Genomic DNA, 116,794 nt, shown 5'->3' on the forward strand with positions numbered 1-116,794 from the left:
AGAAACCATCACCAAAATGAAAAGGGAACCCGCTGTATGGGACAACATATTTGCCAATGATACATCTGATAAGGGATTAATTTCCAAAATATATAAAGAACTCATACAACTCAACAAAAGAAAGACAAACAATCCAATTTAAAAATGGGTAAAAGGCCCAGCTAGCATGGCTCAGTGGTTAAACATCGACCTGTGATCCAGGAGATCGCAGTTTGATTCTTGGTCGGGGCGGGGGGGACATGCAGGAGGCAGTCTATCAATGACTCTCATCAGTAATGTTTCTGTCTCTCTTTCTCTCTCCCTTCCTCTCTCTGAAATGAATAAGGACATATCTTTCTAATTAAAATAAAAATGAGTAAAAGAATCTGAATAGATATTTCTCCAAAGAGGATATACAGATGGCTAATAGATATTTTTTAAAAGGCTCAACATCACTAATCATCAGAAAGATGCAAATTAAAACTACAATTAGGTATCACCTCACACCTGACCTAATGGCTACCATCAAGAAATCAACAAACAAGTGCTGAAGAGGATGTGTAGACAAGGGAACCCTAGTACTCTGCTGGTGGGAATGCAGCCTGGTGCAGCCACTATGGAAAGCAGTATGGAGTTTCCTCAAAAAGTAAAAATGGATCTGTCATTTGACCCAGCAATCCCACTTCTGGTAAAATATCCTAAGAATCCCAAAACACCAATCAGAAAGAATATATGCACCCCTATGTTCATAGCAGCATTATTTACAATAGTTAAGATTTGGAGACAGCCCAAGTGCCCACAGGTAGACAAGTGGATAAAAAAAAAAAAAATCTGTAGTACATTTACACAATGTAATGTTATGCAGCTATAAAAAGAAGGCTCTCTTACCCTTTGTGACAGCATGGCTGGACCTGGGGATTATTATGCTAAGTGAAACAAGCCATTCAGAGAAAGACAAGTATCACATGATCTCACTTATTTGTGGAATCTAATGAACAAAATAAATTGATCAACAAAAGAGTTCCAGAGGCATGGAGGCATGGAATAGACTGACATATCTCAGAGGGAAGAGGTGAGGAAGGGAAGAGATTAAACAAAGAATTTATATACTTATATGCATAGCCCATGGACACAGACAATAGTGTGGAGAAGGCCTGAGGTGGGGCAGGGACTGGATGGAGGGGTAAAGGGAGGGAAATGGAGGACATCTGTGATACTGGCAACAATAAAAAATATTTTTTAAAAATGTAAAGGTAATTAAAATTTCAGTGTCCATAAATAAAACTTTACTGGAGCACAACCATACTCAGCTGTTTCCATACTGTCTATGGCTGCTTTTGCATGACAATCACAGAGCTGAATAGTTAAAACAGAGACTCTACCTGGCACTCTCTTCACTTTGAATAGCTGCTTTGTGAACTCAAATCTGCAATGACAGCTACAATTTGACAGCTGTTCCACTGCCATGCATATCATTGCACTGTGACATTATACTTATTTTTTATTACTGATACATGTCCATCATGTCAAAACGAAGAAAGTGGACTTTCCAATGTTTTATTTTTAAGGCACACTGAAGTGTGGATTATTTCGTTACCCAATTAGATGGCAAAGCATTGTGTTTATTAACAATGACAACTATACTAATAAAGAATAAAATAGGCATCAACATTACTCGACTATGAACTCATCACAACTTTCCCAACTTACAGAAAGGCAAGTCAGAAAAATTATAAAATTTAAAATGAAATAGTTCATCACAGAATTTCTTCAAAAAAATTAAGATGAGGTTGCAACGAAAATAAATTTCCAAGTATTAGATAGCAAGAACAGTCACTTACTGATGATGAGCTAATCAAATTGTGTTTTATTGCAGTAATTGAAGAAATCTGTCCAGAGAAAATAAATTTGTTTATGAGTATTAGCCTTTTGCCTATAACAGTTCTTTAAGGAGTTGAGGACTTTGGGAGCAACATTAACAGTCAATTAAAATAAGGCAAATCATTTCAAGTGGTTTTCCTTGGCTCTTGATAAACCTAACACTGTTCTGATACTGGTTGATACTGTGTATTTGAGAAGCCACCAATACTGAGTTTGAAGTGCCTGAAGAATTAGACAATGACTAGTGTTTGTGGAGCAAGAATATCTTCAAAGAGGTTAAGAAAACACTAATTTAGTACAGCCTGAACAGAAACTGATGGTGGTAAAAAAAATACTTGTGGAGCAGAAAAGGGTTTTGTTGGACAAATTTACAAAGCTTCTAAAAACGTAAAGTTTTTAAAAAGTGAATGATTGTTTATTTTGTTTATTTACAGCAGGTGCTTTGCAAAAAATATTTTAATCAATCATGTGATACTTAACCAGTAGTGTCAACATTCAGACTTAAACTTTATCAGTTTTATGAGTTTTTGTCAAAACTGAATATCCTGGCTTGCCCAACCATAAGCAATTCAATAGCTTAGCAGTAGTAAATTTTTTGTTGTGATTTTTTTTTAAGCTTAGGAGTGAAACTGAATGTTTTCTGAATGAGAAGAACCACCCTCAGTCACTACTGAGTGAATTTATAAATTAGCTTTGGCTACAGATTTGATAACGTATCTTAATGAAATCAACCTAAAACTATACGACAAAATAGAGCATATGTGCAAAATTTACTTGTAGCAAAGTCATTTAGACAACAGCTAATGTTTAAATTACACAAAATGTCAAGTTGCTTTATATACTTCCTGTGCTGTCAAAAATTTTAAAAAGTGCCCTCAGTGGTTAAAGCATCACCCTGTACACCAAAGAGTCTTGGGTTTGATTCCCAGTTAGGGCACATACACAGGCAACCATCCATGTTCCTCTTTCTCTCTCTCTCCCTCTCCCTCTAGAATAAATAAAAAATATATCCTTGGGTGAGGATTGTTAAAAAATTAAAACAAGTGAGATCTTCATTTTCATACAAATTTGATGTGGATGTATTTTTTAAGCTGAAACTAACAGTTCTAACAATAGTTTTTCAGGCCTCAATGAATTAGAAAAGGTAATTTCCTAATTTTAAAATCCATTTACCTGTGCACTAGAGGAGCTTCCACATAAGTTTCAATTGGAAGTGATTAATCTGCAATATAATAACGTGCTAAAGGTAATATATCAAGAGAAGAATCTAGTAGAATTCTATAAATGCCTTCTATGTGATAAATACTCTTAATTAAAACCATATGTTTCTGGCTCGATCTCAGTATGAGGCAGAATTTATCTGTGTCAAAAACCCTTTCATCACAAAGATAAAATAGGTAAAATCTAATTACAAATCAGCAGTAACAGATGTATATTTGCAATAGATTTTTTTTTTTTTTTTTTTTTTGGTGTTTCTGGACTCCATTCTCCTTTCTCTTTTCTTTTTATCTTTATTGTTGAAAGTATAACAAATGTCCCTTTCCCGCCCCTTGAACCCCTTCACCCTGCCCTCCTAACCCTAAGTCTTCCCCACACTATTGTCTGTGCCCATGGGTTATGCATATATGCATATAAGTTCTTAGGTTAATCTCCCCCCCCCAACCCCTCTCTTCCCTCTAAGATTCATCAGTCTGTTCTGAGATTCATAGACATGCTTCTATGTCTCTGGATCTATTTTGTTCATCAGTTTATTTTCTCATTAGATTCCACATATGAGTAAGATCATGTGACACTTGTCTTTCTCTGACTGGCTTATTTCACTTAGCATAATACTCTCCAGCTCCCACCATGCTGTCTCAAAGGGTAAGGGATCCTTTGTTTTTACAGCTGTATAGTATTCCATGGTGTAAAAGTCAAAGAAGATGCTTGATATGATTTCAGTCTTCTTGAACTTGTAGAGACTTGTGTGCTAACATGTGGTCCATCTTTGAGAATGTACCATGTGCACTTGGGGAGAATGCATATTCTGCAGCTTTGGGGTGAAATGTCCTGTAAATAATTAAATCCATTCTGCACTAGAGTGTCATTTAGAATCACTGTTTCCTTGTTGATTTTTTTCTGGAAGATCTATCCAGTGAAGTTAGTGGGGTGTTAAAGTCCCCTACTGTAACTATTGCTGTTGATCTCTTTTAAAGTCCTCCAGAAGTCTTCTTTTGTGCTTATTTTTTTCTTCAAACTCTGTCAGTCTTTTTTTCTGAGGTGGGTCTCCTATAGACAGCAAATATTTGGATCCTGTCTTCTTATCCATGCAGCTACCCTATGTCCTTTGATTGGAGCATTTAACACATTTATATTTAAGGTTATTATTGATAAGTACTTATCTATTGCCATTTTATTTCTTTCTGCCTATGCTTCTGTTTCTACTTGTTTTTACAGCAGTTCCTTTACCATTTCTTGCAATGCTGGTTTGGCGGTGATAAACTCCTTTAGCCTTTTTTGTCTGGGAAGCTCTTTATTTCACCATCTATTCTGAATGATAGCCTTGCTGGATAGAATAGTCTTGGTTTCAGAACCTTGTTTTGCATTTCCTTGAGTACTTCATGCCATTCCCATCTGGCCTGTAGAGTTTCTGATGAGAAATCAACTGACATCCTTATGGGAGCTCCTTTGTAGGTAACAGATTGCTTTTCTCTTGCTGCCTTTAAGATTCTGGCTTGAATTTTTGTTATTTTAATTATGATGTATTTAGGTGTGGGCCTCTTTTTGTTTGGGACTCTGTGCCACCTGAACTTGTGTGATTTTTTTCCTGGACTGGGTTAGGGAATTTTACAGCCATTATTTCTTCAAACAGGTTCTCTAACCCTTGTTTGCTTTCTACATCTTCTGGCACTCCTATGATGCAAATATTGTTACATTTCATGTTGTACCATAGCTCCCTTAAACTGTCCTCCTGTTCGTTTTTTCTTTTTTGTTCTCTGAGTTATTTTTTCTACCTTGTCTTCTGATTTGCTGATCCAGTCCTCAGCTTCTCCTAATCTGTTTATTCCTTCCAGTGCTGTTTTTTTGTTTTTTTTTTTTAATTTCTATGTCATTCTTAATTTCCTTCATAGTTTCTATTTCTTTTCTCATGCTGTTGAGCATCCTTATGATCAGTATTCTGAACTCTGTATCTGATAGATTGCTTATCTCCATTTCATTTAGCTCTTCTTCTGGAGAATTCTTTTGTTCTTTCATTTGGGGCTTTTTTGTCTCCCTATTTTGGCTGCCTGTTTGGATTTGTTTCTATTCACTCAGTAGATCTGCTAGGACTCCTAGTCTTTTGGATGGTCTCTGGTGCAGGCCAATGTCAGATGCTGTTTTATCTCTCCTTCAATTTTAAATTATAGTTTTACTGGATAGTCTTAGTTGTAAGTCCTGGTTTTTCATCACTTTGAATATTTTATGTCAATCCCTTCTGGCCTACAAAGTTTCTGCTGGGAAATCAGCTGAAAGTCTTATGGTAGCTACCTTGTAATTAAGCAGCTGTTTTTCTCAAACTGCTTTTAAGATACTCTCTTTGTTTTAACCTTTGCCATTTTAATTATGATGTATCTTGATATGGGGCTCTTTGGATTTATATTGTGCTTCCTAAGGATTTGAAAACTATTTCCCTTCTCTTCTTTCCTTTGTTTCTTATTTTTTCTTATAGCAAAAGTTTACAAATGGGATGTTTTCTTAATTTTGGAGATATACTCAGTAGAACTCATTTACATCACTTTTGTAGCATTCCAGCCCTCAAAATAAACTATAGTCAAGCTGCAGGCTCTGTTGTTCATCATGTTCATGCATTGAAAAGTAGGAACCTAGCAGTTCCCAGTACCCAGGACAGCTCTTTTTTGTTTTCTTGGTTCATTGTACATAGATTTCAGTTATCAGGTTCAGTTCAATAAGATCAGTTTCTCAGCAACACTGTTTATAATTCAGTTACCCAGTATTGTTAACTATGAGTACTTCCATAACCTTCAGTCCCCAAATCACTACATAAATAAGACATGCATAATAATCTCAAAATGTGCCAATGATTGGTCACTGCACATCTGTTAGTCAGTTCACACAGACAGCGATGTGTGGACTTGTGTTGCCTTCTTGTCGCCCAGCAATAAATCCCCTTGGAATTTTACAAAAGTAGATAATTGAACAAGAGAATTGGCCAACAAAGATTGAAGTACAACAAAGAAATGAAAAGTGATAATGCTGTAAGCAAAATTTGAAATGAATGCAAATGGAGTTGAAATGGGCATGGTGACACTGCTGTCATTCTAGAGACTAGATGTGCAGCCACAGAACTTATGGGCATATTGAGTAAAGTAAGGCAGATAATGAAGATACCTCAGAACTAACAACACTTAAAAATCACATTAAAGAGGGTCTTGGAGATATTTTGTGGCCTTGAAAGTAAAAATGATAAAATGTTAGAAGTAAATCCAAACTTAGAAATAAGTAGGACAATTTGCCAAGGCATAGAAACAATCCCTGTTCCATGTCATGTACATCAAGAAAATGAAGGCAGGCAATGTGTGTGTGTGTGTGTGTTTAGGTTTTTGGTAGGTTTTTTTACAGAAAATGCAAAACTTGATTTTCATTGACTCATGTTGTAAATTAAAGTCTACTAAATAGTTTTACTGTTTCTCATTTCCTTATATATTTAGCAGTACGATGTTCAATACTTTAAGTGTGTTTTTTAAATTTATCCACCATTATGAATATTTACATTTTATGAGGGCATTAGAGGCAGGCTACTTGATATACTGAGAGATGAGTCTATATATGATCTAGTATAAATTACAAAACAGGTTAAGTGCCAGGAGATTCCAAGATGGTGGCAGATTAAATGGAAGCTACACTGACACTCTCCTGGGACCAAACTGGAATTACAATTAAAATATAAGTACACACATATGTAAATATATATAAATGTATAGATAAATAGATCTCAAGCTTGTTAATAGCATTGTTCATATCCCCCAGATCTTTCTGATTTTTGTTCAGTCTACCAATTACTAAAAAAGATGTATTAAAATCTCCTACCCCCAAAAAAATAAAATTAAATTAAATTAAATTAAATTAAATTAAATTAAAATAAAATATAGAAAAACCATCCTGAATAATCAACTGGAACTAAAGACTACCTGGAGAGAACCCTCATAACCAAGGACATAAAATGGAGACCACATAGAGACTGGTAGGAAGTGTGGAGGCATGAGAGGGCTGGCAGGGTTCCCATAGGCAGCAGCTCAAAGTCCAGAGGGATACCTCAGCTGTAGGGGGTTCCCACTGAGAACTCTGGGGTCTAAACCCCAAGCTGGGCTCCCCAGCCCAAAGCACCAGAACTGAGAAAAATACCCACATAACAACTGGCTATGAAAATCAGAGAGGGTTTCTGTCTGCCAGGGAAAGACAGCTGGAAATGCATGTACCCTCTTAAAGGTCCAACACACAAAATTTCGGGTGCAGCCACTCACCTTGGACTCAGAGGGAGAGCAGAATGGACTAGAGCTATGTGAGGAGAATCCAGGGTTGGGGGCTCCGGGAATAGTGCTCAGATTCCTGTGTTGAGTCATTGCCCCATACTGCAAGGACATCTTTCTCAGGCAGACCTTTACTTTCCGGGAAGCTTTCACCAGGAGGGAAAAAATTGTCCCACCCTGCTGAAAAACCTCTCATCTTACCCTGTAGAGTTTATACTTTGCTGTGGTCTACAGCCTGAGGCATAATTAAGAGACTAACAATCAGCCTACAGGCAAAGGTAGATCTCTGGATGTGTTGAGTCTTTGCCTGATCTGCTTCTAGGAAAAGCAGATCTTGGAGTATATCTTGGTCTTTCCAAATGCACCCAGCCTCAACAGAGGAAGCCACAAGCTGTGGATTGCTGAAAGCTCCGAACAGGGTACTCAGAGCCAGTCACAAATGGCATCTGGCATTGTCCTGCACCAGAGACCCTCAAAAAAGACTGGGAGTCATATCAGATCTTCCTAATACATAAAAACAAATCCAAACAGACAGCCAAAATGAGAAACAGGCCCCAAATGGAACAACTAGAGAATTCTCCAGAAGAGATAAATAATATGGAGATAAGAAATTGATCAGAAATAGAGTTCAGAATACTAACTTTTACTGTTAGTCAGTTTATCCCTCAAATAACTGAACTCAGTAACTGGCTTAGCCTAGGTGTCATTTCCTCTGTGGGGCCTTTCTTGACTCACCCTTTCCTTCCTCATGTCTTAGGACCAAGCCACACCTATCCATGCTCCCCTGCAGTTCATTGTCCTTTTCATACTAGATGGGAAGTGTTTTCTTGTCTTTCACCTCCCCTCCATTCTCTGTCCAGGGCACTCAAGATGTTCCCTCAGCATATCATCCATCTTGGTTTTCCTTTGCTTAAGTCTAAATTCATTTGTTGTATTTGAGGGAAATAGAAATATGGCTGAGTCTTCTCTTTTAAACTGGATGTCCTGATCATGAAGATTTCCCCCTCTCCACAGAACAAATCCAAAGTGAAAAATAAGCCCACTAAAATATTCAAAGTAACTGTTTCTGATGTGTTTCTCCCAACACCACCAAGCAATTCTTCAGTTCCAGCAGACAGTGACTGGGTGTCCCACAAATTTAGCTCAATTCTGACATCTACCTGGAGATAGTGTCAGATCCCACAGGTTAAGGGCTCAGGCCCATAACACTGCCCTCATTTCATACCCCAATTGCAAATCTAGGTTTTCACCTGTGCTTCTGATTGACTGGCTTCCAAATCAGAGGTTTCCACAACTTCCTCCTTAAGTTTGGTTAATTTGCTAGAGTGGCTCACATAACTTAGGAAACCAGTTTACTTCCCAGATTACCAGTTTATTACAAAGAATGTTAAAGGACATATCTTCCTTTAAAGAGATATATAGGGTGAGATCTGAAAGTGTCCCAAACACAGGAACTTCTGTCCCTGTAGAGTTAGGTATGTGCCACCCTCCCAACATGTTGGATGCATTCTCAATCATCAACCTGGAATCTCTTCAAACTGGGTAATTCAGGGGGGTTTACAGAGGCATTGTTACTAGGTATAACTAATTAAATCATTGGCCATTGGTGATTGAACTCAATCTCCAGGCCCCATCACCCCACATCTGAGGATAGAGGGAATAAAGAGGTTGAGTATTCCAACTCTAATATTATGTTTAGTTTTCTTGGCAACCAGACTCCAAAATGGATACCTAGCTGCTTTCCAAAAGTCATCCCATTAACATAAACTCAGGGGTAACAGAAAAGGGTTTGTTATAAATAACATGACACCCATTTCACCTTTATGGCTCTGAAGTGATTCAGGAATTGAGGACAAAGGCCAAATATAATAACAAAATATGCTTCAGTTTCTCTGATTGCTTAGGAAATTCCAGGGGGATTGGGAGCTAGGAGACAGGAACTATAGGCGTAGCCCAAAACATGTATTATAAATCACAATATATCACATTGTTGATAGTTTTGGCATCGATTTAAAATATAGATTTAAAACGGTTCCTGGTAACTGTAGAGTTGCTTATCCCACACTCTCAAGAGGTCACTGACCTCTTTGAAGGTGGTCGGGGTGGAGAAAGTGTTACAGAACAGAGTTCATCCACCCTGTGCTAACAGAGCCAAACACCAAACACAAGAATTGCAGTGGAGAAAGACTGGCTACTTCATGAATGGTGTCACCCAGAACAGAAAGCTAATGCTCAAAAGCCTAAACTTCCTCATCCAGGGTTCAGGGTGGGTTTTTAGGAGCTAGGGGGGACACCTATGTGGAAGCGCTGGCAATTGGATAACTTGGAGCTTGGCTATTTATAGTAAAGGGGCTTCAGCAATTGGTTTCCTGGACAGCAGACTCTTCATTCTGAAAAGTTTTCAGTGTTCAAGTTTCGGTTATATCTCAATGCTTTTGTTCTGTGAGTGCTAGGGGTTGGGTGGGGGCAGTGACTTTGGTTCCCGGTGCAGCTGGAGGTCAAAGTTCTCTCCTCTGCACATGCTTTGGCAACATGACTTCCAGTTTTGGTGCGTTCTCTCTGAAAAGCAACCCTTCTCTTTAAACAGGACAGGACCATTTTAAGCTGATTCTGTAGTTATAAAAGTTCAACTTTAGGCTTTTGGGAATGTTATACCTTAAATTTAAAATTTTTTAATTTATTATTAAGTTCAATAAATATTTACTGACACAAAACTCTGCTAAATCCATGGGGGAACCCAAAGATTTTTTTAAATGGGGTCCTGCTCTCCATGATAAATTAAACAAATAAGGCAGGAAAGGTAGCCAGCCAGACTTAGTTATAAAAGGGTACTAGGCTCTCAGCAGTCCCAGACCTCAGGGGCTCCTGTGCATGTGAACATTTGAAAAGTTTGCTTAGGACCCAGAGGCTACATGAAAATTCTTCACCTTCTTTCCTCCAGCTTTATGAGATCAGATACCCACTGCCTGACATCCAGCAGCATCTTTTAGTACCATGTTTTGTTTCTGAAAGTAATGAGATACATATGCATGGGGGTAAGTGAAAAGAGCATTGGATTAAAAATTAAGAAACTGAAACAAAGTTTTCATCACTGTGTGAAACACCTCTGTTCCCCGGGATTAAAAATAACAAGCCCAGCCACAGACAGGGTCTAGTTTTCTCTCAGAGACTTCACAGTCTAAAACTAAGATAGGCAGGCTACTCCCTGAGCCCAGCTGGCAGGAAGCCAGGAACGTATTAATTGCCCTGATGCTTCCTTTCTCCCTACAGTCAATGAGCAGCTAGACTGAAGGATACTATTATCTACAAGATTTACATCAGTGGACTTAAATTGTGTTCCCTTTGCCCACACAGGTGTGATAACAAGAAAGACTGTCCTTTCAGTGACCATCCCTTATTTAAATGTCAAAAAACATACCCTTGGATGTTTTTTGCTAATGTGCTAATGTGACACATGAAGAAGCATGCAGTTGTACTGCGCAGGTACCTCTACTAACTTAGATATCACACTAAGATGTCATCTTTCCTGCCTCAACTTCTTTGAAACTGTTCCCCAGCCTTTCTTTGGGGAGCAGCCCATTCTTCTTTTCCTTCAGGGCTAATTCCCTATTGTGCATTACTTTTTTAATAAGCTTCTTGACTAAGTATTATTTTTTGGTAAACTCTCTTGATTTCCATCTCCAAAGTTCCCAAGAACCCTGGATGCCGATAACAAAACAATAAACAAACACCATATATAGAAAAGAAGCAAAATGAGAAGTTGATACTGGCCCAGTTAAGAGTGGTCAGGCCTTGAATTCTTGGCATACCCAGTATATGAAGTTTCCTATAGCTGCTGTAACAAATGACTATAAGCTGGATGGTTTAAAACAGTTCTGGGGTCCGGACGGTTTAAAGAGGTCTCAGCAGGGTTGGTTCCTTCTGGAGGCTGTGAGGGAGAATCTGTTCCTGGGCTCTCTGCTAGCTTTGGGTGGTTTTTGTGCACTCCTTGGTTTGTAGATGCATCAGCCCAGTCTCTACCTCCGATATTCAATGGCCTTCCCCTCTCTGTCTCTGTGCCTCAAATTTTCTGTTACAGGTACAAGGTTTATGTGCCTGATACTTCAAAACAAAAAAGGTCAATATTTGATAGAGAAGTTTATAGCAAAGAAAGATTTATTAAGAAGGCCTACCTCGAGAAGAGAACAAATTCTCAACTACATCTTAAGAAAGCTCAAAATTAGGAGTCTTATATATCAAGGGAAGGGAGGATAGGTGAGGTGAAGGACAGCCAAACCCCCAAATCCCAGGAAAAGCTCAAAATTTCTAAATCCCCTTGTTCTTGGTCAGCCTCACTGATCTTAGTCTGGTTCTAGAAACATTACTTTATGCATATTTCACCATCTCTTCACTGACAAAGAGGCTGCTCTGCTCATCTCAGGCAGAATTTCTGTAGTTAATTAGCATATCTATAGCAGAAACTATTAGCCTGAAGGCCATCAAAAAGAGCAAACATTTCATTTCCTCTCCTTCTTCTTATGATATAAGTTATTGGATTTGCAGTCCATGCTACATCCAAGATGATCTCAAAGTGCTTAATTATATCTGCAAAGACCTTTTTTCCAAATAAGGTCATGTTCACATCATCCCCGAGTTAAGATTTAGACATTTCTGTTGGGGGTGTGTGTGGGGGGGGACAATATTCAACTCCCTATGTTGAGGGCAGAGTTAGACCTCGGTCCTTGAGTTCAGCTAAGAAATAATTCAGAACCAAAAACTCTGGCATAAGAAATTTATTTAGAAAGACACGGAGAGTTTTCAGAGTGACGTTAGAGCAATGGCGATGTGAGAGAAACCTTGGCCTCTCTCCCTGAAATTTCAACAAATTAACCAACTGTAATTCAACAAAGAATTCCCTACTCAACACAGAGGCACACCTGAGAGACCTGTGCACTGAAACATCTAAAGGTGGGCAACCAAAAATAAGCAGGGAGATGAGAAGGGAGGAGAGCTCAGACAGACCTCAGACACAGCCCTGCAGCTGGGAGCTCACAGTGCAGTGTGGCCAGGAGAGGGGAGGAAGCCATTGGTAGCAGGCCCTTCCTTTAGCCAGGAGGAACAGAGAGCTGGGGGGGAGGGGGCACAGTCCAGCAGGGCAAGCTGAGTAAACAGTGTCTGAGCCAGAAGATACCTGACAGAGCACGGGGTTTTGCCACATGGATATCCACTGTCCAGGGTGGTGTTTCTGACAAAGAAACAGAACCACAGAGCCCTCCCACCCCTTGGACTCCCAAAACTCGCCTCCCATTGCCCTGGGTGTTGGGTTGAGGAACATTTTATCTATAAACCAAGAGCTATTGCAGTGGAACCACTGTTTCCCTCTGTGACTAATCTCTAGGTGTGGTGCTTGGTGCAGGACCCCACAGAGGTCCAAGGTCGCCATTATGATGAGGGCAAAACAAACCCCACCCATAAGCAGCACAGCTGTACTGCCTTATGGAAGCCATGGAGGTCAAGTCTGGGAGACCACAAAGGTAAAAAAATCTTACTATTCTGCACCATCTACTGGAAAACAGTAAAATGACCTCTTCAGAGAATGCTGCTATAGACAAAGGAGAGGAGCAAATACTATGAATAAGCATGGTAACAAGGATGATCAGAAAGAAAATGAAAAATCCCCAGAAAGCAAGCTGGAACACATGAAATTATGTGATATAAATGACAGAGATTTCAATATTGCAGTTCTGAAAATACTCAATGAGAAGCAAGAAACTACAGACAGGCAATTTAGTACACTCAGAAAATAAATCAATGAACAAAACAAGTACTTTACCAAAGAGACTGAAACTTTAAAAAAGAACCAATCAAAAATCCTGGAAATGAAGCATGCAATTAAGGAGATTAGGAATGAGCTACTTTAGAACATAAAGCCAACCAGATGGTGGGAAGAATTAGTGATATTGAAGATAGGAATCTAGAAATGATGCAAAAGGAAGAAGAGAGAGACCCAAGCATAAAGAGAAATGAAAGAGCTCTATGAGAACTGACTCCATCAGAAAACACAATATGAGAATAATATGCATTCTGGAAGAAGAAGAGAGGGAGAAGTGAAAGGGAGTCTATTCAAACAAATAGGGGATGAGAAATTCCCAAACCTATGGAAAGAACCAGATCCCCAAATGCAAGATGCAAACAGAACACCTAGTTACTTCAATCCAAAGAGGCCCTATCCAAGGCACATTGTATTAGAACTATAAAAAATTAATGACAAAGAAAAAATTCTCAAAGATCCAAGGAAAAGAAAGAAGTGACAAAGGAAAAACCACCAAAATTTCATCCAACTTCTCAGCAGAAACTCTACAAGCCAGAAGAGAGTGGAACCAAATATTCAAACGTCTGAAAGAGGAAGATCACCAAAAAACTTATAGCATAAACAGGGATAATTTGTGACAAAAAAACATAAAGAAAGAGGGGATAAAGGTCTGAACTGGCAAAGGAGGATGAACATCAGATGCACTCAGAAGAAAAAAAACTATTGTAAATATGCAACTTTATTTTTTATAAAACTCATGGTAATGACATACAAAAGTCCCCAAATAAAAACACACAGCTTAAAAAAAGAGGACACATAGGAAAGAAGTGTGAAACACCACCGAACAAAAACAACAGTCAGAAGTACAAAGGAAGAGAACCAATGGAGGCACAGAGATACCAGAAAACAAATGATAAAGTGGTTATAGGAAATCCTCATACATCAATAATTACCCTAAATGTAAATTATCTGAATTCACCAATAAAGAGGCACAGAGTAGTAGAGTAGATCAAAAAACAAAACCCAACCATATTCTGCCTACAAGAGACACATCTAAGGTATATTCAAAGTAAAAGGGTGGGGAATAATTCTCCAGGCAAATATCATCCACCAAAAAGCAGGTGTAGCCATACTTATATCTGACAAAATGGATTTCAAGACAACAAAGATAACAAGAGACAAAGATGGACATTTTATAATGATAGGGGACTCTACATCAAGAAAACATAGGCTTTGCTGTGGTCTACAGCCTGAGGCTCATTAAGAGAATCAGATTAATCAGCTTGCAGGCAGAGGCAGAACTCTGAGTGCTTTGAATTTTTTCCTGATCTGCTTCGGAACCCCAGCCATAGAAAAGCAGACTTTGCTGTGCATCTTGCTCCTGTCAAAAAGCACCCAGCTCAAAGAGAGGGAAACACAAGCCGTGGCTTGTTGATAGCTCCAAACAGGATACTCAACACAAGTCAGAAACAGCGTCATATATTGGCCTGCCCCCAGAGATGCTCCATAAAGACTGAGAGTTCTAACAGATCTGCCCAATACATAGAAACAAACTCTAATTGGCTTCCAAAATGGGGAGACAAAAAAAAGCCCCAAGTGAAAGAACAAAAGAATTCTCCAGAAGAAGAGTTAAATGAAATAGAGATAAGCAATCTATTAGATATAGAGTTCAGAATACTGACTGTAAGGATGATGAGACAAATATGGAAACTATATGAAATTAAGAATGACAGAAAGAATAAACAGTAGACTAGTGGAAGCTGAGTACTGGACCAGTGAATCAGAAGACAGGGTAGAAAAAAAATCAATCAATCAGAGATACAAATAGAAAAACAATTAAAAAACAAGAGTATAGTTTAAGGGAGCTGTGGAACAACATGAAACCTAACAATATTCACATCATAGGAGTGCTAGAAGGGGAAGAGAATAAGCAAGAGTTAGAGAATCTGTTTGAAGAAATAATGGCAGAGAACTTCCCTAACCTGGTCAAGGAAAAAGTCACACAAGTTCAGGTGGCACAGAGAGTCCCAAGCAAGAACCAGAAGAGGCCCATGCCCAGACACATCATAATTAAAATGCCAAACATTCAAGACAAAGACAGAATATTAAAGGCAGCAAGAGAAAAGCAATCTGTTACCTACAAAGGAGCTCCCATAAGGCTGCCAACTGATTTCTCATCAGAAACTCTATATGTCAGAAAGGAATAACATGAAGTATTCAAGGAAATGTAAAACAATGATCTGAAACCAAGACTACTTTATCCAGCAAGGCTATCATTTAAAATAGATGGTGAAATAAAGAGCTTCCCAGACAAAAAAAGGCTAAAAGATTTTATCACCAGCAAAACAGCATTGAAAGAAATGTTAAAAGGACTGCTATAATAACAAGTAGAAATAGAGAAACACAGGCATAAAGAAATAAAAGGCAATAGGTAAATACCTATCAATAATAACCTTAAATGTAAATGGAGTAAATGCACTAATAAAAGGACATAGGGTAGCTGAGTAGATAAGAAAACATGACCCAAATATATGCTGTCTATAAGAGACCCACCTCAGAACAAAAGACTCACAATGGCATGAAATTAGAAATCAAAGACAATAAAAACACTAAAAAACATTCTAACACATGGAGGCTAAATAGTGTATTATTAAACAATGAATGGGTTACCAATGAGATCAAGGAAGAAATCAAAAACTCCCTGAGAACAAATGAAAATGAACACACAACAACCCAAAATCTAAGGGACACAATGAAAGCAGTCATCACAGGGAAGTTCATAGCAGTACATGCCTACCTCAAAAACAAGAACTTCTAATAAACTATCTAACCCTACAACTTAAAGACTTAAAAAGAGAACAACAAAAAAGCCTAGAGTAAGTAAAAGGAAGGAAATAAGACTAATCAAGAAACAAAGTGAGTGGACCCAAATAAACAAAATCAGAAAAGAAAGTGTTGTGAAGTAACAACTGACCCAACAGAAATACAAAGCATTGTAAGAAAATACTATGCTACCAAGCTGGACAACCTGGATGAAATGGACAAATTCCTAGATAAATACAACCCTCCAAAACTCAGTCAGGAAGAGTCAGAAAACCTGAATAGGTCAGTAACTCCTGATGAAGTTGAAGCAGTAATCAAAAAATTCCCAACACACAAAAGCCCTGGTCTGGAAGGCTTCAAAGGGGTTTTACCAAACATTCCAAGAACTAACACCTATCCTCAAACTATTCCAAAATATCTAAGAGGAAGGAATTCCTCCAAGCTCCTTTAGTAGGCCAGCATTATCTCATTCCAAAACCAGGGAAAGGCACTACAGGGAAAGAAAATTACAGACCAATATCCCTGAAGAACATAAATCCTCAACAAAATATTAGCAAATTAGAACCAGCAACATATTAAAAAGATCATACATCACGACCAAGCGGGATTTATTCTAGGGTTGCAAGGCCGGTACAATATTCGCAAATCGATAAATGTGATACATCACATAAACAAAATGAAAGACAAAAATCACATGATCATATCAATAGATGCAGAAAAAGCATTCAACAAAATCCAACACCCATTTTTGATAAACACTCTCAGCAAAGTGGGAATAGAAGGATCATACAACAACATAATAAAGGTCATATACAACAAACCTACAGCCAACATCATACTCAATGGGCAAAAACTAAAACCATTTCCCCTAAGAACAGGAAGGAGATAAGAGTGTCTACTTTCACCACTCTTATTCAACATAGTACTGGAAGTCCTAGTCACAGTGATAAGACAAGAAGAAAACATAAAAGGCATCCAAATTGGAAAGGAGGAGGTAAAACTGTTATTATTTGCAGATTGCATGATACTTTACATAGAAAATCCTAGACTCCACCAAAAAACTACTAGATTTAATAAGTGAATTGAGCAAGGTAGCAGGATAAAAAATAACACCCAGAAACAGATGGCATTTTTATACACCAATAGTGCTCTCAGAAAGAGAAACTAAAAAAATCCCATTTACCATTGTAACAAAAAAATTAAGATACTTAGGAATAAACTTAACCAATGAGGTTAAAGACCTGTACTCAGAAAACTACAGAATGTTGCAAAAAGAAATAGAGGAAAATAAAAACAAGTGGAAGAATACACGGTGTTCATGGATTGGTAGAATTAACATAATTAAAATGTCCATACTACCCAAAAAAATCTATAAATTCAATGCAATCCCATTAGCATACCAAGGGCATATTTCACATATCTAGAACAAACACTTCAAAAATGTATATGGAACCCCAGATAGCCACAACAGTGTTGAGAAAGAACAAAGTTAGAGGGATCACAATACCAGATATCAAATTATACTAAAAGCCACTGTAATCAAAACAGAGTGGTACTGGCACAAGAACAGACATATAGATCAGTGGAACAGAACAGAGAACCTAGAAATCAACCCAAGCCATTATGCTCAATTAATATTTGACAAAGGAGGCAGGAATATACAATGGAGTAAAGACAGTCTCTTCAACAAATGGTAATGGAAAAACTGGACAGGTACATGCAAAAAAATGAAACTAGAACACCAACTTACACCATACACAAAAATAAACTCAAAATGGATAAAAGGCTTAAATTTAAGTTGCAAAACCACAAAAATCCTAGAAGAAAACGAGGCAGCCAAATCTCAGACATCTCTTATAGCAATGTTTGTCAATACATTTCCTAAGGCAAGAGAAACAAAGGAGAAAATAAACAAATGGGACTACATCAAAATAAAAGGCTTCTGCACAGCAAAAGAAACCATGAACAAAACAAAAAGGGAGCCCACTGTATGGGAGAACATATTTGCCAATGACACATCTGATAAAGGGTTAATATCCAAAATATATAAGGAACTCATACAACTTAACAAAAGGAAGACAAACATTCCAATTAAAAAACAGTCAAAGGATCTAAATAGACACTTCTCCAAAGAGGACATACAGATGGCTGAGAGACATATGAATCAATGCTCAAACTCACTAATCATTAGAGAGATGAAAAGTAAAACGACCATGGGGTATCACTTCACACCTGTCAGAATGGCTACAATCAACAAACAAGTGCTGGAGAGAATGTGGCGGTAAGGGAACCCTATTACACTGCTGGTGCGAATGCAGACTGGTGCAGCGACTATGGAAGACAGTATGGAGTTTCCTCAAAAAATTAAATATGGAACTGCCATTTGACCCAGTGATCCCACTTCTAGGAATATATCCTAAGAAACCCGAAACACCAATCAGAAAGAACTTACGCACCCCTAAGTTCATAGCAGCACAATTTACAATAGCTAAGATCAGGAAACAGCCCAAGTGCCCATCAGTAGATGAGTGGACAAAAAAGCTGTTTACACCACGGAATACTATGCAGCTATAAAAGAAGGATCTCTTACCCTTTGAGACAGCGTGGATGAAACTGGAGAGTATTACGCTAATAAGCCAGTCAGAGAAAGAAAAGTATCACATGATCTCACTCATATGTGGAATATAATGAACAAAATAAACAATGAACAAAATAGATCCAGAGACATAGAAGCATGGACAGACTGAGGAATCTCAGAGGGAAGGCAGGGTTGGGGGAGTGGGTGGGGAGAAATTAATCAAAGTACTTATATGCATAAATGCATAACCCCTGGACACAGATAACTGTGGGAAGGCCTGGGTGTGGGGTAGACATGGGGTGGAGGGAGCCAATGGGGAGAAGGGGACATCTTTAATAACAATAAAGATAAATTTTTTTAAAAGACCCCTGGATCAGAGACAAAGAACTTTATTACTCATAACACATCAAGCCGCATGAGCTCCATGTTCAGGTCTCCATGCCACCCAAGTCCCGTGTGGTAAAGTGATTGGCCTAGATATGATGTACATGGTCTTTGTGTCACAACTAAGAAATCCAAAATGTAGTAAAATACAAATTTTCTTTTTTGTAATAGACTGCAAGCAAATCTGTCCAAACTATACCCAGGAGGAAGACATTATCTTTAGTATAAAAGACAGTAAAAACTCAAGCCCTCTATCCCAGACAGAGACACTATTTTAGTCTCATCGAGGACTGTTCATCATATAAACATCCTTGGAAAGAAAGGCTGAAACAAAAGCTTTCAGTGCCTTTGCTCACAAGATGTTCAGACATATGGGAAACCTATGAAAAATTGTCTCAAAATAGTAACTAAAACAAATACACAAGTTTTTATTAATTATTTAAGTATTTTTATATGATCATGGACTTTTTAAATAATAGTAATATAAGAAGAAGTTTAAAACACATGTAAAATGTAACACAAAAATAGCATAAAGACTGCTGTAATGTTACCTGAAGGCTGAGTAGGATAAGGTAACGATGCATATTATAAATCTTAAAACAACTACTAAAATAATAAAGAATTATAGCTAATAGGCTACAACTGTTTTGGATTTCTTAAGGTGTAAGAAATAAACCCAAAGTAAGTAAAATAAAGAATATAATATATAAGAGAGTGAAAATAAATAAAATGGAAAACAAGAAAAAAATTCATAAGATATATAAAATTAATAAACCTCTAGAAAAACTATCAGGAAAAATAGGGAAAAGAAAAAGTTACCAATATTAGGAATGAGAAAAGTGATATCCCAACAGATTCTACAGATATTAAAAGGGTAAGGAAATGTCATGACAATAAATTATTCAACTTAGATGAAATAGACATGTTTCTTAAAAGACACAAGCTACTAAAGCTCACTCAAAAAGACATAATCTGTACAGTCCTCTACTTATCAAAAAAATTCAATTTGTAGTTAGAACCTTACCACAAAGACAATTTCAGGCTGAGATGGCTTCTCTGCTGAATTCTGAATTTAAACAAATAAAGTCTAAATGATATCAGTTATATGCAAACTCTTCTAGAAAACTGAAAAGGAAGTACTTCTCAACCCATTCTATGAGCTGAGCATTACCCCGATACCAAAACTAGATAAAGATTATTACATGAAAAGTATAGACCTATATCCCTTATGAATACAGATGCAAAAATTCCATTCAAAACTTGGCAATTTGGGAAATTAAAGATGGCAGCAGACTAAGTGGAAGCTACACTGACACTCTCCCAGGACCAAACTAGAATTACAAGTAAAATATAGAAAAACCACCCTGAATAATCAACTACAACTGAAGATGAACTGGAGAGCACCCTCATAATGAAGACCTAAAGTGGAGACCACATAGAGACTGGTAGGAAGTGCACAGGCACCCCGGGCAGCAGTTGAGGGCCCAGAGGGATAGCTCAGCTGTGGTGGATACTCGCTGAGGACCCTGGGGTCTAAACGCCAGGCTGAGCTTACCAGCCAAGAGCACCAGAAACTGAGAAAGGTGCCCACATAACAACTGGCTGTGAAAAGTAGTGCGGGTTTCTGTCTGCCAGGGAGAGATAGCTGGAAATGTAGGCACCCTCTTAAAGGGCCAGCACACAAAGTTTCGTGTGCAGCCACTCACCTTGGGCTCCAGTGGAGGAAGTGGACTAGAGCTGTGTGAGGAGAATCTAGGGCTGTGGACTCTGGAGACAGAGATCAGAGGCACCCCTCTGGATTCCTGTGCTGAGTCATTACCCCATACTACAGAGGACACCTTTCTCAGGCAGACATTTTGCTGCTTTTGCCTCAGGGGGTGGGTGGGCAGGTGGGGAGGGGAGAGGGAGCAATTGCCCCAACTTGCTGGAAAACCTCTTGCCCTGTCCAGATGAGTGTCTACAGCCCGAGGCTCATTAAGACAATCAGATTAATCAGCCTGCAGGCAGAGACAGACTTCAGAGGGCTTTGAGTCTTTGCCTGATCTGCTTCTGGACCCGGGTCTTGGAAAAGCAGACTTTGGTGTGCATCTTGGTCCTGTCAAAGCAGGGGAGACCTGTCCCCGCCCCAGCAGGGGAGACAAGCCAAGGGTTGTTGATAGCTCCAAACAGGGTACTCAGGGCCTGTCACAAACTGCATCTGACATTGGCCTGCACCAGAGACCCTCCAAAAAGACTGAGAATCCTAGCAGATCTACCTAATACACAGAAACAAACCTAAACAGGCAGCCAAAATGGGAAGACAAAAAACAGGCCCCAAATGAAAGAACAAGAGAAGTCTCTAGAAAAAGAGTTAAATGAAATGGAGATCAGCAATCTATCAGATATAGAGTTCAGAATACTGATTGTAAGGATGCTCAACAGCATGAAAAAAGATATGGAAACTATGAATGAAATTAATAATGACACAGCAGAAGTAAAGAATACATTGGAAGGAATAAACAGCAGATTAGAGGAAGCTGAGGATCAGATCAGTGAATTACAAGACAGGGTAGAAAAAAATCACTCAATCAGAGATCCAAAAGGAAAAAACAGTTAAAAAACAGGAGGACAGTCTAAGGGAGCTGTGGGACAACATGAAACATAACAGTATTCACATCCTACGAGTTCCAGAAGAGTCAAAAGTAAGCAAGAGTTAGAAAACCTGTTTGAAGAAATAATGGCAGAAAATTTCCCTAACCTGGTGAAGGAAAAAGTCACACAAGTTCAAGAGGCACAGAGAGTCCCAAGCAAGAAGAATCCAAAGATGCCCATGCCCAGACACATCATAATTAAAATGCCAAACATTCAAGACAAAGACAGAATATTAAAGGCAGCGAGTGAGAGAGAAGCAATCTGTTACCTACAAAGAGCTCCTATAAGGCTGTCAGCTCATCTCTCATCAGAAACTCTACAGGCCAGAAATGAATGGCATGAAGTATTCAAGGTAATGAAAAGCAAGGATCTGAAACCAAGACTATACTATCTAGCAAAGCTATCATTTAAAATAGATGGTGAAATAAAGAGCTTTCCAGACAAAAAAAGGCTAATGGAGTTTATCACCACCAAACCAGCATTGCAAGAAATGTTAAAGGGGCTGCTTAATTAGAAATAGAAGCACTGTAAGAATATTAAAGGGACTGCTGTAAAGAAAAAGAAATAAAAAGAGAAACATAGGCATAGAGAATTAAAATGGCAATAAATAAAGACCTATCAATAATAACTTTAAGGACTTTAAGGGAGAGATCAAGAGAAATACAGTCATAGTTGGGGACTTTAACACCCCACTGACTTCACTGGATAGAGCTTCCAGACTAAAAGTCAACACAGGAACAGTGACTCTAAATGGCACACTAGATCAGATGGATTTAGTTATTATTTACAGAACATTTCACCCCAAAGCTGCAGAATATACATTCCTCTCAAATGCACATGGATATTCTCAGACACAGACCACATGTTAGGACAAAAAACAAGTCTCTGCAAGTTCAGGAAGAGTGAAATCATATCAAGCATCTCAGATCACAATGGCATGAAATTAGAAATCAATTACAAGTTAAACACTCAAAAGTATTCAACTGCATGGAGGCTAAATAGCATGTTATTAAACAATGAATGGGTTACCAATAAGATCAAGAAAAAAATCAAAAACTTCTGAAACAAATGAAAATGAACACACAACAACCCAAAACCTATGGGACACAGCAAAAGCAGTCCTAAGAGGGAAGTTCATAGCACTGTACAGGCCTGCTTCAAAAAGCAAGAAAAATTTTCAGTAAACTATCTAACCCTACAATTTAAAGAATTAGAAGATCCTCCATGAAGCCGTCCCAATCAGGGCTTTTGTTTGCTTGGGTGTTTTTTCATTACTGCTTCGATTGCATCAGTTGTTATTAACCTATTCAGGTTTTCTGATTCTTCCTGATTCAGTTTTACATGATCTCACATATATATGGAATCTAATAAACAAAATAGATTGAGGAACAAAATAGATTCAGAGAAACAGAAGCATGGAACAGACTGATGAATCTCAGTGGGAAGGCGGGGGTGGGGGAATGGTTCGGGAGAGATTAATCAAAGAACTTATATGCATATATGCATAACACACGGACATAGACAATAGTATGGTGAAGACCTGGGGTGGGGAAATGCAGGGTGGAGGGGATCGACGGAGGAAAAGAGAGAGATATCTGCAATACTTCCAACAATAAAGATAAATTTAAAAATTAAATAAATAAAACAAATTAATAAAATTTTAAAAAACTTGGCAATTTGAACTTAGCAATATAAAAAGAATTATATACCACAACCAGACAGTTTTCGAGCAGTACAAAGGAGGTTTATTATTGAAAAAAAAAGAAAAGAAAACATAACACTTCTTAATATATATGCAACCAACCAGGGAGCACAAAAATATATAAAGCAACTACTCATAGAACTAAAGGGAGAAACAGATCAAAACACAATCATAGTTGTGGACCTTAATACTCCATTGAAGGCTCTAGATAGATCAACCAAACAGAAAATCAATAAAGAAATATCACCCTTAAATGAAATGCTAGAGCAAATGGATATAACTGACTTTTACAGAGTCTTTCATCCCAGAACATCAAATTATACATTCTTCTCCAGTGCACATGGAACACTGTCAGGGACAGACCATATGTTGGGTCGCAAAACTAGCATCAACAATTTCAAGAAGACTGAAATTATACCAAGCATATTCTCTGACCACGATGCCTTAAAATTAGAAATCAACTGCAAAAAGGAAGTCAAGAAACCCACAAATACATGGAGATTAAACAACATACTACTAAAAAATTACTGGGTCAAAGAAGAAATAAAAAGTGAGATCAAAAGATATAGAGAGACAAATGAGAATGACAATACAACATATCAAAGCTTCTGAGATGCAGCAAAGGCAGCAATAAGAGGGAAGTTTATATCATTACAGGCCTATCTCTAGAAACAAGAGAAATCCCAAGTAAACAACCTAAAATCACATCTTAAAAAACTAGAAAAAGAAGAACAAATGCAACCCAAAGTCAGCAGAAGAAAGGGAATCATAAAAATTAGAGCAGGATTGAATGAAATAGAGAACAAAAAGGTATACAAAACATTAACAAAACAAAAAGCTGGTTCTTTGAAAAGATTAATAAAATTGACAAACCCCTGGCTAGACTCACTAAGGAAAAAAGGGAAAAGGCCCATATAAACAAAATCAGAAATGAGAGAGAAATCACCACAGACATCACAGATATACAAAGGATCATATTAGACTATTATGAAAGACTATATGACACCACATTCAATAATCCAGAAGAAATGGTTAAGTTCCTACAAATATAAAATCTTCCTAGACTAATTCATAAAGAATTGGAAAATCTAAATAGACTGATCAGCAGTGAGGAAATTGAAAAAACCATCAAAAACCTCCCCCAAAAAATAAAAGTCCAGGACCAGATGACTTCACCAGCAAATTCTACCAAATGTTCAAAGAAGAACATTCTATACTTCTCAAACTCTTCCAAAAAATTGAAGAAGAGGCGATACTTCCTAACACATTTTATGAGGCCAGTATAACCCTGATAACAAAACCTGGCAAGGATAAGACAAAAAAAGAAAACTACAGACCAATATCTCTGATGAATACAGATGGGAATATCCTAACCAAAATACTAGCAAATCAAATACAGCAGTCCATCAAAAAAATAATACATCATGACCAAGTGAGGTTCATTCCAGGGGCACAAGGATAGTTTAACATACACAAATCAATCAATGTAGTACACCACATCAACAAAAGAAAAAAGAAAAATCATACGATCATATCAGTAGATGTAAAAAAAGCATTTGATAAGATACAACATCCATTTATGATTAAATCACTCAATAAAATAGGAATAAAAGGAAAGTATCTTAATAAAGGACATATATGATAAACTCTCAGGTAATATACTCAATGGTGAAAAACTGAAAGCTTTTCCTCTAAGATCAGGAACAAGAAAAGGATGTCCACTCTCACCACTCTTATTCAACATAAGAAGTCCTACCCAGAGCAACAAGGCAAGAGAAAGAAATAAAAGGCATCCAAATAGGGCAGGAAGAAGTAAAACTGTCACTTTTTGCGGACAACATGATTCTCTATATAGAAAATCCTAAAGACTCTACCAAAAAACTATTAGAAATAGTAAACAAATACAGTAAAGTTGCAAAATCAATGTACAAAAATCCAATGCCATCCTGTATACTAACAACAAAACTTCAGAAAAAGAAATAAAATAAACAATTCCTTTTGCAATTGCAAACCAAAATAATAAAATACTTAAGAATAAACTTAACAAAGAATGTGAAAGACCTACATACTGAAAATTACAAAGTGTTATTAAAAGAGATTGAAAAAGACACAACAAAATGAAAAATATCCCATGTTCATGGATTGGAAGAATCAGCATGGTTAAAATGGCCATATTACCCAAAGCAATATACAGATTTAATGCAATCTCCATCAAAATACCAATGTCATTTTTTAAAGAAATAAAACAAGAAGTCATCAGATTTGTATGGAACCACGAAAAACCCCAAATAGCCAAAACAATCCTGAGAAAAAAGAATGAAGCTGGAGGTATCACGCTACCTGGCTTCAAATTATACTATAGAGCTACAATAATCAAAACAGCATGGTATTGGCACAGAAACAGAAACACAGATCAGTGGAATAGAATCGAGAGCCCAGATATAAAACCACATGTATATAGTCAGATAATTTTTGACAAAGGAGGCTGGGAAAACTGGAAAGCCACATGAAAAAGAATAAAACTAGATTAGTTTGTCCACATGTACAAAAATTAACTCAAAATGGATCAAAGACCTAAATGTGAGACCTGAAACAATAGTTACATAGAAGAAAACATAGGTACCAAATTTATGCACTTTAGTCAGAGAACATTTTATGAACTTGACCCCAAAGGCATGGGAAGGAAAAAATAAATGAATGGGACTATATCAAACTAAAAAGTTTCTTCAGAGCAGAAGAAACTGACAACAAAACAAAGAGGCAGCCAACCAGATGGGAGATGATATTTGTGAACAGCTCCAACAAAGGCTTAATTTCCAAAATATATAAAGAACTTATAAAACTCAACACCAAACAAACAACCCAATCAAAAAGTTGGCAGAGTGCCCAGCCAGTGTGGCTCAGTGGTTGAGCATCGCCTTATGATCCAGGAGATCAAGGTTTGATTCCCAGTCAGGGCACATGCCCAGGTTGCAGGCACCATCCCCAGCCGGGGGCACGCAGGAGGCAGCTGACCAATGACTCTCTTTCATTATTGGTGTTTCTCTCTCCCCCTCTCTCTTCCTCTATCTCTGAAGTCAATAAAAAATATATTTTAAAATAAAATTTTTAAAAAAATTTTAAGTGGGCAGAGGACCTGAACAGACACCTCTCCCAAGAAAACATACGAACAGCCAATAGATATATGAAAAGATGTTCAACCTCACTAGCAATTAGGGACATGCAAATCAAAACTACAATGAAATACCACCTCACACCTGTTAAAGTGGCTATCAATAAGAAAATCAATAACAAGTGTTGGAGAGGTTGTGGAGAAAAGGGAACCCTCATTCACTGGTAGTGGGAATGTAGACTGGTACAACCACTATGGAAAGCAGTCTGGCAAGTCCACAGTAAATTAAGAATACAGCTACCATAAGGCCCAGAATTCCCTCTCCCTCCCCCCAAAACTAGAAAACATGTATTCACAAAGATATATGCACCCATATGTTCATTGCAGCATTATTCACGGTGACCAAGACATGAAAAAAACCAAACTGTCCTGCGATAGAGGACTGGATAAAGAAGATGTGGTACATGTACACAATGGAATACTACTCAGCCATAAGGAAGGATGAAATACTGTCATTTGCAACAACATGGATGGATCTTGAGAATAACATGCTAAGAGAAATAAGCCAGACAGAAAAAGCTAAGAACCATATTATTTCACTCATATGTGGGATCTAAAACTGAAATTCGTGGACACAATCAGCAGTGTGGTGGCTGCCAGAGGGAAGGGGGTGGGGGTGAAGGGGGGTCTTTACATATGGTGAGAGGAGAAGATATGACTTTGGGTGGTGGGCACACAGAGCAATATATAGATCTTGTAACATAGAAACCCACACATGAAATCTATATGTTCATACTAACCATTGTCACCCCAATAAATTTTAAAAAGGAAAGGGAAAGGGAAAGGGAAAGGGAAAGGGAAAGGGAAAGGGAAAGGGAAAGGGAAAGGGAAAGGGAAAGGGAAAGGGAAAGGGAAAGGGAAAGGGAAAGGGAAAGGGAAAGGGAAAGGGAAAGGGAAAGGGAAAGCCTTGCAAGCCTACAGGTTTTTCTGATGCTGGGTGTGTTCCAGCTTAGTAAGTTACAGGGGCATTATTCTCTTCAATTTCAGCAGAACTGTTCCTCATACCATCTAGAACGGGTAGCTAAGAATTGCAAACAGCTCAGCCTCAAACCTAATTGCTAAAAGATCTTACCTGAATCTGTGTACAGCAGCCCCACAGTCATGGTTTCTGGTAGGAAATTGAGCTAAGTGTGCACCAGCTTCAGGATAGATCCCAGGAAATCAGTGCTCAGACTGACATTGGTTTCCCTTCCCTTAGGAGGAAAATTTGTTTCTTTCTTCTTCCATAGGCCCCCCTTCTGGTCTCTCAAGCCAAATGAACTTAATATTTCTGGCCTTAGGGTTCGTTTGTGCTCTAAATGACACCTTGAACCTCCTGTTACCAGTAGGCCTGGAGTCTCCCTCCTGCCTCTTTCCATGAAGGTCAGCCCCAACTTTTTCTGAATTTAGGCTCTAGGTGGTGCTGGCTTCCTATTCCCCATGAAGCTGGAAAATCCTTAGGTTTCCTTTTAAGTCTTGGTTTCTGATAGTTGAGCTGTTTCTTGTGCAGAGACGTTACAGCATTTGACAAATTAAGTCTTTGCCACCAGGACTGCTGTGCTCAAGGATGGAAAGTTTTACCAAAGCTCACAGGCCAATGACTTGTCACAGGGTCTTTACTGAATGCAGGGCCCAAAGCTGACTATGGTCTAATATTTAGCCAGCACAAGGCAGGCTCTCAACTAAGTCTTTATATTCACTCTCCCATTGAATTCTCACAGTAACTGTATGAGGGATGTGGCAGGCAAAGGCCTTCATGGTCCATGCTCATCACAGACACAGGACAGCTTTCCAACAGCCTGGGAAGGGATAGCTGGTAGTCTGCCTGTATGAACACGGCATTGTCAGATAGACAGTGTTGGGAAGATTACATGGGAGGGCAGATGTAGGACTTTGGAGCATCAAATATATTCTTGTCTTTCTGTCCACCTGGAGTTCTGGTCAGCTTGAAGATCTGGATTGGAGACTATTTCCTGGCTGGATGGCCCATCTGTCTGTCTGTACAGATAGAGACTTGTCTGGTTTATTGAGTGTCTACCTGTCTAGATGGGGGAACAAGAGGGGTGGGTGGTGGTGTCTGTCTGTTTTTTTCTGGCTAGGGGTCTGCATTTCTGTCCAGCCAGGGGTTTGTCTGAGGGTCTTATCAAGCTGAGAATCAGTCAGTCTATCTGGAGTTCATTTTTCCAGCTGAATCAATCTACTTGGAGGTTGATCAGTCTGTTTGGCTAGGAGCCGGTACATCTGTCCGGGTCAGTCTGTCTATGAGGCTACAAGTCTGTCCTCCTGGCTACCGATTTATTTGCCAGGGTGACAATGTGTCCATCTACTTGAGGGTTGGGGATCTATCTGGCCAGGAGTCTGCCTGAACAGCCAGGAAACAAGTCTTCAGGGGAGGAGGGTATTTCTGTCTGGCTGGGTTCTGTCTAAATAGGGTTTCACTTGTTGGGGTCAGTCATCTGTCCAGATGAGAGCCCACCCATTCATCTGGTTTGATGTCTGCCTGTCTAGCTTGGGATCTGGCTAACCAATTGGCTTGAAGTCCATTTATCTCTCTGGCTGAGGATAGTCTCACTATAGAACTGGGAGTCCATCTGTCTGATTAAGGGTTCATCCATCCAAGAGGATCCTATCTTTCTGAGGGGCTAGAGGTCCCTCTGGCTAGTAGGGAGGCTGTTTGAAGGATCTGCTGATCTGCAATGTATGCCTAACTGGGAATGGTCTGGATAGTAGGGGTTCCGTCTAGCTCATAACAGTCATCTGAAGGTCTGTCTGCCTATCTGGCCAGTTGACTGCCTGGGGGTCCACCTGGTTATCTTCCTAGCAAAAGGTACAGCAATTTGTCTGCCAAAATGTGGGTTTTCTGTAGTTGGTGACTTGGTAGAGTCTGTCCACCTGTCTGGAGGTCCACCTATCTGCCTAGTTGTGAGTCTGGCTGGCTGGTTGTGGGATCTGTGTAATCAAGGGTCTATGTGACTAGTTAGTGTTTGGCTAGAGTCCATCTAGCTAGCTGGGAGTCTGCCCACCTGGTGGGCGAGTCTAGCTAGCTAAGAGGGTGCCTATGTGTCTGCTCAGCTGGGGATCTGTTTATATCTGTCTAAAAGTCTGTTGAGCTAGGGATCCATCTGGCTGGTATCTGGCTGGCTACCTATCTGCGGGGGCGTCTATCTTTTTGGTGGTCCCTCTTGCTGGGGGTGATCTGTCAGGCTGTTTGTTGGTCTATCTCTTTGGCAGATATCTATCCATCCAGCTGTGTAAACTGTCCCTCTGAAGGTCTGGTTGTCTAGTGGTATGGCTATCAGCCTGTCTAGGTTAGGGTCTATCGATCTGTCTGCCCATCTGAGGATATTTTTGCCTGGCTGTCTGCAATCAGCCTACGTGGCTGTTGTCACACCTAGCTTGGATCTGTTTGAATGGTGGAGGATAGTCTTTCTCAGGGTCCATCCATCTCTCTGTGTCATCCGCTGAATGCCTGAGTGAGGGGGCTTAGATGCTGAGATGAACTAGTCTATTAAGTGGTGATGGGGGCAGTCTCCAGAAGCCCATCTGTCCATTCTCCCCTTCACAACTAGGGGGCCCTTGGGGTTGAACCCAATCCTGATGTACATTCTTGAACTACCTGGTGCAGACCCACAAGCAATTATCTCCCAGCTACCTCCCCCAGCCTCAAGCCTTGAATGCTATAGTCACTGGGACAAAGCCCCCACATTTCCCACCCTGAGAAATTTTATTTTGATCCAGGCCCAGCACTTCCATTCCCAACACTTCACACAGCAGAGCATAGCCTTCAGCAGTCCAAGCACCCATGTGGGGTAGCAGGCAGGCTGGTGCAGCATTCACACCCGGGTCCACTCTGCAGGAGGGTCCCGGGGCCCTTTAGGCCTTCCAATGCGCAGGTTGAAGCCTGGGAAAGGAAAGGCACCGTGGGTCTCAGGGAGAAGCTTCGATGTGGAGAGGTAGGCAACTTGATTAAGATCATCCCCAAGCCTTCAGCCTCTCCTGGTTCACTGCAGCCCCATCCACAGGACTCTGAGGGTGGGAGTCCCATGCCATCATCCCTAAACCCCAAACTTCTGCAATTCAGTTAAAGCTGCAGAGTCCCCACAACTTGGGCTTTGTCTTACTTACCTAGACCACCAGTCTGAGATCCACCGGTGACGTCCTCGTATGCGCCAGGCCCAGTAGGGCTGGGGTCAGCAGGAACTGCAGACAGGAAACCAGGCTTCAAGTATCAGCTCCCGCAGAAGCTGGGGTGGGTGGGGTGAGGGGTGGAGGAGGGAAGGGTGAGGGGGGTGAGAGGTGGAGGGGTGGAGGGGTGGGGAGTGAAGGAGAGGGGAGGAGGGGGGGCAGGTCCCAGACACCGGGCCAGATCGAGGTAACTTCCCAGAGAAGCGCACCCATTGTGGGCCCTGCCATTTGAACTGGGACACTTCCGATCATGACCCGCAAGTGGGCAGTAGCCAGGCGGTGGCCGGTCTGGCTGGGGGTGGAGGTCCAGCAGGGGCGTCTGGAGAAGGAGGTGGGGCAAGCCCTCCCCATCCCCTTGCCCAGCGTGTGGACATAGACTCACCGCCGCCCAACAGTGCCTCCTGCGTCTCCTCCACGGGTGCCTGCGGCCAGCGGGCGCCCGGGGTCACAGGGCTGTAAAGCGGTGCCCTCTCCGTGCTGCACAGCCCAGACCCTGACCGGGGGCCTGAAGTAGCCCTGGGCTTCTGCACCACTGCATATGTGTCAGCCATGGCGAAGGCTGGAGGGGCACGGAGATACTCCTGCCCAGGGTAGGTCAGGAGGAAGTGAAACCACTGAGGGAGGGAGGGCCCGGTGGGGAGCTCGCTGGCGCTGGTGCACAAACCATCCGGCTTCCTTTCCGCCCCAGGCAGCCCACAGTTGGGGGTAGGGGAGGGGAGGAGGGGGGCTGAGGGAGGGGCCTCTGGGTAAAGGGCTTTCCTTTCCTGTCCCCACTGCCACTGCCAAGGGGAGTGGGGCAAGGTATTGGTATTGAGGGGTGGTCTCTTCTCTGTGTGAACCCTGAGAAAGAAGACACCTAAGAAGGGCTCCTGGTGGCTCAAACTTTTTTTTAAAAAAAACAGTGCCTAAAAGGCATTTCTACACAGGGGCCTCTCACTGCAAAGGGCACTTCCCAGAGAAGCTTGCAGTGAACTGCCTGCTGCACTGTGTTCCTGCCATCTGAGCCAGCCCTTGTAAGGGAGTTCCTGGAGTCTTATTTTAACCAATAGGACTGAGACTTTCCCCATCCAATGGAAGTTGCGCAGCTCAGACCAACCAGAACAGCTCTGCTCTGACCATTGGAACAGTGCCTTTTGGACTAATCAAACTGTGAAGATTTGGAGTCTTCATTTGCATGGCAGCAGACCAATTAGGGACCAGATGTGGGCATTTCTGTCCATATAACCGGTTCCCCTTTTGCCCTGGCAAGATACTTTCCCTTTCCACTGAAACTCAAGACTGCCTTTCTCTGCCCACCTGGAGCAGACTGCTATGTAGCAGGAAAGGGGCCTGGCCCCAGGCCTGCCTAGCCCTAAGGCTGCCTCACAGCAGTGCTGGTTTCATACTGTGCTATACCGCAACTGAGCTGTTGTACACTGAATAAAGTTTCCTTCTTCACCACACCCTGAACTGCGGGTTCCTGTTGGTGACAAATTGATGCCAATAACCATTAACATGTGTAACTGTTTATAGGATAAAAGAATGAGAAAATGGCATCTAAAGAGCAGGAAGGGGCCCTGGCAAGTGTTGCTCAATGGTTAGAGCCTGTGCACTGAAGGGTCACCCTGGTAGGAATGTGTTCAGGAGACAACTAATTAATGTGTCTCTCTTATATCAATGTCTCTCTCTCTCTCTCTCTCTCCCCCCACTTTCCTGTCGTCGCCCCCCCCCCATCTACTCTCTAAAAAAAAATCAATGGAAAAAATACCCTTGGGTGAGGATTAACAAAAATAAAGAAAAGAGGAGGGATAGCGTCAAATGGACAGCAGCCTCAAGGACAGGGGTGTATAATTTCTAAGGTAAAGGAGAGTCAACTTCATGTCTGCAGCACACAACAGGAGGCCCAAAAAGTGGGCAACATCAAGAGATATTTGCTGAATTAATGACCAGAGAGCTAGGAAAGGATTAACATAGGACCACAGGGCAAGCCTTAGATGCACGAGTAATGGGATCTCTGGGATTAAGCAGTCATCTTGGTGTGGATTCCCAGAGCTCAATTCAAAGAAAGGGTGAGTGAATTTGATTAACTGAACAGCAAGAAATGGTCTGGTGTTTCAAGGGCAAGGAAAGAATCAGCCTCTGAGCATGAGAAATTGGAAAAGGAAGAATGAGGGACTGGAGCTGGGTACACCTGGTAGGCCGGGTGGGCATGGCAGGAAGGGCTAGCGAAGTCTGGAGGGAGACGGCATCATCATAGAGTGGGCCACAATTATGAGGAAAGACAGGAGGGGAAGGGCATGAGGCTTCAAGGAAACTGGCCAGGTTCCTGATGGAGCTCACTGTGGGCTCTGTGGAATGAGCTAAAGAGGGGCAGTCTGGTAAGGCAGCAAGGAGGATGACAAGGGCAAACACCAGAGTGAGTCAGTTCCTGCTCCTAGAAGGAGGCCCGGGGCTGGATGTATAATGGTGGTGGTCATACACCTGTGCTCTGGGTCCTGGTCTGAGGGTATGTACTGGTGCATGGAAGAATGGAAAGGGGGCCTTAGTACTTCCTTGAGGTTCTGGGAATGAGGATTCACGTTCTGGAATTCTGAGACCATCTGAGCCACTGTATGGTACAGGAAATTGTATTGCTCCTGGCAGGGGAAGAGGGGTCATCAAGGTGTTAGGGACAGAAATATTAATCATTCTGTGTTAGCCATGATGATACTGTTCTGATTAGAAAAAGCACATTCTGACCTGGTTTGGGAGCTATACGCCCCAGGACATGGGAATTAACATCTGAATTCAGTCCACTCCTGATTTGAGAACTGCCTATCATCATGGAAAGATTAACAATCTTGTTGCCAAAACAGTGGAGTCTGGGAAGCTCCCACCTTTTGCAACCCCCAAGCCTGCATTTCCTGTAACCTGTCCTTCTACCCAATATAAGCAGCTGGCTTATGGGGGAGGGTAGAGCAGATTTTTGTGGATGACCTGCTGCTCTGCCTTACTGCCGGCGTTATTGCAACAAAGGCTCCTGTAAGATTCAACCCTGTCTTTGCTTACTTGGCTCAAGTAGCGACAAGCAGCCCGGACCCATCTTTTGTCTGGTTTCAAAAGGAAGATGCAAAGGAGGGATGTATTCTTGGAAAGAGTCTGAGGGTTGCACCTAACCTCTGTCTGCACAGCTGGAGGCTGCTGCTTCCGCATCTGGAGGACCAGGTCAAAGAGGCTGAAGTTAGGTGGGAGCATCTGAGGCAGAGAGACAAGACCCATGAGCAGGCCCTCATGGGCAGAGGACTGAACTGCACAGGCATACATGTGTGCCCTCTTGATACCTGGGTGAGGAGCAACTGTCTCACATGATCCATGGTACACAAGACGCCTGTTCATCCACCTGTTTAGCCCATGCTAAAATGCGAGAGTCAGAGCTCAGGGCATGCCCTTTTAAGTGGGCATTCAGAATTGGGGGCCATTTAATTCCCAGAATCCCCAGATTTTAATTTAAAAGAAGAAACCTTTTTAATTGCTTACATTTGTTGAGCATCAACTGTGAGCTTACTCCCCAGCAGGCAGTTGACCTTCAATAAATGCTAACAATTTCAGTTGATGCAATGTGAGCAAGTATGGCCTCAGGTTACTCAAAATAAGCATTCAAACTGCAAGACTCTCTCCAAGCCTCCTTCCCCCATTCCCAGTCCCCTCTGTCCCAACAGACACCCATTTCCTTAACCTGCAGTAAATACAAAGGGGGCTGGGGCCAGATCCCTGAAGATGATGGGATCCTCCACCATGGTGAGAATGTGGTCAGGATTGCTGAGGACCCCCGTCGGGCCAGGACACATACTTCAGCTGGTACACAGAACAAGATTTTTGAAACAGGAAAAGTGGGGCAAAGCATTAAAAAAAGAAATAAAAGCATTTATTGGGCACCTACTACATGTCAGGGCCAGTTCTAAACATCTTCCATTTAAATCCAACACACCATAACTGAAAAGATAGATACTACTGTTAATGCCCATTTTACAGATGAGAAAACAGAGATAGGAAATAGCTTTCCCCAAGTGGGAGCCTCTTCCTCCCCTTTTAGTACTTTCTGGAAGGTGCCCTGAGGGGTCCTGAGCAGGATTTCTGCCTTCTGCCACATCTCTCTCCTCTGAGAATGTGGGCAGGTGGGAAGAGGAAGGAGAACAAAGACTATGAGTGCCAAAAAACACATTTACAGAAAATAAAGCATTTCTGATTAAAAATCAAATACAGCATGTTTTTCAGGTTCTCCTAGACAAGAGGTGTAACAGGAGAGGGAGGTAATTTGGATTAGGTGGTGGTGGGAGGGGGGCACACGGCAAAAGGATGGCCCCACTTCACCCTCCCCCAAAGCCAACCTTAACCCCAAACTCCCAATCCAGGCACCAGAAGTCCAGCAAGGTATGAGGCAGGGGTCACTGTCTGGCAATGAAGTCCTGACTTCCATCTGTGCCCTGGTAAAGGCTAAGTTCACTACCAAGATCCTGCTGTTGCCCCACCAATTCTGCCCCTTCCCTGATTCCCAGGCTTGCAAACTCAATACAGCAGGGTGGGAGACAGTTGGGCACAGAGGTGGAATTCCCTTAAGCAGGGGCTCTAAACCCACATAACTGACAAAGCCCATGCTTCCCCACCCCCTCCTCAGGCTCCTGCAATCGCATCCCCCAGCCTGGTATCCCTGCTGGTTCCACACTGGGGACAGCAGAATTCTCTCCCCATTTTCTCCTTCCTGCTATTATCCCACCTCCTCCCTTGAAAGCTTCTCCCCAGTGACACTGGACAACCTCTGTACTTGGGGCTGGAACCATGAGAAGGAAGCTCAGCACTCGTACACAGTGTCCCTGGTGAAGGTAACTTTTTATTAACTGAATTATGTTTTTTTCATGGACCAAGTTTTTTTCTGAACTGTCCCCTTATCAATGTCACCCAGTTTTAATAAAAGAATTCCAAAAAAAAAAAAAGTTGCCATTGATGTAGTCACCTTGTCCCTCCTATTGGAGCAGTAAGAGGATCACTCATGTCTGATCATCTGCCACTGAGAGAAGTGAGAAATGTGGAATTTAGGGTTGACAGAAGCATCAAGGTCTTATAAGCCTCCTGGATAAAATCCAATGGGGGGGGTCAGTGTATGGCATACCCAGCAGGGACCCCACAGAGGTGCTCCTGTGGGCTGCACTCCAGCCAGCCAGGCTTGTGGAGGCAGCACCTGTAGTGTGGTGGTGACACGGTCTGGGGGTGGAGATGTGCTGGCTCCCCTCTCCCTGCTCCCCAGAAGCCCTGTATTAGGCGCAGCACGTCTTTGTACTCTTCCACACTTCCCTGGCTGACTCACTGCCTGGGTGGAGCACACGTCTAAGCAGCCCGGATACCGATCAGGAGGAGGAAAAGAGGGGACAGGTCAGAGTTCTTATAGGGACACATGCCACAGCCTGTGAAAGGTGAGTTTAGTCTTTAGATGGCATTAGGCCAGGCTAATTGTAATGATACAACTCGACTCAGAGCACTTTCCCTGTGCCAGGTTCTGTGCTGAGGGCAGTGAATCATCACAAGCTCCCTTCAAAGTGGGTACTATTATTGACGTCACACTGTGCAGGTGAGAAAGCTGTGGCATCACATGGTTGAGCAACCTGCACAAAGTCTGACCCCAGAAGTGGCAAGTGAGCATTGAACTCAGACCCCCTATACACTCAACCCATTACATAGAAAACAATGATTGTGATATATTATGTATTTAATATAACACGATGATATATCGTATACAATGTATATGAATACAATGTATATGAATTCCAATGTATAGCATTATTCATGTAACAAGATATTATAGGAAGTTTATTATTGTTAGATTTTTTTAAATTAGTGAATAGCGTAATACTATCATCATCAGGTATTCATAGTCAGGATGATAACAACATCTACTAAGCCACCACTGGGTGCCAGCCACCATTCTAATTGCTTTACTTATGCCCATCAAGTCATTTATATCCTTGTGGACATCCGAGTGTAGTGGGTACCACTATTGATATTTCTGTTATACAGATGAGAAACCAAGGCCTAGAGAGGCCCAAAGACTTCTGTGAGTGCAAGAAGGTGGCTGGCAGGAGGCTGGCCCTGCTCCCAACCAACATTCCCTAGAACAGAGCAGGTCCTCAGCATTACTCACAGCCCCAGACTGGACCATGACCTGAATGGGCACCATATCTTATACCATCTAAGTGCTATATGTCTACATCTAGTATGTACATTTTCATATCGAATAAATTATGTTTTGCATCTCTCATACATTTCTCACATACAATATCTATTTTTATATTTCTGTAAAATATTTAGATTTATTTTATACTTTTATCTATTTCCTACGTATTTTATATTTACTTGGGAACTTATTGAATAACTGCTTATTTTATAAATTATAATAAATTATAATTATAAATTATAACTCTACATGTTGTATTTATTCTATTGTTTTATGAAATTATAATTTGTGAAAATTATAATTTACATTTATGTTTATAATAAAATTATTTCATAAATTTGGTTACCTATTTTTATTGCACCTAATGACTATAAAGGTGTTTATTTTATAAACTATATACATATACTTATCAAGCTTATTTTATTTTTATGTGATACATTTATCGTATATCACATATTTCTAAATTTGATATCTAAGTAACCATATACTGTGTTTACATATTTGCATAATGTTTCTATTTGTTACAAAGTTGTTATATTTAAAACATCTCATTTATGTGTAGTAGATAGTGCCTAGAAGGCAACATTAGCATTCCTTATGCAGGGCTTGCACTAACCCATTTATAACGTTTAGAATATTGATAACTCGTGGCAAAGGCTCCTACAAAGTGAGCACTTGAGATGTGCTAAGCACTTTTTTACCCATACAAGTTATTTAATCCTCAAGCACACCAGAGGGCAGACTTCCCCACAGTCCAAGGCGAGAAACCAGGGTGCAGCAGATTAGATGACTGAATCAGCGATTTCAGAGACAAGGTAGCAGAAAACACCCAATCAGAACAGCATAAAGAAAAAGAATCCAAAAAAAAATGAGGATAGTTGGTACCTGGGACAACATAAGGTGTACCAATATTTTCATCATAAGGGTGCCAGAAGAAAAGGAGAGGTAGCAAGGAATTGAAAACCTATTTAAAGTAATGACAAAGAACTTCCCTGAACAGGTGAAGGAAATAGACATACATGTCCAGGAAGCGCAGAGAGTCCAAAAAAAAGATGAGTACAAAAAGGCCCACACCAAGGCACATCATAATTAAAATGTCAAAGATTAAAGACAAAGAATCTTAAAAGCAGGAGAAAGACAATTATGTAAAAGGGAGCTCCCATAAGACTATCAGCTGATTTTTCAACAATCTTTACAAGAAGGGATTGGCATGAAATATTCAAAGTGATGAAAAGCAATGACCTACAACCAAGATCACTCTACCCAACAAAGCTATCATTTAGAATTGAAGGACAGATAAAGAGCTTCCCAGGCAAGAAAAAGTTAAAGGACTTCATCACCACCAAACTAGTATTACAAGAACTGTTAAAGGTACATCTTTAAGGAGGAGAACAAGAAGAAATAAAGATATGAATAATAAAATCGCAATAACTAATACTTATCAATGATTAAGTGTAAATGGATTAAATGCACCAATTGAAAGACCTAGGGTGGCTGAATGGATAAGAAAACAAGACCCATGCATATGCTGCCTACAAATGACTCACTTGAGATCGAAAGACACACACAGACTGAAAGCAAATGAATGGAAAAAGATATTTCATGCAAATGGAAATGAAAAAGAAAGCTGGGGTAGCAATAGTTGTAGCAGGCAACTGTGACAGGCCCTGCTACCTGTGCCCATCCCCCTCCCAGATAATGAGCTCCTGAGTGACAGCAGCACCAGCTCTCCCAGGGGCAGCACCAAACCTTCCTAATAACTCAGGAGGAAGCCAGCATGCTTTGTTCTAGACACAATGTCAACACCAGGCCTGAGAATGTCCCCAAGCTATCAGGTCCCCACATATGAAGACCCCATGGACATCACCCTTCACACTTACCCTGACAGTAGGCCTTTCTGAACCAAACAAAGACAAATTGGGTAGTGTGGCACACCGACTTTATTCTGGCCTCCCCCACCTCCTGGGTCCAAGCCCACATCCCAAGAGAGTGGGCTCACTCAGCACTTAGAAAGACCCTCTTGTGTGCAGTGTTGGTGTAGGGGTGCCAACGCCACTCCACATCTGCTGTGGCCTCCTGTTCCAGCGTGCCAAGGCGAATCATGTACACTGGTGGAGGGGAACAAGGACATTGTCACCTATACAGTCAGCATTCCCCCACCACTAGACCTGAGATGAAGCCCCAAACTCACACTTCAGCTCAAAGCGAGGGCCGACCTCAGTCAGCTCCACGTTGCGGTGGTCGGTCTTTCTGTACACATGGTGTCTGGGGCAAGGGGAGGCAGGAAAAGAGTGAGAAAAGGCAGGCAGCAGCAAGAGGTCAACAACCAATAGTGCAAGGACACAAAAGTCAGGGTACAATCCCAGAGCCCAGCCCATGGACAAACCGGAAGGAGATGTAGTCATTCTGGTTTGCAAAGGTGATAACCCGATGGCTGTCATCTTTGGGCACAGGGAACAGGTAACGAAGTATGTCAGAGACCTGGGGCAAAGGGAAGGAGATCAGGGAATGCCTGGTCTGGCATCCCCTAACCCCAGCCCTAGTCCCACGGCCTCAGACTCACCCGTTTGCCCAGGCGGGAGGAGAAGCCATGAATGATGAGGTGAGGTTTGGCCTCTGACATGGTGCCCAGGTCGGGGATGTCATGCCGCATAAGCACATTACACAGTGTGAAGTAAGCAGTGGGGCCAAAGGGCAGGTGGCTGACAATGAACCCCACTGGTGGGGCCAGACAGGCTGTCAGAGACTATGTCTGCTCTCAGATGGCCAACCCAGCAAACACCCTGCTCCCTCCCACCAGTCTTACCAGGTGTTCCTCGATGCTCATGGATAACCAGCAGGTCAGTGACCCCATTAGCTTTGCAGGCTCGCACTAGTGCCCCCACCTCATGTCGGCCACGGTTCATGCGCTGGGCACCAGGAAACACCAACTTCAGCTCCTACATGTGTATAAACACTAGTTAGGACTCGGACCACTGATACCTGAACATCTTCCACTCCCTGCTACTGGTACCTTTGCAAACATCTTGAGGCGGGAACTGGGGTCTCGGGAAGTAGTGATCATGACTTTGGGATCCTCTATCCCTGCCCATCGATATTCATCATCCACATGGTTGGTCACACCTGTCAGAGGCATGAAAGGAAAGAACAAGACATTATTTTGAGAAGTGAAATACTAACTTGGAGGTGGCTGAATCCATACAGAGCTATACCTCTGACAATATATTCAGTGACAGAACGCTCCACACCCACACTGGGCAATAAGGTGGCCCCAAGCCACATTGGCTACAAGCACAAGTGCAAATGAGGAATTGAATTTTCTAATTTGATTTAATTTCACTCATTTAAGCTGTATTAATCACACAGGGCTAGTAGCTATCGTGTTAGCGTTAAGTCCAGATTCTGTTAAGGCCAAAGGTAACATCTCTCATAACAAATATTTACATTTGCAATTCCTTTCATATTTGTTGAATAACACAATGAGTGCAACATTTGGGTGCCAATGAAGTGCTGAGAGCTAGGGAAACAGCAGTGAACATAACGGACACTGTCTTGTCCCAGAGCTCACATTCCAGTGAGGGGGACAATTAACAAAGCAAAGTAGAGAGTAAAAGTTGGGTAATACCACGTGTCCCTAAATGGAATTGAGAGCACTCAGGATGAGCTCCTCTGAGGTGTCATCAATGCAGAACCATGAGGATTCCTGGGGGACAGTTCCAGGAACAGGAGTCACAGAACCTTTTCTCAAGGTGTCTGAGGAAGGATATGAAGGCCAGTGGGCTTCAGTGCAAGAAGAGGAGTTAGCTTAGAGTGTCGGGGAAGGTCACCTTCACCGCCAGCGTCGTCGAACTCCAGGGAACCCTGTAAGGCCAGAGCCTCCCTGCGCAACTCCGTGGGAATCATGCGGTTCTCTGCAGAAAGACAGAGGGGCCAGTGAGGCACATATACAAGGAGGTCTCAATTAATACAACACTGTAGCTTACAAACCTGATGGAAAAATTACCTTTGTTACTCCTTTCTGAGCAGAGATGATACTGGGGGGTGGGAGGTGGGGGACTATTTCTGTCTACATGCTAACCAGTTAACAATGGTCACAGGAGACTTAATTTTCTACAGTTCCTAAGTTTCATTGCTTGAACGTTTTAGACTGTTCTTTCTGATAAAGGTGGGCCACAAATCCTGAAACCCTCTGACAACAAAACTGCCAATCATGATGCTCTGGGTCAGAAGTTCTCTGTGTGAACTGAAGCTTGACCTGGCAGAGGGGCTAGGCTGTGGGAATGTCCATCTTGGGAGTATAGAGCTAAACATGACCATGCCCCTAGAAACAGCACTTCTAAGTGTGCCCTAGAGGAACTCCTGCACATGGAACATATTCACCTGAAGGAAATCTCCACTATACTCAAAGGATTTTAGAAACAATGCTGAACAAAAACATAAAGTTGACAAAGAACATATATAACCTAGTACTACCTTTAAAACTAAAAATCAACCAATATGATTTAGGAACACAAATAACTGCTATATAAACACAAAGAAACACAAGGAGCCCAGATGGCGTGGCTCAGGGGTTGCGCATCCACCTATGATCCAGGAGATCGCAGTTCCATTCCGGGTCAGGGCACATACCCAGGTTATGGGCTCCATTCCCAGTCCGGGGCGTGCAAGAGGCAGCCAATTAAAGACTCTCATCATTCATGTTTCTCTCTCTCTCTCTCTTCCTGAAATCAATAAAGATATTAAAAAAACACACACACACAAAAACAAGGAAACAGTTTATTTTAAAACAATATTCAATACTGAGGTTACCTAAGTTGTGGGAAAAATTCCTGAATTTCAATATGGGGTGGGCAAAAGTAGGTTTACAGTTGCATTGTGACATTCTTTTGAGTTAATAAAGTTATTGTAATAATAACCTGCATGTCTTTCTCCATATGAACAACTGTAAACCTACTTTTGCCAACCCATATATACTGATCATTTTTCCATTTCTTAATATGGGCAGATAGGTCACAGGTGTTTAACACTATGCTTAGCATAAACACACACACATAAACACAGACACTACTTATCTAACAACCAGGAACATCAGAGTGGATTTAAAATAGTCAGATACTGAGTTGATGCATCCTCAGAAAAGAAACAAAGCTTGGACAACACAAGAACTAACACAATTGGATAAATAAATACATCATTTCTAATCTGGCATGTGTGACAGACTCTTCATTAGCATGGCAAAAGTAAAGTGGGGAAAACATTCCAAAGTTAGACTCCTAACTTACAACGCAAATAAAATTAAATTCTATATGGATAAACAGTTTAAAAATGTAAGGAACTCATAGTACCGCAAAAGACAGTAAGATAATGCTTATTACCTTGTACTAAAGGTAGCGAGATGAAAAACCACGGGGGAGAGGGAAATGTCTATAGGACCATAGTGAAAGTTTTAAATTTGAGATCTTGACACATTGTAAACAAAATTAATAGGCAAGTTGTAAAATACGGATACTGTAGCATAAATGACAAGTCATTCATGCCATGATATGGAGGGGCATTTGCAAGCCAACAGGAGGACCCAAAGGGCAAGGAAAATGACCAACACTTGAAAAGATGCCCAGCCACACTACCAAAGAAATCATTAAAGCACGTGGTCTTTCTTTCCACTGGGTTTTAAAATGCAAACCCAGTCTTTCTGAAGACGGGTGCGACGCCGCCGGGCAGCGGGGACTGTACCTTCCAGGGCGCGCCGCACCTTCTCCTTCCTCTCGTGGGCGGCGCGCTGCGCCTCCTCCCGGGCCTTGCGGTACAGGTACTCGCGGCGAAGGCGGGCCTCACGGCGCAGCTGGGGAACAGTGGGGTCGGGTTAGCCCCTTTCCCCACGCAGGCCCAGGCCCCGGGGACCACCCACCCCTAGTCCATGGACCCCATCCCCAGCCCTCCGCGAACCCCCAGCCTCCAAAACAGGGGCTCAAACATCCCTACCATCCTGAGCGCCGCTTCCACGTGGGTCTAGGAAAATCGGTGAGCGCTGCCAGCACTACGCAGCCTTTGCTTCCGCTCTCAACCAGGAAGGTGATTTGAAGTTCACTAAAAGCAGTGGGTGGGAGTCACAAGGCGATTGGCCAGTACTGAAGCGCATGCTCAATGGAGCAACCAATAAGCAGAGGAAGTGTCAAGATGTTTGGCGGCCTAGGACTGCCGTTAATAAAGATGTCTACCTTTGGCGTCACCGTTAGTTGCGGTTATGCAGGATGCCCAATTTTAAGATATGTGGCGCTAAAATTGTAATTGGCAGCTGGAAATAGTGCAGCAACTGTAAAACTAACACAACGGTAGCCCATAGGGTCGCTACCGGCTCCTTTTGAAATTAAATTTAAAGCGGTCTCTCCTTCCATTGCCACAGCGACAGCCCTACTTTTAAAATGCGTTCGCTCCCAGAAGCCACTCGGAACCACCCACAGCTCTCGCCGACTTTCCAGTTGGCTGATTCGCTTGGGGTGATAAGCGCAGAAAGCCACTACTCAGTCCGAAAATGCTGCAGCTCTGAGGACGCTTGCCCTCAGAAGCCGAGACCCTACGGCTTCCACACCGCGGTCGCTGGGCCCACAGCTGGGAACGCCCCTCCAGAGCGGATGTCGAGCGCCCATTGGCTACACTACTGGCACGGTGGGCGGTGATTGGGCGACCTGGAAGGAGGCTGGCTCCAGATCAGAGTGTGGTGGGTCCATGGCGGCACCTGACTTACGGGCGGAGCTGGACTCGCTGCTACTGGACCTTCTCGGGGACCTGGAAGAGCTGGAGACAAAGCGGGCGGCGCTGAACGCCCGCGTGGAGGAGGTGGGATCCTGGGGCGGGCCGGCGGGGTCACGCCGAGGTAAATCGAGTTTCACTGCTCCCTCTCTTTCCGCAGGGCTGGCTCTCGCTCTCCAAAGCTCGCTACGCCATGGGTGCCAAGTCGGTAGGGCCCCTGCAGTATGCCTCCCGCATGGAGCCCCAGGTCTGCGTCTGTACCAGGTGAGGAGCCTTGCATGCTGAAACGGGTGGGCAGGCAGTTCCCAAGTTCCAAGGCCGGGCTGTCAAAAATCCATCCTCCCTTCTCGTTTTTTAGCGAGGCGCAAAATGGACTCCAGAAGTTTCGTGTGGTAAGAGCCGGCGCCCAGAGTCCAGAAGAGGTGGGGCCCCGTGAGGCAGGTGAGACCCCCTCCTTCCCATCAGGGACCCCTCCCGATGTCAAAGACAATACAGTTGAGGAGATGATTTTGTTCAAGTTGTTGCCATGGGGAGAAGGCCCCAGATGTGAAGATCAAAATGTCTAAGCAGAGTGGTTTTGCCTTAGACTTTTGTAGGGAGAAATAGACGACTTATAGGTGAAGTCCTTTATAGTTGTGATTGTTTCGCAGTCAGAGGAAGTCACAGTCAGTTGAAAAGAAAATGTTTATCTTCTTCAGAGAGACAAACTTTCAATCTCAGCTAATCATTCATGAGACAAAGAATGGGGAATTGGAGGGTCTGTCTGGCCTTTCAGCATGTTCAGGCAAAATGAGAAAGGTCAGTGTGTGGCTTTGTCTAAACAAGGGTTGGTTTTATGAGAGTCATAAGAAATTATGGACAGAGTCTCACATTTGAATGGAAGTGGGGGAACAGTGGTTTTTTTGTGGTAAGCTGTTTTACAGATCATGAAAGGTTGGGGAGATTTTGCAACCATCAGTATTTTCTGGGATCATGAGCTCAGAGTAAAACAGTGTCACCCATAAGACAAGGGTCAGGTAATAAAACCCCAACCTCTACCCTTTCTTTCTCCAGCTTTGCGCAGGCGCAAGGGCCTCACCAGGATTCCAGAGCCAGAGCCCTCAGCCCCCCAAAACCCTCTGAACTGGTTTGGAATCCTGGTTCCTCACAGCCTGCGGCAGGCCCAAGCCAGCTTCCAGGAGGGTAAGTGGACCCTGCCAGTCAGCCATGTGTCCCTGAACCAAAATCAGACCCTCTAGCTCCAGGGAGCCCTTAAGCATTAATGCCAGGGCTGGGATTAGTCTGCAAAGGGCTTTGCAGGTTTTCTCCATAACAGACTACTGTTGCATGCCTGCTGTTTTTTCTGAAAGCATTTACTGGGTATTGGAAGTGTTCTGGGTTCATGATAGGTATTAGGGATACATCAGGAAACTAAAGGGACAAACATTCCTCATAGAATGTTATACTATTGAGGGGAGAAAGACAACCTTCAAATAAGTAAGTAATGAGAATTGTTATGCAAAAATAAGATAGGGTGTGGAGGCCCTGGCTTCCGTTGGCCTCACACCACTGGCATACCAAAGGGTCCGGGGTTAGATTCCTGGTCAAGGGCACATACCCGAGTTGCAGGGTCAATCCCTGGCCTAGGTTGGGGTGTGTGGGGGGAAGCAACTGGTGGATATGCCTCTCTTACATTGATGTTTCTTTCTTTATCTCCCCCGCACACCACCACTCTAAAAAAAAAGAAAAGAAATCCCCGAGTGAGGATTAACAAAAACAAAACAAAAATCATATCCTTGTGGTGAGCATACAAAAACGAGAAATAAACTTAAAAAAAAAAAAAAAAAAAATAGGGTGTGGTGGATGAAGTGGGACAGGAGTGGGCTGAAAAGGCCTCTTTGAAAAAGGGAGTTTTGAGGGTGATCTTGGGGAACAGTGTTCTAGGCAGAGGGGCCAGCCAGGGCAAAAACCCTGAGGCAAGACTGCACGGAGCATTGCAGAGTAGAGGCCAGTGGGCTGGAGTTGGTGCAGCAGAGAGAGCCAGGAGCTGAGGTCAGAAGGGTCTGGGCCCAGGTAATTTGAGGGCTTTGTAGGCTCTGTTGAGAACTTTGAGAGTGATGTGGTAGACTTGCAGCCTGACAGGAATCCTGTGGAACAGACAAACAGAGTGGTTAAGCAGGCGCCAGTGAGCAGCCAGGCTTAACATACAGGTGGAAGAGTGCGTAAGTGGTAGAACCTGCATGTTTTGAGAGTAGAACTGTCTATGGGCATCCAAAACACCAGAAAAGGTGTTATCAGACAGCCCCCTGAGTAGGAGGGAGAGGGCTGTCCCCTCCTCAGTTCTTGTCGGTCTCATAGGAAAGATTTCAAATGAATGACTCCAAACAGCAGTGTTGTAGTAAAGTGAATTTATTAAAAAAGCAGAGCAAGTAAATTTATCAAAGAAGCAAGACAAGCAAATCTGTTAAAACACATCTGACTTAAAGCACTGGCATGCACTCAGCTAATCTGAGGAGCCCCGCTCGGTGGAGGATTAGCATTTTATACTTTTCTGTCTACAGGTTTTAAAATTCCTCTCCCAGATATCTTGATACAGACTAGATCTCAAGGTCTCCCTTTTCCTTTCTTTATGGCTTTCCCAGAATTTATGAGAAGCATCTGGTGGTTTTATCTTGACAAGCCCTGAGACTGCTGGCTTCTCTGTTGAAGGAGTGAGATAAAAACTCCCCCTACTCTCTCCCTTCCCCAAAATGGCTGACTTCTTTCTTTAGTGGGTGAGATAAACCCCCTTCTCTCCCCTTCCCTTCCCCATCCTTTCCTGCATTCTTTGGTTAGGGAGGAGAGGTATTAACCATTTGTTCTCCAGTGTCCTTGGCTGGAAAAGATAAGATCTTGCTGCAAACTGGCTGCAAGTTTCCCAAACTATTTGGCCTTTTTTAATTTTTTTGTCTCAGTTTCCTTATTCCTCCTACCCTGGAATTTTCTTAGCTTCTTACCGTCCTGCTACGGAACCCCCCAGGATTTGCTGACAGATCAGTTTGGGAATTAGGGAAGGAGAGCAGTGAAGGATGAGCCCACTGGCCAGCCAGGAATCCTGGGAGGATGGAGCTGCCCTCACCTGGTATGGGAGAACTGTAGAGCAGCAGCCAAAAGGGTGTCAGAGTTGGGTGTGGTTGTGTTCCTAGTGCTGTGTGGTAGAGATTCTGAGTGAGCAGTTATGCATGTTCATCTAGAGTTTGGAAGAGGCCTGAGCTGGAGAGAGAGATTTGGGAGCCCACTGCATATCTCTGGTGTTTAAATTCCCAAATTGCTGACACATGTAGCATTAAAGCTAAGGTGGAATTAGATCAGCAGAGAGTCTGGAATGTGGACAGTAAGTGAGGGAGAGGAAGAAACCATTAGAGGAGACTGAGAAGTAATAGTGGGGCAAGGGCAACACCCAGAGAGCGGGTGAGGTGTCCCAGAAGCCGAAAGGAGAAAGTGTTTCCTGGACTGTAAGTTCTCTACTGCTGGACAGGTCAGCTGAAGACAGGACTGGCCAGTGGACTGATTGCTGTGGAGGGCCCATAGGACTTGGCAACAGCCATTCCAGCAGAGGCATCAGACAAAAGCCACCTAGAGGTCAATCCAGAGTGTGGAATACTCTTGGGACCAGAGAAAACAGGTGGGAGGAGTGAGGGACTGTGGTAATGGAGGAAAGAAGGAAGAAAATAAGAGCATCAGACAGTGTGGATTATTAGTTCCTGGTGGGTGATAGAAGGGGATCAGGAAAGTCTTTTGAGGAGGTGACATTTTAGCAAAGACCTGAAGGATGTGAGGGTGTGGGTCCAATGAGGTTCAGAGCAGCCATTGCAAGGCTGTACCTGGAATGTTTTAGGAATACTATAGAGGCCAGAGAGGCCTAGAACCTTTCCAATCCCTGGGGATGTCCAGAGTTGCCTGAGTCATGTGTCACACTACAGATACCATGCTGACAATCTCTCTCCTTCCTCTAGGCCTGCGGCTAGCTGCAGACATGGCCAATCTCCAGATCCACATCAAATGGAGCCGAAGCCAGCTCCGGGAGCTCCAGGAGAAACTCAAGCAGCTCGAGGTTGGGGCCGCCTGACCTGTGGCCACAGAGGAAGGCCATGAGTGTAGCTGTTCTTCAGTGTGGCTGCTTTATCTCAGGCCTTCTTCCTTCACAGGTCGCCCCACCCCTACCACTCCCACCCCATCCAAGTCAGCTAATCCCCCATCTTAAAATTTCTGTAGTCTGTATGTTCCTAATTTTGTTAGGTGTGAAAGTTTAAAGAGGCAAACTGAGTAATGTTCAGTCACTACTGTGAAACCATTTCCAGTCCTTGTTCTGTGACACACTCAAATGGGAAGTGTCAAAGCTGTTAGATTAATTCATATTAGGAAACAACAGAGCAGTCTCATGCATAAATCATTGCCAGTGAAGGACTGCACCCCTAGTGGCAGGAAGGACAGGAAGTAGGTGCTTCAGTTTCACCAGATCCTCAAAACTGATTTTGATGGAGGGAAAAAACATGCATGGCTAACAGATCAGGAGAGAATGAATCCACTTCATTAACAAACACAAACACCTGAGTAGATGGGCAGCCCTTGGCAGGTTTAAGCCAAAAAGTGAATAATATCTAACCTAGATTTTCAAATGAACTCTAGGAAGAGATCTTTCAGGTTTTTAAAAACCTGCCTTTATCTTTCCAGTAGTGAGGCTGAACCTTTTGTAATTTGTTGAAAGGCCAGTTGTATTTGCTGTTCTGGGAGCTCTGTGTCATTGCTTAATTTTCCTACTAGGTTGTTGGTATTTTTAGCAGTTTTTAAGGAACTAATTTTTATGTTTGGGGAAAATTGGTCCTTTGTTCATAATATGAGTGATTTTCCCAGTTTGTCTTTTAACTTTATTTTATGGATTTTTAAAAAAATACTTTATTGTAAAATAAAACACATACATTACAGAACTACACAAAATAATTGAATAGCTTAATGAATAATTCAGGTGAAAGTTTTGTTTTACATTTTACTTTTTTAATTTATATTACCATCACCATTTATCTCCCATATACCTTCTCCACTTCCACCACTCCCCTCCACCTGCAGTCACCACACTGTTGTCCCTGTCTTTGAGTTCTTCTTTTTTTTTTTCTTTATTGCTCAATTCCTTCACCCCCCTCCCCTCACTCCATCCCCCAACCAGAGCTGTCTGCCTGATCTCTCTATGAATCTGTCTCTGTTTTGCTTGGTAGTTCAGTTTGTTTATTAGATTTCACATATGAGTGAAATCATATGGTATTTGTCTTTCTGTAACTGGCTTATTTCACTAACCATAATGTTCTCCAGGTCCATGCATGCGGTTATAAAGGGTAAAATGCTCTTCCTTTTTACGGCCAAGTAGTATTCCATTGGGTAAATGTACCATCGCTGTATAATCCACTCATCTGCTAATGTACACTTGGGTTGCTTCCAGATCTTGGCTATTGTAAATAATGCTGCAGTGAACATAGAGGTGCATGTATTCTTTCGAATTAGTGTTTCAGGTTTCTTTGGATAAATTCCCACAAGTGGAATTGCTGGGTCATAAAGCAGTTCCATTTTTAATTTTTTGAGGTAACTCCATACTGCTTTTCATAGTGGCTGCATCAGTCTGCATTCCCACCAACAGTGCACAAGGGTTCTCTTCTCCACACTTATTTGTTGATTTATTGATGATATCCATCATGACAGGTGTAGGGTGATATCTCTTTGTGGTTTTAATTTGGGTTTCTTTGGTGATTAGTGACGTGAAGCATCTTTTCATGTATCAGCCATCTGTATGTCGTCTTTGGAGAAATGTCCATTCAGGTCTTTTGCCCATTTTTAAGTTGGATTGTTTGTTTTATTGGTGTTGAGTTTTATAAATTCTTTATAAATTTCGGATATTAACCCCTTATCAGATGTATCAGCAAATATGTTCTCCAGTTCAGTGAATTGTCTTTTCATTTTGTTGATATTTAGTCTGATGTAGTCCCATATGTTTGTTTGCTTGTTTGTTGTTGTTTTTTAAATATATCTATTGATTTCAGAGAGAGGAAAGGAGAGGGAGAGAGACAGAAACATCAATGATGAGAGAGTCATTGATCGAGCCCACAACCCAGGCATGTGCCCTGACCAGGAATCGAACCCCGATCACCTGGATCCTAGGTCGACGCTCAACCGCTGAGCCACACCCAGCCGGGCGCATTTGTTTGTTTTTTATTTTGTTTCCCTTGCCCGAGGAGTTATATCAGAAAAAATATTGCTACAAGAAATGTCCTAGATTTTATTGCCTGCGTTTTGTTCTAGGATTTTTATGGTTTCGAGCCTAACATTTAAGTCTTTAATCCATTTTTAGTTTATTGTTTTTATAATGTTTTTATTGATTTGAGAGAGAGAGAGAAACATTCATGTGAGAGGGAAGCATCAATGGGCTGCTTCCTGCATGCCCCCTACTGGGGACTGAGCCTGTGCCCTGACTGGGAATCAAACCAGAGACCTTCTGGTACACGGGCGATGCTCAACCAACTGAACCATTCCAGCCATGACTGAGTTTATTCTTGTGTGTGGTGTAAGAAAGTGGTCTAGTTTCATTTTTTTGCTCATATCTGTCCAATGGTCCCAATGCCATTTATTGAATAGACTGTCTTTAGCCATTGTATGTTTTAGCCTCCTTTAGTCAAATATTGACTATAAAAGGGTGGGGGTTTTTTCTAGGCTCTCTGTTCTGTTACATTGGTCTATATGTCTGTTTTTATGCCAGAATCATGCTGTTCAGATTACTATGGCCTTCTAGTATAGTTTGAAATCAGGTAGTGTGATTCCTCCAACTTTGTTCTTCATTCTCAAGATTGCTGTTGTTATTTGGGGTCTTTTGTGGTTCCATATAAATTTTGGAATAGTTCTTCTAGTTCTGTAAAATACACCATTGGTATCTTGATAGGAATTGTGTTGAATCTATAGATTGCTTTGGGTAGTATGGACATTTTAATGATGTTCATTATTCTAATCCATGAACATTGGATACTTATTTGTATCTTCAATTTCTTTCTTCAATGTCTTATAATTTTCCAAGCATAGGTCTTTTACATCCTTGGTTAAATTTTATTCCTAGGTATTTTATTTTGAAATAATTGTAATGGGATTGTTTTTTTAGTTTCCCTGTCTGATAATTCATTATTGGTATATAAAAATGCTACTGATTTCCAGATATTCATTTTGTATCCTGCCACACTACTGAATTTATTTATCAGTTGTTGTAGTTTTTTGATGGAATCTTTAGAGTTCTCTATATACAGTATCATGTCATCTGCAAATAATGACAGTTTTACTTCATTCTTTCCAATTTGGATGTCTTTCATTTTTTGACTTATTGCTATGGCTAAAATGTCCAGTACTATGTTGAATAAGAGTGGTGAAAGCAGACATCCCCATCTTGTTCCTTATCTTAAGGGGAATACTTTTAGTTTTTGCCTATTGAGTATGATATTGGCTATGGGTTTGTCATATACGACCTTTTTCATGTTGGAATATATTCCTTCCATTCCCCCTTTGCTGAGTTTTTATCATACATGGGTGCTGGATTTTATCAAATGATTTTCCTGCATCTGTTGATATGATCATGTTATTTTTATCCTTCATTTGTTTATGTGATGTATCACATTTATTGTTTTGCAGATATTGTATCTATCTTGTGTCCCCAGAATAAATCCTACTTGATCATGGTGAATAATCTTTTTAATGTATTGCTGGATTCAGTTTGCTAATATTTTGTTGAGGATTTTAGCATCTGTATTCATCAGGAATATTGGCCTATAATTTTCTTTCTTTGTTGTATCTTCATCTGGATTTGGATTTAGGATACTTCTGGCCTTGTAAAATGACCTTGGGAGTCTTTCCTGCTCTTGAATTTTTTGAAATAGTCTGGTGAAATGTTTTGAATGTTTAGTAAAATTCACCTGTAAAGCCATCCTTCCAGGGCTTTTATTTTTTGGGAGTTTTTTATTTTGTAGTGATCTAGTCAGATTCTCTGATTCTTCCTGATTTAGTTTTGGAAGATTGTATTTCTAGGAATCCATCAGTTTCCTCCAGATTTCCAAATTTTTTGGTATATTTCTCATAATTCTTTGTATTTTTGTGGTGTCAATTGTTACTTTACTTTCATTTCTGATTTTATTTATTTGAGTCCTCTATTTTTTTCTTGATGAGTCTTGTTAAAGGTTTGTCAATCTTGTCTGTCTTTTCAAAGAACCAGCTCTTGGTTTCATCGATCTTTTGTAGTGCTTTTTTTTTTATACTCTATTTCATTTATTTCTACTCTAATTGGCAATTTAATTTTCTCTAGTCTTGTGGTTACTTTGTTTGACTTCTGGTCTACTGAACAGAGTTCCTGTCTTTCCACCTGAGTAATCTGGTCTTGCCCCCGCCCCTTCATGAAAATAGCTGCAAACTTTTAAATGACCCCTATTCCCCTAACACCCACACACTTTCTGTCCACACTTTTGTGGGGGTGGGGGCAGAATTACAGTACTTCTCACTTAACTACCCAGTAAATTTTTGGCAGTGCAGTGAAAGATGATACAAGGAAATCAGTTTTGCCACAAGCTAATTGTTACAAATGAGTTAAGTACCTACAGCATCTCATTAGCATTATAATGAAAGGATGTTATTTGAGGACCTGCTTTATTTTGATAATATTACTTTTCAGCATGTAAGTTAAAATAGGACACAATGGATTCTGGTCTGCTATGTGTAAAAAAAAGAAACTCAGCCCCCCTCCCCCCGGTTATCACCACACTGTTGTCTGCATACATGTTCTTTGGCTAATCCCTTCACCTGCTTTCATCCAGGCTCCCAAACTCCCTCTCCTTTACCCTCTGTCAGTCTATTCCATGTATCCATATTTCTGATTCTATTTTGTTCATTAGATTCCACATATAAGTGAGATCAGATAGCATTTCTCTTTCTCTGTCAGGCTTATTTTGCTTAGCATAATCTCACAGTCCATTCATGCTTACCCATAGGTAAGAGTTCTATCTTTTTTACAGCAGTGTAGTATTCCATTGTGTAAATGTACCACAGCTTTTTTTTTCTTCACTCTATTCCTCTCCTGATGGGCATTTGGGCTGTTTCCAGGTCTTGGCTATTTTAAATAAATTTGCTAGGAACATAGGGATGGATATACTCTGTTATTGGCATTTCAGGATTCCTAGAGTATAGTCCCAGATGTGGGATCACTGAGTCAAATGTCATTTCTATTTTTAATTTTTTGAGGAACCTTCATACTGTTTTCCACAGTGACTGCACCAGTCTGCATTCCCACCAACAGGGCACTAGGGTTTCGTTTTCTTCACATCCTCACCAGCACTTGTTGTTTGTTGATCGGTTGATCGTAGCCTTTCTGACAGACATGAGATGATATTTCATTCTGGTTTTAATTTGCATTTCTCTGATGATTAGTGATATTGAGCATTTTTTCATATGCCTATTGGCCATCTGTATGTCCTCTTTGGAGAAGTATGTATTCTCGTACTTTGTCTACTTTTTAATTGGATTGTTTGTCTTCCTGGTGCTGAGTTGTATGAGTTCTTTATATACTTTGGAAATTAACCCCCTATCAGATGTATCATTGGTAAATGTGTTCTCCCATACATGGGTTCCCTTTACATTTTGTTCATGGTTTCCTTTGCTATGCAAAAGCTTTTTAGTTTGATATACTCCCATTTGTTTATTTTTTCCTTTGTTTCCCTTTCCCTAGGAGATATATCAACAAAAATATTGTTACCAGAAATGTCTGAGATATTACTGCCTATGTTTTCTTCTAGGATTTTTATAGTTTCATGACTTACATTTAATTCTTTAATACATTTTGAGTTTATTCTTGTTTATGGTATAAGTTGGTGGTCTGGTTTCTTTTTTTTTTTTCCCATGTACCTGTCCAATTTTTCCATCACCACTTTTTAAAGAGGCTGTCTTTACTCAATTGTATGCTCTTGCCTCCTTTGTAAAATATTAATTAACCATATTGGCATGGGTTGATTTCTGGGCTCTCTGTCCTGTTCCATTGATCAATACGCCTGTTTTTATGCCAGTACCAGGCTGTTTTTATTACAGTGGCCTTGTAGTATAGTGGGATATCAGGTATTGTGATCCCTCCAACTTTGTTCTTTCTCAAGATTGCTGCAGCTATTGGGGGTTTTTTTGGTTCCATATAAGTTTTTGGAATATTTGTTCTAGGTCTGGAGTATAGATCTTGTACCTCCTTCGTTAAATTTATTCCTAGGAACCTTATTTTTTTGTTACAGTAGTAAATGGGATTTTTTTTAGTTTCTCTTTCTGATAGTACATTGTTGATGTATAAATATGCCACCAATTTTTAAGTATTAATTTTGTATCTTGCTACTTTGCCAAATTCATTTATTAGATCTGGTAGTTTTTTGATGGTGTCTTTAGGGTTTTCTGTGTACAGTAACATATCATCTACAAATAATGACAGTTTTACCTCCTCCTTTCCGATTTGGATGCCTGTTATTTCTTCTTTTCTGATCATTGTTGCTCGGACTTCCAGTACTATGTTGAATGAGAGTGGTGAAAGCAGACATCTCCGTCTTGTTCCTCATCTTAAGGGAAACTATTTTAGTTTTTGTCCATTGTGTATGATGTTGGCTGTTGGTTTTTCATATATACCCTTTATTATTTTGAGGTATGGTCCCTCTATTCCCAGTTTGCTGAGAGTTTTTGTCATAGATGTGTGCAGATTTTATCAAATGCTTTTTCTGCATCTATTCATATGATCATGTGGTGGTTCTTCCTTTTGTTTATGTGGCATATCAAGTTAATTGACTTGCAGATATTGTACCAACTTGCATCCCTGGAATAAATCCCACTTAATCATGGTGTATGGTCTTTTTAATGTATTCCTGGATCTGATTTTCTGTTATTTTGTTCAGGATTTTAGCATCTATGTTCATCAGGGACACTGACCTGTAATTTTCTTTCCTGGTAATGTTTTTATCTGGTTCTGGAATGAGGATAATACTGGTTTCATAAAAAGACTTGGAAGTCTACCCTCCTTGTGAATTTTTTGGACTAATTTGAGGAGGATAAGTGTTAATACTTTGAATGTTTGGTAAAATTCACCTGTGAAGTCATCAGGTCCAGGACTTTTGTTTGCTGGGAGCTTGTTGGTACCTGCTTCAATTTTATTATTTGTCCTGTTCTATTCAGATTTTCGGATTCTTCCTGACTGAGTTTTGTAAGATTTTATGTTTCTAGGAATTTATCGGTTTCGTCCAGGTTGTCCAATTTGTGGGCATAGAGTTGTTCATAGTATTTTCTTACATTCCTTTGTATTTCTATGGAGTCAGTTCCTTTTCTTCCATTTCTGATTTTATTTATTTGGATCCTCTTTTTTTTCTTGTTTATGAAACTTGTTAAAGGTTCATTAGTCTTTATCTTTTCAAAGAACCAGCTTTTATTTATTAATTAATATATCTTTACTGGTTTCAGAGAGAGGAAAGGAGAAGAAGAGAGAGAGAAACGTCAATGATGAGAGAGTTGTCATTGATTGGCTGCCTCCTGCATGCCCCTAACAGGATTGAGCCCATAACCCATGCGTGTGCCTTGACCAGGAATCGAACTGTTATCTTCTGTATCCTAGGTAGATGTTCAACCACTGAGCCACGCCTGGCCAGGCCAGGCACTATATTTGAATCTCCAGCACCTGTCTCACCTTTTACCCCACCCTGGTGATTCCTAGAGACCCTGACCCTCCCTATTTGAAAGCTCATCTAAGACATTTCCAGTAGCTTTTCTATGTAAGTGGCCTTTCTAGCCCTATGCTTAGGACTTTCCTAAAACCTCTCAAGCAGCAGCTGGCCTCAGCATGCCCCATACCTCTCAATAAGTCGTCCCAGGTCTGGAACTACTGGCTGCCTGCATTGGTTCATAGGTTGGTCTCCTGGACACCACCAAACCCAGCACAAGTAGCAGCCATCTACGGTTTGCTGTGTAGCTCATGCTGGGGGACCCTGAGCAAGGAACAGGCAGCACCTTCCTGGAGGCCTGAGAGACAATGTACCTGGTGGTCAGCTTCAACTACGCAGGACTACAACCCTCAGTGAACACCAAAGCTCCAGTGAAGTAAATCCTGCTCCATAAGGGTGTCTCCAGCACAACAGCTTTTCAGCTATAGCTGCAACTGGTCCTCACAGCTGATTGCCCTGGGGGTCAGTTCCTCCCAATGATGCCAGTTGCAACCAAGGCTCAACTACAACAGGACAGTGCACACAGCTCACACAGGGGAGCACCTAGAAGGCCACACTCAGGTGACTGGGGAGGCTGAGCCACTGGACCCTACAGGACACCAACTACACAAAGCCACTCTACCAATTCCAGGAGACATAGCAGCTCTACCTAATATATAGAAACAAACACCTGGAAGCAGCCAAAATGCAGAGGCAAAGAAACATGTCACAAAGGAAAGAACAGAAGAAATCTCTAGACGAGGAACTAAATGAAATAGATACAAGCAAGCTAACAGAGAGTTCAGAATAATGGTTATAAGGATACTCAAGGATATTAGTAAGAGTATGATGAAAATAATTGAGAAAATCAATGACATAATAAAGGACCACTTTGAAATGAAGGCTACACGAACTGAAATGAATAACTTACAGGGAATCAAAAGTAGAGTAGAGGACTCTGAGAATCAAATCAGCAATTTGGAGCATGAAGAAACAAAAAACACCCAACCAGAAGAGCAAAAAGAAAAAAGAATCCAGAAATATGAAAATAGTATAAGGAGTCTCTGGGACAACTTCAAGAGGCCCAACAGTCGTATTATTGGGGTGCCAGGAGGAGAGGAAAGAGAGCAAGAAATTGAGAACCTATTTGAAAAAATAATTACAGAAAACTTCCCCTACCTGGGGAAAGAAATAGACTTACAAGTCCAGGAAGTACAGAGGGTCCCAAACAAGAGGAACCCAAAGAGGACCACACCAAGACACATAATTAAAATGCCAAAGGTTAAAGACAATCTTAAAAGCAGCAAGAGAAAAGCAGTTAACTACAAGGGAGAACCCATACAACTGTCAGCTGATTCCTCAACAAGAACTTTGCAGGCCAGAAGGGAGTGGCAAGAAATATTCAAAGTGATGAAAAGCAAGAACCTACAACCAAGATTGCTCTACCCAGCAAAGTTATCATTTAGAAATGAAGGTTGGATAAAGAGCTTCACAGTTAAGGAAAAGCTAAAGGAGTTTATCACCACCAAACCAGCACTACAGGAAATGTTGAAGGGTCTTCTTTAAGAAGAAGCTAATGAACAAAAGAATCTGACAAACAAAACAGACCCAGAGACATTGAAGCATGCAACACACGGTCATATCTCAGAGGGAAAAGGGAAAGGGATGGAAGGTGGGAAGAGATTAACCAAAGATGTTATGCATGTATGCATAACCCATGGACACAGACAATAATGGAGTGAAGGCCTGGGGAGGGGGTAGGAGCGAGGTGGAGGAGGCCAATGGGTGGAAAAAAGGAGACATCTGTAATACTTCCAATAATAAAGATAAAGTTTAAAAAAAAAAATGTTTTTTAAATCCACCTGATTTAGTGAGTTGTTTAGGGTCAATGTTTTGTTGATTTTTTGTGTGGGAGATTTATCCAGTGATGACAGTGGGATTTTAAAGTTCCCTTCTGTGACTATTGCTGTTGATCTCTCACTTAATGTCCACCAAGAGTTCTTTTAAATATATTTAGGGCCCAGCTGGGTGTGGCTCAGCGGGGAGCATTGACCTAGGATCCAGGAGATAGTGGTTCAGTTCCTTGTCAGGGCACATGCCCTGGTTGGGGCTCGATCCTCAGTTGGGGTTGTGCAAGAGCGAGCCGATTAAAGACTCTCATCTCTGATGCTTCTCTCTCTCTTTCTGTTCCTCTCCCTTCCTCTCTCTAAAATCAGTAAACATATATTGAGCCATGCTGACCCAGCTCGCCTTCAATTTTAAATGATAGTCATACTGGGTAGAGGAGTCTTAGATGCAGGTCCTTCCTTTTCATTACTTTGAATACTTTATGCCAGTCCCTTCTGGCTTGAAGAGTTTCTGTTGAGAAATCAGCTGACAGCCTAATGGGAGCTCCCATGTAGGTAATTGTTTTTCACTTGCTACTTTTATGATTTTGTCTTTGTCTTTAACCTTTGCCATTTTAATTTTGATGTGTCTCTGTGGGCCTCTTTCAGTTTATCTTGACAGGGACTCTGTACTTTCTGAACTTGTGTGACTTTTTCCTTCACCAGGTTAGGAATGTTTTCTGTCATTATTTCTTCAAAGAGGTTTTTGATCTTTTGCTCACTCTCTTATCCTTCTGACACTCGTATGATACAGATGTTCTTATGCTTGATGTCCCAAAAGTCCCTTAAACTATTCTCATTTTTTAAATTTTTTGTTGTTGTTGCTCTTGGGTTTTTACTGTTATCTTGTCTTCTAAATCACTGATTCAGCCTGCTGCTTCCCCAACCTAATTTTTATTCCTTCTACTCCATTGTTGATGTCATTCTTCATTTCTGATTTGTTATTTTTTCATGGTCTCTGTCATTTTTTTGTGCTGTGGAGCATCTTTAGAACCATTAGTCTGAATTCTATATCTGATAAATTGCTTGCATCCATTTCATTTAGCTCTTTTTTTTGTAGATTCCTCCTGTCCTTTCATTTGGGGACTGTTTCTTTGTCTCCCGATTTGGGTTGTCTCTTTGTGTTTGTTTCTATGTATTAGGACTTCTGTGACTTCCTTTTTCTGTTGGGTGGCCTTAGTTATTCAGTGTCCTCTGTGACCCAGTGCTGTAGATTCCTTGATCTCCTGAGCTGGGTGTTCTAGGAATGTCCCTTATATGGGTTTTGTGGGACATCCTATTTTAATTGGGGCTATTCTTAAAATCTTAGTATAATTTTCATTAAACATATTAAGGTAACATTGTTTAATAGTATCATATAGGTTTCAAGTGTACATTTCTGTGATACAAGATCTGTATATTGCACTGTGTACACACTTCCCAAAGACAAAACATCTTCTGTCACCATATATCAGGCCTCCTGTATTTTTATTTTTTAAATATATCTTTATTAATTTCAGAGAGAGGAAGGGAGAGGGAGGGAGAGAGAGAAACATCAATGGTGAGGGAGTCGTCATTGAGTGGCTGCCCCCTGCACACCCCCAGCTTGGGATCGAGCCCACATCCCAGCCAGGCATGTTCCCCAACGAGGAATCGAACCGCAATCTTCTGGATCCTAGGTTGATGTGACCATCGACTGAGCCACGCCCAGCCAGACTATTAGGCCCCTTCACCCTCCCACCCCTTCCCTCTGGCAACCACCACACTGCTATCTGTGTCCACAAGTTTCAGTTTTATATTCCACATGTGAGTGAAATCATATGATTCTTAGCTTTTTCTGACTGACTTATTTCACTCAGCATAATATTCTCAAAGTTCATCCACACTGTCACAGTGCAGTATTGCACCTTTTTGTATGTTTGAGTAGTATTCCATTGTGTAGATGTATGACATCTTTATCCAGTCTTTTCTCAAAGGACACTTTGGTTGTCTCCATGTCTTGCCCACTGTGAATAATGCTGCAGTGAGCACATGTTTGTGAGTACATGTTTTTGAATTTTTTCAGGTATAGACCCAGAAGAGGGATTGTTTGGTCATATGGTATCTATTCTTAATTTTTTGATAAACTGCCAGACTGTTTTCCATAGTGGCTATACCAGTTTGGGTACCCACCAGCAGTGAACGAGGGTTCCCATTTCTCCATAACCTCTCCAACACTTGTTATTACTTGTCTTGTTGGTAATAGCTATTCTAACAACTGTGAGGTGGTATCTCATTATAGTTTTAATTTGCGTTTCCCTAATATCTATTAAGGTTAAACATCTTTTCATATATCTGTTGGATGTTTGTGTGTTTTCTTGGGAGACGCCCTGTTCCCATTTTTAAATTGAATCCTTTGTGGTTGAGTTTTATGAGTTTTTCATGTATTATGGATATTGAATCTTTGTCAGAGCTGTCGTTTGGAAATATCTTCTTCCACTCTATTAGTTGCCTCTATTTTGTTGGTAGTTTCTTTTGCTGTGCAGAAGCTGTTTAGTTTGATATCATCCCATTCGTTTATTTTTGCTTTTGCTTCCCTTGCCTTTGGGGTCAAATTCATAAAATGTTCTTACGACCAAAGTCCATAAGTTTGGTACCTTTGCTTTCTTGTATGTGATTTATTATTTCAGATCTTATATTTAAATCTTTGATCCAATTTGAATTAATTCTTATACAAGGGGACAAACTGTTATCTAGTTTCATTCTTTTGTATGTGGCTTTCCAATTTTTCCATCACCGTTTATTGAAGAGGCTTTTTTTAATTCGTTGTGTGTTTCTAGCTTCTTTGTCAAAATTATCTGCCCATATATATGTGGTTTTATATCTGGGCTCTCAATTCTGTTCCATTGGTCTGTGTGTCTGTTTTTCTACTAGTACTATTAGCTGTTTCTGCTAGTACCATCTGTAGTATACATAATGTGAAGTCAGGCAATGTGATACCTCTGGCTTCCTTATCTTTTCCCAGAATTGCTTTGGCTATTTGTGGTCTTTTGCTGTTCCATACAAATCTGATGACTTTTTGTTCTGTCTTTAAAAAGTGACATTGGGATTTTGATGGGGATTGCATTAAATCTTTGTATTGCTTTGGCTAATATGGCCATTTGAACTATGTCGATTCTTCCAGTCCTTGAACATGGAATACTTTTCCATTTCATTGTTTGTTTTTCTATCTCTTTTGTTTGTTTGTTTGTTTGTTGTTTTTTGGTTAATCCTGACCGAAGGATAATTTTTCCATTGATTTTTTAAAGAGAGGGAGGGAGGAAGGGAGAGAGAAAGAGGGAGAGACAGACATCAGTGTGAGAGAAACATATCAGTTGGTTCCCTCTGACACTCAGCTCAACCAGGGCCAGGGATAAAACCTGCAACCCAGGTACATGCCCTTGACAGGGAATCAAACCTGTGAACCTTCGGGGTGCAGGCGATGCTCTATCCACTGAACCACACTGGCCAGGGCTCAATCTCTTTTAATAAAGCTTTGTAGCCCTTGCTGGTGTAGCTCAGTTGGTTGGAGTGTTGTTGTGTATACTGAAAGGTTGTAGGTTCGATTCCTGGTTAGGGCACATACCTAGGTTGTGGGTTCAATCCCTAGTCAGGGCATGTACAGAAGGCAAGCAGTCTGTGTTCTTTCTCACATCAATATTTCTCTCTGTCCCTCTTCCCCTCTCTCTAAAATTGATAAGCATATCCTCAGGTGAGGATTAAATAATAATATTAGTAATAATAATAATGCTTTGTAGTGTTCAGTATATAGGTCTTTCACATACTTTGTAAACGGTATTGCTAGGTACTTTATTATTTTGGTTGCAATTCCAAAAGGCATTATTTTTTCATTTCTTTTTCTGAAGTTTTGTTGTTAGTATACAGAAAGACAATGGATTTTTGTACATTGGTTTTGTGTCCTGCAACTTTACTGTATTTGTTTATTGTTTCTAATAGTTTTTGGGTGGAGTCTTTAGGATTTTCTGTATAGAGAATCATGTTGTCCCCAAAAAGTGACAGTTTTATTTCTTTCTTCCCTATTTGGGTGCCTTTTCTTTCTTTCTCTTGCCTTATTGCTGTAGTTAAAACTTCCAGAACTATGTTGAATAAGAGTGATTAGAGTGTGCATCCTTATGCTATTCCTGATTTTAGAAGAAAAGCTTTCAGTTTTTTACCATTGAGTTTGATACTGACTGAGGGTTTATCATATATGGCCTTTACTATGTTGAGATACTTTCCTTCTCTTTCTATTTTATTGAGTGTTTTAATAATACATAGATGTATCTTATCAAAAGATTTTCTACAACTATTGATAAGATCGTGAGATTTTTATTCTTTTATTAATGTGGTGTATCATATTGATTGATTTGAGTATGTTGAACCATCCTTGTGGTCCTGGAATGAATCCCACTTGATCTGGATATTATTTTTTGAATGCATTATTGTATATGATTTGCTAGTATTTTGTTTAAGATTTTTGCATCTGTATTTATCAGAGATACTGGCTTGTAGTTTTCCTTTTTTGTATTATCCTTGCCAGGTTTTGGTATCAGGCTTATGTTGGCCTCATCAAATGTGTTAGGAAGTTTTGCTTCTTCAATTTTTTAGATTTTGAGAAAGATAGGTTTTAAGCCTTCTTTGAATGTTTGGTAGAATTCATTGGTGAAACCATCTGGTCCTGGACTTTTATTTTTGGGGAGGTTTCTGATAATTATTTCAACTTCCTCACTGCTGATCGGTTTATTTAGATTTTCTAATTCATCATGATTTATTTTATATTTCTAGGAATTTATCCATTTCTTCTAGGTTATTCGATTTGGTGGCATATAGTCTTACATAGTATTCTAGTATGATCCTTTGTATATCTGTGATGTCTGTGGTGACTTCTTTTTTTTTTAATCCTCACCAGGGAATATGTTTATTGTTTTGTTTTTAAAAGAGAGGAAGGAAAAAGAGAGAGGAACATCGATCAGCCACCTCTTGATGCACCTTAACCAGGGATCAAACCCACAACCCAGGCATGTGCCCCAACCAGGAATCAAACCTGCAACCCTTTGGTTTGCAGGACAATGCTCAAACAATTGAAACACCTGGCCAGGACAACTTCTCTTCTTTCATTTATTATTTTGTTTATATGGGTCTTTTTTCCTTAGTCTCGCTAGGAGGTTGTCAATTTTATTAATCTTTTCAAAAAACCAATTCCTTGTTGTATTAATTTCTTGTATTCTCTTTTTGTTTTCTTTCATTAAATCCTGCTCTAATTTTTATTGTTTTCTTCTTCTCTTAGCTTTGGGTTGCGCTTTTTTTTGTTTGTTTGTTTATCCTCACCCGAGGATAAAATTGCTTTTCAGAGAGTGGAAGGGAGGGAAGGACAGGGGAAGAGAGACAGACAGACAGACATCAATGTGAGAGACACATATCATTTGGTTGCTTCCCCCATGTGTCCCAACTGGGGTCAGGGTTCGAGCCTGCAACCAAGGTACGTGCCCTTGACCAGAATCCAACCTGGGACCCTTCAGTCCGTGGGTGGACACTCTAACCACTGAACAAAATTGGCTAGGGGTTTTGGTTGCTTTTGTTCTTCTTTTTCTAGTTCTTTAAGATGTAATGTTAGGTTGTTTATTTGGTATTTCTCCTGTTTCTTGAGATAGGCATGCAATGAAATAAACTTCCCTCTTACTACTCCTTTTGCTGCATCCCAGAAGTTTTGATATGTCCTAATGTCATTCTCATTTATCTCTATATATCTTTTGATTTCACCTTTTATTTCTCCTTTGACCCAGTCATTTTTTAGTAGCATTGTTGTTTAATCTGCATGTATTTGTAGGTTTCCTGACTTCCTTTTTGCAGTTGATTTCTAATTTTAAGGCATCGTGGTCAGAGAATATGCTTGGTATAATGTCAGTCATCTTGAACTTACTGAGGCTACTTTGGTCATCCAACATATGATCTATTTTTGAGAATGTCCTGTGTGCACTAGAGAAGAATGTATAATCTCATGTTCTGTGATGAAAGGCTCTGTAAATGTCAATTATGTCCATTTAGTCTAATGTGTTATTTAAGGCCGATATTTTTGTCTTTTGTTATCTTTGTTATCTTGAAGTCTAGTTTGTCAGATAAAAGTATGTCCACACCTGCTTTTTTGTGGACGTTTATTTGCTTGGAGAGTAATTTTCCATCTTTGATTTACCTTCATCTTTGCAGCTTAGATGTACCTCTTGAAGGCAGCATATGATTGGGGGTTTTTTTGTTGTTATTTTTGTGTGTTTTTTAATTTGTCTTTGTTGTTGAAAGTATTACAGATTTCCCCTTTTTTCCCCCTTGACCACACTATTATCTCTGTCAATGGGTTATGCATAATATGCATTTAAGTTCTTTGGTTAATCTCTTCCCACCCACCCAGCCCCACCTTCCCTCTGAGATTGTAAGTCTGTTCCATGCTTCTAGTCTCTGGATTTATTTTGTTTAACAATTAATTTTGTTCATTAGATTCCACATATAAGTGAGATCATGTAAAACTGAATCAGGAAGAATCAGAAAACCTGAATAGACCAACAACACTGATGAAATCGAAGCAGTAATCAAAAAGCTCCCAGCAAACAAAAGTCCTGGTCTGGATGGCCTCACAGGGGAGCCCCATCAAGCATTCTACTTCTTATTACAGCAGTCCTTTTAACATTTCTTGCAATGCTGGTTTGGTGGTGACAAACTTCTTAAGCCTTTTTTCGTCTGGGAAGCTCTTTATTTCACCATCTATTATGAATGATAGCCTTGCTGGATAGGGTACTCTTGGTTTCAGATCCTTTGTTTTGCTGGATAGAGTACTTCTTGGTTCCAGATCCTTGCTTTCCATTTCCTTGAATACTTCATGCCATTCCCTTCTGGTCTGTAGAGTTTCAGATGAGAAATCAGCTGACACCTTATGGGAGCTCCTTTGTAGGAAACAAATTTGTTTTTTTCCTGCTGCCTTGAAGATTCTCTCTTTGTCTTGAATTTTTGACATTTTAATTATGATGTGTCTGGGTGTGGACCTCTATGGATTCTTGCTTGGGACTCTTTGTGCCTCCTGAACTTGTGTGACTTTTTCCTTGACCAGGTTAGGGAAGTTTTCTGCCATTATTTCTTCAAACAGGTTTTCTATCCCTATACAGGGGAAATCTGTAATACTTTCTTCCCTTTCTAGCATTCCTATGATGCAAATATTGTTAAATTTCATACTCTCCCACAGATCCCTTAAGCTGCCCTGTTTTTAAATTGTCTTTTCCTTTTGGGTCTGTGATTGAGTGATTTTTTTTCTACCCTGTCTTTTAATCAGCTTCCCTTAATGTGCTGTTTATTTCTTCCAGTATGTTCTTTATTTCTGCTGTCATTCTTAATTTCCTTCACAGTTTCCATCTTTTCTCATGCTGTTCAGCATCTTTGTAATCATTATTCTGAACTCTCTATCTGATAAATTTCTTATCTCCATTTCACTTACTCTTCTGGAGAATTCTCTTGTTCTTTCATTTGGGGCTTTTTTTTTTTTTTTTTTTGTCTCCCCATTTTGGCTGCCTGTTTGGATTTGTTTCTGTGTATTAGGAAGATCTGCTGTGGCTCCCAGTCTTTTTGGAGGGTCTCTGGTGCAGCACAATGTCACATGCTCTTTGTGACTGGCCCTGAGTACCCTGTTTGGAGCGTTCAGCAACCCACAGCTTGTAGTTCATTCTTCTGGGGCTGGGTGCATTTGGAAGGGACCAAGATGCACACCAGGATCTGCTCTCCCTAGTCACAGGTTCAGAAGCATATCAGGCAAAGTCTCAAAAAGCATCCAGAGATCCACCTTTGCCTTCAGGCTGATGATTATTCTCAGTCTCTTAATGTGCCTCAGGCTGTAGACCACAGCAGGGTGTAAACTCCACAGGGTGGAGTAAGAGGCTTTTCAACAAGGTGGGAAAATTGTTTTCCCCTCACCCTGCGAGTCAAAAGCTGCCTAGATGGTAAAGGTCTGCCTGAGAAATATGTTCTCTGACATGGGGAAGACTCAGCATAGAAATCCAAACTCTGTCTCCAGAGCCCCCCCAACCCTGGATTCTCCTCACACAGCTCTAGTCCACTCTGCCCTCTCTCTGCCAGAGCCCAAGGTGACTAGCAGCACAAAAAACTCAAAGCCTCTTACCCCACCCTGTGGAGTTTACACCCTGCTGTGGTCTACAGCCTGAGGCACATTAAGAGACTGAGAATAATCATCAGCCTGAAGGCAAAGGTGGATCTCTGGATGCTTTTTGAGACTGCCTGATATGCTTCTGGACACTTTAAGAAAGTACTTGCATTTCCAACCATCTCCCTGGCAGACAGAAACACCAGTGTTTTTCACAGCCAGTTGTTATGTGGGTACCTTTCTCAGTTCTGGTTCCCTGGACTGGGGAGCTTGGGGCCTAGAACCCAGGGTTCTCAGTGGGAACCCCCCACAGACGAGATATCCCTCTGGAACTTCATCTGCTGCCTTTTGGAGCCCAGCTAGAACCTCTCACACCTCTGCACTTCCTACCAGTCCCTATGTGGTCTCCACTTTTTGTCCTTGGTTTTAAGCTTGTCTATCTAGTCTTCATTTGATTTTTCGGGATGGTTTTCCTATATTTTAGTTGTAATTCCAATTTTGTCCTGGGAGAGTGTCACTGTAGCTTCCACTTAATCTGCTGCCATCTTGGAATCTCCCCGGGTTTTGTTTTTTGATCCAGTCTGCTACTCTGTGCCTTTTTATTGGTGAACTCAATCCATTTACATTTAGGATAATTACTGATGTATGAGGACTTCCTATAGCCATTTTTTCTTGTTTTCTGGTAGCTCTGTGCCTCCATTGGTTCTTTTCTTTTGTGTTTTCTCTATTGTGTGTGTTTGGTGGTATAACATGGTTATTTCATTTGTTTCCTCTGTTTTTCAGCTATGAGTCTCAGTTTGGTACATTTTGTGTGTGGTAGCCATTAGGATTATGAAAAAGAAAGTTGCTTGTATACAACAGGTTTTTTTTCTTTTGAGTTCATCTGATCTCCATCCTCCTTTGCCAGTTCAGATCTTTACCACACCACAAACACTTTTATGTTTATGTTGTCACAAATTTCTCTGTTTTTTGCTGCAAGCTTTTTGGTGATCTTACTCATAGTTTTGTGACTATTTGCTATTTGTTTCAGGTAGAATAATCCCCTTGAGTATTTCCTGCATTGGAGGTTTTCTGGTGACAAATTCCCTCAGCTTCTGTATGTCTTGAAAAGTCTCTATTTCTCATTCATCTTAAAGGATAACTTTGCTGGATATAATTTTCTTGTCTGGTAATTTCTTTCAGTTGTTTGAATATTTGGTTCCACTCTCTCCTGCCTTGAGAAATTCGATGATGATCTGATGGACTTTCCTTTGTAGGTCACTCCTAGGTCACTTCCTTATTTTCTGTGGCTGCTTTGAGAATTTTTTTCTGTCATTAATTTTTGACAGTTTTAATGTCAAAATACAGTGTGCCTGGGAGAGGGCCTCTTTGGATTGAGGTAACTGGGTGTTCTGTTTGCTTCTTGGATGTGAGCATCTAGTTCTTCTCATAAGTTTGGGAAGTTCTCATCCACTATTTCTTTGAATAACGTCTCCATCTCCATTTCTTTTCTCCTTTCTTCTTCTGGTATCCTTTCTTTTTTTTTTTTTTAAATATATCTTTATGATTTCAGAGAGAGGAAAGGAGAGGGAGAGAGAGAGAGATAGAAACATCAATGATGAAAGAGTCATTGATTGGCTGCCTCCTGCACTCCCCCAACTGGGGATCGATCCCAGGCATATGCCCTGACCAGGAATCGAACCCCAATCACCTGTATCCTAGGTCAACGCTCAACCGCTGAGCCATGCCCGGCCAGGCCGCTATTTTTTTTAAATGTTTTTATTGGTTTGAGAGGGAGAGAGAGATAGAAACATCGATGAGAAACATCCATCGGCTGCTTCCTGCATGCCCCCTACTGGGGATAAAACCCACAACCTGGGCTTGTGCCCTGACCAGTAATTGAACTGGTGGCCTCTTGGTGCACAGTTAGACACTCAACTAACTGAGCCACACTGGCCAGGCTATGCCTATTATTATATTGCATCTTCTGACATAGGTAGTTCTCATAGAGCTCTTTATTTATTTATTTACTTACTTACTTACTTATTTTTTAATGCTCAGGTCTCTCTTTTCTTTCCTCTGCATCATTTATAGATTCCTATCTTTAATACCATTAATTCTTTCTTCCATCTGGTTGGTTTAATTTTTTATTCTCAGTAACTCTTTCCTGTTCTCTTTCATTGAATGCTTCATCTCCAGGGTTCTGTTTACTTCTTTTTTAGAGTTTCAATCTTTTGGTAAAGTACTCATTTTGTTCATTAATTTGTTTTCTGAGTGCATTAAATTTCCTGTCTGTATTTTCTTTTATCTGGTTATTTTCAGAACTTCAATCTTGAATTCTCTCATTTATTTCACATATTTTCTAGTATTCCATTTTGCTTTCTGAAGATCTTTTGTTTTCTTTCTGAGCTGCCTCACTACCATAGTTTTTCATTGTATTTGATGGGCTCCTTCTCTTTCTAGGCATCTGTGTACTGGCATTTCCCTAGCAGGTTTCTGTGAAAAGGTCTTTCTACTATTTTCCAATAGTTGGCACTAATTCACAGATTTTTAACTGAAATCCCAAAGCTGACCTCCGTGGATGCCATCAGTATAGCCACAATGCTGGGATTGTTTTGCCCTCTCGGTAATGGTGACCTGGGGCCTCTGCAGCCCCCCCCTGTTGTGCTGGTCTGGTGGTGATGAACTCCTTTAGCTTTTCCTTGTCTGGGAAGCTCTTTATCTGGCCTTCAATTCTAAATGATAGCTTTGCTGGGTAGAGCAATCTTGGTTGTAGTTCCATGTTTTTCATCACTTTGAATATTTCTTGCCACTCCCTTCTGGCCTGCAAAGTTTCTGTTGAGAAATCAGCTGACAGTCATATGGGTGCTCCCTTGTAGGTAACTAACTGCTTTTCTCTTGCTGCTTTTAAGATTCTCTCTGTATTTAACCTTTGGCATTTTAATTATGATGTGTCTTGGTGTGGTCCTCTTTGGGTTCCTCTTGTTTGGGATCCTCTGTGCTTCCCGGACTTGTAAGTCGATTTCCTTCCCCTGGTAGGGGAATTTTTCTGTAATTATTTTTTCAAATAGGTTTTTAATTCCTTGGTCTCTTTCTTCCCCTTCTGGCACCCCAATATGAATGTTGGGCCTCTTGAAGTTGTCCCAGAGGCTCCTTATACTATTTTCATATTTCTGGATTCTTGTTTCTTTTTGCTCTTCTGGTTGGGTTTTTTTTGTTTCCTCATGTTCCAAATTGCTGATTTGATTCTCAGCGTCCTCTACTGTTGAGTCCATGTAAATTATTCTTCATTTTAGTTCTTGTAGCCTTTACTTCAAATTGGTACTTTATTCTGTTATCAGTTTTTCAGTTATTTCCCTAACAGTCTGCTTAAATATCCTTATAACCATTATTCTAAACTCTCTATCTGTTAGGTTGCTTGGGTCTATTTCATTTAGTTCCTCGTCTAGAGATTTCTTCTGTTCTTTCCTTTGTGACATGTTTCTTTGCCTCCACATTTTGGCTGCTTCCAGGTGTTTGTTTCTATGTATTAGGTAGAGCTGCTATGTCTCCTGGAATTTGTAGAGTGGCTTTGTGTAGTAGGTGTCTTGTGGGGTCCAGTGGCTCAGCCTCCGCAGTCACCTGAGCTGGGCCTTCTAGGTGCTCCCCTGTGTGGGCTGTGTGCACTGTCCTGTTGTAGTTGAACGTTGGTTGCTGTTGGCGTCCCTGGGAGGAACTGACCCCCCAGGCCAGTCAGCTGTGAGGACGAGCTGCAACTACAGCCAAAGAGCTGCTGTGCTGGAGACACCCTTATGGATCAGGATTTACTTCAGTAGAGCTTTGGTGTTCACCAAGTGCACCCCTTGAGTGTCAGTCGTGGATATGGTAGGGTTGTAATCCAGTGTGGTCGAGTCTGAGCATCAGGTGCACTGTCTCTGGAGCCTCCCGGGAGGTGAAAAGTCAGCCTGTGCCAATGCCTTGCTCAGGGCCACCCAGCATGAGCTACTCAGCAAACTGTAGCTGGCTGCTACTTGTAATGGGCTTTGTGTTGTCCAGGAGAGGCCAAGCTATGAGCCAATCCAGGCTGCCGCTAGTGCCAGGCCTGGGGCCATTTATCAAGTTGTATGGGGCTCGCTGTTGCTGGTTTGAGAGATTTTAGGAAAGTCCTAAGCATGAAGCTCGAGAGTCCACTTCCATAGAAAAGCCCCTGGAAATGGCCTAGATGAGCTGCAGGTGGGGAGGGGCGGGGCTCCCGCAGCCTCTGTGACCCTCAGCGACAGTCCCCGCTGGTTTCACAGCCCGAAGTTGTGGGGACGTCTCTTCCCGGCCTAGAGCCCTGGGCTGAGGGTCTGCTTTGGGGTTGGGACCCCTCCCTCCTCTGGGAAATCTCCGCTGCCAAGATTCCCTTCTGGGTTTCAACCGCAGCACCAGGTGTGGGCCACGGCCGCGTCTCTGCGATTCAGCCCCGATCTGCCTGCATCTGTGCCCCTCCTACCGCTCTCGGTGCTGCTTCAGCTCCCTGGTTGTAGGGCTTCTGTTCAGCCAGATTTCAGGAGGCCCTGAGTGATGGTGGTTCTGTATTTTAGTTGTAATTTTGATGTGGTTGTGGAAGGTGGTGGGTGCAGCTGTAACCTACGCCGCCATCTTGTTTCTCCTATCCTCCATTTCTTTGTTTGGAACACTAACTGCCTGACAACCAACAGCAGCAGCAGAGCCCCTGTACTGTGTTATTACCCAGGCTTCTTGGCTGGCTCAGCAGCAACTCACACTGCTCACGCCTGAAGGAGTGCCCAACGAGACTGCACCTTGTGGTGGAAGGTAACGCCAGCTACAGCTGGTTTCCTCACCTCTCCAGGCTGAACCGGCCACTGGCTCCCAGCTACAGTGCTGTGTCAGTGGCCATCCAAGCTCTCCTTTCTTTTAGCCTCCCTTGCCTGTTCCCACTTGCCCACCTTCAGATGCTTCTATGTATGGATCTCTCAGGTGTGCCTCTTTGTTGAGCAGGGAATTCTTTGTTGAGTTATAGCTGATCAACTTGTTGAGATTTCAGGGGGAGAGACTAAGGGGATCTCTCAAGCCACCAGTCCTCTCATAACTAGGTCTCAATTGCTGATGGCCCATTTGTGAGTGGGATCAATCCTCAGGCTGGCTGACTGTGAGGCTCAGTCCTGACCATGGCATGGAAGCTGCTGTGCAGGTACAGTCTTGAGGTGTCTTGTTGGGTTCAGTGGCACAATCTTCCAGATCGCCTGAACCCTCTGCTCCAGGAATGTCTTGTGCATTGTGTGCACCCCAAGTTGAAGTTTGATTGCTGTTGGCCCTTTCCGTGGTTGTAATTAACCCTTCAGGCTGGGTGACTATAGAGGTAAACGTTGATTACCATATGGGAGACACTGTGCAGGGGCTACCCCCCTGAGGGGGAGGGGGTCACTCCCAGCAGGATGTGGTTTCTGCCAGGATCCGCCTATGCCTGTCACTTGTGTAGCTGGTTGAGACGAGCTGTGTTGTAGTATGAAGCCCTCCACTGGTTATGTTAGTTCTGGGTCCAGTGGGGTAGGTTTCATGTGCAGGTTGCTATCAGTCAGTGTGTATATCCATGTCTACTAGACCTGTGTGTGTGTGGAAGGGACCAATCTGTGTAAAAGGCTTGGCGTCTTTCAGCTTAGAATTGAAGGCAGATCTGTGATAGGCCACCTCTGCCTATCAACTACTCCGCCTCCCTCTTTAGGTTGCATACAATGAGGGAACATTAGTTTGGCTTCAAAGCCAAACCCCTCAGTCTCTGCCAGAGCCTTCAACTTTAGTTCCCCCTAGAGGGGCTTGCTGCAGGTTCAGGTTGGGTACGGCCAGCGGTCCCTGCAGGTTCAAGCCACCCTGAGCTCAGGGGGATAGATCAAAAGTCTCCTATTGAGGATGATGCTGGCCCAGCCTGCAGGAGAAGGCTAGGCACTTCATCCCTCTCCAGACAATAGCCTCTAAGGGTCTCACACTTTGAATGTCCCCACTCTGAGCCACTCCCTTTTTCCACAGAACTGCGCCCAGCAGGGGTATCCAGAACTTGCCAGGACTAATATAAACAGTCTCCCATTGGGGGTGGTACCTGCAACCTGTAGGAGGGGAGGCAGGCACTTCCTCTCGTTCCCCAAGTAGGAGTAGCTGGGCTGAACTTGCAGAGGAGCTTGAATCTGCCTTCCTGCAGATTCCAGCACTCACCCACCTGGCTCCCAGACAGAAAGCCTCCCTGGGAGACACAGTGCAAATCCCAGTTCTGCGTGACTCCTTGGCACCCCTGTGCCACCAAGCCAAGTAGAAGGGGGCCGAACATCAGCCCTTGCACAGCACTCATCTTTCCTTGTGGCTGATCTCAGCAGGGGGGATGGAAATTCTCAGCTCCTCTCAGGCTCCCAACTCAGCAGGACAGGCCTAAAGTTCGACTACCCCAAGCCATCAAACCTAGCAGGCAGGCCCAAAATCCCAGCCCTTCACCACTCCTTTGTGCCACTGAACTCAGCAGGACAGGACAGGCCAAGCCGATCTATAGGTGTGGGGAGGTGTGCCGATCATGCACTCTAGGTGGGAGAGACCGTTCCTCCCCACCAAGCCACACAGTTTAGTCACTGACTAGGTCTCTGCTTAAAGCCTTTTCAAAGAACTGAGGGCCCCTCAGTCACTGCTGGGTGTATGTAGCCACAGACCCTTCTGCAAAACCCAAGTATGGTAGTGTGGCCTCTCCAGCAGAGTCTGGAGCTGCAACAATGGGAGCGCTCCTTCCTTGGAATGGTGTGGTTCACCTCTCCCAGACCGACAGAATCCCCACTGATTCCCACTGCCCAGTGCTACATGGCTCCTCTTCATATCTCCGTTGCTCTGGGCTGGGGATCCCTGCATGGGGTTGAAACCCCACGTTCCTAGGGGGAGGAAGTTCTGCAGCCTCAGTACCCCTCCAGCTTTTCAGCCACCACATCTGCATGAGGGGACTCTCCCTTTCCACATCTCTGCCACTCTTACCAGTCTCTACGTGGCTTCTTCTGTGCTCCTTGTTTATATTTCAGATTAGCTATATTTCAATTTGTTTTTCAAGTTGATTGCTCTGTAATTTAGCTGTAAACCTGCTTTGAGTCCGAGAGCAAGTGGATGCAGCTTCCAACTACTCTGTAGACATCTTGAAATCCTCAAAACCAGCTTTAATATCAAACATATAATCCACCTCTGCACAATAATTCCAATCCTTTAACTTTCTAGTTCCACTCTCTGTCTATAAAAACCTTCCATTTTGTACAACTTCTCACAGTACCCTTCTAATTGCTACATAGGATGCTGTGGGATTCATAAATCACTTAATAAAGCAAATTAGATTTACTTGGTTGAGTTTTTTTCTTTAACACATGCAAAGACCTTGGAAGTCATCACTCCTGTCCTCACAAGAAAAAGCCTGAATAAACTAAAATCAGCAACTATCTTAGATCCATGAGACAGTTGAGACCACAGTGCACAAACCACTGCCTTGAAAACCGGAGAGAATAGCAAATACTGAGTCATAGCTTACCAAGCTCAGAAGCTGCTGCTGGATCCAACAGCTGGTAGGAAAACTTAAAGGTTAATTAACTCACACTCTTGTGGGTTTTACCCCCAGGAGCTCTACCAGGTTCTCAGAGTCAAGGCTAGGGGGAAATCCCCTGGTGCTTCTCGCAAGGGAGGGGGAAAAGTAGCCACTTTGAAATATGCCCAGAGTACCAAGTTCTAAACAAAGGCCTATCCCTAGGGAAAGTAGTTTACCAGAGCCTACCCAACTTTGAAGAAGGAAAATACCCAACTCTAACTATCTCTAGCCTTCCTGTGATAGGCAGGTAGACAGACACAAGCAGAGTAAGGATGGTGGGCCAGGTACAGAAGGTCACCAAGGTGGAACGCCTCAGGTGCCTAACAATGGGCAAAACTGGAAAAACAAGGACCTTCACCCCCAGGGTAACCTTTTCTCCCCTAGCACATTGCTGATCATGCAGTTTAGACCCCCTGGTCTTTCCTTCTGAGAGATAACACATAGGCCTCAGTTGTATTTCAGCTCCAGGCCCAGAAAAACAGCAAAACCAGGTTGGTGATGCCAAGACCCGCTGCATTGACTAATGATCCCCTGCCCTGGTGCCAACCAATCAGTGGAGACCATGACCCTGAAAACATGTCTGGAAAGCTGATGAATATTCTATTGGGACCCTCCCTTCTTGAGCAGCCAATTAAGTCCAGGTCCCCAACCACCTTCATACTCTGCGCCACACTCACACTCTGTACCCTAATTGCCTCAGGGGTAGGTAACAGACAACTAGGAACAGCTCCTATGTCCCTGAGCCTGCTAAAATTCAAACTAGCCAATCCTAAACCTGGTTGCCCTGCCTTATCTATTCCTTCCCTAGGAAACCACTGTAAAGGCTTTTGCTCACAGTTTCTCCTCTTCCTCTGCTTCCTGACTTCATCTAAGTCACTTTCTGTGTGCCCTACCCCTGCCCCCACATGAAGTATACTCCCTCAATTGGAACTTTGAGTAAAATAAACTAAATTCCTGCCACTGAAAAAATAGTTTATTTTCCTCTGATCTGTTAGCCTTATAATAGCTAAATAGTAATAAAACCTATTGAAACAATTGGCCCAGCAAGCAAGGTCGTTTGGTCCCAGAACAAATGATGTGCTACTAGACTTCTCTTGACTTACTAACATGTTCTTCCAGTGGCAACCAAGGCAAGTTTGCTGTTGTCTGGCCTGTCAGTGCTATGGTGGCTGCTGCTTTGTTTTGCCCCTTCCAGATGTTTATGTGAGTTCTCTCCACAAATTGTGGAACTTGTGAACAGTGTCCTCCCCTAGCTCCTATCTGAGCCAAGATGTCAAGTGTCTAGGACAGAGCACAGGGAGCAGCTCAAATTAATTGGCTACTTATTGAAAGGCACCTCTGAAGGGATGGTGCAGTGGCTCCTTCCAAGTGCCATGGGATGGGTCTGAGCAGACCCACAGGCAACATTGACAAGTAATGGGGCCAACAGAGTCTTCCCATTCTGTAAGAGTTGTTTTCTTTGCCCTGTCCCACACAATAGTGGAAGGCTACTCTGCCTGGAGCTATTCACACCAGTGTGAGGGCATCCCAGTGACCATGGCACCCATGGGACCTGTGGCAAAGGTCATGACTGTTATGTTGTCTGTCTAGCTGCCTGGTCAAGTGGAGTAGGAGGAACCACACTGATGGAGATTAATGGCACAAAGCTTAATGAAAAAGGAATGTGGAGGACACCATCTTTATGCCTACGAGTCCTGAGGACGTCTCACCATTGATTCAGGAATGTAAGATCTGAGCAACACTCATGGGCCTTTCGATCAAAAGCTGGCCAACATGCATGGACTTTTCTGAGTGCTGCTGCTTACCAGCACACTAAGAGCCTTATGCTCAAAACCTGAAGCCTCAAAATATTTATAAGGCCACTGTGGCTCTCCTGGAAGTGGATCTAGGCCCCTCAGATGTCAATTGGTACATCCTGGAGAGGGAGGCCACTGCCTATACATAGGGCCACTTGGGACCATCAAGAGTTCACCTTCATACTTGAAGGGTCAAAATAAGTTGGGACACACAGACACTATGCCAAAAACTAAAATTTTCACCTGCCTGGAGATATAAGCCATTCTAAAAGATTTTATCTAAAAAGACAATGAAAAGGACTGGCACTTCAGACCCAAGGGCAAAGCCCCAATCCCTGGGAAGTGGATGAGGAGCCTTAAAAAAAGAAGTGGCTGCCTTACAGGACTACTCCCTTTTCCCCATTTCTGCTGTAACCCCCTGGAAGATCCACATATAGTGTTATTAGCCAGAGACAGATACTAGAAACCATAGATTCAAGCAGCTTAAAGCCTAAAATGAACAAAAGAAAATTTTTTAAAATTTTAAAAATACATAGATACAGGGTAGAAAATAAAAAGAATAAATAAATTTTATATGTGTGTGTGTATAAAGACCCATAATTTGACTCAACTATAAATGAAAACTTTACTACAAGAATTTATATAACAAAAGGAGAAAAGGGTCACTGATTGCCTTTTTTGCCTCAACAGCATAGGTTTTAAATTAATTTTAACATCTGCTAAAATGTACCAAATTGGCAAAGCTGTGTGGTATTAATCAATGCTGGGGTTCAAATTACAGTTATACCTGGAGATCCCATGAAATTTAAATATTGTACTCCCAATAATCTTAGAAAAGTAACTAAATATAACATAAAGGAAAGTAGGTATGCCTCAGTTTAACTATAGCCCTGCCTAAATTTCCCATAGTCATAGTACCCATTGCCCTAAAATATCCATATTGGACATCAATCCTGCAACACAAGATTAATAAATTAAAATTAAGTCTTTGGTACTTACAAATTGGCTTGATAACATGGACCCCCAGTTAAAATAGTTAATAATATGAAATCAAGTTCTGGTCAAGATAGAAAAGTAGGTAAATGCTGCACTTGCCTCTCCCACAACCACATCAAAATTACAACCAAACTACAGAATGACTGCCTGAGCTCTAGATGAACAGAACTCTATAACTAAGGATATATAGAAAAAGCTACGTGGAGACTCATAGGAGGGCATGAGGTGTGGAATGGGCTGGTCCCACTCCCACGTATGGTGCTTAAAAATTAAGAGAGATATCTCTGCTGCGGAGGTCTTCTCCTGAGGAGCAAGGGGTCCTGGCCCAACACCCAGCTCCCCAGCCCAGGGTTCCACTGCGAGCATGAGATGTCTGCATAACTTCTGGCTGTGAAAACAAGCAGAGATTGTGGCTGAGTAAGGGAGATTTCTGGAGGCTCAGCCATTCCTCTCAAAGGGCCATGTACAGACCCAGACTCACTCACTCTGAGCTCCAGCACTGGGACACCAGCTCAAAAGGTGCCAGGTACATACAAAGGAACTAAATTGGCTTGCTTCAGGGCAAGGGCTACAGGACCCTCATTCTCCCAGACAGAAGTGCTGGCAGAAGCCATTGTTTCATTGTTGAGCCCTCCCACTGCAGGTACAAGCAGGCAACATATCTGAGTCTCCATCAACCAGGCTCATTGTTCACCTTGCCCTGGTGATTCCCTAAGACCCTACTCCACCAAACTTGCTGGCTCACCCAAGCTGCTTTAAGTGACTTTTCCATAGAAATAGCCTGTCTTGGTTTGTGCTGCCACTCAGGTGACCAGGGGCACTGTGCCACTGGGCCCTAAAGGACACCTACTACATAAGGCCACCCTACCAGACCCAGAGCCAGTCCGGCTGGGTGTGGCTCAGAGGTTGACTACAATAACAAATAAAAAATACATTAGAGGAAATCAACAATAGATTAGATGAAGCAGAGGATCAAATCAGCAATTTAAAAGATAAAGTAGCAGATAACACCCAACCAAAAAAAAAAAAAAAGAGAGAAATGAGAGTTTAAGGGGCTTCAGGGACAACATCAGACATACATACCAACATTCTCATCATAGGGGTGCAAGCATAAAAGCAAGAACAAGGGGTTGAAAACCTGTTTGAAGATATAATGACAGAAAACTGACCTCTCTCTCTCTCTCTCCCTTACTCTCTCTGAAATCAATAAAAACATATCATTTTGAAAAACCAGTTGAAGTGTAGCTGATGTGAAATATTGAGAATAGGGAACACGGAAGAAAGACAGGAGGAGATGCAAAGGGTGAGCTCCTTCACGTAGGTGAGCAGCTGAAAAGCTGAGGGATGTTGTGTCAGTAGAGCCTCCACTCCCTGGGAGCATGGGGTCTCAGCCCCAGGTAGGGATCCCCAAACCAGAGCAACAGAGAAGGGAAGGGGAGCCCACATAGCATCGGGCTGTGGGAATCAGTGGGGATTCGGTCCATCTGGGAGACTCAGACAGTACCATCCCGGTCAAAGAGTGATTTCTTTGTTACAACGCCAGCCTGGGAAGTTCACTCCTATCAATATCTGCAGGAGGGGCCACATGGCAATACTCTAGACTAATGAAGGATCTACTGGGTACACCCAGCAGTGACTTTGTGGGGCCCTCTATTCTCTGGAAGGACTTTGAGCAGAGAACCAGTCTGAGACGACTGTCTGGCTTGAAAAAGAGGATCAGTCTTTTGCCTACCTCGAGCGCATAGGCGACACCCCTTCCCCTACTTGCTGAACTGCTGGTCTCCCCCATCCTGCTGTGTTCTGAGGCAAACGGGAATGGCACTGGACTGGAATTTTGCAACCACACTGCTTGCTTTGATGGCACAGGGGAGTTGGACATTTGGCCCAGTAGGAACCTGGGCAGAGACCCTGCCCAGCTGGGGCTGGCTGTGCAGAGACTGGAGGGTGAAGGGGAGCTGATTTTTTTATCCCCTCCTATTTGGTTTGGTGGCACAGGGGTGCCAGGGAGCCAGGCAGAGCTGAGTTATTGTGACTGTGTCTCCCAGGTGGGCTTCTATCTGGGAGAAAAATGGGCACGTTCTGGGCCCTGCACCTGCATTGCAGAGAAGCAGGTCCAAGCTCCCCAGCAAGTTCAGACCATGCAGTCCTGGGAAGGAGAGGAAGTGCAGGCCCCCACTCCTACAAAATACGGGCACCACCCACAATGGAAGTCTGCTTAAATTACCCCAGCCAGATCTGGATATCCTGCAAAATTCCATGGGGGAAGGGAAAACCGTTTAGAGTGGGGACATTCAAGGTAGGAGACATGAGGCAGACCTAGCCTCTGGGCTCTAGAGGCCCCACCCACCAGAGTGCTTGGGGCTCTGGCCTGCCAAGCTTCAGACAGGTTACCAAGGGACTGGCAGGAACAGAAACTGACATAGACTTGCACCAGAAATCCCCACAGGAGGCCCAGGACCAACACACCAAGTGTTGCTTCAGGCAACATCAAAGGAGGATCCAGTGGGCTCCACAAGCTGCATATCCAAAGGGTGATCACAGTAGGCACCAAAATTTGCCAAGGTGAACTTCACTTCTTTTTTAATCTTTCCTTAATTTTTTTTCTATTTCTTTTGTTTCTTCTCTTTTTTATTTATCTCGTATTTCTCTCTGTCCTTTTCTTATTCTTTCATTTTTCTTTATTTTTATTCTTTTTTCCAGTTTTCTTTTCCTAACCTATATTTTATTATTTTTTTAAATTATTATTATAAATTTTTCTTTTATATTTTTTCTCTTTCTTCTTTCCTAAATTATTCTCTTTTTCATTTTTTTCTTCTCTAATTCCTTTTGCCTCTTGTTTATTATTCTTTTTTGTCTCTTTTTTCTTTTCTTATTGATATTTTCTGTTGTTGTTGTTTTGTTGTTGTTTTCATGTTGTTTTCAGTTTGGACTTCTTTTGTCTTGTTTTGTTGTGTCAGTACCTGTACAACAGTTTGCACAACATGGTCAGGCTTAACCCTCACAGTCAACCAGGCGAAGGGCCAAGCCCACCCACAAATGGGACAATAGCAGTCACAACCCTGTTACAACAGGAGGGCCCACATAACCCACACAAGGGACAATCCTAGAGCACCCAGCTCAGGAGATCAAGAAGACTAAAACACTAGGTCCCATAGGATACCCACTATATAAGGCCACTCCACCAAGACTGGGAGTCATAGAAGTTCTACCTAATAAATAGAAGCAAACACAAAGAAACAAATATGGGAAAACAAAAAAAACAGGCCCCAAATGAAAGAAGAGGAGGAATCTCCATAAAAAGAGCTAAATGAAATGGAGGCAAGCAATTTATTAGAAACAGGTTAAAGTAATGGTTTTAACAGCTTGCTGTCTGGCTATTTTGAGCCAAAACTTGCCTGTCTATTTTTCCATTGTGACAGGTCAGCAAGGTATTTAAAATTACTTAAATTAATGCAAGTGCACACACAAGTTATCTCGTGATCAGTCAGCAACATTTGGACACGAAAATATGTATATTCTTGTGATTGGTCAGCAAGGTGTTAAGAATGCTAAACAGCATGAAAAAGACATAGAAACCATGAAAAACAACCAGTGGGAAATAAAGAATAACATATCTGAAATAATGAATACATTGGAAGGAATAAACAGTAAGTTAGATAAAGCAGAGGACAGAATCAGCAAATTAGAAGACAAGGTAGAAAAAAATCATTCAATCAGAGCAGAAAAAAGAAAGAATTAAAAACCATGAGGATAGTTTAAGGGAACTTTGGAACAACATCTGCATCATAGGAGTTTCAGGGGGAAAAGAAAGTGAGCGAGGGATAGAGAACCTGTTTGAAGAAATAATGGCAGAAAACTTCCCTAACCTGGTGAAGAAAAAAGTCACACAAGTTCAGGAAGCACAGAAAGTCCCAATCAAGATGAACCCAAAGAGACCCACACCAAGATACATCATAATTAAAATGACAAAGGTTAAACATAAGAGAGAATCTTAAAGGCAGCAAGAGAGGGATAGTCAGTTAACTACAGGGGAGTTCCCATAAGGCTGTCAGCTGATTTCTCTAAAGAAACACTACAGGCCAGAAGGGAATGGCACAAAGTATTCAAAGTAATAAAAAGTAAGGACCTGAAACCAACACTACTCTATCCAGCAAGGTTATCATTTAAAATGGAAGGGGAAATGAAAGGCTCACCAGACTCTCCCTACAAAAAAATCTAAAGGAGTTCATTATCACCAAACCATCATTGCAAGAAATGTTAAAAAACAAAACAAAACAAAAAAACCCTGCTGTAAGAAGAAAAAGAAGTATATAAAGAAAGAAACCTGGCTAAAAGAGATAAAATAATAATAAATAAGTACCTATCAATAATAACCTTAAAAGTAAATGGGTTCAATGCTCCAATCAAAAGACATAGGGTAGATACATGGCCCATATATAAGCTGTCTACAAGAAACCCACCTCAGAACAAAAAACTCACACCAGTTGAAAGTGAAGAGATGGAAAAAATATTCAATGCAAATTGGAATGAAAAAAATGCTGGGAAAGCAATATCTATATGTGACAAAATAGACTTTAAAACAAAGGCCATAGCAAGAAACAGAGATGGTCACTATATAATACTAAAGAGATCAATCAAACAAGAGGATATAACCCTTAAAAACATGTGTACCCTAAATAAGAGCACCCAAATATATATATATTTTTAAACTCTTGGAAGATTTTAGGGAGATATTGACAGCAATACAGTGATAATAGAAGACTTTATCACCTCACTGACATCACTGGTTTGATCTTCCAGACACACACAAAAAATCAACGAGGAAACAGCAACCTTAAACAACTCTCCAGATAGGGTGGTTTTAATGGATATTTTTAGAACATTTCATCCCAAAGCTGAAGAATAGATATTCTTCTCAAGTGCACATGAAACATTCTCAAAGATAGACCACATGTTAAGACACAAAATAAGTCTTAACAAGTTAAAGAAGATTGAAATCATATCAAGCATCTTCTTGGATCACAATGGCATGAAACTAGAAATCAACTACATTAAAAACACTCAAAGACATTCAAACACATGAAGGTTAAATAACATGTTATTAAACAATGATTGGGTTACCAATGACATCAAGGAAGAAATAAAAAACTCCCAGGAAACAAATGAAAATGAGCACACAAAAACCCAAAAACGATGGGACACAGCAAAAGCAGCTCTGAGAGGGAAGTTCATAGCATTAGAAACAAGAAAAATCTTAAACAAACAATCTAATCCTACAACTAAGAGAACTAGATAAAGATCAACAAGAAAAGCCCAGAGGAAGGAAATAAAGGTCAGAGCAGAAATAAATAACATAAAAACTAAAAAAAAAAAAATACACCACAATACAATACAGATCAATGAAACCAAAACAAGAGCTGGTTCTTTGAAAAGATAAACAAGATTGATTAACCTTTGGCCAGACTCACTAAGAGTGAGGACCCATATAAATAAAATCAGAAATGAAAGAGGTGAAGTAACAACTGACATCACAGAAATACAAAGGATTGTAAGAAAATACTATGAACAACTATTTGCCAACATATTAGACAACCTAAGTGAAATGGACAAATTCCTAGAAACATACAATTTCTCAAAACTCAATCAGAAAGAATCAGGAAAGCTGAATAGACCAATAGCAACTAAAGAAACTGAAGCAGTAATCAAAAAATTCCCTGCAAACAAAAGTCCTGGACCAGATAGCTTCACAGGCTAGTTTACCAAACATTCAAAGAAGAACTAACACTTATCCTCTTCAAACTATTCCAAAAATGTAAGAGGAGCTCTTTTTATGAGGCCAGCGTTATCCTAATTCCAAAACCAGATAAAGACACTACACAGAAAGGAAATTATAGGCCAATATCCCTAATGAACATAGATGCTAAAATCTTAAACAAAATATTAGCAAACCAGATGCAGCAATACATTAAAAATATCATACACTATTACGAAGTGGGATTTATTCTGCGGATGCAAGGCTGTAAATATATTTGGAAATCAATAAATGTGATAGCCCTAGACATTTTTGTGCAGTGGTTAGAGCTTCAGCCCTTAGACTGGAGGGTCCCGAGTTTGATTCCAATCAAGGGCATGTACCTCAGTTGCAGACTCAACCTCCAGCACTGGTAGGGTCACATGCAGGAGGCAACCAATCAGTGGCTCTCTCACATCAATGTTTCTCTCTCTCTCTCTCTCCTACCTTCCACTCTTTCTGAAAGCAATGCAAAAAATATCCTTGGATGAGGATTAAAAAATAAATAAATGTGATACACCACATAAACAAATTGAAGGATAAAAATCACATGATCATATCAATAGACTCAGAAAAAGCATTTGACAAAACCTAGCACCCATTGATGATAAACCCTGTTAGCAAAGTGGAAATAGAGGGGTCATACCTCAGCATAATAAATCCATATATGACAAACCTACAGTCAACATAATACTCAATGGGCATAAACTAAAAGTGTTTCCCTTAAGATCAAGAACAAGACAGGAATGACCATTTTCACCAGTCTTATTCAACATAGTACTGGAAGTTCTAGCCACAATGATCAGAAAAGAAGAAGAAATAAAAGGTATCCATATTGGAAAGGAGGAAATAAAATTGTCATGATTCGCAGATGACTTGATATTGAACATAGAAAACCCTAAAGGCTCCACCAAAAACTTCTAGATTTAATCAATGAATTCAGCAAATTAGCAGGATATAAAATTAACATCCAGATATCGATGGCATTCTTATATAGCAATAATGAACTCTCAGAAAGAGAAAAATGAAAAACAATTCCATTTACCATTGCAACAACAAAAAATAAGATACCTGGGTATAAACTTAATCAAGGAGGTAAAAGGCCTGTACTTGGAAAGCAATAGGACATTTAAAAAGGATATAGAGGAAGATATAAACAAGTGGAAACATATACCATGTTCATGGATTGGAAGAATTAACATCATTAAAATGTCCATACTGCCCAGCTGGGCATGGCTCAGCGTTGAGCTTTGACCTAGGATCCAGGCGATCGGGGTTCGATTCCCGGTCAGGGCACATGCCCGGGTTGCAGGCTCGATCAATGACTCTCTCATCATTGATGTTTCTATCTCTCCCTCTCCCTCTCCTTTCCTCTCTCTGAAATCAATAAAGATATATATATTTTTTTAAAAAGTCCATACTACCCAAAGCAATTTACAGATTCAACGCAATCCCTATTAAAATTTCAATGGCATATTTCAAAGATCTAGAACAGATACTCCAAAAATGATATATGAAACCCAAAAGACCCCACATAACCTCACCAATCTTGAGAAGGAAGAAAAAGTTGGAGAGGTCACAATACCAGGTATCAAACTAAACTAGAAAGCTATTGTAATCAAAACATCCTGGTACTGACACAAGAACAGGCATATAGGCCAATGGAACAAAAGAGAGACCCCAGAAATCAACCCACACTAATATAGTCAATATTTGACAAAAGAGTCAAGAGCATACAATAAATGGTGCTGGGAAAATTGGACAGGTACATGCAAAAGAAACAAGACCACCAACTTACACCATACACAAGAATAAACTCAAAATGGATAAAAGACTTAAATGTAATTCATGAAACCATAAAAACCCTAGAAGAAAACATAGGCAGTAAAATCTCAGACATCTTAAATAGCAGGATTTTCACTGATACATCTCTAAGGGCAAGAGAAACAAAGAAAAAAATAAACAAATGGGACTACTTCACACTAAAAAGCTTCTGCACAGCAAAAGAAACCATCAACAAAATGAAAAGGGAACCTACTGTATGGGAGAACATATTTGCCAATGATACATCTGGTAAGCGGTTAATATCCAAAATATATAAAGAACTCATACAATTCAACTCCAGGAAGACAAACAATCCAATTTTTTTTTTAATATATCTTTATTGATTTCAGAGAGAGGAAAGGAGAGGGAGAGAGAGAGATAGAAACATCAATGATAAGAGAGTCGTCATTGATCGGCTGTCTCCTGCACGCCCCCTGCTGAGGATCGAGCCCACAACCTGGGCATGTGCCCTGAACAGAAATCGAACCCCGATCGCCTGGATCCTAGGTTGATGCTCAACCACTGGGCCATGCCCAGCGAAGCAAAAATCCAATTTTTAAAATGGGCAAAGAATGAGAATACATACTTCTCCAAAGAGGACATACAGATAGCCAATAGGTATTTGAAAAAATGCTCAATGTCAATAATCATCAGTGAGATGTAAATTAAAACTACTATTAGGTATCTCCTCACACCTGTCAGAATGGCTACCATCAATAGATCAACAAACAAGTGCTGGCGAGGATGTGAAGAAAAGGGTACCCTTGTGCACTGTTGATGAGAATGAAAACTGGGACAGCCACTGTGAAAAACAGTATGGAGTTTCCTCAATATGTTAAAAATGGAACTCCTTTTGACCCAGTGATCCCACTTCTGGGAATATATCTTAAGAATCCCAAAACACCAATCACAAAGAATATGTGCGCTCTTATGTTCATATCAGTGTTATTTACAATAGCCTAGATCTTGAAACAGCCCAAGTGCCCATCAGTAGATGAGTGGATTAAAAAGCTGTGGTTCATTTACACAATGGAATACTATGTGGCTGCAAAAAAAATAAGGAACTCTTGCCCTGGCCGGTGTGGCTCAGTTGGTTGGAGCATTGTCCCATACACCACAAGGCAGCGGTTTTGATTCCTGGTCAGGGCACATACCCAGGTTGTGGGTTTGATTCCCGGTTGATCCCTGGTCAGGGCACATGCAGGAGGCAACCAATAGGTGTTTCTCTCTCACAGTGATGTTTCTCTCTCTCTTCCTCTCTCTAAAAATCAGTTAAAAAGAAAGAACTCTTACCCTTTGCAACAGCATGGGCGGACCTGGAGAGTATTATGCTAAGTGAAATAAGCCAGTCAGAGAAAGGCAAATACCATATGATCTCACTAATATGTGGGATCTAATGAACGAAACAAACAAATAAACAAAATAGAAAATGAATCACAGATACAGAAAACAGGCTGACAGCTGTCAGAGGGGAGGGGTTTGGGGGCTGGGAGAAAAAGGCAAAGGGGTTAAGGAAAAAACTCCTCATAGACACAGACAACAGCATGGTGATAACAAGAGGGAAGGGGTGTGAGGGTAGGTAAAGAGGGTAAAGGGAGAATAAATGGGGAGGGAAAGAGACTTGACTTTGAGTCAAGTTTGTTTGTGAACACACAATATACAGATGGCAGGAGAAATGGGTAAAGATTTTTTTCCTAAATAGTTAGAAATTCAACTGTGACATTTGGGTCAGTATTCATGTCCAGGGACATATAAATGATCAGCCCAAAACTCATCATCAAAGTCCTGGTCATCGCTGGGTTTTCTGAGGGGGAGAGGGAAGAGCAGGACTGAGATTGAGGCAACAATCACAACAACAGGGTGTGTTTGATGAAAAAGACAGAGAACAATACTCATTTCAGAACAGAAGGGACCCAGAGGTCATTTAAACCTTTCTGTTTACAGTCACCCAGAGAGGTTAAAAGCTTATCAAAGGGCAGAAAGGAAGTGGAAAGAAGAGGCAGAAAGCCAGATAGCTTACATTCTAGGACACTGACAGCGTCAAGGAAATTTGATTTATCATTAGACATTTGCTCTAAATAAATAAAAATTAAAGCAATATTCACAACTCTTTCATTACCTTCATATCATCAGTTCCTCCAGCAACAGGTTTTGATTGGAGTTCTTCGGTTTCTTTCTCCAATATTAATCAAATTTTTTTTTTTAATATTTCAGTTCAAAAATAAAGAAAATAATTACTGGCTCAAGTAATAAATACATTCTTTTTTTAAAATCACTAAAGACAAAAATACATTTAAGAAACAGCAGATATTTTGAGAAAATATTAACTACACCCAGTATTACCTTTCATTTTAATTTTTTAAAAATATGTTTTTGATTTCAGAAAGAACGGAGAGGGAGAGAGAGCGAGCAGCATCAGCGATGAGAGTCATTGATTGGCTGCCTCCTGCATACCCCCTACTGGGGATGCAGCCCGAAACCCATACTTGTGCCGACCTGGAATTGAACCATGACCTCCTGGTTCATAGGTCGATGCTCAGCCACTGACCCATGCCAGCTGGGCTCATTTCCTTTACATTATGGAAAGCTCTAAACAAATAAAAGCAGAGAGAATAGTGTGATTAATATCCACGCACCCATCTCCTTAATTTAGCAATTATTACATAGCCAATCTTGTTTCATTCTGACCCATATTCACTTTCCCTCTTCCCTCTTTTTTTACCCATCCAGATAAATTTTGAAGCAAATCCAGACATAATATTATTTCAGCTGTAAACAACTTCTTACAGTAGAATATTAAAGCAACAACTAACCTCCTACTAAACATAAGTGTTCATCTATTTTATCATCTCATGTTTAAATTGGCAGCCTAGAACATCTTTCCAAATAAATTACTCTATCACAAATTAATCCAACCTCCCAAAACACAATTTGGCCTTTTTGAGTAGAAAATAAGTCTTGGCTTTTAGACTGGGTGGTTAATATTTATTAAGTCACTGGAAATTCAAGCACTAACCCACACATACTAAAAAGGATACTATCTTCATTCTTTTTTTTTTTTTTAAATATGTTTTTATTGATTTCAGAGAGAGGAAGGGAGAGGGAGAGAGAGACAGAAACATCAGTGATGAGAAAGTCATTGATCGGCTGCCTCCTGCATGCCCCCTACTAGGGATGGAGCCCTCAACCCAGGCATGTGCCCTGACTGGGAATTGAACTGCAACTTGGATCCTAGGTCGATGCTCAACCTCTGAGCCACACTGGCCAGACACTTCATTCCTTTGGAATACAAAAAAAGGGGAAACTGAATAAGGATTCAATCCACTGCAGCAAATAAATGTAATTCAAAATTCCAGAAATAGGAGTCCTTTTCTATTAAATTTATTGGGGTGACATTGATTAATAAGATTATCTAGGTTTCAAGTGTACATTTCTATGATACATCATCTGTATATAGAAATCTTTTATTACTTTACTTAGGCTTCTTTTTCCTCCTTTAGGCTCACAACTTTGTGTCTATAACAACTTCAACGGACTACTCTAGGAAAAATGCTTGACTCAAAAGAATATACAATCTAAATAAAGTTTTAAAAAAGTACTTAACTTCCCCCAACCTCCCAACTCCTGCAAGTTGTGGAGATGAGTGAGATCCTGCAACACTCCGGAATCCTGGTCTTCAGGGTGCGCTGGAGGCTGGTTGCTGCATCTGCACGCGAGTGGTTATCTGAGCAGCAAGATGGACTTATGTGCTAGAAAGAAGTGCATGGGTGGCCAGGGGGAGACCAAGAGGCCAGATACCAAGAGGCCCTAGCACTAGGGTGAGCTAAGAGAACTGGTTTCAGAACTGACCAGCTAAGCACTCAGAGCAGAGCAGAAGTGGAACCCTGAAGGCCTTGGCACAAGGCCCTCATCCTAAGCCTCATCTGTCACCTTGGTTGGACCAAAACAAACTTTTGACAGTTCTAATCATGGAGCTCTCATCATGTTCCTCAATTTTATTTTCTCCATAGCATACATACATTTGTAGCCGCAACAACTGCTCCTTCCTTTCCCACCTTTCTTGTTATTTCTTTTTCCCCCAGAAACTGATTGGGCTAATCATGGTGCAGGCTGTGCAGTGAGAAGATATATCTTACAGTTTTTGAAATTTTGAATCACTTGTAAATAGAACGGACATTGGAAGGGGCTTCTAATTTACTCATAGTTCCCTTTGATACCCAGATGGGGGGAAATGCCAGCCCACAACTAACACAACAGCATTGCCTTTGCAAGACTCTGCATGCAGTGGTGCTATGAGGGCCTACATGATGTCAATGTCAATGAAAGACAGGGAAAGGGGCAACAGTGCATCCTGCCTACACTGGGACATCCCACACAACCTGTGAGGCTCCTAGAAGAAATCCTCTCAACCCCCTTGCTACAGGACTAGGCACAAGCATTTCCAAATGAGAAACCTCAGGAAGGTGGGCCTCCAGGACTACCAGAATGACCCCTCAGTTAGAATTTTAGGCTCTACTGGACATGCTGTAATGAAGTCAGGACCGGGCTTTAGGAGAATAGTATAATTCTTTCACCCCCAAAACAGGCCTTTGTTTCAGATGCAAATCCATAGTGATGGCAAAGTATTTCAATCTTGGAATACACAGCAGGTGTTGGAACAAGGCCAACGCAGAAAGATGTAGCCATCACATATCAACCCAAAAGTCTTTTCTTATTCCTGTTTCATGTGAAGTGCTTTAGTGCCTCAATGATGTTGTCAAGCCCTACAGAGCCCCTGGAAGCACTGAAAGCACCAAACAGTAGATGCCTTACCCAAAGTCTGACAACAATAAAAAGTTTTGAAATGGCAAACATGACTTCTTCACTGCTATTATCACCACCCGTGCTGTCTGGGCAACCCCAGAACTGTAAACGAAACAAGGCATAAAGAAGAGCTTGAGAGCTCCTCCACATGTTTCTTTGGTGGTTGTTCTGGAGTTCAGGAGAGAAAACTGAGGTTAAGCTGGTATGCATAACAGGAGTAGATGCTAAAGATCTTGAACACGTGAGTCCAGAACCATGATTTATTATTCTAGCTCTCAGTCCTAGAATAGATAGTAAAATATAACTTTAAGCTCTGCATGTGATTAATTGATTTAAAGGTGAAGTCTATAACACCTTGAAATTTTTGTATCCTATTTTCCCTTGGAACATTTAAAACATAAATAATATGGGAGATAAAGGTACTATTAATAGAAACTCTGATTCAATAGTCAGGAAATTGTCTGAATATTTCTCTTTCCCTTATTCTAGTATTTTTGTATATATATACATTCATATTGCCCATAATTTTTAATAGTTTTTTATAAAGAAACTGTAAGTTATCTCTGAGCCTCCTGGCGGTGTTTCTTCATTGTGTATCTTTATTTTGTTTGTATTTTGGAAAAACTGCCTCAAGTTTTTAAGGCAGTGGAATATGACTCTCCATTCATAAAATAAAATCATATTTGAAAACTCAAAAAAAGTACTTAACTTTACCAAATTGTTTTATAAATCTTCCTCTCTTACTTTAACAATTCAAAAACTTCAATTTAGAGATATAATTTTTAAAATTAGAGGCAGCCCAGCTGGGCATGGCTCAGCGGTTGAGCGTCGACCTAGGATCCAGGCGATCGGGGTTTGATTCCAGGTCAGGGCACATGCCCAGGCTGCTGGCTTGATCAATGACTCTCTCATCATTGATGTTTCTATCTCTCTCTCTCCCTCTCTTTTCCTCTCTCTGAAATCAATAAAGATATATTAAAAATAAAATAAAATAAAATTAGAGGCAAATGGTTAGAATGTTAAGTAATAACAGATTCCAGTACACTAAGATTTTACTGGATTAACTGATAAATAAAACAAGCCAGTGTAATATTTTTTAAAAAAACTAATTTTTAACCTTGATGAAATGATACTGAATATTTTCAGATGAATATTTTCAATATTTTCAACCCAATACCTGTACATCTTTTTTTTTTTTAATATATCTTTATTGATTCAGAGAGAGGAAAGGAGAGGGAGAGATAGAAACATCAATGAGGAGAGAGTCATTGATCAAGCCCACAACCCGGGCATGTGCTCTGACAGGGAATCAAACCCCAATTGCCTGGATCCTAGGTCAATGCTCAACCGCTGAGCCATGCCAGGCTGGGCTATCTGTACATCTTGATTTAGCTTTCTGTATTAACATCATCTGCTCCTGGCAAACTTGATAAGATCTTCCTGAGGCAATGTTCCAGCTGAAAGAGGTAGTGATGTTACCAATTTGTTATAACTCATGTTTCTACTATACCACAAAAAAGAAGTATTACATCTGACAAAAAATAAAAATTTTTCTGAATAAATCTTTATGTCAACCAAACACCACATTATTTTGAAATGAGCAAATGCAACTTCAATTTTTAGTTAAGCAACTGCTAGGAAATGTAAAAAATAGAACATATCCTCTTACATACAAACATTACTAGAGGTTAAGACACTTTCTAGGTTTTGATTTCTTTAATTGAAAAATTAGGGGACTGGTACTAATTCTACTTAAAGTTCCTTAGAGCTGTAAAATTATTTCATTCTATCCAAAGCTGAAAGACGTCTGAAAGGTTAAAGTTGGTGGTGCATAGGCAAGCTAAATAGCAATCTCAGACAGTGAGTAAAGAAAAATTGAATTTATTTAAGGAAAAGGGGTGATGGCTCGGGGACATGCAAAGGGAAGGGCTACACAGCACTGAGCCAAAGGGTATTGGGTCTATGATGGCAGCAAAAATATACTTGGGACAGTGAGACCAGGAAGAGCATAGAAGAAGCAATAGGAGAGCCTAGGCTGGGCTGCTTTGGCTCACTGAGAAGTCAGAGAAAGAAGGGGATCTTGGAGACAGGTTCAGGGAGTTAGCCCGGGATGAGTTGTCATTGCCCATTGCTCCCCTGTTTGCAAGTCTCATTGGGTCCCTCAGAGGCAAGAAGAGGAAAGGGAATGGTGCTGGCATGCTCCCCTGAGGGAGATTGTGCACTCTGGGTCCTTTGTCCTGAGCATATTTATCTTTTTCTTGCAGGCAAAAATCATACAGAAGGGTCTTAATAGAATATTAATCAGCTTTCCAGGTATGCTCTTTCTGGATAGTGGTCTCCACCAATTAGTCAGTGCCAGGTCAGGAGGTTGTTAGTCAGTGTAGCTGCTCCTGAGGCAGCCACTGCATCACTTATCTGGTTTTGCTGCTTTTCTGGGCTTGGAGGTGAAACACAACTGAGGCCTAGATGTTATCTTTGGGAGGAAATGCTCAGGGGTCTAAACTGACTGACCAGCGATATGCTAGGGGGGGATAGGTTACCCTGGGGGTGAGGTTCTTGTTTTCCCAGTTTTGCCCCTTGCTCGGCATCCAAGGCTTTCTACCCTGGTGAGTTTCTGTACCTGGCCCATCATCCTTGCTCTGTTCATGTCTGTCTAACTAAGTATTTGGCTACATGCCAACATGTAAGCATAATCCTTACAGCAATAAGATGAATTTTGGCTCTAAATAAAAAATCAGGGAAAATTACTTAACCCATGGGCTCAGTTTTCTCATCTGTAAAATTGGGATAACAATTGTTATCTTGTGGTTACAATGAAGCTGAAATGAAGTAACTGAGTATTTAGACAAGTGCCTGAAATTTAGTATGCAAGTGATAAATCACTATCTTTGAGAATCACTGAATGGTAAAGTGCTGTACAGGGCCATAAAAATTACCCAATTCAACTCTCTGTCCCTTCACATCATAGGAGAGAAGCCTACAGAATCAGAGTCCCTTGATGCCTGCCTATATCTCTGCTTTTTCCACTATATAAATCCTCAAAAGTTAGACTGCTTTGTTTAGTGTTTGAAAAATTAAAGAATCTCTCAGCAGTGCTCATCAGGAGGTAAACAAAAGGTCAACTATTTTTGTACCAGGAAACATGAAAAGAAAATAGGTGACTGTAAATTAAAATTGAGATCCCTTGGAGAAAGGCTATTTGTTTGAAATAGGCCACCCCTCTCCCCATGCCAGTTTTCGAATTCATTACCCTTCCACTCTTCAGGGAGCCTGCTAGTGAAGTATTCTCTGCCTTAGATTCCCGGTTCCAGAGATGGCTGGTGTAGGCACCCCAGCTTGAACAGGATCCTGCAAAACAAAATCAAGCCAAAGTCCTTCAGAGTTTTTTTCCTTATCCCAGACAGAATGCACAGGACCTTGATCAAGAGGTAAAAACCCTTCCATGGGATCAAGTGGAGGAAACCTTTAACATGAGAGAATGGAGCAAGGAGGGGGTGTCTATGGCTGTGGCAAACCACAAGTAAGTGGCTCAAAGAGGGCCGGAGTTGTGGGGAAGGTGGGATAGACCGGGCAGTACTGAGGTGTGGAGGGGAGGCTGCTGAGCCCTCACACAACCTGCCATGGGAAGCCTTGATGGGGAGGTAGTGAGCCCCAAGCCCAGTCCGCTGCCCCAGCCTGCCACTTACCAGTATGGCCGCCTGCCCACTGTGGCCCCAGCAACCACAGGCACTGACTTCTTCTGTGGTGGCCTCTGACATAGTCTCCACTGCAGTCAAAGGTCAAGTTCTTTCTGACCATCCCAATGCCCCCCCTCCAAGACTAAGGCCACTTCCAGCAAGCTGTTCCCCTGCCCTGGCTCTGTGGCTGCCAGCTCCACCCCTAGCCTGGCCCTTCACGCACATCGATTATCTCACAGTTTCTGGACCAGGAGCCCAGGCATGAGTACTCCACTCATGGTCTCACATAAATGAAATCCAGGGATAAACTGGGCTGTGTTTTCATTTGCAGGCCTGACTGGGGAAGAACCCACTTCAAAATTCACTTACTTTGTTGGCAGAATTCAATTCCTTTACATGACTCAGTGCCCCATTTCCCTGCTGACTATCAGCTGGGGGCCACTCTCAGCTCTAAGAGGATCCCTGCAATCCCTTGCCATGCATCTATCTCCGTAGGCCCGCTCATAACATGGAAACTTACTCCTTTCAAAGCCACCAAGCAAGTCTAGCCTGCTTAAATGGAGTTCTACATAATACCACAGTCACAGCAATGACAACCTTTCAGTTCCCGTGTGCACTCAAAAGGGAGGGATTACACAAAGGCATGGACACCAGAAGGCAGAAAATCATGGGGGTCACCTTGGGGTCTGTCTGCCACAGGCAGCCTCAGGACAGGGCCCCTGACAGTGCCCTCTGCTCCACATCTCACACTGAGCCCCTGGAGGGAGCTTGCTTCTGAGGATGATAGATTTACACAGCTATACTTTCTCTGTAACATCGTCATTCTGACCCCCACCTTTGCCCCCCCCCAAATGTGAAGAGCTTTAGTCATATCTAGTCAAGCTGCCTTGTACTTACAGACAGTAAGACTCAGCAGGGAGCCCCAAAGCAAGGTTAGTAACCTACATGGGGACCTGAACTGGGTTTTAGCATATCTCAAAATAGGTCAGGTCTGGGAGTGAGGCACCTTTCTAGGCACAGTCACACCCAGTGCATTGCTTCCATCGAAACTTATTCTCACCCTGGCCACACATATCCTCTCCCTAGTAAGACTTGTTCAGACTTATTCAGTCCTCACTGGAGACTCAAGTGAGGTAGCAAGACTGGGCCCACACCTAGGAGCTTGGGGAGTCTGCCCTGTAAGTCCTACTGAAGGTTTTCCTGTAGAGAAGAATTATCTTCTCTTTATTTACAACTAATACTGGGGAGGCAGAGCACAAGTCAGTCAACCCCTTCTTACTCTTTACAGCTCATTGTTGTAAGACAATGGAAACTCATCCTGATTTAAAGATACTGGAAGAATGAAGTAGCAAGTTCAACGCCACAGGTTTCTAGTGAGGACCAAATTAGATAGCACGTGTGAAAGAACAATGAAATGTTACCAAGTGCGTCCTACCCACCCCACAGTTGGACCACCTGAGCCTGGCTATAGAGGAAGAAAACAACAAATGTTTATTTTATGAAGGAGGAAAGCAAAGCAGGTTAACAGGAGGAAGCCTTCCCTCAGACACAATGTTTACAGGAACACAAACTTCCTAGTGTGAAGGAGGAAAGACTCTCAGTAAGAACTTCCAAATATCAGTCAAGCCAAAACTTAGCACTTGAACGCCCCTTTAACAGGTAATGATGGATACTATACATGAAGAAACCTGAGCAGAAGAGGATGATCATGAAGGACAAGGTGAAGAGGGTGTAGATGGACATCCGCTTCTCCATGGTCCCCCGGATCAGGCAGAGGTAGGGTCCAGGGCAGCTATCAGTTCTGCAGTGGATAATGGCTTGGCTCACCAGTGGCAGGTGTTGGTACATGAGAAGGAACAAAAGCACACACTGTGTGCCAACCTGCAGGAGGAAGTAAAGGAGGTACAAAAGCAAAAGCATCTTCTCCTGGTGGAAATTTAGGATGGACTTCTTCGGAGAGGGGACATGCTCCTGGATTCCCACCATGGAGCCCTCCTCCACTTCACCTGCCACTGACTCCACTGATTTGACCTTGATCTGCTTATGCCGAATCTGGGCCATGAAGAATTCCATGAGGAAGAAGAGGGCCAGGAAGATAAAGAAAAAGAAGTACCAAATTCCCACTACAGGACTGCTAAAACTTTTTTCAAAACACCCAATCAAGCAAGGACAGGTGATGTTGCCATGGCACCAGAAATCTTCATGGATGGAGGACCAGGGCATGCGGACCACATACACCACCACTCCATACACAGCAATGAAGCCAAACCACAGCTGCTGCCCGATGTAGTAGCCAGATTTGTCACCTGCCACGGAGTGTAACACGGGGATCAGTCCTGCCACTGCTGCTGCAGCCATCTGCTCAGCTTCTCAGGAGGTGATGGAATCTGAGACCAGGAGAACTCCAACCACGCCTCAGGAAGGGAAGGAGAGAGAACGTAGGGTCAGAACATGAGAGTAGGTACCAAGAATCCTAAGCACATTTGAAAAGCCTGCTCAAGTTTAGATCCACCACCAGCACTCAGTTTCTTATCTTTACACACAAGCAGTATTTGTACACCCGTGGGGTGGTTATTCCCTTCTCCACGTTTCAGCCTATGTTAAAGGCTGTCCACCTCTGGACATGCCAATCACATTATAATATGTGTGTATGTCATCTCTCCTACTACATTATAAGCTTCTGGAGGTCAGGAATCAAACTTTACTCAAATTTACAATGCCCATATCATCCAGCATAGGCCATTACATATAATAAGACTTTATATGAATGAAAAAAAGAAGGAACAAATAAATGAATTTAATAATTCTGGTTGTGCCTGGCTGCTCTAGAAGCTCTATAACAATCTCTATAACTTCGTATCTTTGCCAGGAAATTTCCCAAGACTACAGAGCAAAGGAGTAGAACATCCCCTTTTGTTTTTGCACATGACTTCTGTTCCATCCACAACTCTTCAGAGGATGCCTATCACCATACTTTATTTATAATAATAATAAAAACATTTACCACTTATTGACTGCCTATATACAGCAAGCCCTGTGCTGGTAGTTTAGATACATTACCTTTACAGAAGGGTAAAACATCGTAAATATTTTTATTAGCTTAATTTGAGCAACTGTGTTTGCCCTCTCTTACAAATGATAGTTACCAATAAATTATCTTGAGGTTTAGAGTACTTAATAAATGTTTTGGGTATTTTATTTGGTAAATTATACATAATACAACACTTATCCTTTTGACTATTTTTATGCGTACAGTTATGTGGCATAAGTACATTCATACTGCTATGCAGCCATCACCACCTTCATCTGCAGAACATTTTTATCTTCCTAAACTGAAACTCTGCACCCATTAAACAATAACTCCGCATCTCCTCCCTCTGCCCAGCCCCCGGCAGCCACCATTCTACTTCCTGTCTTTATGAATTTAACTGTTCTGGGAGGTTCCTCTGACAGGAATCATATCATATTTGTCCTTTTGTGTCTGGCTTATGTCACTTAGCATAATGTCTTCAAGTTTCATCCAGTTTGTAGCATGTGTCAAAATTTTTCCTCTTTTTATGGCTGAATAATATTCCATTGTATGGATATACCATGTTTTGGTTATCCATTCATTCATTGATGGACATTTGGGTTGCTTCGCCTTTTGGAGATTGTGAATAAAGCTGCTATGAACGTGCATGAACAAATATGTCTGAGTCCCTTCTTTGGAGTATGTAACCAGAAGTAGAATTGCTGGGTAATATGATTAGTCTATGTTTAATTTTCAGAATCACCACAGTGTTTTCCACAGTGATGGTGCCATTTTGCATTCCTATCAGCAATGCACAGGGTTCTAATTTCTCTACACCACTGCCAACACTTGTTATTTTCTGGGTTTTCTTTAAAATGATTTTGGTTTTCTTTGGGGTTTTATTGCAAAATTATCATACCTAGTGCTTAAAACTCTCTTTAAAGGGTACCTGAGACTTGGCAATTTTTCTAAATTACCCCAAGTATCAGGTCACATTTGAATAAAGCATACATTGGAATCAAGAGTGCCAGCCTCCAGACTGAGCTGGCAGATGCAGGACTGCCCAGTCAGCCTGCCAAGGAGGGTGGATGACCAAGGACAAGAGCCAAGGGGCAGGTGGGAACAATGGAGCAACAATACATGTATTGAGCACTCTGCTACCAAGTAACAAGTATGCATTCATATCTCCTTTATTTCTTAGAATAACCTTATGAGCTAAATATCCTCAACTTCCAGAAAATTGAGATTTAGAATAATCAAGTAACTCCCCACTGTTATACAGCCAAGTAAATGCAGGCACCAGGCTTAGAAACCAGAATTGTTTGACTCAACATCCTGAGTTTTGGGCTTTGCCTGCTTCCAAGCTCATGGCCTGGAGATGACAGGCAAGAAAGGGGGAAAGCTATGGTGGGTCCCCTACTCTTACCTGCCAAATCTTGAAAATGAAGTGTCTGGTGTCTAGCCCACAACTCTGCTTTTCTTCCTTTAATGAAAGCTGTCTGGCCAAATCCAAGTTAGCTCAAATTAAAGAACCAAATTTCCAATAACATGTGCTGAACAAAGACTAAAAGCCCACATTCTCACTGCAACAGCTGAGTTTCTCCAGAAATGGATCCTGTCTGGACAACCTGTGTCCCTGCTTCTGAAGCCTCACTTTTTCTCTCCTGTCCTACTTAAGGCCTCTGCTCATCAAGAAACCTCCCTTTCTCACCATCTGCTCCAACTCCTTAGAATCTTCCAGCTAGCTGCCCCATTGGCAGGACCTGAAGATGGCGGCCCTGTGAGAAGCCGCAGAGCGCCCCCGCTCCCAGGCACGGACTCGATTTACTCCTAAAACCCTATACAACCAGCTTGAAAAAAACAGAGAAACACACCTGAGTGGACGGAGTGCGAGTGGGGAGCACTAAAGACACATCACGGAGTCCGGTAAGAGAAGGGGGGCGTAGGAAGGGGGAGACCCCCTGAAGCCTGTGCTGGGCTCCGAGCCCAGAGGCTTGGAGGCTGCAAATCTCCCTCCCCTCAAGAGTGCAGACGGCATCCAAGAGCGGGGATCCCACACCCAGAGTGACGAGGGGAAGGAGCGCCCCGAGCGCCCCGCGCACAGGGCAGAGGATCCCAGGGGAGCAGTGAATCCCGGAGGAGACAGCACCTTCCTAGGAAACAAAGCCTCCAGTAGCGGCTGCGACCAGCGTCTGGTGCTCTGGGTGCCGACCATGGGGAAGGCTGTCCCAAGGTCTGTGGCATCCAAGTGTTAAGGGAGCAGAGGACTGCGTTGAGCAGCCACACACAAGGACCTTTTGCCTCCCTGTGGGGCATTGTGTTGAGCCCCAGAAAGCACTGAGTCTGCCTGGCGTGGGGGAGGGGAAGAGCCCTCCCACCCTGAGCTCCTGGTGCGGAGAGGCTGGGATCTGTGACCAGCCCTGAGGGTGTCCTCCTGCCATTGAGCTCCAGGTGCAGAGAGGTTGGGATCAGTGACAAGCCCTGAGGGCCCCCGTGGTGGTGTGTGGAGCTGCCCCGGCTTTGCTGAGACTAGTGGTGCAGGGAGCTGCAGGGAGCTGACTTTGGGTCCCCTCCCACTGGGTGCCTTGGTGTGCAGGTGGTGGGATCTTACAGGGTGGACTTTCTGCCTGTGTGTTGCTTTGTGCTTTTGCAAGTTTGATTGCGGTATCGGCTCCCACCTTCCCAGCGTGCACTGCTCAGACAGACCAGCAGAGCCTGGGATTGGGGTATGCACAGTAGACAGTCTGAGGGGCAAGCCTGGTGCAACCAGCCAACCAGAGCTGAGCAGGGAGGGGCAGAGCCTGCCTGCCTCTCCTGCAGCCAGGAGCACCGCCCCCAACAGGAGAGGCACTGGTCCAGCTCACTGAGGCCCCAGACACACCCACAGGGCACAGTCCTGAGGGGAAAGAAAGAACAGCTCACAGGAGGACTGGCATGGGGGAGGGGAAGAGCCACGCCAGTGGCTCAGGGACTGTTGTTTGGGAACTGGAGAAAAAGCTGAAAAAAGTCTCTCAGGGACTGTTGTTTGGGAACTGGAGGAAAAGCTGAAAACCCCTGCTGGGGGCTGGGCAGGCAAAGGGCTCATCAGAATGTTTTTTAATCAAACCCACTGAGCCCAGGCTGCTGAAACGACCCATACAGAAAAGGCAACAGGCTGAAATCAATCTGAAGCTGCAGCAGGCCAGTGCATGGGGAACTAGAATCAGAAGACAAGGTAGAAACTGAGGAGCTGGCTGTGGAGCAGAGACTAACTCCCACATAGTGAGTGCCTGACAGCGAAACCTCTAAGGGGAGTGATACCCTGAGCTACACTTGTCATCCTGCACCCTAAAGACTCTACAGAAGACTCTGGAGTAATACCAGGAAACTACAAGGTTGCAAAATAGTTTACAATAGGAGGTGGTCCACAGAGAGCCTCAGGCCAACCATCTACCTAAGGACACCAGAGCCAAACCTAGACGGCTCCTCACATTGGGTGATACACAAGTACCTTCCAGGAGAACTGAAATCAGCATAAAGAACAGTGAGCCTCAGACAATATAAGCTGCCCAGAAAAAACTTACCTGATTAACTGTCTTTTTTTCTTCTGTTTTTTTTTTTTGGTTTGGTTTGGTTTGGTTGGTTTTGGTTTTTTTGTTTTTATTTTTTTGTTTGTTTTTTGTTTGTATGTTTGTTTGTTTTTTCTCTTTTTTCCTTAGGAAGAAGATAAAGGAGAGAAAATTTGTTTTTTCTTCTTTTTTAAACTTTATAATAATTTTTTTTAATTTTTTTTAAAAAACATTTTTTAACTAAATTTTTTCCTCTTTTTTTATATAAGAATTTTGTCTTGCTTAGCTTGTTTTTAGTTTTGTTTTATTTGCTTTGTTTTGTTTTATCCTTGCTTCTAATATCAAGACTTTCTTGATATCCCTGCTTAACAACTGGCACTTTATCATTATAACCAAGTTTACTGCTTTCCTCTATAGTTTCCACCAAATCTCTTACTGCACTCCCTCCCTGCCTGGGCTATATCTCTCCCTTTCCTCTCAATCCATTGACATAACTTTTTTTCTTTTTCTTTTTCTTTTTTCTTTTTCTACTTTTCTTTCATTCTTTTGATATCCTCCCTTCTGTCTTCCTGTCTTTTGGTTCGATTGTTAGTTTCTCTTATTCTCTTTATTGTATTTTTGTTTTCTCATTTTCAACTATTATCCTATTCCTATTCTCTCCCTTAATTTTTTACTGGCCCTTCTTTCAGAATCTTTTCTCTGCTTCAGTTATCTCCCAGTAGCTTCTCTATTTTTTACATTTTGGGTTATTATTATTTTCTAAATTTTCACCACTATTAACAATATACATTTCTCTCTCTAAGCGTAACTTTTCTTTCTCTCTTTCTTTTTCTTAAGCATTTTGTGTGTGTGTGTTCTCCCTTCACTCTCCCAGTTCTGTTTTCACATGGGTTGTTTTCTTTGTGACTGTCAAAATATTTTGTGAGATACCTCTTGTTTCCTGGAAGTTTAGTTGTGTATTGTCCTGCCTTGTCAGCACCTGTACAATAGCTTACATGATGAGGTTGAGGCTGAGACACAGTCAGCCAACCTGAGAGAAGGGTCCTCCCAAGGACTGATCAATGACAATCTAGACCCAACCACAACAAGAGAACATAAAGAAACCACAAAAGGGACACCCACAAGAGGGACACACCTAGAGCAAAGAGCTCAGAAGTATAAGGAAAACACACTTCTAGGCTCCACTGGATCCACAAGACAAAAATCCCATCCCACAAGACTGGGAGACAGCAAATATATCTAATATATAGATACAAACACTAAGACCTACCAAAATGGGGAGTCAAAGAAACAACCCCCAAATTAAAGAAAAGGAAAAATCGCCAGAAAAAGACTTTGATGAGATGGAGTTAAGCAAGTTATCAGAAACAGAGTTTAGAGTATTGATTATGAAGATTTTCAAGGAATTTAAGAAGACACTAGATGATAATATCAAGGACCTTAGTGAAAACATAAAAAAAGAGATACATACCATAAACAAAACTCAGACAGAGATAAAGAATGCTGTATCTGATATCAAGAATGCATTGGAAGGAATTAAAAGCAGGCTCAATGAAACAGAGGATAGAATAAGTGACTTAGAAGACAAGGTAGAAAAAATAACTCAATCAGAGAAGCAAAAAAGAAAAAATACTTAAAAAGCATGAGGACAGTCTAAGGAAGCTTTGGAACAACACGAAGCAAAACAACATTCGCATTATAGGAGTGCCAGAGGGGGAGGAAAGAGAGCAAGGGATAGAGAGCTTGGTGGAGGAAATAATGATAGAAAACTCCCCTAGGCTGGTGAAGGAGAAAGCCACACAAGTTCAGAAAGCACAGAGGGTTCTAAACAAGAGGGACCCAAAGAGACCCACTCCAAGACACATTGTAATTAAAATGGCAAATGGCAAGGACAAAGAGAAAATATTAAGGGCTGCAAGAGAGAGACAAGCAGTGACCTATAAGGAAACCCCCATAAGGCCGACAGCTGATTTCTCAACAGAAACTCTTCAGGCCAGAAGGGAGTGGTATGAAGTTCTCCAAGCAAGAACATGCAACCAAGACTGCTTTATCCAGCAAGGCTATCATTTAAATTTGAAGGTGAAATAAAGAGCTTGTCAGACAAAAAAAAAGGCTAACAGAGTACAGTACCACCAAACCAACATTCCAAGAAATGCTAAAAGGACTGCTTTAAGAAAAAGAAGGAATAGTGAGAGAAAGGTACATCAGCAAAAAGGGGGAAAATGTCATTAAATAAGTTTATATAGATAGTAACCTTAAATGTAAATGGAATAAATGGTCCAATCAAAAAACCTAGGGTAGCTGAATGGATAAGAAAACAGGACCCATATATATGTTGTCTACAAGAGACCCACCTGAGAGCATAAGACTCACACAGGCTAAAAGTGAAGGGATGGGATAAAATATTCCATGCAAATGGAAAGGAAAAGAAAGCTGGAGTAGCAATTCTTTTTTTTTTTCTTTTTTAAAATATATCTTTATGTATTTCAGAGAGAGGAAAGGAGAGGGAGAGAGAGACAGAAACATCAATGATGAGAGAGTCATTCATTGAGCCTGCAACCTGGGCATGTGCCCTGACCGGGAATCAAACCCCGATCACCAGAATCTTAGGTCGACGCTCAACCACTGAGCCACACCCCGCCAGGCTGAAGTAGCAATTCTTATTTCTAAAAAAACAGACTTCAGAATAAAGACCATAACAAGAGGCAAAGATGGTCACTACATATTACTAAAGGGATCAATCCATCAGGAGGAAATAAGCCTTATAAACATTTATGCACCCAATATTGGAGCACCTAAATATATAAAAAATTTCTTGCGGGACTTTAAAGGGGAGATTGACAGCAACACAATCATAGTGGGAGACTTTAACACCCCACTGTCAGCACTGGACAGGTCATCAAGACAAAAAATCAACAGGGAAACACAGACCTTAAGTGAATCACTAGACCTAATGGATTTAATTGACATTTACAGAACATTTCATCCCAAAACAGCAGAATACACATTCTTCTCAAGTGCACATGGAACATTCTCAAAAATAGACCACATGTTAGGGCACAACGCAAGTCTCTACAAATATAAGAAGATTGAAATCATATCAAGCATCTTCTCGGATCACAATGCCATGAAGCTAGAAATCAACCACTATAAAAAAACTCAAAAATATTCAAACACATGGAGGCTAAATAGCATGTTATTAAACAATGAATGTGTTACCAAGGAGATCAAGGAAGAAATCAAACTCTTCATGGAAAGCAACGAAAATGAACAGACAACAACCCAAAACCTATGGGACACAGTGAAAGCAGTCCTGAGAGGAAAATTCATAGCATTACAGGCCCATCTCAAGAAACAAGAAAAAGATCTAATGAACCATCTAACACAACAACTAAAAGAACTAGAACGAGAACAGCAAGAAAAGCCCCAAGGAAGCAGAAGGAAGGAAATAATAAAAATCAGAGCAGAGGTTAATGACATAGAAACTAAAGAAACAGTACAAAAAATCAATGAAACCAAGAGCTGGTTCTTTGAAAAGGTAAATAAGATTGATGCACCTTTAGCCAGACTCACTAAGAAACAAAAAGAGAAGACCCAAATACATAAAATCAGAAATGAAAGAGGTGATATAACAACTGACCCAACAGAAATACAAAGGACTGTAAGAAAATATTATGAGCAACTATATGCCAACAAATTGGACAACATGGGGGAAATGGACAAATTCCTAGAAGCATACAACCTTCCAAAGCTGAATCAAGAAGAGGCAGAAAACCTAAATAGGCCAATAACAACTAATGAAATTGAAGTAGTAATCAAAAAACTCCCAGCAAACAAAAGTCCTGGACCAGATGGATTTACAGGCGAGTTCTACCAAACATTCAAAGAAGAATTAACACCTATTCTGTTCAAACTATTTCAGAAAATTCAAGAGGAGGGAAAACTCCCAAACTCTTTTTATGAGGCCAGCATCATCCTAATCCCAAAACCAGATAAAGATACTACAAAGAAAGAAAATTACAGGCCAATATCCCTGATGAACATAGATACTAAAATCCTCACTAAGATACTAGCAAACCGGATCCAGCAATACATTAAAAAGATCCTACATCATGACCAAGTGGGATTTATCCCAGGGATGCAAGGCTGGTACAACATCCGCAAATCAATAAATGTGATACATCACATAAACAAAATGAAGCACAAAAATCATATGATCATATCAATAGACACAGGAAAAGCATTTGACAAAATCCAGCACCCATTTCTGATAAAAACTCTCAGCAAAGTGGGAATAGAGGGATCATACCTCAACATAATAAAGGCCATATATGACAGACCTACAGCCAACATCATACTCAATGGGCAAAAACTAAAACCATTTCCATTAAAAACCAGAACAAGACAGGGATGTCCACTTTCACCACTCTTATTCAATATAGTACTGGAAGTCCTTGCCATAGCCATCAGACAGGAAGAAAACATAAAAGGTATCCAAATTGGAAAGGAGGAAGCAAAACTGTCATTATTTGCAGATGACATGATACTGTACATAGAAAACGCCAGAGACTCCATCAAAGTACTACTAGATTTGATAAACGAATTTGGCAAGGTAGCTGGATACAAAATCAACATCCGGAAATCAGTGGCATTCTTATACACCAATAATGAACTTTCAGAGAGAGAAACTAAAAAAGCAATACCGTTTACCAATGCAACTAAAAAAGTAAGATACCTAGGAATAAGCTTAACCAAGGATGTAAAAGACCTGTACTCGGAAAACTACGTGACACTGAAAAAAGAAATAGAGGAAGATTTAAACAAGTGGAAGAAGATACCATGCTCATGGATTGGAAGAATTAATATCATTAAAATGTCTATACTACTCAAAGCAATTTATAAATTTAATGCAATTCCTATGAAAATACCAACAGCATATTTCACAGACCTAGAACAAGCATTTCGAAAATTTATATGGAACCAAAAAAGACCCCGAATAGCTGCAGCCATCTTGAGAAAAAAGAACAGAATGGGAGGGATCACATTACCACACTTCAAACTGTACTACAGAGCCACTGTAATCAAAATGGCCTGGTATTGGTACAACAACAGGCATATAGATCAATGGAACAGAACAGAGACACCAGAAATAGACCCATGCCACTATGGTCAGTTAATATTTGACAAAGGAGGCAAGAGTTTCCAATGGAGTAAAGACAGTCTCTTCAATAAGTGGTGCTGAGAAAATTGGACAGATACATGCAAAAAAATGAAACTAGACCACCAACTTTCACCATACACAAAAATAAACTCAAAATGGATAAAAGACTTCGATCTAAGGCACGAAACCATAAAAATCATGGAAGAAAACATAGGCAGTAAAGTCACAGACATCCCACGTAGTGGACTTTTCACTGATACAACTCCTAGGGCAAGAGAAACAAAGGAAAAAATAAACATATGGGACTACATTAAACTAAAAAGCTTCTGCACAGCAAAAGAAAACAGCCTCAAAATACAAAGGAACCCCACGATCTGGTAAAACATATTTGCCAAGGATTAATCTGATAAAGGGTTAATTTCCAAAGTGTACAAAGAACTCATAGAACTCAGCAAGAGGGAGACAAACAACCCAATTAAGAAATGGGCAAAGGACTTAAATAGACACTTCTCCAAAGAGGACATACGGATGGCCAAGAGACACATGAGAAAATGCTCAACGTCGCTAATCATCAGAGAGATGCAAATTAAAACCACAATGAGGTATCACTTCACACCTGTCAGAATGGCTGCCACCAACAAATCAACAAATGATATGTGCTGGCGAGGGTGTGGAGAAAGGGGACCCCTGGTACACTGCTGGTGGGAATGCAGACTGGTGCAACCACTATGGAAAACAGTATGGAGGTTCCTCAAAAAATTAAAAATGGAGCTGCCATTTGACCCAGTGATTCCACTCCTAGGAATGTATCCTAAGAATCCTGAAACATTCATCAGAAAGGATTTATGCACCCCTATGTTCATAGCAGCACAGTTTACAATAGCTAAGATCTGGAAACAGCCCAAGTGCCCATCAGTAGATGAGTGGATTAAAAAGCTGTGGGACATTTACACCATGAAGTACTACAAAGCTGTAAAGAAGAAGAAGCTCGTACCCTTTGGGACAGTATGGATGGTCCTGGACAATATTATGCTAAGTGAAATAAGCCAGGCATCGAAAGAAAAATAGCACATGATCTCGCTTATATGTGGAATCTAAAGAACTTAATAAATTGACGAGCAGAATAGATTCAATGACATGGAAGCATAGTTGAGACTGACTAAATGTCAGAGGGATGGAAGGGGCAGGGGGGTGGAGGGGGAGAGAGTAACCAAAGAATTTATGTGCATATGTACACAACCCAAGGACACAGACAATGGTGGGGAGAGTGACTGGGGAGGGGGAAGGAATGGGGGGAAACGGGTCATTGGGGAGAAAAAGGGACATCTGTAATACTTTAAACAAAAATAAAAATTATAAAAAGTTATAAATAAATAAATAAATAAATAAATAAATAAATAAATAAATAAAATCACAGAGGTAGTAGAAGTAATTCCTAGAAGAAATGGGCTTGCCCAGCTGGGCTGGGCATGCCTTGGCTGTTGAGCATCGACCTAGGAACCAGATCACGGTTCGATTCCCAGTCAGGGCACATGCCTGGGTTGCAGGTTCGATCCCCCATTGGGGCATGCAGAAGGCTGCCCATCAATGACGACTCTCATCATTGGTGTTTCTATCTCTCTCTCTCCCCCTCTCTCTCTGAAATCAATAAAGACAATTTTTTTTTAAAGAAAAAGAAAAGAAAGGGGCTTAAGAAACAAGTTACAGAGGCAAAGGAAGGGCAGACCTTAGGGCTTGGGAGTGAGGAAGCTAATGGTAATGCACCTGGAGGGGAGGGGGAGGTAAAGGGAAAAGTACCAGAGAGCCCCACACTGTCCTAAGGGTTTTAAGGGCAGAGTTCTAGGGGAGGTCCCAGGAGAAGATCTCAATAGAATACTTAGTAGCTTTCCAGGTGTGATCTTTCAGGGTCAGGGTCTCCACTGACTGATTGGTTGGCACCAGGGCAAGGGGTCATTTTTCAATGCTGCTGGTCCTGAGGTCAGCTATGGCTGGTTTTGTTGCTCTTCTAGGCCTGGGGCTGAAATACAACTGAAGCCTAGATGTTTTCTCTAGGGAGGAAAGGTCAGGAGGTCCAAATCACATGACCAGCAATATGCTAGGGGAAGAAAGGTCACCCTGGGGGTGAGGTCCCACCCTACAATTGTCCTTTGCTAGGTACCTGGAGCATTCTACGCTGGTGACCTTCTGTACCTGGCCCATTGTCCTTGCTCTGCTCATGTCTGTCGAACTTCCTATCACAATTTCAAGACCAACTTTTGATGAGAGTAGGTGTTTCAGAGGACATTTCCTCACTCCCTCACTCCAGAGGTATGCACATGAGCCTGAGCACAGTGAGGGGCAACTGCCACAGAAGCAGATCAGTCAAAAAGCAGCAGAGGTGGACATTCTGGGTAGGTGGGGGAGGTGGTACCAGTTTACAGTATCAGAGTGGAGGAAGGCATCCTGGAAAGCTTCAAGTTGCACCATCCAGGTGGTTAAAACTCATCAATACCACCTTGAAAAGGCACAAAAAAACATGGAGTTTGTAACACCAGTTTACTAAAGGACTATTTTGTTCTCTGTGGTATCCCTAGGGCCTAGAGGAGCTGAATAAGTAAGTAAATAATGCCCTGGCTAAGTGGCTAAGTTGGTTGTGGCATTCCAAATACCACAAGGTCGAAGGTTCAATTCCCAGTTGGGGTACATACCTACATTGTGAGTTCAATCCCTGATTGCGGCAGTATGAGAGGCAATCGATTGATTTTTTTCTCTCACATCAATGTTTCTCTCTCTCCCTCTTCATCTCTCTCTAAAAAATAATCAATGAAAACATATCCTCCAGTGAAGATTTAAAACAAAAAAAAGTAAGTAAATAAGTAACAACCCACTTGGATCAAGAAAGGTGTTTAAAATGATATATTTAATAATGCCTGGCTTGAATTACATAAAACCATGCCACACATTGCTCCAGGAATAGACCTGATCACCAAGACCCAGGACTTAGGACAGAAGGGTGTACCCTGAAAAGTGGAGGGCTTAGACAGTAAGTTGGTGTTTTCTGAAGCAGCGGCCAAGAGAAAAATCCTAACTCAAGTATCTACAGAAATTACAGTGGGGGTAATAGAGGGCTGATGCCTACAAGACCCAGAGGTGGATCATCAAGGGGAATTCTTTGTGGGGTAGAAGCTGTGGTGAAATGAAAGAGCTAATCAATACCCCAAATTTAAGAGCCAGTAGGTGCTCACCTGCTAGGGACACCCCCTTGAGCCACTGAAATATTCAGGTGGATCATCTCACCTGGACAACTGATGGTTTATAAAGAATCAGGACATTGAAGGTATGTCACCATGTTGCTGTGGACATGTTGGTGTTTTCTGAAGCAGCAGCCAGGATCCAGCTGCATATAGGATCCAGCATCAAAAGATAAAGAAGTGACAGTGCCAAGATTCACCTTGGGTGTTGCTCCACCCTCATAATGCACACACAAGGCCAGGACCCAAATGGGCCTTCATCTGACCAATGATAATGTATAGGTCTCACAGCTATATAGTAGGTGTGAGCAACAATATATCAGAACCACATGACATATAAGCAAACAATAGGCCATAACTAACAGAGACCATTTTCATGGCATCACTGTCATATTTGAACAGATACTGCTGCCCCAACTGTAGTGGTCCTTACCAATGACCAAGGGTTAGTGGTGAAACTACAACTATTCCTCTGATGGAAGAAATTATGTCTCCATTCTTGATGTGTAGGACCAGCTCTCCTTCAGGACACAACCGGGACTTTCTCCACATCATACCATCTATAGGAGGCAACAAAAGTAGATAAAAGATGGAATAGACTTCCAGAGAAGCAAATACACACAACCACCCCCAATCTAAGTCAGAGGACATGCTGTCAAAGCAGGAAGAGCATATAGGAGCCATCAACAGGAAAAGGGGAGTATCCTCAATTCAACCTTTCCTTAGTGCAGCTCAACATGGAGAGGTGGACATAGGGCTGGATGTGCATGTTACTCCATTGAGTACTTCTGTTTTCATTTCAGCAGCAGTGACTATGGGGTCCATGAGTCTGGGGCCCAGCACCCTGTCTGAGGGAATGTAGACTCTGGATAGACCATAGCATCCCATTACCTCAAGGTTTCCTTTCCTCTAGAATGGTTTGGGCAAATTAATTCTAGACCCACAAGGGAAGCATGGTGGGAGGAGATATATCCAGATTATCGGGAAGAAGTGGGAGTATTGTTTCACAACCAGCCCCAAAGCCATGACCTATGGAAATGTAGGCTCTGAAAGCACAGAGCCTGAAAGCAGTGGCAGACACTGCTGTCCTGCCCTTTTTTGATAGGACTAGAATTATTAGCTGGGGACATAGATGATCTGTAAAAGACCACGTTTCCCAGACTCTCTTGTAGCCTGAAACATTCCTGTCATGGGAATGTGAGTAGAAGTGAGGTGTGCACCTTCTGGGTCATACCCACATATGGAAAGGACCCTCCCTCCCTTCTCCCTTCTCCCCTTTCCACTGGCTGAAACATCATCCCCTGACACAGACAAGGACATTCCCCCAGGGATGGTAGAATAAAAAGATAGAAGAAGCTTGGCCTGCTTTCACAAAATCATGGCTTTATGAAACAGGACCTCCATATCAATTTGAACTTTTACATGCAAAAGAAATTCAATGTTTAAATCAACATTCTTCTGGATGTCTTTTGTCCCCAGCCAAACCAATATCCAACTAGTATGTGACTCAAAAATGGGCAATTAAGCAGAGTTTGGTAATTTCAGAGAACTGAGAGAACATAGGATAGGTGGTTGAGAAAGATAAGGATGATGTGAGTTGCAATCTAATGGTAAAATTGCTGCAAGGGGATTGGACCAGCCACCACCATCAAACATTGCCCCAGAGAACCAAATGCCAGGGAGGAGGAAGGAGGGCCTCCGTGGGCATCTGGTCCCATGCTGTTCCTAGTGATAATCTTGCTGCAACAGTGTCCTGAAATAGGCATCAACCCCCACAGGTAGCAGGGGAGCCATAAGAGTGTGACTTGGTAAGCCCCACTCCATGAGGGTTGACTAAGAATGTCAAAGAACTGTGTGGAAACAGACAAAATCATGCTAAGGCATACTTCAAGGAAATTATCAGGCAAACATAAGGCAGGCCAAATAGCTCTTGCCTGGTAAACAGAGGATCTTGAGGGAAACACAGCCACATGTTCAACTTTCTGGAGCACTAAGTAAACCATGCCAGCTTAGGAATGGCTTGGCCATCACAGCCCTGACTGACAGATATATTCACTAGAGATTTGTAAAAAAGAGAAGATTCTGAGTTTCCAGTACCTGTTAGCCCAAGAACAGTATAAAAAGCAGCATGTCTATGTTTCTGGGTACCCCTGGCCTGGAAGATTTCTCACTCTATGTACATAGCTGAGAATAATCAATTTCAGGTATGCCTCCATAAGGAACAAGGATGCACCAGGTAGCCAGGTCTAATCACATTGACTATAACCTTGATCTCACCTATGTCCTGTCTACATTGTGTTTACTGGTTCCATGCTAAGAAGAAGAAGAAGCAGAAGCAGAAGCAGAAGCAGAAGCAGAAGCAGCAGCAGCAGCAGAAGAAGAAGAAGAAGGAGGAGGAGGAGGAGGAGGAGGAGGAGGAGGAGGAGGAGAAGGAGGAGGAGGAGGATGGAGAAGGAGGATGAGGGGAAGGAGAAGAGAAGGAAGGAGGGAGGAGGGGGAGGGAGGGAGGGAGGGAGGGAGGGAGGGAGGGAGGGAGGGAGGGAGGGAGGGAGGGAGAAACCTCAGCTGGGACTCGACATTCAGGTGCTATGCTGTGTGCTGCACAATGCCAGGAAGCACCATTCACAAAGATTGCAGTACTGATGGCATTTCCTGGAACTGTGCACTGTGTATGCCCTGATCTCAGGTGAGTCCAAGTGGTTGGGACCAGAGTCCAGAACTCCATCAGTAGAGATGGCCTGCCTGGCATAATGTTGGTGAGGGCCGATGTGACCAACCTTGAATTCAGGCTGAGTAGAAAAGGCAGAGAGGCCACAAGGGGCTGTGAGACTGGGAGAAAGAAAGAAGGGTTCCAGAGACTAAAGACCCTGTCAGGTCCAAGAATAGGGGGTGAGCGTGTGGGGAAGCAGGAAAAATTTTATCATCTTCCTCAAAACTGATATTTATTTATTTATTGGTTTTTTTAATGTTTTAATTTATCTTTATTGTTGAAAGTATTACAAATGTCCTCTTTTCTCCACATTGATCCCCTCCACCCTGCACCCCCACATACACCCAGGCCTTCACCACATCATTGTCTGTGTCCATGGGCTATGCATATATGCATATAAGTTCTTAGGTTAATTACTCCCACCCACCTGTGCCTTCCCTCTGAGATTCATCAGTCAGTTTCATGCTTCTATGTCTCTGGATCTATTTTGTTCATTGATTTATTTTGTTCATTGGATTCCACATATGAGTAAGATTATGTGATACTTGTCTTTCCTGACTGGCTTATTTCACTTAGCCTAATACTCTCCAGGTCCCCACCATGCTGTCTAAAAGGATAAGAAATCCTTCTTTTTTATAGCTGTATAGTATTCCATGGTGTAAATGTCTGAGAGGATGCTTGATGTGATTTCATTTTTCTTGAACTTATAGAGACTTGTTTTGTATCCTAACATGTGGTCTATCTTTGAGAATGTCCCATTTGCACTTGAGGAGGATATAAATTCTGCAGCTTTGGGGTGAAATGTTCTGTGAATGTTAATTAAATTCATCTGATCTAGTGTGCCATTTAGTCACTGTTTCCTTGTTGATTTTTTTGTCTGAAAGATCTATCCAGTAAAGTCAGTGGGGTGTTAAAGTCCCCTACTATGGCTGTATTGCTGTCGGTCTCTCTCTTAAAGTCCTCCAGGAGTTTGTTTGTTTGTTTGTTTGTTTCAGCCTTTGCATGAGTCTTTTGTTCTGAGGTGGGTCTCTTGTAGACAGCGTATATTTGGGTCCTGTTTTCTTATCCATTCAGCTACCCTACACCTTTTTTTTTTAAATATATTTTTATTGATTTCAGAGAGAGGCAGGGAGAGAGAGAGAGTCGAAACATCAATGATGAGAGAGTCGTCATTGATCGGCTGCCTCCTGCATGCTGCTGACTGGGAATCAAGCCCGCAACCCAGGCATGTGCCCTGACCAGGAATCAAACCGAGATCTCCTGGATCTTAGGCCAACACTCAACCACTGACCCATGCCCAGCTGGGCTACCCTATGCCTTTTTATGGGGCATTTAATCCATTTATATTTAAGGTTATTATTGGCAGGTACTTATCTATTGCCATTTTATTTCTTTATGCCTATATTTCTCATTCTCTCTGTTTCAACTTCTTATCACGGAAGTCCCTTTACCATTTCTTGCAATGGTGGTTTGGTGGTAACAAACTCCTTTAGCCCTTTTTTTGTTTGGGAGTCTCTTTATTTCACCACCTATTTTGAATAATAGCCTTGCTGGATAGAGTATTCTTGCTTTCAGAGCCTTGCCTTTCATTACCTTGAATACTTCATGCCATTTCCTTCTGGCCTGGAGAGTTTCTGATGAGAAATCAGCTGACAGCTTAATGGGAGCTCCTTTGTAGGTAAAAGATTGCTTTTCTCTTGCTGCCTTTAAGATTCTTTCTTTGTTTTGAACTTTTGGCATTTTAATTATGATTTGTCTGAGTGTGGACCTCTTTGGGTTTTTCTTGCTTGGGGATCTCTGTGCCTCCTGAACTTGTGTGACTTTCCTTGACTAGGTTAGGGAAGTTTTCTGCCATTATTTCTTCAAACAGGCTCCTTAACCCTTGCTTGCTTTTTACATATTCTGGCACTCCTATGATGCAAATATTGTTACATTTCATGTTGTCCCACAGTTCCTTTAGACTGTCCTCTTGTTTTTTAATTGTTTTTTTCTTTTTTGTTCTCTAATTGAGTGATTTTTTTCTACCCTGTCTTCTAATTTGCTGATCTGATCCTCAGCTTCTGCTAATCTTCTGTTTATTCCTTCTAATGTTTTCTTTTTTTTAATTTCATCTATGTCATTCTTAATTTCCTTCATAGTTACCATTTCTTTTCTCGTGCTGTTGAGCATCTTTATGATCAGTATTCTGAACTCAATATCTGGTAGTTTGCTTATCTCCCTTTCATTTAACTCGTCTTCTGGAGAATTCTTTTGTTCTTTCATTTGGGGCTTGTTCTTTGTCTCCCCATTTTGACTGCCTGTTTGGGTTTTTTCTATGTATTAGGTAGATCCGGTAGGACTCCCAGTCTTTTGGAGGGTCTCTGGTGCACACTGTTTGTGACTGGTCTTGAGTACCCTGTTTAAAGCTTTCTGCACTCCACAGCTTGTGGTTCCCTCTGCTGGGGTTGGGTGCATTTGGAAAAGACAAAGATATGCACCAAGGTCTACTTTTCAAAGCCCCAGTTCCGGAAGCAGATCAGGCAAAGACTCAAAGCACACAGAGGCTGAATGTTATTTAGTCTCTTAATGAACCTCAGGCTGTAGAAACTCCACAGGGTGGGGCAAGAGGTTTTCCAACAGGGAGGGGCAATTGCTCCCCATACGCACACCCCAGGCAAAAGTTGCTTGAATGGTAAATGCCTGTCTGAGAAAGATGTCCTCTGCTGTATGGGAGAATGACTCAGCATAGGCATCCAGATGGCTGCCCCCTGAGCTCTACTCCCCCAAGCCAGCAATCCCAGATTCTCCTCACACGGCTCTAGTCCACTCTGCCCTCCCTTCACTGGAGCCCAAGGTGAGTGGCTGCACCCAAAACTTTGTGTGTTGACCCTTTAAGAGGGTGCCTGCATTTCCAGCTGTCTCTCCCTGGCAGACAGAAATCTCACTGCTTTTCACAACCAGATGTTATGTGGGCACCTTTCTCAGTTCTGGTGCTCTGGGCTGGGAAGCCCAGCTCAGGGTTTAGACTCCATAGTTCTCAGTGAGAAGCCCCCACAGCTGAGCTATCCCTCTGGACCTTCATCTGCTGCCTGTGGGAGTGCAGCCAGAACCTCTCACGCCTCCCCACTTCCTACCAGTCTTTATGTGGTCTCCACTTTATGTCCTTGGTTATGAGGGTGCTCGCTAGCTAGTCTTCAGTTGATTATTCAGGATGGTATTTCTATATTTTAGTTTTAATTCCAGTTATTCCTGGGAGAGTGTCAGTGTAGCTTCCACTCAATCTGCCCAACTTGGAATCTCTCAAAACTGATATTTAGGCTTAAGTCTTGTGTACACGAAGCCCGTGTTATATAACGTTGGGTAAATTACTTAATCTCTGCAAACTTGTTTGTTCTTCTATAAAATACCCACCTCACAGGGTCGTTTTGAGGATTAAACAAGGTAACCTAAGTGAAGCCCATACTGGCGCCTGGCATGGGGTCGACTGTCAGCAAACACTGGTTTTCTCCCATCCCCTCTCACCTGGGCTTCAAATTTCCTGAGATTGTCTGCAAAACTGTTCTGAACAAATACAGAACCACATTGCGAGAGGACCGAAGAGATGAGCAGTGGGGCAGAGAGAATAAGACACAAGTATACAACCTGGCCGGTGTTGCTCAGTGGTTGAACATAGACCCATGAACCTGGAGGTCATGGTTCATTTCGTAGTCAAGGCACATGCCTGGGTTGTGGGATCGATCCCCAGTATGGGGTGAACAGGAGGCAGCCAATGGATGATTCTCTCTCATCATTGATGTTTCTATCTCCCTCCCTCTACCCTCCTCTCTCTGAAATCAATTTTTTTAAAAACATAAAAATAACTTCTGTAATTTAAAAACTTTTTTAAAAAGACACAGGTATATGGAAGGGATAGGAAAGCTGTGCTGGGTGCCCACTTGCTTTCCTATGATTATTAAGACCTCACAAATTAAGTCTTTCCTGTGGGAGCTCCACTTCCCCACACCCACTTTCTCCAAGGGATCTGACTTCAGTCCCCACCACCCCATTGGGGCTGCACTTAAATGCTTAGTCCTGCTGCCTTTCTGAGTCTAGTGCCCCATGTAGGGTTAGGTTCACTGAGCTCAATAAATCTTTGTGAAATTAAAGTGTCTCTCTCTCTGGTGGTCACCACTGTAACCAGGTGATCAAACTTAACACTGATAATAGTGGGATAGATTGTGGCAGCATAGTTAACCCTGTGACTGCTAAGCAACACAAAACTGTACATTTTAAATGAGCAAATTGTATGTCATGTGAGTTATATCTTAATAAATAAGTGAAAAAATTAATTAAATAATAATAGTGGGAACCTGACCTTTTAGGTCTCCTGATGTGATGTCTTGTGAAATATACAGCATTTCCTGGAAGGTATTACTGCCAAAAATGCTTAACCTGAATCAAATCAAAACTCTTGACCTCACTTCACTTTATAGGAAGTACAGGGAATAGAAAAAATAATGCTAAGATACACTTACAGGAAACTGTGAGACAAATAGAAAATGTGGAATATTCAGTGTCATTTTTTAAAAAAAGGGAATTGTTCTAGAGTTAGAGACATAACAACCCCATGCAATATGTGAAACTAGAATGAACTCTGGTTTAAGAAAAGCAATTGTAAAAACATTTAAGGGCACAATTGGGGAAATTTGAATATGAACTGAATATAAAGGGTTATTGCCCATTTTCCTAGTTGCAATAAAGACATTATGTTATGTTATAAGTTATCATTATTCTTAGGAGATCCTTGCTGAAATGTTTTGGGGTCAAATGTCATGATGTCTACAACTTTGAAATGTTTCTGAAACACACACATAGGTAAAGCAAACATGACCAAGTGTTAATTAATGAAGTGGTGGATATGTGGGTTTAGTCGTACTATTCTTTTGACTTTTCTTCAAGTTTAAAATATTATAACAGGAAGATGAAAAGCATAAGTTCCTTCATTTTCTTCTTTCTAGGTTCATTGCCATCACCCTAAACAGAACATTACCCTCTGAGAGATATAACCAGGTACCCACACTTCTCTCAGGCACTTTGCCTCATCTCTCCAAACAGTGAGTCCTGTATTAAGTGCCCATAGCAGCCTTTGCCACACTGCTTGTCTATTCACTGTCTGTCTTTCCTACATGTCAGTGAGCTTCTAGAGGGCAGGGACCATATCCCATCACCTGTGTATCCCTACAGCACAGAGCCTAACACAGTGAAAGTGATCCATAATGAAAGATTGTATGGATGGATGGACAGATAAACAAAAAAGTGGACAAAGGGCTAAACAGGTCTAATAGCACCCAGGCCCCACTGCTCTAATCCACCTTACCGCTGGGCAAGTCTGTGGAGACAAAGTTCTCCTAGCACCACCTCCCTGCTCAGCACACCTCAGTGGCTTCTCACAGCCCAGCCTCACTCTCCTACTGTAACTCCTATATGACCCAATCACATTTGACTACTTGCATTCCTTGGAAAAACTCTATGCCTTTTCTTCCAATGTTTCTTTGCCCAAAATACCCTTCTCTCCTGTCATTTCTCAAAAACCATTCCATCAAAAAACTTCCGATTTCAACAAACAGATAGGACCTTCCCTCATCCTCCACTCCCCAAACCACTTTGATTGTAAAATAGTATATATTTTTAAGTTTTATCTTAGCTGCAAAAACAGAATTCTTTTTTTTAAGCTCTAATAAACTGTTTTCTCTTCTCTCTCCTTCCCTCCTTCCCTCCTTCCCTCCTTCCCCCCTTCCCCCCTTCCCTTCCCTTCCCTGCCCTGCCCTTCCCTGCCCTGCCCTGCCCTTCCCTGCCCTTTTCATCCTCACCCAAAGATATTGTTTCTATCACTCTTCAGAGAAAGTGAAAGAGAGAGAGAGAGAAACATCAATGTGAGAGACACACATGGATTGGTTGCCTCCTGCATGTGCCCCATCCCAGGCCAGGGATGGAGCCTACAACTGGGATACTTGGCCATGGCTGAAATCAAACCTGGGATCTTTTAAGTCCGTGGGCCAATGCTCTTACCACTGAGCCAAACCAGCTAGGGCAAACAGAATTCTTTAAAAGGTATTAGAAAAACATGTTTTAAAAAACATGTTAATAAGTTTGGTTACTTGGGTTTCCTAGCATTTTAAACGACAGCCATTAAAACAATATACTTGCTTTCTCAAGCTCATCAAACTGTTAATAAGACAGACTTACATTTGTTTCCAACAAAATCATTCTAAGCACTTAAATTTCTTTCCTAGACTTTAAGTCTTAATTTAAAGACTTCTTAGAGTCTTACAGTAATGAAACATTTTAACTCCATGCTTTTTCCTTGCAAATCAGTGCCTCACATTTTAAAGGTAACCTCTTAGACAACTTTCAGCTGCCTAATTGAATTTTTCCTGTTTTATTATAAAAAAATGTCAAACATACAGAAAAGTTGAAAAATTGTACAGTACCCACCATTTAGATTCCACAAGTAACATTTTATGATATTTACTTTATCACATATCCGTCCTTTATCCATCCATCAGTCCATCTCATTTTTATGCATTTTAAAGTAAGAGGCAGACATCAATACACTTAGCACTTCAGCACGCATAACATTTACTAGAGTTCAAAGTTTGCTTATGTTGTTTTTAAATAAAATTTACAATTAAATACAGACATTTTTAAGATACTATTGGATGAGTTTTGACAAACATATATACTTGTGCAACCCAAACCCCTATACAATATAAAACATTACCATCACTCTAAAAAGTTCCCTCGTTCCTAGGGTGGCCAAATTTACAAAGAAAAATAATAAGATGCCCAGTTAAATTTGAATTTCAAATAAAGAATGGATACTTTTTAGTATAAGTGTGTTCCAAGTACTGCATGGGAAATACTTGTGCAATAGTTGCACAAATTATTGTTTAACAAACAAGTGTTGGTGAGGATGTGGAGAAAAGGAAGCCCCATGTATTGTTGATGGGAATGCAAATTGGTGCAGCCTCTATGGAAAACTATGGAGGTTTCTCAAAAATTAAAAATGGAACTGCCTTGCCCAGCCAGCATGGCTCAGTGGTTGAACATTGACCTATGATCCAGGAGATTGCTGTTCAATTCCTAGTCAGGGCACATGCCCAGGTTTTGGGCTCTATTCCCAGTGGGGGGCATGTAGGAGGCAGCAGATCAATGACTCTCTCATCATTGACTATCTCCTTCTCCCTCTCCCTTCCTCTCTCTCTGAAATCAATAAAAATATATTTTAAAAAATAATAATAAAATAAAATAAGTGGAACTGCCATATATGACCTAGAGCCTCAACTTGTGGGTATATGTTTGAAGAAATCCAAAGCACTAATTTGAAAGAATATACACTCCCCCCCCCCATGTTCATTGCAGCAT

The 116,794-nt window shown here is 41.7% G+C and overlaps 4 protein-coding genes across 8 annotated transcripts; 1 reads left to right on the plus strand and 3 right to left on the minus strand.

Moving 5' to 3' along the window:
* Positions 1-23,296: 23,296 nt before the first annotated feature.
* Positions 23,297-31,239, minus strand: PTPN18 (protein tyrosine phosphatase non-receptor type 18). Its single transcript, XM_016213775.2, has 3 exons — positions 30,995-31,239; positions 30,553-30,627; positions 23,297-30,328 (listed from the first exon to the last, which is right to left on the minus strand). Exons 1-3 carry the CDS (start codon positions 31,161-31,163, stop codon positions 30,261-30,263), a joined length of 312 nt encoding a protein of 103 aa, XP_016069261.2. The 5' UTR covers positions 31,164-31,239; the 3' UTR covers positions 23,297-30,260.
* A 3,234-nt stretch (positions 31,240-34,473) lies between these two features.
* On the minus strand, positions 34,474-43,161 carry IMP4 (IMP U3 small nucleolar ribonucleoprotein 4). Of its 4 annotated transcripts, XM_016213778.2 has the most exons (9): positions 42,779-43,161; positions 42,530-42,638; positions 40,624-40,707; positions 39,810-39,919; positions 39,603-39,735; positions 39,360-39,514; positions 39,183-39,277; positions 38,988-39,061; positions 34,474-38,904 (listed from the first exon to the last, which is right to left on the minus strand). In XM_016213778.2, the coding sequence occupies exons 1-9, from the start codon at positions 42,779-42,781 to the stop codon at positions 38,792-38,794; spliced, it is 876 nt and encodes a 291-aa protein (XP_016069264.1). In that variant the 5' UTR covers positions 42,782-43,161; the 3' UTR covers positions 34,474-38,791. The 4 variants fall into 4 exon arrangements, with proteins under 4 accessions (XP_016069264.1, XP_016069266.1, XP_016069265.1 ...); XM_016213780.2 differs by lacking the exons at positions 40,624-40,707; positions 42,530-42,638; positions 42,779-43,161 and adding an exon at positions 40,425-40,607; XM_016213779.2 differs by lacking the exons at positions 40,624-40,707; positions 42,530-42,638; positions 42,779-43,161 and adding an exon at positions 40,422-40,607.
* A 357-nt stretch (positions 43,162-43,518) lies between these two features.
* Positions 43,519-88,883, plus strand: VMA22 (vacuolar ATPase assembly factor VMA22). Of its 2 annotated transcripts, XR_001603255.2 has the most exons (6): positions 43,519-43,633; positions 43,707-43,810; positions 43,905-43,987; positions 44,600-44,728; positions 47,521-47,712; positions 86,773-88,883. XR_001603255.2 is itself a non-coding variant. In XM_016213807.2 (5 exons), exons 1-5 carry the CDS (start codon positions 43,523-43,525, stop codon positions 47,631-47,633), a joined length of 540 nt encoding a protein of 179 aa, XP_016069293.1. In that variant the 5' UTR covers positions 43,519-43,522; the 3' UTR covers positions 47,634-51,802. The 2 variants fall into 2 exon arrangements, 1 of the variants encoding a protein (XP_016069293.1); XM_016213807.2 differs by lacking the exon at positions 86,773-88,883 and having other exon boundaries at positions 47,521-51,802.
* Positions 88,884-93,369: 4,486 nt separating this feature from the next.
* LOC107537721 (uncharacterized) lies at positions 93,370-107,152 on the minus strand. Its single transcript, XM_016213806.2, has 2 exons — positions 107,135-107,152; positions 93,370-94,166 (listed from the first exon to the last, which is right to left on the minus strand). The coding sequence occupies exon 2, from the start codon at positions 94,108-94,110 to the stop codon at positions 93,370-93,372; it is 741 nt and encodes a 246-aa protein (XP_016069292.2). The 5' UTR covers positions 94,111-94,166; positions 107,135-107,152.
* Between the last annotated feature and the right edge of the window lie 9,642 nt (positions 107,153-116,794).

The sequence above is a fragment of the Miniopterus natalensis genome, chromosome 2 (assembly GCF_054644295.1).
Source record: "Miniopterus natalensis isolate mMinNat1 chromosome 2, mMinNat1.hap1, whole genome shotgun sequence".
Classification (NCBI taxonomy): domain Eukaryota; kingdom Metazoa; phylum Chordata; class Mammalia; order Chiroptera; family Miniopteridae; genus Miniopterus; species Miniopterus natalensis.

Bases quoted from the DNA above. Each gene is read 5' to 3' on its own strand.
- PTPN18 (XM_016213775.2), bottom strand. From the start codon at position 31,163: ATGGCTGACACATATGCAGTGGTGCAGAAGCCCAGGGCTACTTCAGGC. The intron at 30,628-30,994 runs GTGAGTCTATGT...TCCTGTCTGCAG, and splicing joins GGAGGCACTGTTGGGCGGCG to TTCCTGCTGACCCCAGCCCT. The intron at 30,329-30,552 runs GTAAGTAAGACA...TTCCTTTCCCAG, and splicing joins ATCTCAGACTGGTGGTCTAG to GCTTCAACCTGCGCATTGGA.
- IMP4 (XM_016213778.2), bottom strand. The intron at 39,736-39,809 runs GTACCAGTAGCA...ATACACATGTAG, and splicing joins GCCTCAAGATGTTTGCAAAG to GAGCTGAAGTTGGTGTTTCC. The intron at 39,278-39,359 runs GTGAGTCTGAGG...CCTTTGCCCCAG, and splicing joins CCTCCCGCCTGGGCAAACGG to GTCTCTGACATACTTCGTTA.
- VMA22 (XM_016213807.2), top strand. From the start codon at position 43,523: ATGGCGGCACCTGACTTACGGGCGGAGCTGGACTCGCTGCTACTGGAC. The intron at 43,634-43,706 runs GTGGGATCCTGG...CTCTTTCCGCAG, and splicing joins TGAACGCCCGCGTGGAGGAG to GGCTGGCTCTCGCTCTCCAA. The intron at 43,988-44,599 runs GTGAGACCCCCT...TTCTTTCTCCAG, and splicing joins GGTGGGGCCCCGTGAGGCAG to CTTTGCGCAGGCGCAAGGGC.
- LOC107537721 (XM_016213806.2), bottom strand. From the start codon at position 94,110: ATGGCTGCAGCAGCAGTGGCAGGACTGATCCCCGTGTTACACTCCGTG.